A 117,602-nucleotide genomic window follows, 5' to 3' on the forward strand; every position below is an offset into this window, starting at 1 on the left:
TTACATTGAAACGTTTTAATATTAGCTAATTGCTAAAAAATAAAAAAATTCGGAATAATGAATAGCATTTTATTCAAAAGCGGGCACATTTTTGTCAACCACGATATTTTAGGATGTCTGATCACTTTCTTTAATTTTCAAATTTTTTATAATCATTTTGTGTTTTAGAAAAAAATGCTATCGCACTCATAACCTTTAATACACATCTTTGCAACTCAATCGTCAGAATAATCGTCAGTTGTTAATAAATATTTTTCTAAGAATTTTAAACCTTAAGCTTAAATTTTTAAGTCAATAACTATACAATTACGCTCAGACGGAAATATATAGGATCAAAATTTTCTGAAACCCTTATAGTTTACCTTTAGAACTAAATATGAAATAACATTTTTATAGTTACATCCCTGCTTTCTTTTAAGTCTGTATATGAATACTATAAATAGAATTTAAAACTTAAAAGGCTTTATAAAAATCCATTTCGGCTATTAAAGCATCTTTATATGCTTTAAACTTTTAGCATGGTATTATAAATATTCTTTCTTTTCACCACATTATTCTTGGAATACCGGTTGATGGGAGATATCAGTTGTCATATACCTCCCCCCCCCCTCTTGTGGATAAGAAAACATTCGATACAACGCTCGAAAGTATCTTCTCAGTATTTCAACTGTTATGAATTTGAGAAAATGTAATGAAGAATTGGCTATTAACAATCCTGGGAAAGAGTTATATTTCAAGCGATTAACAAGCAAAATATTCAGGTGGTACTAAAATGAACAAAATCCCCACACAGTTTTGAAAAGTTAAATATTAAAACCAAAAAATATTTCACAAAGCCCGAAGAAAGTGTCTAAAGTTTTTGATATAACTCGCTACTTTTCTGAAAAATTACTTAAGGCATGTGATTACGTTCGGGATGAATTTTTTGAAAAATGTTCGAAAATAGACATATTTTTGAATATTTGCTTTAAAAAAATCAAAAAAAAAAAAAAAAAAAATCTATGAAACCGAAATATATCAGGTAAGCGGCAAAAGCTTTTAAAAAATTAAGCAAAAGGCCTTTTTGGGCTAAAAATAGATATAACACAAAAACCTTCCAGTTTAGTGGTTTATCAAATGATTTGCTTAAAATTTTGCAGATAGCTTAAGGTATAAATTATATTGATCCTGAACTAAAAAATAAGCCATATTTTTAACCATTCTTTAAATGTTGTCTCGACTGCTAAACAACACGAAATTTTCACTTTTTTTCACTTTCTGAAGCACTAAAACAACTATAAAATATTGCTAAATGAATAGATTACTTACTATCTAGTTCAGAAAATGCAGAACATATCGTGAAATCATTACACCAAATTTGAACGAAAAATATGCATTAGATTTTAATTTATAAGGTGAGAAATGCTACCAAAGATTAAAATTTATGAAAATAGCATCTGAAGATGTAAAATATCATTAAAACGTATATAAATGTAACTTCCCAAAAAACAAACATAGAAACAAAATTTTAACATTTTTATAAAGAAACCTTTTCAAACATTAAGAATATTGAATAAAAAGAAATAAATTCGCAAAAAAATTGACCTACCTTAAAACTATTGACAAATATGATGCATTTTCTCCCATGCTAAAAATGATGTTGATCTTGATATTGGATAACAGAAAACATCTCTGAAGAGTGGTCTTTAGGTAAATTTAGTCATAACTCAATAAAAACAGAAATTTTTTTAGAAATTTTAAGCGATAAGCATTTGGAATATTTCTACTGAACCTATTCACTTTTATTTAATAAGAGAGATTTTTTGTTGCCTTAAATAAACTTTAATATATGATTTTTGGTAACATAAAGGTGGATTCATACCATTTTCATTCTTTATTCAGATATTACTTTCCTCAAAATATTAAAGGAATTTTGTTTAGTGTTAGGGAAGAGAGGAGTCTAGTTCATACTTGTGGCCAGAACCTTAAAATCAAAAGAGAAAATATAGCCAAAATTTTTTAAAAAAAAAAAATTTGACAGAATTTTTTTTTCTTGAAAAAAAGAATTAAAAACGACAATTTCTATTTATAAAAAGTATTACGAGGGTGATTATTGTTTTTATTTCTCCGACCTTTTTTTCAATGTTTCATTTTCTAATTATTAATAAAATATTGCTTAATCAATTTTTTATTTATCGAATTAGGCAAAAAAAAAAAACCCCAAAAAAAAACAAATTAAATAAAGTTGAAGAGAAATTGTCCAGAATATGCTGCAACATCCAAAAGTGTTTTCTGTACAGCGCTACAAAGGTAAAACAAAATGCGTGATATGAATGAACCCTTTGCCAGTAAAACCTTTTATTTCATTGTGAAAGTGAATAACGTAGGATAATCGTCTGCGTCAACGTTCTTCCCTTTGTCAGAATCTTTGATGATTGATTCTTCATGATCATTCCTAGCATGCCGACTATTTACTCCTGATTTCCGAGAAAAGATAATTCTTTGAGGACGCCTGTTTTCTTGGAACTATTTTGTAAATGCTTTTTTTCCTTTAGCGAGAACAAACAATATGTTCGTTCCCGTGCGCTAGATAATATATTTCGCTGAATCAAATTTAAAATGATATCTTATCCTTGATAAGAGCTCTCTACAGAGGAGATTAGTTTGTTGACCATACGTGGAGGTAAATAATAAAATTTTGAAATTAGCTTCCAATATGGAGGAAGGTAATGCGTTGATGAAAATACATCCATACTAAAAGTTTTAAATCATGAAAGCGAACGAAAATGTTCAGTGCCCATTCTTAATACTAAAATTTAATTTCAGACTTATCACAATTTCTGTATCCAATTCTTTAAAAATAAAATGAATTTAAAAGCACTCTAGAAGACAGATCGTTGAATTTAATATTAGACTTATCACAATTTCTGAAATACAATCTTTATAAATAAAATAAGTTTGAAATCTCGTCAGAGGACAGATCATTGAATTAATATTTACAAAACTAATATTTGCAATTTGTTAGACTTTTAAGCCCGGCTTGTACTTTTTTGAAAATTAAAATAATACCCAAACTTAATTTTGACAATTTTTTATAAATATTTTAATGTAATATTTTCTAATTTTTAAAAATAAAACATATTTAATATAATAATTTCTAGCAACTCTTTCTATTATTGTTATTATAATCTATAATTTGCCATATTCCGTGAAAACTATTTAATTATTCAAATCCGTGAAGTTTAGTTTAGTTATATAAAAGTCTCGTTTTAAAGCAACACTAGGGCTATTTTGAGAAGGACCTCATAATTTTGAGCCGCAATCAGATGACGAGGACGGCACCTGAGCTGGCACCCGCCTCTCTAAACTTCCACACAACAAACACCAGTGGGAGAGCATTTGGCCCCGATGGATTTAATGTGCATCAGACCTGCTTACAAGACGGCTTTTCTGTGCAAGTGGGTTTCGAGCTTGAAACCCTCCAGTTCCGAAGCCGACAACTTACCACCAGCCCACCGCGGACCGTTCAAGCCCGTATCCTTTAAGCGCCTCTCACCTTACATTACAATGAACATAATAGCATTTTTAGAATTCATTAAAAATTTTTATCTAAAATTATCGTTTTGGTTTGACTTACCATTTGTGAATTGATTACTAAATGAAACTCTATTCTTTTCAAAACCGAAAACTTCATATGATGAACTCAATTTCATATTTTCTTTACTCAAGTGCGACTCATAACGTTTCCACGGATTTTGTAAATAAAACATAATATAGTATATTACTATACAAGCTTCAGCGAGGGATTTATCTACCATACCTCCAATTCCCATTGGTTGTTCTTTGTTTAATTCCAAAACCAAAACGAAATGAGAAAAACAACAAACATATCTTTTATCAATAATACGGAAGGATGATTTATAAACCACAGATTTTCGTTTGTTTGTAAACTTGGTAGTATTTCTATAATTTTCGGTTAAAACGATCCCTCCAGATAACTGAAAAAGATTCTCGACTTGGGAAGTATCGTTTTTGAAACAGAAATAGATAATTTGCCTTCAATGAATTACGTTCTTACCGGTTTTCAGAGCTTGCGGTTTACTGTTATCTTCGAAATTTAACGAAACACTCTAAATTTTTAAACAATTTTGCTTCCGAAAAAAAAATATTTGGTTGTTTCTTATCATTTTAGTGCTGATTTTTTTAGCTGTTACAAATGCAATTAAAAAAAAGTACAGTAAAAAAAAAATAGAGATTGTGGTCTTCCTAAAACTCTCTCGCATACTCCGTAATAAACTTGTCATTCCAGAGAATGGGTAATCCGATACCGGAATCAAAATTCATTATACATCCTTCCACATTATGACAAAGGAAGAACATTTGATCCTTGAATATTTTAATGTGTACTAGAACCATATTAAAGGGCGGATTATCCACCAAACCGGAATGCCGAGATTTTACTATTAGACTACCATGGCCATATTTATTTCAAAGAACGTCTGTAAAATCAAAAGACCGTTAAAGGGCAAATTATGTACAGTACAATATTTAAACTAAATTGATATTATGTTGTAATATGTAAATGCAAAATATTTAATGTCACTTGTAAGTCTTGTTAATGTTTATCTTGTTCTTAAAAAAAAACATTTGCCAAGAATTGCCTGTCCAAAAGGTAAAAAGAAAAGGGGGCAAAAAATAAAGAAAGACGAATACTAGCGAAGTTCGAACTTGAATAAGCAATTTGTTCACAGAACAAATTGCTGTCATTCTTCGTTATGTTTTTTTTTTCTTTTATTTAAAATCTTGTCAAAGTTTTTGAAGGGCTCCTTTTTTTCTCCTTCTTTTAATTACATTTGCTACATTAATCAAATTCTGTCTGTTGAATCCGAAGCGAGCGAATTCAAATACGTTAAACAGACGATTTACAATTCGTATGAAACATAAAATAATAACTTTGTTAGTGCTAGCGTATTGTCGAAGACAATTGAATCTTTTATCTCATTCTTTTACTTATTAAACTAGTAGGTAGGTATCATTTAAAAGCTTTGTGAAATTTGTACTTACTTCAATTTCTTTATTTCAAATTGTCCAAAATATTATTTTTATGAGTTTTTAAAAATATTTTCAGGAAAGGAGTACTGAAAAAGAGAAAAACGGAAATTTTAACACTGAATATGCGGAAAAAATTACATCATGATAATTTATTTTTTTGTTTTTCTTCCACAGAAAAGTCAAAAGACCATTTATTTGATGGAGAATGGAAATCATACAAACACTTTTCTTGAAAAAAATCTTTATGCTTTACATATTTTATATTCTGAAAAATAGTAATGTTATAAATTTTCTTCTTGTTTATAAATTTCTATAGTCCATCATTTTGAAAATAGAAAGTAAAGTTTTTTTACTCATTATTTCCCGGACAAACAAATGCAACTTGAATTTTGCATTAAAAAATTCTGAAATAATATTTAAAAAAATTATCCAAACTCTTAATAATGCCATTTAGAAATTACATAAAACAATAAAAACTTGAATCGTTTGCAATTAAAAATTAATTTACTTGATATAGAAATTTTATAAGTCGTTTGGCATTTAACTTTAAAGAATATCAAAAACTCGCTTTCATTCTTTTTACATGAAACGAGAAGACAATTTTCTCCATCTCTTAGGTAAATATTATGCAAATTCATTTTCATTTTCAAATTCATTTTCACATTTTAATGCATTTTTAATTTAATAGCATGCTAATGACTTATTTTTAAGTATTTTGATTTTAGTTAAGTAAATTTGTAAAAATGCATATGTTTGCATTTATGTACAGTGTCTCACAAAAGTAATGGGACACTTGTGCTTTATAAAAGGAAACTGTAATAAAATAAATTTAAAAAACGTGTACAAATTTTTTATGGGTGTGTTTCATACTTCAATTTAGTAACAATTATTACATAACATACATTTTGTCAAAATATTAAAATATAAATTTTATAAAAATACAATTGTTTAGAACGGAGCAAAAAATAGCTCACATAAGTGATGGGACACCATTAGATATGCAACAAAAATCGTCTGAAATAAGCAATAAAAATATTTTTGGTGGTTTTATTTTTACTCAAAAGCAATTGGCAATAATTTATAAAATCGTCTGCAGTATTTCTCTCCAGTTTGTTTTGGAATTTTTGTGTTTTTTAGCTCTGTGCAGCCATGAATGCTAAATGAAAAGAAACTTCGCCTGAAATTCGAAAATTAGTTATTAATTTGCATATTGAACGTGGAAAATCTATTAGAAAAACTGCTGAAACAGTTAACTTGAGTCATTCAACAGTTTTCAATATCATTAAACGATATAAAAAGAATCATATTATTCAAGATAAAAGAAAACCTGGCCGACCATCAAAGATATCCAATGGAATAAAGCGAATTATCGTTCGAAATAGTAAAAAAAAAAAAAAAAAAAAAAAAAAAAATCCAAGAAAGAGTGCTCTTAAAGTTGCTGCTGATTTACAAGCATAATATGGAATAATTGTTAATCCTGAGACTATTAGAAGGGTAATTCGATCTGCTGGATATCACGGTAGAGTAGTCAGGAAAAAATTCTTCGTAAGTGAAAAGAATAGAAAACTCAGACTAACTTTAGCAAAATCAAGCATAAATAAGAATTCTGATTACTGGAATAAAGTTATATTTGCTGATGAGAGTAAATTTAATATATTTGGTTCTGACGGTAGAATCTTGGTGTGGAGAAAACCCAGGGAAGAATTTCGCAAACAGAACTTGGTGCCAACAGTAAAACATTGTGGAGGAGGAGTTATGGTATGGGGGTGTATGTCGTCCGCTGGAGTTGGTAATCTTGTTTTTATTGACAGTATAATGGATCAGTACAAGTATATTGACATTTTAAAGCATAATTTGAAATCTTCAGCACGAAAATTGAACCTTCATAACGATTTTAAATTCTACCAGGACAATGACCCCAAGCACACTGCTTTGAACGTGAGACTCTGGTTTCTGTACAACTGTCCTGAAATAATAAAAACACCACCACAATCTCCAGACTTAAATCCCATAGAGAATATTTGGCAAGAATTGGAATCAAGAATTTGCAAACACACCATTTTTTCAAAACAACAATTAAAATCGGTGCTTCAAGAAGAATGGCATAAAATCACTCCAGAAATCACAAAAAAATTAGTCGAATCCATCTCAAGAAGATTAAATCATGTTTTAAAAGTGCAAGGAAATCCAACAAAATATTAAAACCTTTTAAAAAGTAAAATTTTTGGATAAATATTTGATGGAAAAGTAAGTGTCCCATCACTTATGTGAGCCATTTTTTGCTCCGTTCTAAACAATTGTATTTTTATTAAATTAATATTTTCATATTTTGACAAAATGTATGTTATGCAATAATTGTTACTAACTTTAAATATGAAACACACCCCAAAAAATTTGTACATGTTTATTTATTTATTTTATTACAGTTTCCTTTTGTAAAGCACAAGTGTCCCGTCACTTTTGTGAGACACTGTATATATACAAGCAACTTGTAAATATAAATTTTGTATTTATATATACATACGTGATTGCACGGCATCCATCTTTTGTATGCAATATATTTAAAGCAGAAACTCGATTTTTTACACACTGTAATGACTCAAATATTTAAGAACTTAAATATTTAAGTCCAATAAAATATTAATATCGTAACTTAAATATTCTATAATTAATGTAAATATCCTTTTTTCAAATTTATTTATTTGCAGTTAGGCTAATAACATTTTATAGTTAATGGAATAAATAGCAAATTTAGCAAAAATGTTTCGCAAATTTATTTATTTACTAACTAAACTTATAACATTTTTTTTATCGAATCTGTCTGTGACCACCTTAATCCAGTGGCTTAGTTGGCGAAGTACTTTTTTCCAATTCTTTATTAGATAAGAATTTCAAACACACTGCTGTTTCGATAGCTAGTTTGGCGTAGTTTTATTTCCTCTTTGGCAAAAGGTTGCAAGAGCCAGATTAAGCTAGGGGAAGAAAGCGCATGCGCAGGTGATGATTCACGTCCCGCTGCTCTTTAAATGCAAAATTGCTATCCAAAATTCAATGAGTTGTTTTTAATTCCATCAACTTTCCAAACACGAAGCAGTTTCGGACGAAGAAATTAATTCTGTGTGCTAGAAAATTCCTGACATTGTTGTAAGTAAACACTTAATGATTATATGAATTTGATATTAATTGGAAAATAAGTTGAAAATTGCTTTGTTTTGTTAATTTCAATTTATTATGGATTTAGAACTTTTATTTAGAAGTAAAAACTTTTGGAACCAAAGAATAATATTAACCACTCAGCAAAATATTATGACATCATGGAGTTTTTAGTAATGTAATTGAAGTTATGTATGTTATGCTGTGTCAGAATTTTTAGAGAATTTTACGAATGTTCAGAACGTTTTGACAATTTTAATTAATATAAATTATATAAACAAGTGGCCAGATTTTTTTTCTTATATATAATTTTATCATGAGATAAAATTTATTTAATTCCTACTATTAGTTCACACTCTCTCTCTCTCTCTCTATATATATATATATATGTATATATCTCTATATATATATATCTATATCTCTCTCTCGAAATGAAGGTTGAAAGAAATGGAGAAACGTTATGTTAATTAATTTTTTCTTGAAATTAATTCATTCTTAGTAGGGACAGATGAGCAATAATATTCGCGGCATAGTCAACTCCCCCCCCCAAAAAAAGGACCATTAAAAAACATTTTTTTAAATTAAATCTCGTGCTGTTTTTGTAAATTTAATCAAATAATTTATTATTAAAAAATGGTACAATCCAAAACATATTTCAAACTGAAGATAAAGTCAAAAATCGGGACTCTTTCCGGACAATCAGGAAGTCCTGTCATTTCAGATAACACTCTCTAAATATTCGTGAGAAAGTATTAATTGTAACAAGCTTCTGCGATAATAATGTTGTTGTAAGCTGCACTTCCTGTTATTATTCACGTTTTTCATGCAAAATGTTTCAATAACAGACTGGGGGAATCTTATCTCTTCCGATATTATCATCTCAAAGTTTAATAAAGATCACATTCTCTAACAAACGACAAAAAGTGTTCATTAAAGGGGAATCCCCAGCTGACACTTCGCTCTTACGTTATAAAATTAATAGGGGAATTCCCTCGCACGTGTGTTTCACCACTTAATATTCTATCTTAATTTTTGCATTAGAGATAAAAGGGAAAAAAAGCGAAGTTATCAAACTTGTGTCGATTTCATATCTACATTGAGCTTATCTTTTTTTCAACTTGATTGCTTTTTAGAATACATTTATGTGTTGCATATTTTTTTGTTTGGTTTTTTTGGCACAAGGGCCATATATTTGGCCATGCTGCGCCAAACTAGGCAAAATTCTTTCAAATTATAATTTCGAAATTCCTTGGTATAGGAAACAATGCGGGGAAAAAATTAATAGTAGATAACCTGCAAAAAAGAAAGGGCAGTAGACTAAATAAATAAAATGTGAATAAAAACCAATTGATTTTAGTGAGGGTAAGAGGTTATCATGTGGAGTTTTTCCAAGTAAAGTGGATAAAACAATATTATTAGATTTTAAAAAATGTAAACGCTGTGTATAAAAATTTGGGCATTTAGAAAGTATATGTTGGACGGACATAGTGCAGTTGCACAGAGAACACATAGGAGCTTGTTCTCCTAACAGCAGATGAAGATGTGTATATCGAGTATGACCCACTCATAACCTAGTGGGAATTGTATCCGCTTTTCTGTTAATTTAAGAAGGCCAAAGTTCGACAGTAGGTTTAACTCCATGAAGCTTGTTTTCGCTTTCAATATCTCATTCTCTTTGCCATTTGTTTTAAAGAAATATTTTTATATTTTTTTTTTCAAGTCTGTCAAAGATGTAGTAGTATTCTTTGTGGCAGTCGCCAATTTGGCAGCCTTGTCTGCTCTTTCGTTGTCCACAATCCCAACATGGGATGGTACCCAGCATAATAAAACGTTAAAATCTCGAGATGCTAGTTTCTTTAAAATATCCAAAACATTTAAAACGAGGGGATGATAATGAGACTGAGGATGAAATCATTCAAGAGACTCTAAAACACTAAGAGAGTCTGTGAAAATGATGAAATGCTTTTGACTATCAGAATACCTTAGACTATCAGAAATTTCTTCCAGTACATATTCTTCCAGTGCACAGTTATCTTTGTAGTGCACACTGAACAGAAAAAATTAATTTTAAAAGAAAACACATTATCTGGGAAAATGACTGAAAAAGATACAGTGTTAGCTGATTTGAATCCATCTGTATAAATTTGAATAAAGTCAACATAATGCTGCTGCCTATGTTCAAGAAAGATTTGTTGACAGGTGATATCCGATGTATCAGATTTGGTAAAGCTTGTGAAAGGGTTTAAATAATAAAAAACAGAAATTTTTCACGGAGGGAACCTTATTTTTCGGCTGAAGGGTTGCGTTTAAGATAGATTAAGAGTAGATTTACATCTGCAAGAATGTTATGTACTTTGATGAAATACAGGAACGAAGGATTTCCTATGCATATTTTTTTAAACGACTGTAAAATAAAAAATAAACATCATTTTTTATTTTTTCGTTGATAAGCACTATTAGAACAGAAGTATTCTAATGAATTATAGGAGGATAAAATTAAAAAGAAAATTATCTCAAGGCAGCCAGAATTATTTCATTGAAATTTGAGAATATTCTATGGGGGATGTTTCCTGTTTTGTTTATCACAGAATATCCAACATTCGAACTTCCGGCGCAATAGTTCCACTTAAATGCAATGCTTTATCAACGGAAACTTTCAAAATTTCACTTCTGTGTTTAAAATATTAATGAACTTTAAACAGGTTAATTTGTATTGGCTTTAAAATGCCTTATAAATGCCAAATTTGGCGTTTTTAATTCTTTGGTAGTTTACTAAAGAAAGAGAGAATTTTGAAACTGCTTTTTTCAAAATTAGTGCCCTAATTGCTTGTCTTTTTTTCTTGATATCGATATACCATAAATCTAAGAATCATTAAATGCATTTTATTTTGTTTCCATCTGAGCGAGATGTCATTTTTTTAAAAATCACTTGTCAGAAAAAATTAATAAACGAAAAGAATTTGTTTCAAAAAATCAACATGAACGGACACTTTGTGACCCAATTTTAACTTGTAATATCTTCTAATAATAAAATTGCATAAGTGTGAGTAACACGCTACAGGCAGGATCGTTTGACTTGCAGTAATATAATAATGACAATTAGTCAAACAATTTTTTTCCTGCATTTCGGCAAATTTTTAAAATTATTATTTTTTCTCCTAATAAAATCTAAAAGGATTTGGCGATACTTTAATCTGTCTTTTGTGGGTTTGTAATATTGAAACTTGCTTAGACAAAACAGAAGTTGGATTTTAAGAAATCGCAGAAACTGTTTTTAACAGAAATAGTATCATTCAAAGATTAGTATTTTGAAAACGCGTCATAAAATCAGTACACTTTTGATAAACAAATATATAAGTAAATAATCACAAGAATAAAAATTTTATTCCTGAAAATAGGAGTGGTGTAAAATCGTTTTTGAAATACCATTCACATTTAACAACTGAATTATGAATCGCTGAACAGCTTTTAATCTGGATAATATTCGCCGCAAAGATCAAAGTACTTACTCATAATCAATTAATAAATTTTATTATTCTAACAATGTATGCGATATTAAAATCTATACATTTGGTGGCAAGACTACCTACCAAATTTCATCGCTCTAATTCAGCGAGTTTTTTAATCAACATATTCATAGACGTAATTCCAAAAAAACTCTCTTTTTGGTCTGAGGCGATCAGAAACAGGGAGATTCGTCAAAATCTCGAGTGTTTTTTTTTTTTTTTTCCCTCGCACTTTTTTTTTTTTTTACATTTACAATAGTTTTTCTGTATATTTTCTATACGAGAATTTCAAAACTGTGTATATATGGGGTTGAAGCGTTACGCCCTTTAATTGTTTTTTTCCCTACTGTCTAATTAGATTGCCAACGATGTGCTTCGTGCACGGTGTTGGGGTGGAGTGCCGTAACAAATGTCTAATTAGATTGCCAACGATGTGCTTCGTGCACGGTGTTGGGGTGGAGTGCCGTATTAAATGTCTAATTAGATTATGCATTTAATTTTGGAAATTTGTAGTTCTTTCTATTCAGTTAAATCTCCTTAGAATATGTAAAATATTCAAGGATTCTCTTAAATTTGTGTATAGAATTTTAACGGCTATGAATGGCTTTAGTTTAAAAGAAAATAAAAACAGTTTTTAAAAATCCGTATTTAATAGTGCAATAAAAGCAGATATTTTTTATTTTAACTATATTCTACTCTTTAGAATTTAACTTATAACTTGCCGTCGTTGGAAACAAATCAAATTACTTTGATGAATTACTTCTTATCACATAAGTGAGAGTATAATTTTAAATGCTTGCACAATAAATATAAAGCATTCTGATTGCTCAACTATGCATGCAAAAAAGCAAATTGATTGGCGAATGAAATTGGAGAAATCAGTGCAATTGTCAACAATGGGGATTTTGGAAAGGATTTATTTTGCAGTACCTGTCGAAATATGGATGGAGGAAGACTAGTGACAAATAATGGCATATATAGAGATCATGAGTTATCGTATGAAATAAAAATTGTCGAGATCGGTACTGTGGTTGGAGATGCCAAACTATGACATGCTTTTTCTCCCATTAGAGAATGTACAGTGATATAATGTTTTTTTTTTTTTAGCTTTATCTCGAGAATATGAAACGTCGAGGAACAAGCGACTATTGTTAATTTATTTAGGGGCCATACATTTTTATTAGGAAAACAAATGGCTAAATTGGTACAGTGACTGGATTGGAGAACTCTGTTGTGATTTTTTTCCATAAAGTATATACAGTTAAATAGCGTTATAAAGATATCTCTCAAAACTTGTAGCGATGATAGACACGTAACTATTGACAACTTATCTAGGTGTCAAGAGCTTTCATTGGATATATAGTTTGGCAAAATCATTACTGTAGTTCAAACTGAGATATTAGTCTTTTACTTTTCTTAATTATTTTAAATATATAAATTGTTACAAATATTATAAAATACTGATAACTGTTTTTTTGTTTATTATTTGGTGGTATAAATGATATGTAATCAAAATTAAATTAAATTAATCGATTAACTGATAATTAAATTCCAAAAGTATAATGTTTCCATTGAGAACACAAAAATGCATAAAATTTTTATTCACTTAGAAATGATCGAAAAATAAATTACAAAATTCTATTTCTAAAAATATGAAAAATACAAAGTTAAATAAAATTGTATAAAAACATGGTTATTTGATAGTCATATGGCGCACTTAACCAACCTTCGAAAAGTTACTGCATTATTTTGAAAATTTTGTTTAAAACTTTAAAGGTGGGTTTACGCTCGACCAGTTATAAGACAATCAATAAGACAACGCATGCGCAGAAAGGGACCAATTTTATAAAATAGATTCAGGCATTCTACGCTTGGCTATAAATAGCCGTTTTGGCGCCCCTGAATTTTTCTTTTTCACTGCGTATCGTATTAAAATGATGGATATTTACACAAAGAAATATGATAAAATAAAGAAAAAGATCAACATGCCTAAATTTTGAAAATTATAGGGAAAAAAAACTTAACCTCGCATTAGAAAAATCAAAGAGCAAAAAAATATCGGAATTAATCTATGATAAGTGATCAATTTTTTTCGCGTCCCCCACCCCCAAATAAACCCCCACTAAATTCTACAAGCGCAGGCGGTATAAGAAAAAAATACAATACAACGGCATGTTGTTGTCCGGTCGGAACAAGCACTTGCCATTGACCGAATAGCATTTTTCAGCCTTTCTACGCATGCACTGCAAGTGACCATCTCACAACTGGTCGAGTGTGAACCAACCTTAAAATTATATTTATTACTAGCTTCCTTTGGCAAGTAGCTGGTTAATCCAGAATATTAGTTTTCCTATTAAAGGTTAAGAAAGCTGTTAATATGGAATGCATTCATTTAAACTTTCACTTTTATAATGCTGAAAAATATGAATTGAATGTAATTAGTTTACCATAAATAAACGCAAGTGCATATCTCTTTCTACGCATGTGCTGCCTACTGGTCGTCTTATAACTGGCCGAGTGTAAACTAATCTTAAGACACAGTCATATTAATCTTTCCATATAAACAATCTTTAAACATTAAGTTTAAAAAATCGCTTTTTTTGTCTTGTAATAGAAATAAAGTAATTAGCAGTGCTTTGCAGGCTGTGATTCAAAATTGACAAAAATTTTAGTACATAATAATTTCCTTACAGTTTAGTAATAATGATAATCCACGAAGAATTTTTTTGAGAAACTGAATGCTATAAATTCTTGGTGGAAAGGATGAAAAGAGCTATTTTAAGAGTTTAAAAAAAGTAAAATCGTTCGACTTAAATTAAACTACAGGTTCTTATAATCAGTTTCAATCTATAAATATATGTAATTTAAAGATACATATGTGCTTTATCGTAGAAAACAAAATCTATTAATCTGCATTCACACAGAATTTAATCAGCATTATCTATAAAAAGTTTCTGATTATTGTAGTTTTACTTTTTCAAAGACAGCGACGTAGTTTATTGTTAACAACAGTCTGTGAAAAAGTCAGTTAACAACCTGTCAGTTAAAAGAAGTTAACAACAGTCTGTGTAAAAAGGTGTTGGTTATTTATTACATAAAAATTCATAAACTGATGATGCAAATCTTGGTTTGGAAATCACTAAGTGTAAAACTTGTTCATGATTGTATTAACTGGATCAAGATACGACCACCTTATCCTGTGTAATTTTTGAACAGAATATATTCTTATTTATCTTTATATCGTTTAACTTTTAGTTACGTCTTAAAAGATCTTATTTCAACAAACAGTTTGCATCTTTTGGGAAAAAATGTTATTTAGTAATGATATAAACAATAATGTTATTTTGTTCTGATATAAACAATAATGTATTTTGCAATGATATAAGCAAAATGAAATATTTATAGGTGAATAAAAATTAGCCGCGTTCAGTTTCAGAAAAGATTAATGAAATTATCAGTGACGATAAGGAGAATATGGAAAATATTGATTTAGAACCTTCCAGCGTTGTGTAATTAAATAACAGCATTTAAGAAATTAAATAGATTTGAATATGATTCTACATAAATGCCTCCAGACTTCCGAATTAGAAAAAATATTGTTAAGCAAAGGGGTTCATGTTAATCCAAACCAAATGGAGCGGCCTTCTCGATACGTACTTGCATACTACTTAATAAAGATGCTATCCCTTTTCCAATAATATTATGGACCTTGAACAAGATTGTGAACTCCAAGAGAGCTCAAATTTTTATTCTCAAAGTCCCGCATATGTTAACTCTGTGTTTCGTAATATAATGAAGAAAACCGAGTGCAATTTTAATGTCTGTTTTAAACCAAGATTTGTCACGGAATTACAATTTTAGTCACAATATTACATATAAAATTTAATTTATTTATGTCCTAAATTTTTTCAGTTTAGGACCGACAGATGACTTCGTTACTTCACTTGGTACAAACTTGGTTTAGGTCCAATTTTTAGAAGATAAAGTTGTGTACCACATTTTATGCTCCCAACTATTTACATTTTCTAGATATTGTATTTAGGGATTGCAATACCGGACCAAAAGTTCAATACCGGTATTCAGTATTTTTTAAATCTTAATACCGGGATACCGGTTTTAATACCGGTATTAGAAATTTTAGAAAAAGAAAGAAAACACAGGCGTTTCTTTGTTTTATTTTCCAGTTTTGTTAGAGAGTGTAAATATCACAAAAAATAATTTGTAACATAAATTATAACAGTATATAATCACAAAAAAGTAAAGAAATATCTTATTTATTTGAATCACAAAAAAGTGTAAGTATCACTATTCAGTCTGGGGTACAATTACAACTTTTTGAAATGTGATCTTAAAAAACATAATGCATCAATTGTACTGTCATTAAGCCTGAAAAGTAATTTTGTGTAAAAATTACCAGCTGTCGAAAACGCTCTTTCGGCATCTACGCTAGTTGGTGGCACTGTTAGCGATGCGCGATATACTTTTTCCAAGTATTTACCTCTAAATCCCTCATCTTCAAATAAATCGATTTCTCGTCGGATGGTTTTGGATATAGCTGATTTCTGTATTGTATTTTGGTTCGTTGAAATCTTTTTATTTATCGCTAATTCTAATTTTTGTTCAAGAGACAATTCCTTTTCACTGTCGACAGTAGTGACATCATAATCTTCGATAATTGAACCGAATTCTTCTGAATGTGGATCGGGTTATGGGTAAAAAATTTTAAGAAAATTTACTCTAAACTTAATCAGATTTGAATTGGTTATTTCCTTTTCTTCTTTTGCATTTTCATTTTTAAAATCATTATAATTATGTAAATACCGTAAGACATTTTCTATTTCGATATGCCTTTCTTCTGTGCGATTTTTCAATGTAATATATAATTCTTAAGATAGTGATGTGTGCTGTTCTTTCAGTGACTGCAACATGAAATTTATTGTTGCATTAGCTGTTAATAAATTACAATCTCTCCAACACAATGCCTCAATTGTCAGTTTTATTGGAAGTAGAGCTGATATAGTTCTGGATATTAAGTCGAATTCACTATCTGAATTTACAGGTTTAAGTCGATTATTGCTTTCTGGATTGGACTTCTCAGTTTCAAAAATCGTTCCATCATTAGGAGTAAACTATTCCAACGTGTTTTAGGATCTAATATTAACATATATTCTATTTTATTTTCAGCTGTTCAGTTTCTGTTAGCATATATTTTAGTAAAATATCCTTTTTATAGGGGATCGTTTAAATATCTTAACAATTTTTCGAACTTTATAAATTATAGGAAGCAATTCTTGATAGGTTAATATTTCATCCTCATTAGCAATATCTTCTTCAACAATTACATTGTCAATATCACTCTCACTCTTACTCTTTTCAAAGTTGGAATCCGAAATTTCTATATCCACAGTATTTGGATTCTTCTGTTCTTTATTTTTTTGGTATAATACATCTATTACTCCTAATTGAATAATACCATGTGCATAGCACAACTGCTGATTTGCACCAATCAACTTTTCAACTTTTTTCATAATCGTTGCTCCATCAGTCGTTAAGGATTCAATATTTTCTTTCAGGAATAATCCATGTTTCTCTAATTTAGATTTAAGCAATTAATTAAGCCGTTAATTAGCTAATTAATTTCGCCCGTTATGGAGACATAAAAACAAAAAGCATACTATTTTGCTATGTTCGCGATACCTGAACATATAGTGGAGAAATTTTAAAAATTTTTAGTAAATACCGAAAAAACGGTATTTAAACTTGTGAATACCGGTATAACAAAATTGTACAAATTGCTCAAAATACCGGTATTCGGTATCCCGGTATACCGGTATTGCAATCCCTAATTGTATTCTCTTGTATTCGGGTAAACAGACAAATTTTTGTTAATGTTCTTCACAATTTTACAGAAATTTAAAAGTTGATGAAAAGATCACATACCAAATTTCCTTCATCTAGCTCAAAGTGTTTTTTTTTTAGTTATCATGTTCACATATAAACAAATAGATATTACTCAAAAATGCATTTATTGAACTCAGAATGACTGAAACACGGGGATATATCAAAATCTCGAACTCGACTCAGTAAACAAGTAGAATAATTTCTATCTTAATGACAGTTTTTAATTTTAAAGAATATTGTTGATCCATGATTAGTACCCAAAATGACACGCTCTTTGTAAAAAAGCAAATATATATATATATATATATATATAAGAAATAAGCTTATATATTTTATGCGCAAGGAGGGGGGGGGGGGCATTTCTTATTTGTAAGTGAGATTATAGAAAATTTCTGATAAGCTTTAGAGGATCGTAATGTTATTTGCATGGCTAGTTTGATATCAGACAGCTAAAGTTATGTTAATGATAATTTGGGAAACTGGGTAGAACCCTCGCTTAAGTTTTTATCTTTAAATTTATGTGTTGAGTAAATGATTTTTTTTTAATAATTGTCCTAAAACAGGTCTTCCTAAAGCGTCCTCTACACAGAGTGTCCTGAAAAAGGGAGCAATAATTTATTTCTTTAAATGTTGCATTGTGACACATTCTTCCAACTACAAAGTTTCACTAAATAAATTGGACAATTTTATGCAAATATTTCAGTTTTTGTGGAAGTTAAAAATAAAATAATTATGAAGTTAGCTAAAAAATTGAATTTTTATACTGTCTCCATAGTGTAAACAAGCTAGTTAATGAAATGTTCCTCTTACATTTATATCTACATACAAAAAGCTTCATATTTCTATCTAAAATATGTAGAGATATGCTAAATTTTAATCATGAATTTGTAGGAAAACATTTATTTCTAAAATGCAAATTTAAATACAGAAAAGCTGCCATTTGTAAATATTTGTCATTTAGTCAACATGACTTGAAAGACATTTGCTACAAACCATACTTCATTTAGTTAAAATTTTGTTGATACTTCATTAGTTGAAATTTTAACTTCGATTTTATAAAGAAAAAAGAAAAAAAATTTAAAAAAAAATAGAAATTTGAACATTTCAGATATTTTATAGAAGTAGTGGAATTTTAAACTAGAAAAAAATTATTTGTTCGCAGTGGTGTACGTAATATTAACCTTCCAAAAGAATAACGTCCTTCAATAATATAGTGCATTTTGAAATGCTACTGGTTTAGAATGTATGGGTTTGGAATACTGGCTTTCCGAATTCCCGCCATACTTGCATACTATTATTATGATGGTTTAATAATTGCAATTACTGGATCCTAACTTCCCCGGAGAGAAACAAAAAGGATGAGGCGTTATAGAAATGATACAGATGTTGTGTTTTTGACTTATTCAAATTTCCATTTTGCTCGTATACGAACTGTGAATCCAAAATTTAACTTTCCAAAAACGAAAATGTAGAGAATAGTTCAATTTAATAACTGGCATTCATAAAGGAATGCAAGGACATCATGAATAGCTACATAGATCATGATCGCCGACTAAAGTTTTACAATCAAGAACTACTTAAGGTAGAATCAAATCCTTCTTCCCTCACAAATGTTATGTGAAGTGATGAATGCTACTATAATTTAGATTAAAGTATTAATCGTCTAAAAGATAACTTTTGAAATAATTAAAATCCATTCATCGTAAGAGGTGATCATCAGTGACAATTTTCCATATGTGTATGTAGTAGCATTTTCAAAATCTCGTTGGTTTATCCCGTTTTCTACAGCAGGACGCTGAATTGTGACCAATATATTCACTTATAGCATTGTATCTGAATTAATGTATAAATCGGAAACGATGGGTTATATAACGTACTATGCAAGTATTATTAGAACAGTGCATTTCTGCATGGTATATAAGATTCAAGATTAAATTTTGTATATAGTTAAAATAATGCATGTGTCATTGCCCATTTTTGAATTTTAAGAAAGTTAATAATTGCCTTACCATATTTTCATTTTGCCTTTTTAATTATATATCTTGATATGTGTATTATCCTGAAAAGTATAGTGGAAAGCTTGTTCGTATGTGAGTCAGATATAAGAAAAAGTGGCCTAAATCAATAAATTTGCCTTTTAATATCTTTGCAAATTTTATAGCTGAAAACATAACACTTTGTGAGTGCATAGATAAGTGTAAGAGAAATATTTTAATTATTGACACTTTTCCATTAAAAAGGGCTTATAAAAATTATCATTTTTTAAAAATTAATATCAACCTTTACAGAAGGCAAAAGGTATTCGTACAATTGTCTACCTATTTAATGAAACTTTGCAATTAGAAATATACGTCTAGATATAATAGTTGAGGAAATAAATGTTTGTTCACTTTTTAGGGATATTCTGTGAATAAAAATTAATTTTAGTATTGAAAGTGTTTTGATAACTTCAGTTGCTTAAAAATTATTAGATTAAAAGTGATCTTGAATCCATAACGACTGTTTTTTTAACTATTGCGTGGAATACATAGGTGGAAAACTGTTATATCCTGTTGAATTTTTTCACATTCTTTCATTCTTATCCCTCCAATTCTTATGAAATTTGAGATGGAAATGGCGAAGAGAGTGAAATGTTTTTTCTTTTCTTTCTTGCGAACCGAAGTAATCTATCATCGCCTTCTAGCTTTGCCAAAAAGATTATAATTATTATTTCGATTGATTATATTTTGCTTTAATTTGACTGATTTGATTTAATTAGTTAAGTCAGCTTCCTAAAATATTTGAAAATGATTGTTTTATTCAATAAACGGCCATAGTTGACGTGATGAGAAGGCAAAGTAAAATATAGAATAATATTGATTGAAAGCTAAAATTTAAAAATTCTGTGCAAAAAAAAAAAAAAAAATTATTCATTGCAGAATAGAATATCAGGTAGATTTTTTTCTTTTAACTTTTTTTTGATTATATACAATTCTAAATTTTTGCAGCCAAGTTTTCGAGCATTATTTCTATTGATTATAGATAAAGTAAGGAAATTTGAAATGCAGAAGACTGCGATTGTAAAATACAATTTCATCGTATAGTAGAATAGCGTCCGTTGTAATAATCTCTTTCATTTCAGATTTACTTTGGAATCAATACGATTTTATGTTTAGATCCCAGATTAAGATTTTATTCCAAATTAATTTAATAAAGTCAAACATGTTTTTTTATTCATATATTATTAAAAATTAATTATGCTTGTTTCATCAGTTTATAAAACTGATGATGTTTTAATTGATTATTAGAGCTTTAAATATTTTTTGTTTGTATTTGCAGAATAGCAAGATGGCCAGGGAAGAAGGAGGATAGTTAATTATGCATACACTGTCGGGTTATTCGGGAAAATAGATTGAGAAACATAGGATTAAAATAAAATCTTGATACAATTTTGCAAAATCATTAAATTGAATGCAAATAAAAAATCTAAATTTTTTTTCAGACCGTTTGATTACCACGTTTGATATATATATATTTGGGAAGGTGAGAATGTGCATGTGGGATGACTTTTAAAAATTTTAATTAATTATAAAATAAGCAAATTTTTGTCGCGAAAAACTGCAAAAATATTACAGCACAAAAATGCATTTCACGCCATTTCAAAATTTAAAAAATCATCATTTTAATTATACCGGTTTTATATTTTTATAGTAGTGCGGATTTTTCTAGGATTTTCGCAACTTTTCAAAAATATTTTTTGTTTAATTTTCAAAAAAATTTACATTGTTGGTACCGCAATACCGCAAAAATTAAAAAAAAAATAAATAAAGTGCACATTTGCATTTTAATAGCTCTGTGGTATCATGGGCCTGATATCCATTAGTGAGGTTCATGTACAGAATCAACAGAACATGTGAAACACAGTTAAAATAAAAACACCTTTAATATCCGACAATTTGAGGAAATTGTGAAAAGGAGGAGGAAATCATAATGGAAAAATAAAGTTTTATCTAAATGATATAACTGAAACCTCGGTGAATCAGCTGGTCCCAAAAGAGGCTAGTTTTTTTTAATAATAAATGCATTTTCCTTATGCATATTGTAGTTACTACATAATTAAGAATAAATTTTAAAAAGGGAGTGGATACCACACATTAAGCTTAAAAGATTATCATGTTACAATTGTTCAACTAGACACTAGAGATTCGAATCATCTTTTAAGCTTTTTACCTGTTTTATAACTCCATCCTCTTATTTTGAATGAAAAATAAATATATTAGAATTAGTAAATGCAATGTTGCTAAAAACTGTGTAAGTTCTTGAATCTGAGCTACAATCTGAGATGTTGACTAAGGGAAAGAGAATGGGATCTTCTACGTATTTCCAAAAATTTTATAGAAACAATAAAATAATTAACCATAAATTTTAAAAAATCAGGAAATGTTAAAAAAAAAAAAAAAAACTCGAATAAAGTATTTTGCTATTGCTATTTTTTCAGACTGATTAAGTGCATTGGTCATAATAAGGAAACTTTATTTTATGTGTAAGCAGAAACTATTTAAAAGTTGAAAAGCAGAGACTATAAAAAATTGAATTTAAAAGACAGTTTTTCTAATACAAACGATCTAATAATAAATGCGGCATAGTTAAAATTAAACGGATGGTACTCAGAGATCCTTTGCTCCATTTCTACTGTACGGATCGGAATGCAACTTCATTATTTGTTATTTAAACCATGGGGGGCAAGATTTTCGTCAAAAAATTAGTTTGAAATTTTGCCGATTAATTTCGTTGTACTGCTTAAAACTTCATGCTAATTAGTAGCATATTTAATTTCGCTATAAAAGTAATACATAAGATTCAAAGAAATCATTCGCCAGCAATGGATATCATAAAACTCTTTTATCAGAATGCGAGCAAATCTTCAGCCCCACTCAGTGCTTTTTGGTGCATGAGAAACTTAAGGACCATGTCCGTAAATACTGTTAAAGGCATGGTACGTTACGTTTGAAGAAACTAGCTGTTGCACCAGGAACCGGAAATTGTAGAAAAAGTTGGAATATTAATAGCTGAATTATCTGAAAGTTCTTCAAATATTCTGTAAGTGTCCACCCACTAGCACGAGCACTGGATATTCCATGGGTAACCGTGCTGTATTTTCTGTGGTTAATAATTTTACGCAATATTTTGAGATTATACTCTTACAAGATGCATTACATACATCAATTGAAACTTCGAAATTGCCTCTTCATGTCTTGATTTTGCCTTCCGTTTTCTGACGAGGTTGTAAGTCTATGACTACCGGACATTGCGAATGTCATTGACTGATGAGACTCATTTTCAGATAGATGCTGCTGTAAACACACAGAACTGCTGCATATGGGATTACAACAACTCTCATTCCGTGCATTCCCATACGCCATGCCATGGTATGGATTCATGTCGAATTTCACTGTTGATCCATAATTCTTCTAGGAAATCGCAGTGAACGGCTCTTTTAGATGTACAGCCCCCAGCTATCAATGCAACAGACTTCTGTCGGATCATATTGTCTTGATGTTAAGGCAAAGAAACTATTTGGCCACCACATTATTAATGCAAGACTGTGCAACTACTCATATGGCAAGGCTTGTAAATAACATTACTCAAGCTCATTTGCTTCATGAATATCACATCTCACGTACTTTACCCTAGCCTGGCCAGCACCGTCACCAAATCTGAATCTTTGTGACTTCTGGCTATACGGTTGTTTCAAAGATGCTATTTATCAAGAATGAAATATTGTGTGGGACACTGACAACGTGGTGATGCGCTTTCAGCACATTGTTTACCGACAAAATATACACATGACGAACACAAATTTATAAATAAATAAAATATTTTATTATATTTTTTATTTTTGAATTATTATCTTACTTTTTTAATTCATTGCAGCGTTACCTGCTTTCAAAATTTAAATCCATTTTTTTGGGGAGCAGAACCTTTACTCCATGATCTAAGTAACAAATATATGAAATTTCATTCGGATCCATTTTGTAGAAACGAAGATATGATTTTCTAAATAGTTTCATATTAATTTTAAATATTCTGTATAAAAAAAAAACATTTGATTCAAACGCATGATGTTTTTCAGAGAGAGACTTTCTTTTTAAGAAAGATATAGAGTGGGACTGTCCTGGTTAATTTGAGATGTTTTATCAATTTTTACGCACAAGACAAGTTGGAAATTGTTTTCGACACATGCCATTTAGTTATCAAAAAAATTCAAGACAATACTGGGCAGCTAATTCAAATTCTGAATAAATTCGATGCCGCTTTAAATTTCGGGTCAACTAGCTAAAATTCAAGTTTGTCTCGCCTAATATTGCCTATCTAATCACATTAACTAATACCAAAACGTTTTAGAAACCAATAATGCCTGGATTTTTTTTAATTGTTCTACTTTTTTGGTCAGAAAAAGTGGGGGTTAATCTCTAACGCATGCGTACAGCAGGAAATCGTAGCTCAGGAAAGGTAAGATTGATTGATTGCTTTCGCAAATGTCTTTCAGATACGGTTCAAATGTAGTGGGCAAGGGTGGAATAAATAGCTAGATATAGCTGATGAGAGTGCAAGGAAATTTTGGAAATGTTGCACACTTTGCCATCTGTGATGATAACTGTCTCTGAATGTCTATATCGTAGATTAAAGTGGATACTCAGTTATGTTTTTCTGTATGCTATCAAATTTCTGTATTCTCCAGAAATTACCGATAATATCAGTGGTCAACTCATATGGTTTATTCATATTGTCAATAATATCCGTGTATCTTATGTAAATAAATACCTATTCTAGATCCAATTATTCAGCATACTGATGATTTCCCACGTTACTTGAGTACTCTACAACTATCCGGTTTCCTCTGTTTCAAAATGATAGATGCTTAGTTTGGTGATATTTGAGATGAGGGTGAAAATTAAAGTTAGTTATTTGAATTTCCGCTACGATAACAGGCACATTGATGGAAGTAATCCTACTCGTTTAAAATTATCTATATTTGAATCCACTATTTTATCTTGATTGAAAAAAATATTGAGTGGATTCCTTACTGATTATTTGGGGCAGTTTAATACACAATATACAATAGACTACAGTTTGTTATCAAATTGTTGTAGAATTTGTTCAAAATCAAGTGATTTCACTCGAAGGGTGCAACTATTTTTATCTTTGTTTTGAAAGGCGGAGCTTGTTTCAGCTGCAAGAATTTTCCTGTGACCTCTAAAAAACTTGCAGAATTTTTTACGCCAATCAAGTAACACGTTATGGAACATTAGACTTGAAGACTTGTTGCATGATCTTATCAAGCAAATACTAACAGATTACATCATTTTTCTCTTACGAACCAATGATGAATTCAAGAATTTTCCCACGATACAGAATTAACTGTATTTAATTTTATTGATAGTTTTTAGTTGTTTTAGCTAATTTTTCTATATTAATTATTATGTAGTTTTTCAGGTTTTTATTTTTTTCTTCGCATTGTTAAATGAGTTTAACCAATTGCTATACAGACGAATTTAAAAATACAAGAACTTCATGGAAATAACATAATTAAAAATATATAAATGACTAATTTAATTGACTTAAAATATAAATGTCACATGCAGTTCATGAAATATTCTGTCTGTATAAAGCGCAATTTTCTGTTTGTCTAGCTTTGCATTTTTTCTTCAAAATTTTCTACAAGAGTGCTGTAACAATTAATCTCTAAATTAAGTTAACTGGCATTAAAATGGTAGCTTATATTAATTTGCATTACTTAGCATCCATATAATTTCTTGTAACGTTTCGTAAAATTTCTTGTATCAATTAAATATAAATTTCTTGTTAAATTATCTTGTTCTTTAAATTTCTTGTATTAATTAAGTACATTAAAATCTGCAATATTCTTTATTCGTGAAATAGCGCACTACCTGTTTCACTGGCGCAATAATTACTTGTTCGAATAAATAATTGTATTTATCATTGAATTTCATAAATTGATATATTTTTATTATTGAAAAATTGAAACGTAAATTTATAGCTCTTTTGGCCGAATTCTAAGCAATTCCAAGATCGAGAAGACATTTTAAAAACATTTTCAAGAAAATGTGGCAATACAGCTTTCAAAATTATATTCCTTTCGACTCTAATCTTGAAAAATTAACTATTCATTCAGAGAACTGTTTTATTTTAGTCAGAAATTTTTCTCCATTTTAATCAAAATAAACTATAAAAGTATACAATTGTTCTCTCTAACCGTGGCCAATATAGAAAATTTCTTTTAATCGTCTTTATGAACATATTTAATGGGCAGCAGATTATAACATCATAGCGATATTAAAAACAAAAATGTCCAATTCATCTATTTTTTAATTTTGTGGCATTGTAACTTCAGTTTTTTATTCATCTTGTAAAAGACAAAAATTTTGATTAGGATCTTTCTTCTTAAACTTTCACCAATGTAAAGAAAATAATACCATTAAATATCTGACGGAACAATGAAAATGGTAGGAATTTTAGTTTAACAATGAAATCTATTGTTGAAAATTAAGGAAGAAAAATTCTTTTAAAAAATGCCAAAATTGAAGAAAAATTTACACTACTATTAAATGGATATCATTAAAATTTTTTTTAAATTTTGATCTGGTTCAAAATTTATTTTTGTGCAATAATACATTCGGAATTTTCCGTGAAAAAATGCCAAAATTCAGCTTAATTTTTAATTAAAATTCCAATAAGCATTTTGGAAAACTGTTCCAATTTCTATGTTTTTCTTCTCCAAGGTATATACAGCCTGAGTAAAAACTTTAAGGCCAGTAAAAATTTTTGAGAAAATGGAAACATATAAACTGAGGAATTAAAATATCATTTGATTGATAATTATTAAGCTTAAATAAAAGTAAAAAAAAGTAGAAAAATTAATTTGCAAATATTTTATTATTAGAAAATATTACAGAACACACAGATGAATATTTGGGCCTGAGTAAAAACTTTAAGGCCAACATGGAAAATAACATATAAGAAAAAAATTACAAATTCTTAGAAGGTTGTGTAGGAGCCATTTCTTCGAATTACTTCAAATATTCTTGTTTTCATGGATGAAACGAGTTTTTGACAAAGGGTGGGGTCGGTTTTATACCATTCATCTTCGGTAGTAGATTTCAGCTCTGTTATTGTTGTAAAATGTCTCCCATTTACATAAACTCTTCTTGCTAAGTCACCCTAAAGGTTCTCGATTGGGTTGAGGTCAGGTTATCTAGCTGCCATTTCACAGTTTCAACATTGTTGACTTGGAACCAATTTTTTGTGCTGTTACTCGAATGGATTGATGCATTTGTCTTGCTGATATTTCCAATTTTCTCCAGCAAGACATTCAGCATTTGGCAAAAGATGATTTGTTAGGACATTTTGGTATCCTTGTGAATTCATTCTACCTGAAACGAATGCAATTGAGCCCACACCATTGTAAGCAAAACAGCCCCAAGTCATGACAGACCCTCCACCTAATTGGCGCTTGGAGAATATTTCTTTTTCATTTCTTATATCATGCCAGTAGAAATTCCAGCCATCTAATCCATCCAAATTCCATTTTTTTTTTCCGTCAGAAAAAATAATTTCTATTCATTGGTTGTCCCAGGTCATGACTTTCTGGCCAAAGTTCAAACGCTCTATTTTGTGTCTCTGCAGTAACTGAGGCTTAGTCAATTTTGCTGTATAAGTGAACCTTCCAGACCTTCTAATTGTGTTATAAATCGTTTTTTGACAAACTTTTAAACCTGTCGTCGGAATCAGTTTCCTGGTTGAGTACTTTCCAGTAGATGCAAGTTGGCAAACTCTTCTTTCATCACGCGGGGACAAAGCTTTAGGTCTTCCCCCAGTATTCTTTTTACCATAATTGTCTTTCAATTTAAAAAATTTGTTGACTACAGTCTTTGACCTTCCTATCTTTATCGCAATAGCACGACTACTCATTCCTGTTGAAGACAAAGCTTCGATCTGTCCTCTTTCACGATCAGTTAACTTCCTACCCTTCGCCATCTTCACAAAGATCACCAATACTTCGAAGAAACGTATGACAAATATGAAAATTGCAGCGTTGTAACAAGCTAGTAGTTGTAATGGTAATTACACGATTATGTTATATTTATTTTTAAAAAATGACTGGTGGCCTTAAAGTTTTTACTCAGGCAGAAATACTAACTTTTTAAATAACCACATGTTTCTCATAATTATGTATTTACAAATTATGTTTATGGCATTTATTTCTTATCAATGAACTTTAATAATTAATATTATTTGAATCCCTTTTATTTCATTTTACATTTTCTCAAAATTTTTTACTGGCCTTAAAGTTTTTACTCAGGCTGTATGTGCCACATTTGGTAGCTATTGGTCAAACGGTCTGCCTTGTGGAGCGCCAACGTACACACATTCATCTTAATTAACAAAATACAGAATTATTAGTAGTAATATAATATTATTTTATCTGATTTTAGATCATTTTAATAGCTCTGTTTTTGTCGTAAAAAAACGGGGTTTTCTTTTATCAAAGTATTAGTTAATCAAAAATATTTTACTAAATTCAAAATTTTTTTGAAAACAAATGGGAAATATTTATTTGAAGATAATATTTGTCTGCAACCTAATTATATATTTAATTCACTTTTTATAGTCTTTGTAAAACTTTGAAATAAAATTATGTTATTATAAAATAACAAAGACCTAAGGATATTCGAAAATAAGTTGAAAAATTTACACTTTTATTTTCATAAAATCAATGTAATTCTACAGATAAAATTCTGGTTCTTCCCCTCAATATCGCATGGAACGCAAAACAGAGGTTATAAATTTAAAATAAACACACTTACTTACCTTCAGATGGAGGGGAAATCAATCTACATTAAGTAAGAATAATTTATCTAAAATTATAATACTAAAAATAATACAAAATAATTTAATTTTAATTTTTTCCTTTTATTTTCTGATTTATAATTAATTATTCTAAATATTATGAAATGTAAAAATCCATTTTCTCAAATTCATCACAAGGCTATATCATACTTAAACTATACGCCATATGAAATCAAAATTTAAAGTTGATTTTACGCAATTCGGCTATTGTAGAAGAATTAGTTGTTGATGTTATCAAAACTCCTCAGTCCCTAAGTGATAAAATTAAGCGGCAGGCACTATGCTACGCCAAATCACATTCCCGTTCCTAGAGCGTTCTTGATCACTTAGAGCTGAAGGAGAGTAGAAATCGAGAAATCAGAAGTGGTTATTTTTTTTTATATTTGAAAATGTTTATAAATAAAATGAGAGAAATTATTTCAAAAAATTTTTTAAAGGGAGGTACACTTTTACAACATACGAGCTCTAAAGGTTACAACAGTAAAATTGCTAAAGTAGAATTTCGCGTCATATTTTATCCTCTTGATGGATTGGTTTGATCGATAGTTTGGTTTTCTAAAAATAAATAATTTTGAGTTCCTAAAAGACTTGACCAGTTATTGCAAAATAAAAGGATATTTATTTTTTTTCTTTATAGAGATATTTTAATCTTTTCATATTATAGTGATAATTTTTAGAATAATATTCATTATTTAGTTGCTAACTGAAATAAAAACTCTTTTTGATTTGCCATTTCATCATTATTTTTATCGATTAGTACTTTAAGAAGAAGGGGGGAAAAAAAAGAAAAAATTAAATAAATACTTAACAGTAATTTTTTGCTTGTAAAGCTAGTTAAATGTGTGTTTCAATGAGTTTAATTCACTTTCTCGTGATAAACCTTTCCTAAAAAGTGAGCCGTAAGCCATTCCTATTAAAAATAAAATCCTATTGCACATGGTGCAATTGCTGAACATTATATAGCTATATTTTCCGTTTCCTTTAATTTATGTAATAATGCTTCCTATTTTGTCACTATCATTCGCAATCACTATTGTCATTAAAGCCTATTTTAGCTAAGACTAGAGGGCTCCGCCCTCTATTGCTTATGATCGCCAATGCCCAGGAACTGCTAATGCAGTTCTTTGCGATCCAAGCTCGCTTCACTCGCTCGCCATCTACTAAACCACTTTAGTCTAGCAAAAGATATATTCAGATTCAATTTATTCCAAAATATGATAAAACAATGAAAGAAATAAAAAATGTAAAGCAAAAAGTACATTCACAAAAATCACCTACTTCAAAGTCCTTTGTAAACACAAATAACCTTTCATTTAAATAACTATATATATCCACAAAGAAACAAATTTAAAAAATTGTGCTTTCCTTTCAAATTTGGGAACTATACCATAGAAACAGAATTAAAAAAAATTTATATTTACAAAAAAAAAAACATTGTTGAAATTTGGAAGCTGCACTACAGAAACAGAATAAGAATTTGATATTTACAAAAAAATAAATTGTCCGAAAGCAGCTATATTCAAATTCAGTCCATTCCAAAATAAGACGAAACAATGAAATAAATAAATGTAAGGTAAAAAGTATACTGAAAAATTGAACCTAATCCTCTTCTTGGAAACAGCAAGGGATAGACCATGGGACCAATCACAACATTGGTTTAATGGGGAAATATTTTTGCAGCTATCACCTACAGGATAAATACAGATTGTCTCGATTAGCAGGTAGTTCGCCATTATCTCCAATAAATATCGCTGCAATTTCTGTTTTTGTATTAGGTTGGTTATATCTACGCATACCTAAATTTCTAGTTTCCATGAAAACCATCTTGATATTTATAGCAGGATTTTCTTCAACTATACGATGCATCTGCAGATAACAATTGATGAACGGATGGATTGCTCTCAACATAGAATCCAATCTTTCAATCACAGAAAGCAAACATCCTTCATTTCTCTCCATGCGTTTTTTAGTGGCTTCGCTGGTATCAAACACATATAACTGACCATAACCTGGTTTGTTATGACCACTGTATAAAGGAGAAACCATGTGGTATATCTGACCATGAATCCTATAGCAATATGGCCCTGTTCCAGGAGGAGGATTAATTTGAGCTCCCATGGAAGCAAAATTTAAAGCAGAATTATATTCTCTTATATGCTTCCGACAGTTTCTTCCTTCACTGATCAGCAAGTCTTTCAATATTTCTGGTGGATTCAACAGATGTTCCAAAACAATTTTTTATTTTTTTTTATCATGACAACATTTCGTGTATTTGTCACTTGCATTTGCTTCTTTTTCCCAGTAACGTGCCTGGCAAAACGAACAGAGTCCTGACATAGTCCCATAACTATGCTCCTATAGTTCGGAAACTTCGCTCCGTACACATAAACGTTTTAACCCTATCTCGTTCATTATGACTGGATCTTCTTATTAACGATTCTTGAGCATTTTTGTTCCACCTTTCTTCTCTTTTTCGACGATTTCGTTTTAAAATCGATAAGGCATTACTTAAACCCATCGTAAACTAATTGTTCTTTTTGACCGTTATTTTTTTGTTTAAAAAATTTTCAAACTGATGCAAGAACAACGTTCGCTTGCAATCTTTTCAAACCGCGTTTTGATATTCCCGGCCGAGGGCGAAGTGTTGTAGAACGTCGATTAACAAATTCGGTCTGAGTTTGCCTTCACATAAGCGTTTTATATATATAGATTGAGGTTATTTTCAATTTATAATACATTTAATTATTCATAATTAAATTATTTTTGGGATTGTTTTAATGAGCTACTTAATAAACGTATGAAACATTTATAAGTTGAACATAGTAACCTTTTGAACATAGAGCATAGTAACTAGGGATTGCAATACCGGACCAAAATTTCAATACCGGTATTCGGTATTTTTTAAATCTTAATACCGGGATACCGGTTTTAATACCTGTATTGGAAATTTTAGAAAAAGAAAGAAAACACAGTGGTTTCCTTTTTTTATTTGCCAGTTTTAAAAGAGTGTAAATATCACAAAAAATATGTAACTTATAAATTATAACAGTATATAAAGAATCACAAAAAAGTAAAGGAACAACTTATTTATTTAATTCACAAAAAAAGTGTAAATATTCACTTTTCAGTCTGTGGTACTATTACAACTTTTTGAAATGTGATCTTAAAAAACGTAATGCATCAATTGTACTGTCATTAAGCCTGAAAAGTAATTTTGTGTAAAAATTGCCGAAAATGCTCTTTCGGCATCTACGCTAATTAGTGATACTGTTAGCAATGCGCGATATACTTTTTCCAAGTATTTACCTCTAAATCCCTCATCTTCAAATAAATCAATTTCTCGTCGGATGGTTTTGGATATAGCTGATTTCTGTATTGTATTTTTGTTCGTTGAATTTTTTTTTTTATTTATCGCTAATTCTAATTTTTGTTCAAACGGCAATTCCTTTTCACTATCGACAGTAGTGTCATCATAATCTTCGGTAACTGAACCGAATTCTTCTGAATGTGAATAGATTTGTAGGTAAAAATTTTTAAAAAAGTTTACTATAAACTTAATCAGATTTGAATTGATTATTTTCTTTTCTTTTTCATTTTCATTTTTAAAATCATTATAATTATGTAAATACCATAAGACATTTTCTATTTCGGTATGCCTTTCTTCTGTGCGATTTTTCAATGTATTATATAATTCTTCAGATAGTGATGCGTGCTGTTCTTTTCATGACTGCAACATGAAATTTATTGTTGCATTAGCTATTAATAAATTAAAATCTCTCCGACATAATGCCTCTATAGTCAGTTTTATTGGAAGTAGAGCTGATGTAGCTCTGGATATTAAATCGAATTCACTATCTGAAAAATTATTTTACAGGTTTAAGTCGATTATTGCTTTTTTGATTGGATTTCTAAATTTCAAAAATCGTTCCTTCATTAGGAGTAAACTGTTCCAACGTGTCGTAGAATCTATTATTAACACATATTCTGTTTTATTTTCAGTTAGTATATATTTTTGTAATATGTCATTTTTTTATAGGGGAACGTTTAAATATCTTAACAAATTTTCGAACTTTATAAATTATAGGAATCAATTCTTGATGGGTTAATATTTCATCCTCATTAGCAATATCTTCTTCAACAATTACATTGTTATTATCTTCATTGTCAATATCACTCTTACTCTCTTCAATCTCGGAATCCGAAGTTTCTATATCCACAGTATTTGGATTCTTCTGTTCTTTAGTTTTTTTGGTATAATACATCTATTACTCCTAATTGAATTCCATGAGCATAGCACAACTGCTGATTTGCACCAATCAACTTTCCAACTTTTTTCATAACTGTTGCTCCATTAGTCGTTATGGATACAATAAGGGATAATCCATGTTTCGCTAATTTAGATTTAAGCAATTAATTAAGCCATTCATTAGCTAATTAATTTCGCCCTTTAGGGAGACATAAAAACAAAAACGTATACTATTTTGCTATGTTGGCGATCCCAGAACATATAGTGGAGACAATTTAAAAAATTTCTAGTAAATACCGACAAACCGGTATTTAAACTTGTGAATACCGGTATTACAAAATTGTACAAATGGCTCAAAATACCGGTATTCGGTATCCCGGTATACCGGTATTGCAATCCCTAATAGTAACCTAACATTTTTCTTACCAACATGCTAAATGTCGAACAATATGTTCTAAAAATTGTTGCACAAAATCTACATACTGCTTAAATCTTAAATGAAGCCCACAAAAGTCTATGTCATGAAATGCATGGTAATTGTATATTGATGTTCGTCATGGGGTTAATTCATTGTATATATAAGTTCCAATATGCCATTTTTTAAAAAATCTTTTGTAATATGATGTTACTTTAGTTTTTTGAAAAAAAAAAAACAGTTAGTACTTATTTATTGTCCATCTTATATCAAAAGCTCGTAATAAATTCATTTTTAGTTCTATTTATTATAATATTCAATCTTTACTGATAATAAAAAATCCTAGATTTAAATATTCTTCATCATTGTTTTAGCATTGGGTCACAGATTTTTATTATTATCAGTTTCAATCAATTCTTTTCAAAAATTTTCGAACCGAATTTTCTATTATTTTAATTTTTTTTATACCCTGAGTCCTTTAACTTTTTGCTTTAATAATGTATGCTTCAAAGTATTTCTCGCTCATTAATTAACAAGATAAAAAATTTCATTTCTAAGCAATGAAATATTTAAAAAAATTCTCTTTTACTGTATACTAATGTGGGATTTGATCTTTTAATTAAGAAGAAATATTAAAGCTCTATATCCGTTGTCCTTATAGCGGTTAGTCTCAAATATTATTTTCTTGCATACAAAATATAAAAAGAGAAAACATTTTGATTGTCAAAAAATTTGATTTCGAAATTTTGATGAATTTCCATGCTTCAGACTTCTCTGATTCCGAAAAACACATTTTTATAGTTTCTCTGCCTGTCTGTCAGCTTATGAATACGATAACTAAAGACATAATGAGTATAAGCATGTAATCTTTTCAGCAAATTTATAAACTTATTTTAAATTTTAAACGAAATCCATCAACAGAAAGCTTGTCTTTTGGTATTATAAATGCAATAACTAATAAATGAAGATAGCTTGATGAATAACATTTTTTATGCAAAATTTGGTAAATCTTTCTCAAATTTTGGATCCATGCGCCAACGACTTGATCTTTGCGGTCTGTATCTATATTAACACCTATGTGTTTTATGATAACTCAAAAAAGCCATGAGTGTGGCTTGTTATGTGTTTTTGAAGCCAAACTTATGGATCTGAGTCAAATTTTAGATATATGGCTGTCTTCATACTTCGAAGCCCGAAATGCACATTTTGTATGTCTATATTTGAAAGTCGGAAACGAAGGGATACTGCTTGTGTTATCATCCTTCCTTTTTACCCTACTCTCCTTTTCCGATAGGAATTAAAATCAAACTAATAATCATGGTGGTCTCAGATTTATCCTAAGTTCGCAATTTGAATAAAAGCTAGGGAGACCACTTAATGCTGATTTATATATATATATTTTCATTGATGAAAAAGGTGGGTTAAGGATTATTTTCTTACCTATCATTAAAACATTAAAATGAAAATGTTCCCTTTATCACAATATAAATAAATGCTTTTTGTGACTATGCATGTATGTTCCATATCTCCTTCTAAACAACCATGCCCAATGCAACGCAATTTTGCTCGTTTATTATTTAAAACTGAAAGAATATTATCACCTTTTCGAAATGTGAAATTAGTTTAAAAAAATTTGTTTGGGAAAGCTGAGAGGCAAAAGTCTAAAGTTCTTTTCATCTTAGTTATTGTTTTCAAATCTTTTTCAATCCTTAGATAAAACAGTGAGATATTACATTTTGAAGCAATTACAGATAATGATTTTATTGCTATCGCACTTCAGTATTTGTTGAAAAATAAAAAATATTAAGATAAAAAATATTATAAAAGTAATATACAAATATTACTTGGGAACTTTATATTTTTTTTCCTGTTATAAAGTAAACCCATGAGTATTTAAAATATATGGAAAGTATTAAATCAGTATATTGGTAAATGATCACATTTTTTACGCGGTTAGTTGAGAATAATTATATTCAATTCATAAAACATTTTTTTGAATAATGATTAAAAGTTTTAAATCAAACCGTTTAAAATACATATTTGATTAAATATTTTCTCGACAGTATTTAGGTATCACAATTAAATGGAAGTACGGAATGCATATTGGACTGTTCTTCGATCACTTTAGTTTTTATTTTGTAAAAATATTCTGTAAAAACACATTTCATTAGTTATCAATTATTTAATCGCAATTATAGTGCTCAAAAAGAATTTTTTTTGGTCTTTTGGACAAGATCCTACTTTTAACATATTTGTAGAAAGTTTGTTATTTGTTATATTTGTAGAAAGTTTGTTATTATTTAAAAGTTTTTAAGCAAATGCATAAGGTTTGTATCAGTTGGATTGAACTAAAAGTTTATCTCTGTGTTTCAAAATATTAAGAATCGTTTGTAATTATTCTGCGTTCAATTAAATGCAGAGAATGCCATATTATCATATAAAGTACGAATTTGTCGTTTAACTTTTCAATTAAGGGAAAATAGGTTGTTTCTAAAATTAATATTGGAATTAAGATCTTATCTTATCCATTAATATTTCAATTACAGCTATTAGTAGAAATCAAAGGAATTATATCATTGGCTTTAAAAAAATATACTTCTGTACTTGTGTATTAACTATATACCAGTGGCGAAAATAATTAGTGGATTATCATGATATCTTTGGCGATACTTTTTCATTGAATAATCGCTGTTATACGGATAATGCAAGAGCTCATTCTTGGGTCAAAGCTATCATGATTGTCTTTATTTAATGCAGTATCTTCTCAGTTGCGCAGCAGACATTAATCCAAAGCACCGCCACATTAAAATCCTCGAAATAACTCCTGTTTAACAAATAATACATTTGAATTATAAAATTTAAATTTATTTTACGATATATGCAAAATTTTATAAAAAATGAGTTTTTATATAATAAATTATTGCACAATATAATTCAAAATTTGAGCAGCAAGATAATTGACAGACAGTCAATAATTCGGTTGATCACGTTAATAGTCAATTTCAAGGGAAGTATTTTTTTTTGGGGGGGGGAGGGTATAGTAAAGTATAAGTTAAATATTTCCGACAATATTTAATAACATTTTTAAAAAGTGCACTACACTTGAAAGAAATACCTGACAAATTTCAAATGTATCTCTAATGGTTAATGATATCTTGTAATCAGTGAGCGCATGAGTAGGTTTTCATCTTTGAAAAAATAGAAATGGCTGTGGAAATGGCTTTTAGAAAATAATTTGGTTTATTTTAAAAGGAGAAATGGCTGCAGAAGAGAATCGGGTACTTGTCTGCGTATGGTGCCAAGATGTAATTTTTTTAAACTATAAATATATTCAAAAGAACTAAAAAACACTCAATTTCTGGAAATTTTTAAACTGATCATTTTTACGTAATGAATCTTTCCCCTTCTTTATTTTTATTTAATTGGTTTTATTCAAGCTCTTAATTTTTTCTCCACGTGCATTTAAACAATTTCAAACCATGGAAATGAAAAAATATAGAAGTTTTATTTCAATTCTTTTCAAAGCTGACAGCATAAATTGTTGATGTTAGAAACAATCAAAATTTGGGCTTAAAAATTGCTTTTTTAGCTTCTAACTTTTAAGCAATTACAGATATTTAAAAACTTTAAATAAAAAAGTTGTTCATCTTAATGAGGTGCTAATTCGACTATTTCGATTTTTTTTTGTTGTCCTTAATATTAAGAAAGTTATAAGTAAATGAAAATTTTAACAGCCGTTCGTTTCCACTGGATTTCAAATAGATGGCCCATTCACGAGCTCATCCGATGTCTTTACATTTCTTACAACATATTCCTAGTGGGTTAAAATCCGAAAAAAATTACTCTAGTTATTTTGTTAACAATAAGATGTGAAAAACTTTGTGAAATTTATTGCTAATCAACGGTGAGACTTTGAATTATTCTACCTTTATTTTTTAATATTTCAGTTTAATTAATGCTTACATATTTTTGGGAATGTCCCTTACTGGTATTAAAATAATTCGAAAAATTAGTTATTAAAAGTAAAAATTGTAGACAATAGAAAGAATTTACTCTTCTATAATATTTTATATAAAATTAGTTTTTGCTTTAAAACTAAATTATTTAAAATTATTTGTTTATGGACGAGTTGGTATTCCGTCGAATGCTAATTTTAAATACATTGTTATTTCTTCTCATGCGACGCATAATTAAAATTTTGCTGACAAATACTAAAGTATAAGCAAGGTTTTAATAAAATTTCTCTAACGACATTTTGTTAAAGAAATTGTTTGTTTAACAATATTTTGTTTCTGTTTTAACAATATTTTGTTTCAAAAGTTAAAATAAAAACGTTTAAAAGATTGATATCGAGGATAACAGGATATTTTAGCTTACCTTATTACCTCGCATTTTATTGATATCTAAATTATATAACGCTTGAATTATAACTGAAGTATTTTTATTCTGGTGTGGTTAGAATTTTAAGAATTGGTAAAAAAGTTCCATTAGACGTGTTTAGCAAAGTTATGCAAACGATTTTTAACTATGCTTTTAAGTATTCGTTCTTAAATAAAAAAATCTACAATTTTGTATCCATTATTATCACATCTTATAAAATGTGATATAGTTGGTCACTATTACAGTTTTCGCATACGATTTGCAGTAAGTATATGACGACCCTATTATTTAGCACATATAATAAAGTTATTGAAATTTATCTTTATTAGTTACACTCTCCCCAGGGGGGGACCTCGAAATGAGGATGAGAGGCTTCCGGCATGGTGGTTAGATCTCGCCAGCCTGGGGGGTACACAAATAGGTGGGGGATCTGACTCCTCCCATCGATGACGGGACGTACTTCCTTCGGGGAGGGTTGTACCGTGACCGGTCATGGCCCTTAGGACTCAACCACAGTTCCCGCCAGTGTTGCTGTTGCGGCGGTCCGGTCATTGAGCCTTATGATTTAAATTCGTGTGCCTTCGTGGAAAATCGGAAAGTCAGTTGGTTGACTTATCTTTATTAGTTTAAACTGGAATTAAATTGAAGTAAACTGAAATGAGTAAATTGTACTCTATTTCAAAGCGCTGCAGTAGCTGAAAATGTATATACACAATTAATGAAATCAGAAAATATTTTAAACTCAGAATATTATTGAATTTTTTTAAAAATTTACGTAATTGAAAATAGCCATTGTGAAGTCATTGACAATATTTAAATCCAATTCTGGATATATTTTGTGCATATTCGTGTATTAAATTTTTTTTAAAGAGAGTCTGATTAAAATGAAGTTTGAAACTCTTTGTTAACACTGGTACATGATGAAATATACAGTATATCTGAAGGAAAATGTATAAGCTTTACCAAGAATTCAAAAAGCATTTTGGGAACTTGGAAAGTTTGGTTTTTCAAAGGAAATTTTCAATTTTAGACTCATGAAATAGGAAACATTGCATCGATTACAGAAGTATGCAATATGTATACAATCAAAAAGCCAAAAAAATCTTAACTTTACAGTGTATTTAATAGGAGATCTTATGGTATAGTTTTTTGTGTTTTGTCTTAAAACATATTTTTTAAAAAAAATTTCAGTACGGATGTATAAATTCGTTTTTGTTGCATTCGTTTAAAATTTTTGCATCACAAGAATAGTCCCTTTTTAAAAACCTATTTATTTTTTACTTATTTATCGGAAGTAATATATTTTTATTTTTAACTCTTCGCTTCATTGTTTACCGGGGTTAAAGATTGTTAATTTAGAAAAATATTTTTTAATTTAAAATTTTGTTAGACACATAACTTACATTATTTCAAAAGTCTTAAACTGTTCTGATCATTGTTCTTTGCATTTCTTGAATTTTTTGTCTATATCTTTATGTATACAATTATATCATCGGAAAAAGAAGCGGTATTTTAAAATGGGCACATTTTAAAATTGCTTCACCGCTACTTGATTTTGACTTCAAATTTTACTTTAATGTATGAAAAATATCTTTAAAAAATATTAAAAGCGTACCTTATATTGAAACCTATTCCACATGGAAAAATTAAATTTTCATATCTTGATAAATAAAAAAAAAAATGAAAAAAAAAAAGCCTGTCCATTAGAAGCAGTAGTTTAAATGGTTTGAACTTCACTTCAACAATGAAATATATTGCTTAAAATATTAAACATAATTAATTAAAAATAAAAATATACATATGATAAAAAATTTGATATCATAGAAAAGATAATTTTTTGAATTTTTAGATTATTAATTGTTGATTATTAATTATTAATTGTTGATTATTAATTATTAATTATTAGATTATTTTTTGTTGTAATATTTTCTAAATTTATTGTGAAAAATTGCCAAAATTTAGCTTAATTTTTAATCAGTTAAATTTTTTTAAAAAATCACTCTTAGTTGCACATTCTTACTCTCCAAGATATATATGTGTCCGATTTGGTAAGTGAAAACGATATGGTTTGTAGAGCGCCAGAACACACGTGCTTTCATTTTTGTACAATATTTTTGGAAATCATTAATTGAAAGTTATAATTAAAATTTCAAATAAATCCTTCCTAGGTGCATAGTTTCAACCTCCGAGATTATATATGTTCTAAATTTGATAGTTGTACGTCAAACGGCCTGGCATGTAGAGTGCCAACACACACACACGCACGCGTGCACATCTTTGTTATTAGGAGAGATTAAAACTGTCATATATATTTTTTTTAGATTTTAAAAGTTGCACGATATTAAATAATTTTTAAATTTTTATTTCAAGTATATTAAAATGAAAATAAGCGCATTATAAGAACTGGACTTAAATTCATATATTTTTCTAGCTTTGGAGTGATTTCATGGATAATTTTTTTCTGAACGAAAATATTTATAGTTAAGAACTTGAAAGTTACCGGATCACAACATATTTCAGATTTGCTATTAGAAATAAATACTTTAAGCTACAAATAATTTTATTGTGTGTTATAATGGAAACAACACATTTTTATGTATCTTAAATTTTACATCTAATGTAGTATTACTTGCAAAAAAAAAAAACTTTTTATTTGCAGTTCAAATTTCGAGGATTTTCTCTGTTGTGAACTTCTGAGTTCCATTCAATATTTTGCATTTCAGTGCCATCTCTTTCTTTCTGTAAGAAATTAAGCTATTTTAGTATTGGAAATAATATACTGATGCATTGTTAAATAAAATACACTTAATAAATGAAACTTGGTACAATTTTTTTAAAGTATTAAAAATATCAAAGAAGCCTTGAAATTATGTCAAAACATTATAGCATAATAATGTCTTAGATTTGATTTATATAACTTTTAAAATATACACTTAATCATAGAGACGTGACAACATGAGCATAAAAATTATATTTTCCGCTTCATGTTTTGGTCGACAACAAAATGGCTTTTTTCTCATTCTGTAAATTTATTGCCTTTGCTGCTTCAATTTTTAATTAGTTTTGTTGTTTATTTTTCCTGTTGTTTTTTTCCTTATTTTTATATGTACATATTTTTTTTCTATGTATGTAGTTGTTTCAACTTACCTCTGTAAGCCTTGTGCTGTACTTTGTGGTGCACAAGGATTGACTTATTATTAATAAAAAAGAATAATATAAACGCCATGCATGTCCGCATAAGTGCAATAACAAAAATAATGAAAATTATTGTTTTAAAATATGACTAAAAATATTTTTAAAAATTTGTTAAAGTAAGAGCAAAAATTGTATGGATCTAAAAATAAATATCGCTGAAAATCTTATCATTTTTTTTATCAAGGTGCTCTTAAGTTACTGATGAAAAATATACAAATTTGGATTAATTAAAATTCTTAAAAGTTCCTCGTTCATGAGCATCTAATGACCAAGAAGAAATTATGTTCCAAATTCGATAGGGCTACCTTATATAGAGCGTTTTAGAACGTTTATGCATGTTGCGTCACGCAATTTTCAGATTAAATGCCAGCACAGTAATATTAGGGTTAAAAATAATATTTGAAACATGCGCTGCACTAATTTTTATGCAAAACATTTTAGATACTTTATTAAGAATTTACGTGCAGAATGTGAAAACTATGTTGAAGAAATAAGAATGTAGAACCTGTGCCTTACTGGCTTTCTTTTCACTTTACGTTAAAAGCTCAGAAAGAAAAAAAAATAAAGATTTATTTCAAAATATTTTCAGCTAAAATATGTTTAAATATGCTTATAAGCAGTAATAAGTTTATTAAAGGCAACTTTTGGATTTACTTTTATGATTAACTAGTCGATTTTTCCATTAGATTAATGTTTACCACATATTCCAATTCAGGATATTGATTAACTCTGCCTTGATGGCTTAATCAGCAAAAAAAGTTTATAATTGAAATTTTAATAGATGTATGTTTCCTATTTTGCTGAAGAATTACACTACATTGCACTCCGTATTTTCCAAATTTTCTGCCTAGTTTCTTTTATGTAAAATTATATCACAAGAAAGGACAGCAATACCTTATACCTTAAATATTTCTCACTAATTTTCTTGGTTAATTCTGAAATAAAATTTTAATTGTAATTACAGCAAAATTTCAACATTTTTATTAAAAAACTGAACTCAAAAAATAAACCGAATCTTCAAAATTTGATCATTTTTTATTAATAATAATTTTAATTATATTTTATTTATATTACTATCCGCCTTTGGCTACCAGCCAGTTCGCCAATCTTAATGCTCTTTAAAATTTTAATAATTAAATATTTTATGTAAATCCTACTTTAATAGCTTCTTCATTAAAATATTTTAAATCTTCAAATTTTGATAGACATATAATTCACTCATAATATTTTAAAAGCCTTCAGTTATAACATAATATGTATCTCTCTAATTTTCTCTTAGCTCCCGTAGAATTTATGCTTTAAATTAAAGTGGAAATGATTAATCTGCAATTAATATAGTAACATTTTTTACTGAAACAAAACATTTTTTTTTAATAATGATTACTGAAAACAGAGTCACTGAGCATTTAAACCTTACGGGCACTAAAGAATATCTTTCTTAATTTATGTAATATCTCAAGAATTTGTCAACAAAATTTTCTCAGATTGATAATGAGCAGATCGATTCATTAACAATGTTTAATTTTAAATGCATCAAACACTAAGAAAATAAACAAAATCGTTAAAAATAATCGGTCGAAACAGGTTAAAAAAAACTACTTAAAAAACGATGTACTTAAAACTATAAGCATATACAAAAAATATATAACTAACATAAATACAATTTAATTACAAAAGCATACAACTAACCTAAAAATAAATTAAATCAAGTCCGCATATGTTAAAAATAGTTGTCAACAATCAGAACACAATGCGCATGCATGAATTTTCAACGCCAGTTACGGTAACGCAAATACGTGATTTTTTCTACGCCAGTTGGGGTAACGCTATGCGGATTAGAAATTTTTAATTTCCTTTATTCTGTTTTATTTTAATTCAAAAGTACTTCAGAATGAATCTGAAAGATCGATTCATTAACAATTTTTAATTTTAAATGCATCAAACATTAAGAAAATAAACAGAATCGTTTGAAATAATCGGCCGGAAAATGTTAAGCCTAGCCTGATTACTGTTAGAAAAAAAAAACTGAAGCCTTACTCATTTGGCGGTAGGGAAAATAAAAAGACTTTTTGGCGGGAAAGTTAGTTTTTAATTAATAACTAAAATTATAATTAAAAATTCAAAAAACGGGACTCCATGTGCACATTCCCGACCTCCAAGATATACATGTACCAAATTTGGTAGCTACAGGTCAAACGGTCTGTCCTGTGGAGTGCCAACACACAAACACATTGAGCTTTATTATAAGCATAGATTATCTTATTCTTTATCTTATTTGTACGCACCAAAAAATATTTATTTATATTTTTTATTTATATTTCTTCTTAAATATTTATAATTATTATAATTATTATTATAATATTATCTTATACTTTTATTATTATTATTTTATATTTGTTATTTTGCGTTTTCTGTTATTATTTCCATTTTTTATTCTTTAAACCTTATAATTACTGATAATTTACATATACTTATAAGATGTGATAAATTGCTTATAAATTACCCACATATCCGCTATGGATTGGCTATTTTTCTTTAATTTGAATATCTTGATCATCAATAATAAAAAAAGACACTTGAATGAAGTAATATTAATTTGAGTTTCACTTTTACAATGAAAAATATTGCTTTAAAATACGCTTAAATCAGTTTTTTAAAAATGAATTAAACAGAATAAAAATTAAACATTAGAGAAATTAGTATAATTTAAAAGATATATCTTTTTTTTAATTTAAGAGGAAAATAATTTTTGTGTTGTAAGTTATCGTGGAAAAACACAAAACCTTAAAAACACAAAACTTATTTATACAAAATAACTTTTATTTATTATAATATTTAATTTTTCTAAATGTGATATATTTTTTTATTTTACATTCCTTTGTATGTAAATATCTTTTTTATAAACTTTTTTTGTTTATAATTATCATAATTTCTTTTTTTATATGTTTTAATAGAAAAATTAATGTTTTAAAACACTCGTTCGAAATATATAGTTGTCAGTTTTATTTATTTTTAAATTGGTTTGTTATGGGGGAAAAAAATGTATCTGTTTGAATTTCCTCTTTTTGAGCGCTATTTGAGTCTTGAAACTTTAACAAGTAGATGCTTTTTATATTTAATATTTAAATTAAAGATCATATAATATATTTGAAATTTATAGTTACTGAGTAACTTGAATTTTTTACATTATTAATTTTTTTACTGTTTTTGGATGTGCAAAAATTGATGTTTTCCAAAACTTTTTTATTCGTGAAAAAAAAATTAGTTTTTTTGAATAAATGAAATAAACTATGTTCTACTGCTGCAATCATTGAACAAATTAAATTTTGATTGTTTTCTTTTTTAAAAGCAAAGTCAAAACTGAGGATGAGCTAAATTTTTTGACCAATTTACCAAAGTTTGTTTATTCTAGTTGTCAAAATTCCTAATTTCTTGAATATTGAATTGAAGACCGGTTGAAACTATATGAAAAATATGAAAATAATGATGTTGCCATAAGACAAAAATGATAAATACTATTAACAAGGCAAAAATACTTGAAAGTGAAGAATGTAATAGTAAGCATATCATATCAAGGGTGTCTACGATGGTTACACAAGCAAAATGAGAATTCCCATGGAGAAGTTTTAGATACAACTCTACCTCTTTTACATATTTTTTCTAAAATGTGTTTGCACATCCTACAATACATAAAAATACAGTTATAAAGCGGGGTTTCTATTGTGGTTCAGGAAATATTAGAACCAAAAATAGAATTCAAAATTAATTCATCAAAAATGGAATTATATGAAACATTTTGCATACTAAGAATGTTTATGTATGCGAAAATTTGTAGACTTCCGTATTTTTTCTTTTTACGTTACTGAGTTATCATATTTATAAAAAAAACGGTTAACATGATTCGACTTTAGTGGTTTAAAACATCGAAATTTCTCAAAATTTTGAGATCAAAAATTTTTGCGCCGATAATTAATTTTTTTTTTATATTTATAACTCTATAAGAGTGGAGAAACAAAAAACACATAGTCACTAATTTATCAGTACATTTTAGATAATCTTAAGACATTTTTAAACTTATTTTTATTTCATATTCAACGGAAGCACGTGATGTATTTATAAGAAATTATCTTCAAAATTGCTTTCCTAAAGGAAATAAAAATAGAAAATGATTTGGTTGATTTATTGTTTGCCTTCTAACCGCAAAACTGGAGGTCAGGAGATAGTGAGCTCAATTCTCATTGGTTTTCAGCTGTGTTTAGAAATAGAAACTTATCACATGGCTTTCATTAGTTTGTACCAATTAAATGGGAGGCCCTTAGTTTTAAACATTGCTATTGGGCAAGATAGGAAATTATATGATCCTAAAAATTATCATAGTTCTTAAGAATTATTTCTTAATTTAAAGAATTTTGTCATTATGAGTAATTAAGAATCTTTGCATTAAAACAAGAATATTTTTATTTATTATTATTTTCTGCGAATTTTCAGAGGAAGTATTCTATTTATAAGAAATTTATTTCCAGATTTTTATAAGTTTCGACATTTTAAATATTGCTATATTTGGATGTTTCTTTAGTTAGGATGAATATATTAATTCATAAATTCGGGTAACTATATTAATAAAATTCCCCTTTCATATTTTCTAAATCAATCTATAAGAAGTGTAATTTTTTAAAGAATATGGTTATTATGAGAAATTTAGACGCTTTACTTTAAAACAATAATATTTTTATTCATTCATTTTTGTCTGGGAAAGGTACAGAGGAAGTATTCTATTTCTAAAAAACTGATGTCCAGATTTTTATAAATTTCGACTTTTTAGATCTTTTTATATTCGGGTGTGTTTTTAGTTATGTCCGTTTGTGAATGTATTTACTCTTAAAATCGGGCAGCTAGATTCATAAAATTTCTTTTCCATATTTTCAAAATCAATCTACAGGAAGTGTAATTTTTCAAAATCGATAGTTTATTTCTTGTTCCACTTTCCTAAAGAAAAAAAAGTGCATAAAAAATGCAATATTTGCAAAGATGTTTCTTACATGTACTATAGGTCACCTTAGAAAAAATATTTTGCAGTAGCTTTTTTTACACGTCCAACTGATTTGAACATAATAAATGTATAGGAGAACCTGTGTGAAATTTTCTAGCATTCAGCTTCTCTCACCCTTTTTCAAAAATTGACTTACCTTTTGTTGGGATGTTGTTGCATTCTGCTCAGTAATTCTCAGCAAAATTTATGTGTTAGGCAAAATATGAAGCGATGAATATTTCACGCTTTCCTTAAGCCACTCTACACAATGCCAAATGACAAACCGGCAATATGAAATACTGATATATACTGTCATAATATCAATAAACTGTCATTGCTATTTTGTACATAAGTTAACGATAATGTCTGAAATACCGCATTACATAGAACACCTAGGAATTTCTTGGTTAAGTGAGAAATAGATATTTCAATACGTCAGATTATTTGAATGTATTATATACTGTCCGTATATGTATGAACATATTACCGCCTAATTTTAACAAATCGATAGTAACAAAAAATTTCATTTAATTTAAAAAAATTCATTTCATCTCATTCATTTCACTTACAATTTTACGGGATTTTCAACAATAATAATTTTAATTAGTTTTAAGTATTATTTGTTAACATAATTTTCTTGGTTGTATTGAAATCTGAAATAATTTTAATTGTTTAATCAAATAATTTAATCATATCTTTTCTCCAATGTCAAAGTTACGACAAAAATTGTTTCGCTTGGATATTAAAATTTCATCTTCACTTTTGTTTATATTGCTTAGTGTATACATGCAGTAATATTATTTTTTATATAAAAGTTGAATAATATATTTCGTTATTGAATTCAACTCTAGATTTTTCTAATTAGTTGATACACTGAAATATTAAAATAGTTTTCATATAAGTTCGGAAGCCAACAAGAAATATTTGAATTTATTTTTAGCACATTGATAAAATCATCGTTTTTCTTCGGATTGTTGAATTTTTTGAAGAATTAAGTAGTCGTTTGACATCATTATCATGATAAATAACAATTAGTCATCATTTGCGTATCTGATTGGCGCCTACACTACGATAAGGCATTTCTCATGTTTCTACCCTTATTGCCTAATATTTGGCCCACAAAATATTAAGTGTGTGACACATCCTTCATATCGTCTAGATCTAGTTCCTTGTGCCCCCCTCCCCCATAATTTTTTGTTTCTTCGTTTAAAATTGGAATTGCAGGGTCTGATTCATCAATGCTTTTCTGAAGGAAGCGGAAACAGTTTCAAAGATATCAAAATGTGGGCCTCGGTATATGTAACAGAATTCACAGAGCCTTTGAGTCAAGAGCATACATTATATGTCCAATATTTCAAAAAAGAGAATATTTCGAAAAAAATCTTATTTTTGGTCTATGTCAATTTTGATCTATTAGATTATATCATATCAGATTATTTCAAAAAAGATCTGATCTGATTCTTATTTTTTGACTTACTCTCGAATAATTTAAAGGATATAAATATTCAATTAGCATTAGAATATCTGTCTTAATGCAGAGTATAATATACAAAGATTTAGTATTTACCAGTACTTTGTGTCATAAAGAAAGACTTTTTTTGTACTGGTAAAAGGTATGTTCCTCGGCGCGTATAGAAGAATCCGCAGAACCTTTGAGTCAAGTGTATACCATATATATTCAAGATTTCGAGAAAGAGAATATTTCGAAAAAAGATCGTATCGGTTTACATATCAATTTGGATAAGTTAGATTATATCATATCGAACTATTTCAAAAAAGATCTGATCTGATTCTTATTTTTTGACTTACACTCGAATTATTTAAAGGACATGAATATTCAATTAGCATGAAATCGAATATCTGTTTCAACATTAAAGAATGTAGAGTATAATATACAAAGATTTGGTATTTACCAGTACTTTGTGGTATAAAGGAAGATTTTTTTTTTGCATTACTAAACTTTTAGGTTGTTTTTTTATCTAAAATCCTTTCCATTTTAGTTAGATAGTTTTTTGATTATAAAATAATTACTGATAATTTAACTTTTTTTAGGGTTTATACAAAAAAATATCGCACATTAAGAGTAGCTTATATTTTCCATCAATGTCTTTTTTTTTCATTTATAAATATTTTCAAATGTAGCTAATATTATCAGATGGAAAACAGCCGAAAATGGTTGCTTTGAATCAACGAACATTGTTTGTAAAAAAAATGAAATATTTCTGAGTTAAACATTAATACAGTGCGGCAATGTTATATGTAATGCGCTCTTTTTTTTATTTAACATAAGGGTTTTGAAAATTTATAATGATAAATTTAAATGCACATCAAAAATATTTTTGAAATTTTTTTTCATTTTCAATAGCTTTTACTAAGATATAATCTGTTCATGTTTAGTTTTAGTAAAGTTAGATCTTCAAATACAATCATGAATTAAATTTTGTATCAAATATTATCAAATAGAATGCACTTTCCATTAAATAATGTGATTTAAGGAAGCTACTTTTTAAGAAATAATAATATAAAATTATTATTATTATATGTGAAATTATGGAATTAAAAATGTCCGAAATTGAACATTTTTAAAAATAGATTGATAAGCCGATTAACATACGTATTAAAGATCTTTTTTCTTTGTGAAACTTCCATTAAATCGATGTTGTAGAACTGTTTTATTTAAATTTGCGATTAGTCATTAATTATTGTTAGAAAATTATTACATTGCACTTTTATAATTCATTTCAACTCTAATACAGCTGGAGAATTACAGAAGTCTCTTTTAAAATATGTGATGCAATGAATTTTTTAATAAGAACCTGAAAATCACAAGCAAAAATTCATTTATCTATATCATTATATTTTTAAATTATCGTGTTCACAAACTGTGAATATACAGTTCAACAAAAGTTGACCTTTGAATTCATTTTGACCAAATTTTGTCTGTAATTCTAATGACAAAACCATACGCCACATTTTATCCAGCTAACCCTTTGAATGTTTAAATTATGATGTTTACGTGCACTATAATAGACCAACGGACTATCTACCAACAGTCAGACTTCATCAAAAATTTGACAGAAATGAACAATTTTTGTCTAAAGAGCCATTACACATTTTTTTAAAATGTTTAAATTATTCCATTTTTAAATTATTGTACTCACAAACTGGTATACAAATATCACTACAGAAATAACGTTTTAGGATTTAAGGAGCTTAAAAGCAAAGAAAACATATCGAATGTTTTGATTGTTATCATATTTTTCTTTTTATCCTTTATTTAAGAGAAGCAAATAATAATAATAATAAATAAATAAATCCAAATTCAGGACATGAAGACACAGATGTACTTAAAAAAATAAAGAAAGGCCTAAATTTAGCTGAACACTGGAACTCTGATATCTAAATAGAAATGTTTTTGCATCAGGGAGCATGAAATTTAAGTGTGAATTTTGCAAATATTAAGAAATTTTTCTAGAATTTTATAGAGATCTACGATTAAACATTTTAAAATAAATCAACTATTTTGAGCTTTATCCTACTTTTTTTTTATCAAAACAGAACAGAGATCAAAATAATTAAATAATTCACATGAACAAAAGTGAAATTCTTAAATAGTTTAGAAATCCAAACTATTCGACTAAATCTTTCAAAATCCGACTTGGTGAAGGTTTCGTGACAATTAATTAAATATTTTATATTAATAAAGAATTATGTTTCTTTGTACAAAAGAATTATTTTTGGTTCAGTGCTATCATTCTTATTCATTGTAAATTTCATAAATATTTTAAGTAATTTCATTTATTTGTCTTTAGATATTTTGTCCAATGTTTAATTATTTTATTGTTCTTTACAAATTATTATTATAATTTACAATATTTATACCTTTAATTTATAATTATTGATAATTATAAAATAATAAATAATTTTAAATAATTATTAGAGAAATATTATTAAAAATTAGCTTTCAATAATTTTCAAAAATCCTTTAATACAATTGAAAATTTCACCAAAATAGAAAACGATTATTGTAAAGGATAAAAAGAGATTTCTGTTTTATGTAACATTTTATATTAAAGCATTTTTTTTACTACAATAGATTTAAAAAAAAAAGAAAAAGGCTTTTACTTATGAGTCCGTTGGCATTTCTCTGAGTATTAATTTATATTGAAAATAAAATAAATATATGCGCTTGAATGCATATGCAATATTATTTTTTAACTTTTGTAATGTGTGTTTTTTTATTCTTTGCCCTTTTTACATTATGCTAGCAATAAGTTTATTGACAATTCTGTGTTTCATTTGTAATAACATTCAATCTGTACTAATTATAAAGGTGTGTGTGTGTCTAATTCAATAATTTAAATGTTAAACACGCTTAAAAATCGTACTCAATTTCTTACTAAATGTAAAAATACTTTAAAATCGTTTGTAATAATATGCTAATTGATATGAAAAAAATTATTAAATATATAAACAATGGAATCAATTACACTTTTTGTCTTCCATATTCTTAATTTTTTTCTCATATTTTTTGCAATTTTTTCTCTATTACTTTAGAAAAATAGCTTAGATGGAATCAATTTAAATAGCAATTGCTTTAAAGAAAGAAGGAAAATTCTCTAGTTTCATTCAAATTTATGTTAAATCAGTCTTCGAACTTTTAATTCTAGAATAAAATAATTCTAAATAATTTATTATTAAATATTATATTAAATATAAAATCAATACTGTTATGATTTCACCCAAATGAAATATCAATATAATTATGATTTCAAACAAAGTATTTGGATTGTCAATAAAAAACCAAATATTAAAATCTTCAGGTAAAAAACTTGGATATGAAAATAATACTTGCAAAATTGAAATATTTCATATTAAACACTTGAAACTGAAACCATAAATATAAGATTCAAAAATACGTAATGAAATTCTTGGAAATGAAAATAATATTTGTAAAATTGAATGGTTTCATATAAAACATTTGGAAATGTAAATAAATGTAAGATTCATGTATGTCATATAAATCATTTGGAAACGGTAATAATAATTGCAAAATTCAAAAATATCCAATGAAAAATTTGGAACTAAAAGTAATAAATGCAAAATTCAAATTTCAAACAAAACACTTGGAATGAATGTAACAAACACAAGATTCATAATACTCTTATGATATTCGGGAAATATAAAAGAAAAATGATGTAATATAAAGAATATTTGTATTTTGTAAAAAAAAAGTATTTGGACACAGTGATAATAGAGGGTGGCTCAATAACTGTCAGGGGTGTAACAATTTCTCCTGAGGTATTTACTACCTTAGTCTAATTACTAAGTATATAAGTCTAATTACTAAGTAATTATTAAGTATATAAGGATCTTGGTATGTTACTTTTTTCGTTCACAAGGTCTGTATGCATAATTTTTAAATAATAAATTAGAAAAAAATTTAAAAACTCAATATTTTAAATTAAAACTCATGATATTTTGAATAATAATATAAAAAGACTAATTGCAATTATATTATAATAGAAAAATGCAATTTAAAATCAAATCAAAGGTACAGAATATTAATTTTGAATTTCACTCGTTGAGTCAGCTGATGGATGATTTTTTTTAAAAACACTGATTACTTTTTGAAGAATAATCACTTCTTTAATTACTCACAAAATGCAATTTTGAGCATTGGAATTGGAGACTACGGCAGCTATTTTTATATTGAGATGATAATAAAACAAGGAAATGACGTCGAGATCGGGATTATTCAGCACAGGTAAGGAGCCAGAAAATTTTTTATGATGACAAGAAGCCCCAACTCATTGAAGATATAAGGAGCACGCACATGACGATATGGAGCACAAACACAAGGATATCTATTGAACAACAAAGCCGGAATGTCGGATGAGGTCATAAATTACGGAAGGCACGGTACATCAGGGGATATTGCATGGGGTGGTATGGAAAAACGCAGCAAAGCTATGCCACGCGAGACTGTAGACGGTTGGCCATGACGAACCACGGCCACGGAGACACTGGAGACGGCTGCCCGTAACGAAGAGCGTCGGCGAAGAGCTATTGCATGATTTATTTTCCTTTCCAGCGGATTTAATTTTAATTCTTGTAGTTCATTTGACAATTTTTCACAGGAAACTGTCCTTGTCGACTCTTTAGTATGCAAGCATTATTTTATGTGAAGCAGAATGCAGTTTTGAAGACAGTGAAAAGAATTTTGATTTCGTGACGTCGTTTTATTTCATATAATAGAAGCACGCATGATTATTCACAAGAAGGCGCGGATATGGCACGTCCACCAGAGCGCGGCATAAAAGCAGAAGGGGGGAAGAAGAGAGAAATCAATTATCCCTCGTCTTATATAACATGAGATATGCATAGGGAAAATGTTTTTTTTACAGTGCTAATATATTAATAAGATTCTGATAGGGATTTCTGACGCATGTCAATCACAAGTAAAGGAAACACAGAGATCTTTTAAAAAGAATGTGCTCGTTAGCGGTATTTTGTCCCTTCACTCGGAGTGTAAGAAAGTTAGGCTTTTAGCTGATTCAGCAATTTTACAAATCTCTCGTGAATTAATTAAGTAGAGAAAATGGAATTGGGTCACGAAATAAGAGAATATGCTAGAATGAAGTTACTATGGGCTAAATTAAGATAAAACCTTGGAAATTAATTAATTTGAAATTAAAGTTTAAAATATCATTACACACACACATATATATAATTCACAAATTACAAAAATAAGAAGCTAAATTAAAATAAATCCTTAAATAAAGTGTTAAAAATGTTGAAGATTTCAAATTAAACTGACCATTTATTAAAAGAGGAAGAGATTAATAATATGATTGCTTGCAGTAAATATTTCTGTATAATTTGTTATTATTTTTTAAAATTTATATATTTATTTTTTGCATTTTTAAATACATCTTTTTCACAAAAATTTTCTTCTCGTTTTCCTGAAAATATATATTTGACCTTCTTTGTAATGTTTCATTATTTTCTATAATACTTTGAGAAAGTATATAATATATATTATAATAAGACAGATATTTCATACATTCAGTTATTCTTATTGTAGATAATCCTCAATACTTCATTTTATATTTCTAGTGTTTCCAAATACATCTTTTCAATAAAAATGAATTTCTTATTTTCCTCAAATTGCATTAGTTAAATAAAATGAAATGCTGGGGAAAAAACTGACTATATTTGTAATGTCTGAATATTCTCTGTAATGCTCATTGAAAATATATAGAGTATGAAAAAAACAAAAACAGTTATTTTATCTGTTACATATAATTTTTGATTTTATATTTTGTATAGAATACTTAAGTTTTTTACCTCATCAGTAAATTATATAATTAATTGAAATTGTTTTTATTTAAAAGAATGCATAATAAATTAACAAAAATTGTGTTCAGTCCGCGTTTTGATAATAAACTGTTACATTTTAATATTCATAGTAGCAAATTAAAATGAACATTAGCATTTTAATCTTAACTTAATCTTACTACCTTTATAATAGCTAAATGCTAATATAAGGATCGATACCGTTTTCAGTTAACAAAAATTTAAAAGATTTGATAAGAGAGATGAATGATTTAATTTTATTTCAAAGATTTCTATATCCTGTGTGAGAAACTTTCAGAATAATTTTATTAAACTCGTATTCTTTACTTTGTTTCTCTCGTATTACTTATATTCTCTCGTACAATTTATTATTTACTTACTGAAGTCGCATTTGAATTTTGTTGTTTTAGAACTTCGTAAAAACATAGTGACCAAAACTAAATTTTCATTAAGATACGATTTTTAAAGTTTTTGATAGAAAAAAAACTGATTTTTTAAAGGTCAGTAGCTTTTGATTGAAATATTGTGTATTCACAAACTTTAGGAGATTTTTTTTGGTTGATCGAATTTTCTGAAATGTGCTATAAAAGACACACAAAATATTTTTTCTCTGATTACTTAAAAAAAATATCCATAAAACATTTTTAATTGCTTCTACTATCATCAATTTACATTTTATTTCCATAATATAAAAACTACAAGTAATATATTTTTTACCACAAATTTTTTTAATTAAATATGCGCCATGATTTTATGTATCATGATATTTTATCGTGATAATGCTTATAGGTTGGTATACTATCTGTAAACTGCATCATGCTTTTCATATCATGAAAAAAGTCGCAAAACCCTCACTTTACAGGGCAGATTGTTGGGCCTAAAGTTAGTTTGCCAGTTAGTTGCTTCTTAGGTAGTAGGTGCGCAATTAGAAATGGTCTGCTAAAAATTCAATGAAATGTTTAATTATAAATTAATATCAAATGTTAACTTTTCCTACTATAACTTCAGAGTATTTAATGCATAAAAACTAATCTTGCGCTATTTTAAAATTAAAAAAAATAACCTTTTTAGTGATACCGATTTTATTTCTGTAGAATGTTTTCTTTAATTACAATTTAAAAAAATATTTTTATATAAATTTTATAATTATAGTTTCCGTTTCTTTAGTTACTAGATTTATACTAATATGCGTTGCGATGATATTAAATACATTTTTTTAAAAGAACATATTATATAATTCAAATTAATTTTTTTAAATGAAAGTAAACGAATGATTCGAAAATCTTATCATGGTAAAAAGTTTAGGGCTAGAGATTCCTATTTATTTTAATTTTTTTCTCTATTTTTCTCAATGAAAGAATATCTGTTAATATCTGTTGCTAAATACCATCATTTTTTATTAAATTGGATTCTATATCTCTGTTTTATGGCAAAGTTAAGAAGAAATGTTGCTTATAAAATGTAAAGTTGCTAAAAAAAATGCTGAATTTAAATTGCTGATAATGATTATTTTGTTATTAATAAAGATGGCAAATAAAAGCATAAATATCTATGGAATTCTATGATATAAATGACGATGAAAACGTTCAAGAGAAAATATTGATGAAATTGAATAAGCGTTAAACAGCCGTGCAAGTTTTTAAAAATTTCAGTTTTTACGAGAAGAGAACGAAATACAAGATTGAAAAGTTAATAGCTAATGTGTTATTCTGAAACCGGAAGTTTTATCAGTCAAAAATTTGTTAGTATTCTAAATATTTGTCTCTATTGGAATCGAGTCCCCTGATATTAAACGTGTCATTAAAAATTTGTCTGAATAATCTTTTTTAGCTTGCACATTGTCCTTTGCAGTAACGTAATTTCTTTTTCTGATTCTTCATGTAAGCTACGAAGATAATAATAAGAAACTATCGTCCTTAGCTTTGAACAATGGGGGAAAATTGCGTAATTAAATATTTGATAAAACAATGAAAATAATTTGATTTTTCATCCAATAATGTAATTAATATTAAAAATTATTTTTTAATATTAAATTTTATTAATTCATTTTTTAAATTGATTTTTTTACCTTAAATTTTATGTTTTTTTAAAGTTAACAAAATTTAGAAAAATAAATAAATAAACCATCACTAAATCACGGAAATAAAAACAAGGTAAATGGTATAAAAATTTTAAAATAGTGTAAAAACAAGTTTTTTGTTGTTATATTTGCGATAAATATCATAGGAAAACGCCAAAATCATGCTCAATTTTTAATAAATCAAAGTTCTAATAAACTTTTAAAAAACTCTCTTTCTAGTGTAGTTGCCATCGTCCAAAGCATACTTGTATGAAATTTGGTAATCTGTAGCTCAAACGGTCTGTCGTGCAGAGTGTCAACAAACACAAGCTTTCTACTTTATTCTGAGAAGAGAGGAAAGTTCATGACTCCGTACAAATTCTATTAATAACCTCTTGTCCCTCTCACACTCATTTTCGAAAAAAATCTCTAAGGCCCCACTATACATTCCTTATGGAGCGGGGAAATCATAATAAAGTTCCATAGCCACAATCACTGCTCCAATTTTTATTGCATACTAGTCGTCTTAGCCGACCAGCCGTAAATATTGGTTATATTTGCTTTTGATGGATCGTTTTTTATAACTTCATGTTCATGATTACACCAAATTATTTGACATTAAAACCGTGTTATTTTAATTGTCTATTGTGTAATTAAATTCTATTGTTGTTAAAATGAACTTTTCTAATGGAAACAGGCCCATAACACTAGAATATAAATGCCCTAGTCATCTATCTTTTTAATTTCTTTATTCGCCTTGTAAGCTAGTCACCATTGGCGACCAATTGGTTCGGGATAATATCGGATAACCATTGGACCACCGGGGATAATCGTTATTTTTTTCATTTAAATCGTTTAGGTACACATTCATATTCATGACGTATTGAGGCTGCGAGGTATTGAGGCCATGTTAATTTAACTGTTCTGCGTATGATCTGTTCAATGTGTACCTGAAGCTTTCTAATGGAAACCAATCCTATGGTTTATTCCGCAATATATATATATATATATATATATATATATATATATATATATATATATATATATATATATATATATATATATATATATATATATATATATATATATATATATATATATATATATATATATATATATATATTGAAACGATTTGCTAGAAAAGTTTTTGCTTTTCTGCGAAAAAGTGCTTTTATTTTAAAATTTATTTACTTATTGTCATTTATTAATTTATAGAACAATGAAATTATTATTTTATCGTATGGCTTGTTAATTGCCTACGTTATGTTATAGAATAGATAAGAATCTTATGGAATAATTTAATTATATTCTGCAATTATAACGTAATTATAAAAAGCAAAATACAAATTATCATTGAATAAGAAGAATAGGAATTTCATCTGAATTTATTTCAGACATCATATATCTGGAACAAATTATTATCTTATTTCAAGGAAAAATTTAATAAAAAATATAACAAGTCTCCTTTGTACTTTTAGATATCAAATATAGAATTTTTCAAATGAACGGCCGTTGCCTAATACTTCGATTAGAAAGGATTTATCAAAAAGGGGATTTTACCTGAATGTTATCAAGCTTGTTTACCATTGTTGTGTGTGTTCAAAGTTAATGTCGTCATCGGCAAAGGTGGGAGGGCCAAAAAAAGTAAATTAGGAAGGACAGAAAAAAAATTAATAAAAGAGGAGGAGCCGTTCCGAAAAAAAAAAAAAGCACAGTGCATAAACATGATAAAGGAATTCAAAGAAATGACTTCGATTTTATCGCTAATAGGTGATAAACTACGATGCTTTTATAACAGAGGGATAAAAGCTCACAGTTTGTCTCATCTTTTTCAAAATATTCATAGCAATGAAACAATGAATATTCAACGAGGTCAGTACTTTGCTTTTCTTTAATCTACTTTTTCTTAAAATAATTGGGTGTTGTTGTTTTTTTCGAAGTTTCAATTTACTCTTTTATTTATACTTGTATGTTTTTATTTTTGTCTTTTTTTATTTTTTAAAATTTATTTTTAATTATTATTATTATTATTATTATTTTGTTGATTTTGTAACTAAAAATCAACTTTAAGGGGATGGTAGACTCTATTAGACATTTTTAGGAATGATTCACTTTGCGTTATGAAATTTTTTATACCTATGCATTAAGTAGAATTAAATAAGTCAAATTTTTCTTTAAAAAACTTTTTAAAACTAAATATTATTTTGAAAAATTAAAATATATTTAATTTTTAAAATTTTTAAATATTTCCGACTACGTAATTTTTAATTTTTTCTATTGTTTTTTCCTCATTACCCAATATAAATTTATTTGGAAAAAAACTGTGTATAATTTTGTAATTCCAATTAAATGCAAATTTTTTAGAAATATTTTTATGCACATTTGCTGAATTTTCATAAGATTTTATGTTTTTCGGAATTAAATTTGATTTTTAACTATCTAAAAAAACTCGAAATTTAAAATGCATACCCTACTTTTTTTAATGTTTAACCGAAATATTTATTATCAATTCTGTTTAATTTATTCAAAATTTAAGACACTTGGAACATTTCAAAGATATTTAAATCTAATTACAATATGATTTTGAAGGAAATAATTAAAATGTGCCTTTTTTCTCTAGGCCTTTGAAATATTCACTTTATTGAACAGTATAATACAATTTTAGTTGGATATAAACATATATTTTGGTGAGGAAATGGTAAAAAAAATTTCATGTTTCTGTCCATTTTTTTCTTATTTCAAAGTCCACTTATCCCTAAGTGTTTTAAAACGTTTCTATATAGTTGCAATTATTGTAAGGATGGAAAAAAGAAAAATGTTTTACAATGAATTTCATGATTGTTTACTATTGATAAAAATACCAATACTCCTATTTAAATCTTATATCAATAACCAATACGCTTAATTTCCCGTACATTTTTTAAAATTATTTCTACTTAAACAACTCTATTTTTAGATTTTTTTTTCTAGTTAAAATATTTTATATTTTAGGTGCTGGAATATCGTTAGTTACAGCTTAATATTATAAAAAATTGCTCTGGTGTACATTAACTACACTCAACTTCAGCTCAAGTAGCAACTGCTCGCTCAAGACAATTCATATAACAAAAAAGAAATAATCGTAAACGCATTCTGCAGCTTATATTAATATGTCGAACTTATCGAAACTGGTATGTAAACCAAATTCTACTGCACTTCAAATATTCCTTAGAAAACGAGATATCTCATTGTTTGCGGTGATTATGTTAATTAGGAGATATATTATACATATTGCTTGATGTTATTAATCTTAAATAATTTTAAATGTTTTCTAATATTAGATAGTATATTTATTACAACTAATATATTTTTAATTCTATTTAATCATTTATGCATAAAAATTTTAGTATATAGCAAGCATTTTTTAAACACGAGATATCTCGTCCGTAACAATGGTTGTGTTAATTAAATATTTTTCAAAAATAATTGTTGTTATTAATTTTTAATAATTTAAAAGCTTTTCTAATATAAAATATTATACTTATTGTTATTAGTATAGATTTAGTCCATTAATCAATTACGTGTAAAAATTCGTAATAAAAATGATTTTTATTAATTTTTGCTAAATTACATTAGGAGATGTTTACTAAATTATTGTTAATGAAAAATTAGTTCTTCATTTTAATATAAAGATAAATCAATTTTTAAAAAAACTAGTTTAGGTGATGCAATTTTAGAACATTGTTAACAATATTCAGTAGGACTTCAGTATACCTAACTTGGGGGTTTCTGTAAAAAATATTAGATACATAAAAAATATCCTAATATAAAAATAGTATTCAAAATTTTAATTATTTTCTTACAAAAACAGTTATGCATAATTATTTTTTATGGTTAAAAAAATCAAAGAAATTTATTTTAAAGGTTTACAAGAAAACAATGACTTTTTTTCAATATTATTAATACAATACTTGATTTTTTCCCCCGTTTTCTATCTCTATTTATTCAGCTGAACTTTATATTATTTGCTGAGCTTCTTAATTGAAGTTTTTTCACACTTTAAGACTTCCATTTACTGTTTTCAGTTCAAGAAATCTAAATTAAAACTTAATTTAATCTTGCCTTAAGATATTCGTAGAACAGAAGCTTAAGAATAATATGTGATTTACTTTTGTGTCTTTATTGGCTTTTTGCTAATAATTTCTGGTTTTGCAAGAATTTTGGTTGCAGTAAGAACCATCTAAGCCTATTTTTTTTCTTATTTAACTTATATTTGTTCTTGTGAGCGAAATCATTTATCACATTTTGTTTGCAATATGTATATATAATATTTATATAATTTTTTTTTGTATATAGAAATTTTATTTGATGTACAGATATTATTTTTATATTAAAACACAAAGATCTCTAAAAAAAGTTCGATGTGTAGAAATTTTTTATGTATAGGGACTCAACTATATTTTGCTACTTGTTTAACTTGTTTGACTGAATGAATTGTTGTAAGTTTATAACATTTATGAATTTATAGTGTCAGAAATTCTGCTTAGTTCGGAGTTTTGGAATATGAATTCTAAAATTATATTTTTATTTAAACAGAAAAAGCACTAATTTTACCTTTTCAAAAGTTAGTTGTTTCTACTTACATATTTTGTGGCATTTTTATAAATAAATATGCATTTGACTAAACTCGTTGTAAAATGATAATCACGTTAAAAATAGTAAATAAATCTTCATATAAATAAATTTTAAAATTAATCAGATTAATTAAGATTTGAAAGCATTAAAGTAACAGATAACCAATTTTCTTAAAATTCTCTTGTGTGCAGCTTTCATATAGATTCAAAATTTGATGAAATGTATCAATTAACTGATAATTAAGTTCTAAAAATAGGTAGACAGTGTATTATCCTAGAGAAAACATAAGTTACAAAGTTTCAAAGCTTCCTTAGAAAAGGAAATGAGTGAAAAATATAGTGGGAATCTTTATAAACATGAAATAAATCGAAGAAGTTAATGAAAGACTTTAAAAACAATTTTTAAACACAAAGAAACACTTATTGTACTTTATAATCACGTCAAAGTGATACAAGAGGCATTTGATGCTAATTTATCCATTAGAAATGGGTTGGAAGCATCCTAAGGTATTTTTTTTAAAATAAAGAATTTGGGAACGAAATTTTCCCTATATTTCTCAATTCAGGTTATTGGATGATTTGATGATCTGATCTGTTTCGTCAGTCATTTTAATTCTTTTGATTATTTTGAAGTTAATTGTAGTATATAATTTCTATTAAATAAATGGAATGCAAAATGTAAGATATTTTAAATCTTTATCCCCCCTCCCTTAAGGTGTTTAAAAATATGCTTATAAACATTTACGATTATAATTCAACATCTTGTGTAATTTGTCAATTAATTAACAGCAACAGATTCATTGATTTTGATGCAGATTTTGAGTTAGAATGTTCGCATATTAAATTGGTTCGAAGATAAATTCTTTTTAAAGCCTAAATACAATTAATTTAGTTATATTAACGTTCTGTCTTAATGAAATAATAGGTCTAATTTAAGACATGCCTCATAATTTTAAACAGCGGTCAGATGGCGTGGGCGGTGACTGGCTGACGGTCTTCACGCCAGATCAGTTTAGCGTGCACGAAACCCACTTACCGGTCGGTCTGTACTTTCAAAAGCATGTGAACGTGATAACTCAGAAATGCAGGGACTTAAATATGTCAAAATTTGGTATGTGATTTTATAACTACAATTTTAGTCCTATCTCAAATTTTCGTCTCAACTGAATGAAAAACACTTGTTCAAAACACAAATTTAATCTTCCGATACTATTAACTTCGTTCAATGAGTAATCGCTGAAAATCACATTATAACTTCAATTAAAATGCTAAGTTCACTCTAAAGATCAATATTTTGCCTCTACGGTTCACTAATGCCATGCAAAGCATTCGCAGCCTTACTCAAGGTCCAAAATTTTATACGGAATAATAAGGGAGATAATAGATAATTAGAGAGTATACGAGAAATTTTTGGATAGACAACTCCCGCTAGTTAAGAAATAAATTTGCGCTTTTAAAATAAAATCATACACTTTATTTTACTTTGAAATAATTATCATAATATAAACACGAAGAACAAATTATACAATGAAATTTAAAATCTATTCAAATCATAATATATACGTTATTTCTATTCTGATTAACTGAGAACGGATTTAATATTAGAGTACATTCGACTTCAAATAAAAGAAAAATGATATAAAAAAATCTCCTTTTTTTTCGATGACACAAATTCTAATTAAATGTGAAAAATTATAAAAATATAACCAATATCTATAATTTATGACTCATTCTTATTAATATATTTAAATAAATTAAACTCTGTTTATTGGCAACAATGTTATTACAAGTTGATTTTTTATAGATAATAGGATTTCAAGTAAAAAAAATGGAGTCGCAAGCTGGCTACTGTTTTTAAAATATCTTTATTTCAGATTTCAATATTTATCATAATACTCTTAAGTAAAACTACTACATTGTATCTATTAAAAGCTGTCTAATCTGTAATCTGATTAATTATCATTTAAATCAACAAGATATCACAAATTCATTTCTTCATAAGTTTGTTCATTATTATCTTCGACACTTGATTATCCAAAAGGTAGAAATATTTATCTATGTAAATTGATTAAATGTGAATTTTCTGACATTTTTATAGATATTTCGTTGTTAAAATTCTTCACTAAGTGTATCATTACAAATGCAGGCTGAATTAAAAATAAAAAGTATGGAACATAATAAAAAAGAATACGATAATTTGAAATTAAAATTTATCTATTATAAAATAAATTTAATATTTAGAAAAAAAACACTGTAACTTTTGGAAAGACATTTTAGAGACAAGCATTTAGACAATCTGTAAAACGTACAATTATAAATATATCTTTCTTCGTGATTTCGAGACATATTGTGAATTTCAAATATTTTTAGTGTCTTTTTAACTAACTTTTATATTTTAGAACATGCTTCTATTGCATCTCTGCAAATAATGAAGGTGAATGTGTGTTTTTTGAAACTTATAAAGCAGACAATTAGACTTTTTCTTTTTTTAATTTCTTAGAGTCCTGTTACTTTTATTCAGCGCACCTGCGTTTCAGTAATCAGAAACGGAATTATTTTTCTGATTATTTCGCTGACTTTTCAAAAGTTCTAAATTCGTTTAAAATTTAAAAAAAAAAAAGGAAAAGAAAATGAAAAATAATGCACTTTACTACGAAGACCTAAAATGGATCATAAATAAAATTAATGTAGCAAACAAAATGAATTTATTGCCAAAAGTTATGTAAAACATCGCAAATTTTGACATATTCGCCCCAGAAAATTCAGATATTCGTCATGTCGGTGGACGAGGTTTCCGATTTTCTCTTCGAAGAATGTTAACACTTGTGATTATAGATGGGTTTTAATGTTTCTTTAAGGCTTCTTTTTGTGGTTCTGAAAGAACTCCTTACCAGTTCTTCAGTTCAAAGGATAGTGAAATCACTCGACTCTAAGTCGGGTTCTCACTGAAAAAGAACGGGAACGCAAGTCTGCCGCAACAGAAGATCTGGTTCAACGAATGCATCAAGTGGTTCGAAAGAAATGGAGGATGCTAAAACCCTAAGTTCATTTAGTTTAGTTATATTAACGTCCCGTTTGAAAGCAACACTATGGTTATTTTAGGAAATGCCTCGTAATTTTGAATCGCGGTCGTATGGCGAAGACGACACCTAAGGTGGCACCCCCTCTCCAAACTTCCACACTGCACCAGCGAGAGGACGTTTGGCCCCGACGCTTATACGACGGTTTTTCAGTGGAATCGGGTCTCGAATCTGAAACCCTCTAGTTCCAAAGCCGCTGAAATCCCGGCAATGAGCCGGGTAAAATAGAGTGTAGAAAGGGTGAATGTTTAGACATTTATATATACTTGCCTTAAAAGAAAATTCAAAGAATTTCCATATTAATGAAAAGTTTCAAAGGAAGGTTGCAACCCATCTCTCATCACTGGAGACGAAGTTCTTCGGAGAAGAAATAGGATATTAGATTCGGAGAAGAATAGGATATTCGGAGAAGAAATAGGATATAGGATTTATTTTGTACTTTTGTATTTTTTTATAGTCCATCGAAAACTGAAAAAAAATATTAGTGTATCTAACTGATGACAAATTAGTATATTCAAACTGATGACAAATGAAATAACTTTAATTATTGGGCAGCGAACATAGGTAAAAAAATAAACACTGTGTAACTTATTTATTTCAAATGTATAAAATATTTTCAATACAAAATTATTATCCTATTCAAAGTGTTATTATTCAAACACGAAGAACAACTTTAAAAAACAATTTAAATAAAAAGCGCCCTTCTATCAGTAATTAAGTTTTGACAGCTGAAAGCTTTTTTGAAGATAAGTAAATAACTTCCATTTTCATTAACACTTTTGATACTACAAAACTGAAACAAATATTCAAAAATACTCACCTAAATCTTAATCGAATCTCGAAAAGAATTTTGCATACTCTCTTGTTTTAATCAAGAAATCTAAAACTATGGTAAAACTTATTCAATATGGAGCTAATTTGTATAAATTCTTTTAAACATTTCTAACCAATTGTAACTACCTGTACGTAAATGGAAAATCAATATGTCAACAAACAGACAGTAAGAACTGGTTTTAACTTTTGCAAACAGGACAGATATCAAAAGGGTAAAGACCTTTTCAATAATTTATCAACGTTCTTTAACTGTAAAAAAAAAAAATATGCAAATGAATACAGTTTGAAAGAATTTAGAGTACGTTTGACGTTGTTCTTATCGTATGCACTTATCTTTGTGTCTTCTACACGTGGATATTTTTCAAAAATATGGGACAAACGAATAAAAAAAATGTTAATCTTTTAAATTATTCTTTTTTATTCGTTTTTATGTTTACTACAATCTAAATTCCCTCTCGATTTTTGAGATATAACACATTTATCATCACATTAGGAATGGAGTCAATTCTTTGCAGTCGTATGACGTACAAACTGCGAATGCTTTTTAACATTTAATCACATGTAGTCTTACATTTATTGTGAGATCAACTTCTTTTTTCATCATGCATTCCAAGATTTAGTCTTTAGCTTCGGATTCGATGTGTATCATGTGACCATGAATTGTCTTAATTTTTCTTCACATAATAATTATGAAGTATGCTGATATGGTGATTAACTTAGCAATACATTACCAATCTTGAGTTTAATGTTTGTAATAATAAGTTAAAATAAAGAAAGAAGCAATGTACGATTGAATATTAAATGATATGTTAAACTACGTTTATCAAGAATTCCCATTTTTCTCGTGTGCGTCTCAAAATTCCGAAAACGTGATAATATTTCATGGAGTTTGTTTCCTTTTAACATTTAGGCTGTTATTAAACATGTGATAAACTTTGTTAGCATCTAATTTTGATGTTTCATATTCATGCCGGCTCGTTTCTCATTATTTGCTAGGTTTTTGTTTAAATACAGTGTCAGCAGTTTGGAGGGGATAAAGGTGATTTGAACCTTTAGTCCGGAATAGCATAGGATGATAGTATTTTAGATTAGATTCGTCTGACTTTTTCATTTTTAAAATTTATTCTTAATTATAAAGCAACAATAAATTACACTTAAAATCTTAATTTAATTTCATTGCAACACATATAGTTAAAATAATAAAAAGTACTTCTAGTACTTTAAGTAAAAATATAAATAAAGCAAAAATATCTTTCTAAAGACAAATGTAAGCAATTAAAATTTATATAATAGGAAAGTTCCCTTTTTTTTTTCAATTGAAAGATGCAAAAAGGGTTTTTGTGCTATAATTTCTCACTGAAATTTTTAAGGGAAGAGCGTTAAACTTTAATTTCACTTTTTAGCTAAAAATATTATTACAGTTTTGAAAAACCAAGCGTCTGTTCTGTAGTGTGTTTGAATGACTTTCCTATCATGAATGTTGCATCATACAATTTAGTGATAGCATCCACCCTATAAACATTATCATGAGAATATACTTCATGTAATTACTACGTGAAAAGTTTTGCTTTTTTTGTTGTTGTTGTTGTTGAATGCAGTGGCTATAATTATCCGAAAAATAGGAAGTAATGGAAGCGATCGTGCTTTTTATTGTTAACTGTCATAAATTCCAAAAACATAAATTCCGTTTCCTTTCATATTCAATCATCGCTGCATTTCCTTTATTTGTTGCTGTTACTTATGACACTTTAAAAACTCGCTGACAGCGATTTAAGCCGAATGAGCGTCTCTAGTGCTTTCAGTAGCGCCAATTAGGGCCAAGAGTACGCCTTAGCTACTTTATGCATCACGTTCGCTTGCACAACCCCTTTTTACAGGGAGGCACATTCACGCATTCACAGATAGAGCACAGAAGAAGAACAACCAGTCCCAAACCGGGATTCGAACCCGGAACCCCCGGGAAGACGCGCGACCCCTATGCCAGGAAGTCGGCCCTTTATTTGTAAGAGATTTTTGTCTGATGAATGTTTAGAATCATGGAATACAAACAATATCCCGACCTAGCCAGAAGCCATGTGGAGAACTTGATCGGGACACCGAAGAGCAATCCCGCCTATCACGGAGGAACAAACGATACTAGATGATATTAGACTTTTGCAAACAACAAAGAATCTTCTAGAGGGTACGCATATTGGTCCACACAAAAAAAGAAGAGAGAAAAAAAATGTTACATTTTACATTACATATTAAATTGTGGAACATTAAAAATACATGAAATACATTGAACGTGCGTTAACTTTTTACATTAGAAGAGAACACGAGCTTTAACAAAATGTGCTTAGCAGAAGATTTAATGGTAGAATCATGGTATGGAATTTCACATTCATGTTTACTTAAAATTTAAGAAATAATAACTTTAAGGAAATATTTTATCTATATATAATACGTCGTACTAATGGAATTTTTAATGGAATTATAAGTTTTTCTCCCTGATATTGTTTTTATAAATTATCCGGAATATCATGATGATTTGGTGGTATAGTTTCATTTTCAGGATATCAGAATCGAAATTTTATTCTACTAAAGTTCTACTTTGTAATTAGGACTTTAAATCTGCTTTCAATGATAATTTTTTTTTGTTAGTGTTGCATAGAAATTTGGAGAAGGAGCCGAATCAATTCTACTCTTGTTATCTGACCATGGCTCTAAATCTTGACATGTGTCGCGAAATAGATCTGGAATTGATTCAAAAATGGAACGTTAATATAACTAAACTTAATTAACCGAACTTTTTCCAAAATTATTTGGAATATGTTGTCCATTGCGCTTCATTCATTAAAGGTCCATAAGATGTTAATATAAAATCATATTGATTCTTAATACCTAATTATTCAAAAAATAAGTTATTTTCTTCCAATGAACAATTATTAATTTGACATCCACCTTACTATCATTTGTCCTAGGACGTAGCGAGAGTAGGTGATACCGGATGTACAAGTAGAATTTTTGAGGGGAGGCAAATCTTTTATCACTTGTCGAAGAGAAAGAGTAAATGGTGATTGGTTTGGTTTAGTAAGGGTAAATGGCTCCTGGAGCATGGTATTGCTTTTTTTCCCCTTGTCATTATTTGACTGTAAAAATCTGGTATGATTGAGTCACCTGTCTTTTGCACCTCCCTATACTGTTGGCAGGAGAAACTGCACCCTTTCTGTCACCCTCGTGAAGTGATTATAGGTTTCTTTTTAAAAACCAAAGGGATTCTTCTCCCCAAAACTTTCTCGCACACTATCTAATAAATTTTTCATGCCAGTCATGCCTTACATGTCATTCATTGGCATAGAATAGTTACGAAATGTTAACTTTTGGCGCGAATTAAGCATTTCCATTAAATCTGTCGTATAATCGTTGGTGAGATATCTGGTGATTAATCCCTGGCATGCAGATAATAGCGTCCGACAATCGACTCTGTGTTTTAGACGCGACTTTTCCAAATTGATCGAAAGAAAAAATTGTTAAAAAGCTACACTTGTAGACAAAAAATCCCATTCCGAATTTGATATATTTAAGTCATTGCGTTTTTAAATTATCTCGCTTATATGTTCTGAAAGTACAGACTGACAGACATGCAACACATACTTGAATTTGGCTCAAAATTTGGCAGGTGTCTACCTATAGATATTAAATCTGTGTACCGAATCTTATCTATCTAGATCTCTTCATTTTTTTTTAGTTATTGTATTAACTTATATTTTAACATTCGGACAAAAGGACCTCCTCTGGGCAGATTTAACTCAAAATTTGATAGGGATCTACAAATTTTGGGTAAAGACCGTATACCAAATTTCAACCGTCTAGCTCAAATTGTTTTTGAATTATCTTTGTCACAGACAGACAGACGGACATTTTCCAAAAATGTGTTTTCTCAGAAGGTCTAAAATGTGCAGATTCATCAAAATCCCGAGTTCGAATTTTTTGACAATTACTGTACTTTCTCTATACTACGTATACGAGAGGCCATATATCTGACTTTCCGACCCTCCCGAAGGCACACGGATTTAGACCATAAAATAGAATAACCAGACCTCCGCAACAGCAACACTGGCGGGAGCTGCATCTCATCCTCATTTCGAGGTGCCCCCCGGGGGGGCTCTACGTATACGAGAAAGTAAGAAACTACACCTAAAGGCTTATCTGTTTGGGCCAATTTCAGTTTTGAAGCTACTTTATAAATTACAATTTTTGTTATTTGCAATTTTGTCTTAAGTATTATTTCATACGCAATAAGATCTTTTGAGATTTTTAATGACCCATTGAATTTAAAGAGAACGGAACCCGTGATTTGGGATTTGAAGATCATTACAAAAATTCTATTACCACTCATAAGCAACTGTATTTGGTGAATTTTTTGCAATTTCTTAATCTCTGCCCAATACAGCTTTTCATTTTACAGGAAATGACTGAGCCCCACCAACAGCGGACTAGACTTTTACAAGACTTTTTGATACCTAACTTAGATAATGGAACATTCCGAGAAAAACTCTTTTGGGTGAATAGAGAAAAAGGAATTTTCCGGATCTCGTGGAAGCATCAGTCAAGTAGTCGGTTCCGAAGTGAAGATACTGAAGTTTATAAGGTGAGTTTAATTTGTATGAATGAAAAACAATAAGAATACATTTTTCAGCTGTGTTCTATGTCTTCTCTCAGTTTCACTGTTATTTTTATACTCTTTTATTTAACTTGACTTATTTCATGTTCCTACAAATGCAATTTTGTAATGGATATTTCATTCTCGTTTTGGTGTATTAGTGTTGCACTCCAACACATAAAAAAATGAGTGAGAATCAGACATTTCTTATCTTAACATGTGCTTTATATATAACTAGCCGCCTTTGGCGACCAGCCGGTTCGTCAATCTTAATGCTCGTTAAAATTTTAATAATTAACTATTTTATGTAATTCCTACTTTAATAACTTCTTCATTAAAATATTTTAAAACTTCAAATTTCAATTCACTCAGAATATTATAAAGGGCTTCAGTTATAACGTAATCTGTATCTCTCCAATTTTCTGTTAGCTCCCGTAGAATTTAAGCTTTAAATTAAAGTGGAAATGTTTAATCTGCAATTAACATAATAATATTTTTTACTGAAACAAAGCATTTTTTTTTTTTTTTTTTTTTTGTCATATGATTACTGAAAACAGAGTCACTGAGCATTTAAACCTTATGGGCACTAAAGAATATCGTTCTTAATTTATGTAATATCTCAAGGATTTGTCAACAAAATTTTTTCAGATTCATCTTGAGCAGGTATATTAATTAACACTGTTCAATTTTAAATGCATCAAACACTAAGAAAATAAACAGAATCGTTTAAAATATTCGGTCGACAACAGGTTAAAAAAATTACTTAAAAAACGATGAACTTAAACTAACATAGATAAAATTTAATTACAAAAGCATACAACTAACTTAAATATAATTTAAATCGAGTCCACTTCCGTTGAAATGTAAACAATCAGAATACAATGTGCATGCGTGAATTTTCAACGCCAGTTACGGTAACGCAAATGCATGAATTTTTCTACGCCAGTTGGGGTAACGCTATGTAGATAAGAAATTTTTAATTTCCTTTAATCTGTTTTATTTTAATCCAAAAGTACTTCAGAAGGAATCTGAAAGATCGATTAATTAACAACGTTTAATTTTAAATGCATCAAACATTAAGAAAATAAACAGAATCGTTTGAAATAATCGGCCGAAAAATGTTAGCCTTAGCCTCATTGCTGTTGGAAAAAAAAAACTGAAGCCTTATTCATTTGGCGGGAAAGTTAGTTTTTAATTAATAATTCAAATTCTAATTAAAATTTCAAAAAAGGGACCCCAGGTGCCCATTCCCGACCTCCAAGGTATACATGTACCAAATTTGGTAGCTGTAGGTCAAATGGTCTTTTCTGTAGAGCGCCAACACACATACACACACATACACACACACACACACACACACACACACACACACACACACACACACACACACACACATTGAGCTTTATATATAAGTACTAGCCGCCTTTGGCTACCAGCCGGTTCGCCAATCTTAATGTTCGTTAACATCTTAATAATTAAATATTTTATGCAATTCCTACTTTAATAACTTCATCATCAAAATATTTTAAAACTTCAAATTTTGATAGTTACATAATTTACTCATAATATTATAAAGCCCTTCATTCATAACTTAATATGTATCTCTCTAAGTTTCTGTTAGCTCCCGTAGAATTTATGCTTTAAATTAAAGTGGAAAGGATGAATCTGCAATTAATATAATAATATTTTTTACTGAAACAAAGCATTTTTTTATAATATGATTACTGAAAACAGAGTCACTGAGCGTTTAAACTTTATGGGCACTAAAGAATATATATCTTAATTTATGTAGTATCTCAAGAGTTGGTTAACAAAATTTTCTCAGATTCATCATGAACAGATCAATTAATTAACAATGTTTAAATTTAAATGCATCAAACACTAAGAAAATAAAATGAATCGTTTTAAATAATCGGTCGAAAACAGGTTTAAAAACACTTCTTAAAAAATGATGTACTTAAAACTATAAGCATGAACAAAAAATATATAACTAACATAAATACAATTTAATTACAAAAGCATACAAGTAACCTAAAAATAGTTTAAATCAAGAATCATCCGTTGATAATATTGTCAACAATCAGAACACAATGCACATGCTTGAATTTTCAACGCCAGTTACGGTAATGGAAATGCGTGAGATTTTCTACGCCAGTTGGGGTAACGCTATGCAGATTAGACATTTTTAATTTCCTTTATTCTGTTTTATTTTAATTCATAAGTACTTCAGAATGAATCTGAAAGACCGATTAATTAACAATGTTTAGTTTTAAATGCATCAAACATTAAGAAAATAAACAGAATCGTTTGAAATAATCAGCCGAAAAATCTTAAGCCTAGCCTCATTACTGTTGGGAAAAAAAACTGAAGCCTTACTCATTTGGCGGTGGGGAAAATAAAGATTTTTTTGGCGGGAAAGTTAGTTTTTAATTAATAAATTTGCAATAAAATAATATTGCGGCTATAAATTGAGATGTAAGCCATCCTATCTTTTAAGTTAGATCAAACTGCACACGGCGTGCAAATTTGATTAAAATCGGTTAAGTAGTTTAGTAGTCCATCGCGGACAAACAACGTGACACGTAATTTATATATATTAAGATAGATGACCATTTTTATTGCTATTTTTCAACTAGCAATGATGAATAGATATTTATTATTTCTATAGAATATTAAGTTGTAGAATTCACAAGTGCAGAAATATTTTCTTTACTGTATTATTATTTCTTTTTCTAGCAATGGGCCATTGTGAAAAGATTGTGGAATCCCTATCACAGAAAAGCTCATACAATGGCGAAGCAACGGCTCAGGGCTGCGTTGCTTAAGCTGAAGCACGTCCGCTGTACATATAAAGACAGCGAATATAGAGAATATCAAATAGATATCTCGCCAGGTAGTCAAAGCAATTTTCTTTTTCAAATAATTTCATTAGATTTTTGCTTATCATAGAAACAAAAATCTAATGCAGTTTGCAATTGATCACAATCGGGATATTCGAATTGCCATAGTAAATTGGAAATTTCATCAGATTTGTAATACATTTTTAATTTTAAAAAAAAATGTTTAGGAATTTTCGATTTTATGAAATTCAAAGTGGTTTATTTTTCTCACCTATTTTGATAGAGGCTCATTTTATTATAATTTATCTTTTACTCTCTAAAATCTTGATAAAGAACTCATTTTCTTCGTTTATGCGCATTCACAAAAGCATGCTTTAAATTTCTTTTCTTCCCAGGTTTTTAAATGTGTAACAAACATATTTCATAATTTAATTCTGTGAGTGTTACGGAATATTGTAGCCCTTTTTATCAAATTTTACGCCTCTCTATTGAATCAAAATTAAAGGAAATTAAACTATAGTATCCTGCCCAATGCGGCGGAAGAACTGGCAGGATAACAAAAAAGCCGGATAGGCCGGAATTCTATGAATTCATTTCTTTACCCACTAATACCAAAAGGACAAAGTTTTTATACCAAAACTCACTGTTATAATACGTATTTTCTCATTTCTTATTGAGTACTAAGCCATCCATTTATCTCAATGTGAACGCAGCCGCGGCACGGTGAATCATAGAAGCAGTTGCCGGTAACGTGTCGAGTTAAAACAGAAGGCTCTGTACTGGTAGTTTATATATGTTTAGATATTACACTGCACGTTTCAAGAATTTATTAGAGAAAAAGTTAATTAAGGGATATAAACTGTTGACATTTTAAAATAAATTCCATAATGCCCAACTTAAATGTAAGAAACACAAACAAAATTTTAACTTAAATCGTTTATAAAGTTCTTAAGAAAATTGCCTCAAACTGATTTTTTTCCCACTGATAAATGATTAAACAGATATGAAAAGGTGATCCTAAGATAAGAGTCAAAATTTACATCTTTTAGGTTTCGGAAAAGTCCTTAATAGATGACTTAATAGACGCTTTGCCTTCCTCATTTAATTACGATAAAAGAAAACTAGGCCGGATAGTTGCGAACCGGATACTCGGGAGTGTACTGTATTATTGAATCCTTGAAATCTGAAAATATTGTATTATTATCGGGATTCTACAAATGTATAACCTTCTGATCTTTAGTACAAAAAGTCGGAGAATGAAAAGTCAGTTAAAAAATTTTACCTTCACAAATGTGAAATATGTCAAGTTAAAGAATTTGCTAAAAACATTCTTAAAAAAGCCTATTTTTATCATCAGTTTACTAAAAAGTAGAATTTATTTTCATTTTCATTATTATATTCTTTTTTTTTATAATGCTATAATATATTATCAATAAATTTGTGATTCAATAATATATATTATGGAATACTAAGTTCGACTTTTTTAAAAATTCACTACTAAATGGCTCTCTTTGCATGGAATCAAAATTTAGGTAAATTAATTTATTAACTGATGATTCCTGAAAATATGATAATAATTTATTTTTACCAATACACGCCACTATACAAAATTTCATAATTCTAGTACAAGGATGTCAAATTCGTTGTAGCTCGCCACTTGTTAACCATATTGAGTATAATTGTGGAACTGTGTACATAGCAGTATGTAAAAAATATGTTAATAAATAAATTAATTAATTTTAAATTATTAATTATATATATTATTATTAAAAACGGACGACAGTATTCGACATTGATCGATTACTGATCTTATAACATCGTTTCACGATTTTCCTTTCCATTAACAGGGAATAATTTAAGAATCGATTACTTCTCCCCCTCGATTTTTTGCATACATATTTAATAAATATCTGACCAAATTCAAAATGAGTATTTTGAATTGCAATTTCAAAAGATGTAGGTTCTGCTGCTTGTATTTCTTTCTCATGTATATGATACCATACTCTTTCCTTGTACAATCCTTTGTAACTAATATCTTTACATAAACACATATTTGTGAATTCTGGAGTCTATTTCCTTAACTAACACTGGGTGAGATGCAGATTATCCACGAGTGAGTCCGTTTCAAGGTATAATCGACAATCAGTGATTATTTTTCTTAAAGTAATTAATAGTGCTAGTAATTATTTTCCATTAAAAAAAGGATATAAAACTTCTACAGATTTTAAATCATTGACATTCATCTGGAATCAATATTTAAATTAATCATTGCGGACAGGTTATCCCACGAAATAGGAAAAAAAGTATATGAAATGAAATGCTCTATTATATACTTATGCAACACACTCCCGAGTATCCGGTTCACAACTATCTGGCTTTCGTACTGTGGTGAATAGCATATAAGCCAGTAACAGCTCTTCTACCCGAACAGCTGTTTTGGTAAAATGGTTTAGTTACTGGACTGCTAACCACAAGGTACCAGGTTCTATCCTGGCGCATCCCATACCGCTTCATTGGTGACCTCGGACAATGAACCTTAAACCTTCGTACAGCTGTTGTGGCGCCATCTACCCGCAACCCAAAGCCGTCAGACACACTTGGCGCATCAGCACACATGCTCGCCATAACACTTGGCGATTTTCAACTGGGTAACGGCCCATTAAAACAACAGCTACTAATAACTACTCAATACATCACCACTCAACAGCCATATCGTTCGTCTCACTTCCGACTCACTGGAGGGAGAGTACTGTGGTGAATTGCATTAGCCAGTAACAGCTCTTCTACCCAAACAGCTGTTTTGGTAAAATGGTTTAGTTACTGGACTGCTAACCGCAAGGTCCCAGGTTCTATCCTGGTGCATCCCATACCGCTTCAGTACTATCCGGTCTAGTTTTCTTTTATAGTAATTAGATGAGGAAAGCAAGGCCTTGCATTAGCAACACTGCCAAAGTATTGGAAACGAGCTTCTGCTTCTATCCTCCTACATGTGGTGTACAAAATACAAGTAGTGATAGGATAAGAGCAGCATTCTGCTCGTTGTTCATTGTTTCGTCAGTGTGGATAGACCTGTTGCCGCGATTCCTGATTATAACTGCGAGTTATAATCAGAATTCGTGAATTGTTCTTGGGGGTATGCTTAATGCTTTTTTAATTGTACCACATGAAGATCTCAAAATGGATGATAAACGAAATAAACGTTGTGACTATAAAAGAGAAATTAGACGCTATACAGTGACTGGACTCTGGTGTAACAGTAAAAAATATAGATTTGGAGTTAGGAGTTGGGAAAAGTACAGTGGGGGATTGAGAAAAAACATCGAGCAGAAAAGACGTTTGTTGCACAAGCTAGTGAAAATGGAATAAAAGTAAAAAAAAAGCATGCTGAAAGGTAAGCATAAAGAATTTGAGGAAGTTTTATTTTTGCGACATGTACACTTAAGAGGAATTGAGAAAATACGTATTAAAACTGTAAATTTTGGAGGGGAAAAAAAACTGTACTGGTGGGGAAAGAAATGAGTTCATAGCATTCCAGCCTATCCGGCTTTTTTGTTATCCGGCCTGCTCTCCCGTCACATTAGGCCAGATACATGGGAGTGTACTGTATATATGTTGCGGCTAAAGCCCGAAATCGGCCAATTCGCGTTTGGCCAATGTTGCTGTAAACTTACCGGCCAATGTCCGATCTTTTCTTGATTTCGGGCTTTGGCCGACCAATTCGCGAAGTGGATTGGGACGATCGGCCAAAGTAGGAAGAAAGAAATCAAGAGTAGATTGTTTTACACACTGTTAAAAATGAAGTACTTAAAAATGAGTATTTCTTTGTACTGTTTTTTTTAAGTACAATTGTTTCAGAAACGAGTTCAAATATAAGTAACACCTCTGAGTTAAAAATAAGCTTGTAATATATAAAAATATGATTTCGTGTTATTCTGTTCTCATATTAAAGCCATAATAGAAATTATTCAATGAAAGTACATGCTGTAACAACGTGATAGCGTGAAGAAGATTAGATTTGAGTTCTTCAAAATGACGAATTATATCTGGAGCAAATGCGTTGCGTATCGTGTATGAATACAAAGTCAAATTGGGTACTCAATTTTTCAACTACCTTTAAGGGTGATCCTTAGACTTTTTCTGCTCCATAGACCTAATATTAAAGATCCCAGTTCACACTGTCTATGAAGGAAAAATAGTTTTATTGCTAAAATTATTTAAAGACATTTCTTTGATGGCGTCATGTGTCAAATTTCACCCACAACATGTCCTTATTTATATTTTATGCATCGAATAACTATTGGCAAGACCTTCTCAGGAACGTGGCACCCTCTTTTCTACCACGTGCACGCGTTCACACCAAAGGCGACAGATCTGCCGCCTTCGCGAAATGGCCAGCCAAAGTAGAATATACAATATTAATTGCAAGTACTTCGGACTTTGGCCAAAACACGAATTGGCTAGCCAATTCGCGAACTGGCAGAACTTCGGACTTTGGCCGTAACATATATAATAGAGCAGGTAACGGTAGAACAGTCTATTCTCATCGACACACAAGAGGAAAGTTTTCTAGAAGTTTTTTTCTCTAATCGCTTTTACTGAGACGTTCTTATAGGGATTTCTTTGACATATGTCGAGTCAGGAAAGGGAATCTTTGGAGCTTTTGGAAGGTATAAAGTGGGCGTTAATGACTTATATCCCTTCTCTTGTAGCGTAAGAATCAGAGCATTTTAGGGCGCGTGTTATCTATGACAATCCAAGATATTTTTTTGTTAAATCACAAATTCACGGAGACTCACTGGAGTTCTTTCGTGACCTAAGACTATCATTAATTCCTGCCGGCTAGTGTGAAAATTCCATTGCCTCAAAACAGGATAATATTTAGTGCATAAAAACAGAATGGAATCATTTCTTCCATATGAAGAGCTGGTCGCGAATTCCATCCTTAGATCTCAACTATTCACCCGAAAATGCCTGAATCAGGGAACTGTCCGACAGGGCGATTAAGGACGAGTCTGGGCTCATAGAGCAAATAAAAGCATGTGAAAATGACTTTTGAAATGATTATTATAATCAAATGATATTCCTGAAAGAATGTGCTTTATAGTATTTCTTTATTTATTATCTAGATGAAGCTTATGCAGCTAATACTTCAAGCAACGATTCCAATGCCCCATGGCTTCACCCTCCAATCAGGCAATCTAGCAGTGAGACGGATGAATCTGATCAGTCTCTGGACTATTCATATGAAGATTATCTCGAGAGCGATGAATTTATAGATCAGTTTTTGAGATCGAACTTAATAAGTTTATAAACTGTTCAGATTGCTAATTTTTCGGACATTTGTATAAACTCATATTTCATTCTAATTTTTTTTTTTTATGGATGTATATATTTTTTTCAGATAATAAAAAAAATCCATGTGTGTGTGTGTTTTGCAAACAACATGCACAATTTGGTAAATTTTACTTCACATAGACAAGATTGAAACATTTCTTTAAAAAAAGCTACAGATAAAGCTGAATTATAGTGTTTTGTAATATTGATTATATAATGTACAGGGTGATTATAAAAAAAAAACTATCCCAGTGTATAAGACCGTAACTATCGTACCGTTCACACAAACGGGATAAAATTTTGGCTCAAGGTATTTTGAGGTATACATTCAAGAATTACATGAAAAACAGCAGTTACATTCTAATAGTTACGGTTACAGTGGCAATATTTAAAAATGTTCAAATAGCAACAGCAACTTTTTTTTTTTACTGGAACGTGTTCTCCATTGCAAAAATCAATAAATGGCATTGGAACGGTATTTATTGATACCAATGAAAAACGATGATGTGCTTAACAGAGATGTGAAGTTCGGCGGATTCCTTTCAGCACGGCACGTGTTTTGGTTCTAGGCACCATCTGCCGCATGCAAATGTCATCATATTGAAGTATGTCAAGCAGAAAATTTGAGAAACACAATAAAATGGGGTTTTTTTTCAGTTGTTTTCTCTAATGTTATTGGTTATTTTCTTTTTTCTTCTTAGTCTGTCTAGCGTTGGTGATTTTCTATAGATATGGTCCTAACGTTATTTATTGTTTTGTTTTTTTTTTGTTATGAAGAACATTTTCCAATTTTTAAAAAAATGATGTAAAATTTTTTTGTTGCTGTAACCGTAACTGTTAGAGATTAACTGTTGTTTTTCATATGATTCTTGAGCGCATATCTCAAAATACCTTGAACCAAAATTTTATTCCGCTCCTGTGAACGATATGATAGTTACGGTCACATATATCGCGGTTTTTTTTAATAACTATCCTGTATAAATGATGAATGCAATATTATCAATAGCACAGGTACAAATTCTGCCAGCTGGGTATTCTGCAACCTGCTGCACTTACTTTACGAGTTATGTAGGACTTAAAAACAAATTTAACTGGGAAATATCATTCTATTTACAAATTACAGTACAAAATTACAATATAATTCTTCTTACATTTGATTGCTATTGAATTTAATTTATTCATGATAGTTAAGGGTATATTATTCTTAAATGTTAGGAAATCTGACTCAACAAGATGATTTAAATTAGAAATAAAGTATTAAATTATTAAATAATATCAATATTGTTATGATTTTACCCAAATGAAATAACAGTATAGTTAGGATTTTAAATAAAGTATTTTAGTTCTAAATAAAAACACAAAATTCAAAATTTCAGATCAAAAACTTGGATATGAAAATAATACTTGTAAAATTGAAATATTTCATTTTAAACAATTGGAACTGAAACCATAAATATAAGATTCAAAAATATCTAATGAAAATCTTGGAAATGAAAATAATAATTATAAAATTTAATAGTTTCATATAAAGCTTTTGGAAATATAAATAAAAGCAAGATTCATGTATTTCAAATAAATCATTTGGAAATGATAATAATAATTGTAAAATTCAAAAATATCAAATGAAAAACTTGGAACCTAAAGTAGTGAATGCAAAATTCAAAGATTTGGAACAAAACACTTGTGAATGAATGTAACAAACGCAAGACTCAAAATGCTCTTACAATATATGGGGGGGGGGGCGATATGTGATATAAGAAATAGTTGAGTAATTGAAGAAAAAAAAAATTGTATTTTGTAAAAACAAGTATTTGGATACAGTGATAATAGAGGGCAGCGTAATAACTGTCAGGAGTGTAATATTTTCTCCTGAGGTACTTACTACCTTAGTCTAATTATCATGTGCCATTAATTATTAAGTATATAAGAATCTTGGTATGTTATTTTTTTTTTTGTTCACAAGGATTGTATGCATATTTTTTAAATAATAGATTTGAAAAAATTTTAAAAACTCAATATTTTAAACTAAAATTCATGATATTTTGAATAATACTATAAAGAGATTATTTGCAATTATATTATAATAGAAAAATGCAATTTAAAATCAAATCAAAAGTACATAATACAAATCTTGAATTTAATCCGTCGAGTCAGTTCATGGAGGCTTTTTTTCAACACTAACTTTTTGATGAATCATGGCACACTAGGAGTTGGAACTTTTTGAAATTAAGGAGTATAAACACAAGAGGAAATTTTGAGCACTGATTAACTGGAACTTCTCTATGATGACAAGGAGCACAAAAAACACAAGGGTATTGAGCCGGAGTGTCGGATGAGGTCACAGGTTAGGCATGGTACCATCGCCGATGCGGTAACATGACGGAATGCAGGGGATATTGCATCGGTTGGTATGGAACGACGTAGCCGAAAGAGCTTCGCAATCGGAGACAAGCGTGGGTGGCCGCACCAATACGGAACCATCTTCGATGCACAGCGAATCAAGGAGCCGTACCGTAACATCCAATTGCCTCTCATTCTGGGGATTAATTTTTTTTAAAAATTTTCACAGGAAACTATCCTTGTCGACTAAATATTATGAAATATATTTCGAATCCTGTCGACTAAATAATATGTAACATATTATTTTGCAGCAGAAGGCAGGTTTGTAGACATAGACGAGACGTTGTATTTTTACTTTCGTTTAATTCTCTCTCTTCTCTACCGGGAGAGAAACATGATTATTTACAGGAAGGCGCAGCGCAGCTCAAAAGCAGAAGGCAAAAAAGGCCGAACAAATAATCACTAGTCTTATATAACATAGGATTTCTAGCCACGCGCCAATGTGGTGACCTTTGGCACCTTTTCAAGAGCACAGAAGATATCACTTTCATTTGATAAGTAGTACTGATGGCGCATAAGTTTACAGAGGATTTAATTAAACCGAAAGTGGAATTGGATCACGAAATAAGAGAATATTTTAGAATGAAGTTACGATGGGCTAAATTAAGATAAAGTTTTGGAATTTATTTTGGATTAAATTAAGAGTTTAAAATGTCATTACACACACACACACACACACACACACACATATAAAGTGCACTAAAAGTGCTTTACAAATTTTTATATCTTTATTCTTATAGCAATTTACTCGAGGGCGATACAACTTAACATCACTGGAGCAATCTGCTTTTAATAATAAACATATGTCAACATTTGAGCTCCAACAGAATTTACATGTTATTAGATGGCAACATAACCATGATAAAATGAACAACAAATGACTAATTTTCATTTATTAGCAAGGATGGAATTAATAATTTTAAACGTGTGGTATCTCTAATTTTTTTCAATATTTATTTATTTATTAATTTTTATTTTTTCGCATATATAATATAACAAAACATTGTAATTGTCGAAAAATTTTCACCTTGATATTTTGATGAATCACTATGCTTCAGACCTTAAAAAATAATAATAACAACAAGCTAAACAATAATAATTATAATAAAAAGTTAACAAATGACAATTTTTAAAAACAACTTTAAAAAAATTATATCAGTGAAAAGATATAGAGTTAAATGGATGAAATTTAATGTGCAGTTTTAACACCACTTACCCCCCCCCCCCAATTTTAGTTGAAATCTACATAAAGGAGAAGTTTGTCTGAAAACAACTGAGCAGGATAAATACAAAACATAAAGAGCTAGACGGATAAAATGTTTTACACTATTTTCTAAAATGTAGATCCATGTCAAATTTCGAACCAAGTCCCTCAAAAAAAAAAAAAAAAAAAAAAAAAAAAAAAAAAAACTGAACGTCTGAACATTCTCCCATATGCAAATTTGGTATGTGCTATTGTTAGCAGTTCTGTTTCAAATTTTGGTTTCAAGCTATCGATAAAATACGTCTGAAATGCATACACCTTTTTCTTCTCTATACTATGAAAGCCTAAACTTTCAGGGCGGGAGTCTGAAAATAAAAATCTGAGCTTTAGTGGCATTCATGATCTTGCGCATCTGTGACGGAATAATTTAGTTACAGTTTCCGAAGAGAACACTCCCACTGATTTACTATAGCTTGATTGAGAATCGGACATCAACCTTAAGATGGGTTTGTACTCTGTCAATAGGCAGCACATGCGAAGAAAGGCTGAAAAACGTTGTTCGGTTCATGGCAGGTACTTGTCCCGACGGGATAACAACATGCCTCTGTGTTGGATTTTTTTTTCTTACTGCGCATGCATTTGTAGATCTTTTTTTTTTTTTTTTTTTTACGGGAAAAAAATTAATCGTTTATTATAGATTAATTCTGACATTTTTTGCTCTTTGTTCTTTCTGATGCGAGGTTGTGTGTGTGTGTTTTCATTTTATTTGCCTTTTTTTTCCCCCTTATTTTTCTAAATTTAGGTATGAAGACTTTTTTTTTTAATTTTTATTTTACCACTTTTCTTTGTATAAATATCCATCATTTTAATACGATACGCAGTGAAAAAGAAAAATCCAGAGACGCCAAAACGGCAATTTATAGCCAAGCATGGAATGGCTGAATCTATCTTATGAAATAGTGGCAAACTTAAATCAGTTCCTTTGCATGCGTTTTCTTATTGGCCGTCTAATAACTGGCCGAATGTAAACCCATCTTTAGATCTTTGATAGGCAACTGAATTTAAAGAGAGGGAGAAACATGCAACGCTTCGCAGAGGTATAATGTAATAAAATGATTGTGTGTGTGCATTTTTTCAAAGTGTTAGTAGTCTTAAAGTATAAATAAACGATTTTCTCATTTTCAGCATGCATTACTTAACACATTCACTGCCACTACTCACGATTGATATCCGGGCCATCTATCTAATTAGTTGACCCCTTCTTTGTTATCTTTTAACTGTAGTAGAGAAAGTGTCATCTAATAACATAGATGGTTTGGTACAATTGCATATTATCTGTAACGCACAGGCGCGTTTGCGGCAGTCAATGTGTTAATCATAATCATATTCCTAAGTAATTTCATCCACTAGGTCCGTAAAGTCAACGGGTTCGTTTATAATGAGTGTATGGTGTAACACAATCAACATGCCTCAATAGTAAATGACGAAGTTTATTAACAAGGAAACACAAGTCGAGACCTACACATGCAAAATACACAGCAGCCCACAAGTAGTAATCAGTAACTAACAACTACAGCACACAAAGCGGCCGGACAGAATTCAGCATGAGGAGGGAATCTACGTAGCTACTCTCTACGGTCTCTCCAAACGTCCGCAATTTTCCACTGTCCTCTCGCTTTAGTTGTATCCAACTGCCGTCTTACTACTACGCGATCAGCTACTCCACACACGACTCGATGTTGCTTGTGTAATAAACACCAGGACTCGACATACAGCTCAATTCAGCAAACGATTGAGTTCCACTCAACGCAAGAGCTTTTCCATCCAGATACTTCGCCGTTGACTCGCTATCCGACTCTATACCAAATACATGACTGTCTAGAACAGGGCAAAGAACGTTCTCGAACAATCAAGCATATCTCAGTTCCTATTGGTTTTATCGCCAAAATTCATTAAGATTCGAGCATTATTCATTTTGTCGCCAAGGCAGCATCACTGAACCAGCATTCGATCAGCATCCAATAGAGCTGATCGTAAAACGGTCTTTTCTACGATGGAACTACCCATGGTGGGATTCAACATTAGAAATTTGTAAAAATATCATATTTGAAAACATTCTGTAAGATTGTAGTAGCAGTCACTTTCGTAACTCATATACACGATGCAAGTCGAAATAGCAGAATTATACTATTATCAGATTTGTGTAAAGGACACTTAATTAATGCACTTCAGCCTCAAAAGTTTTATTTTCTTCTATTTTGACATGAGAACAAATGATTCAATTTGCACAAACATTTGATTTTTACCCTACAGAAAGGCATCACGTAACCATTTAGCTACGCAATTTTATTTCCATTTATATGCTTCATATGACTGTTCCAAAGGGCAACAATGAATATTTCTTAATCCGTTTTGATAAACATTTATATAAAAGACCGATATATTCCAATAATAGTACAAAATAAGATTTAAACTGGTTACTTGGGAAAATACCGAGAAAGCTTTTGTATGAATAGTTCTATCATTAAAAATAATATCAAAAAGATTTTTTTTCTTTTGCATAGTAAAAAAATATATTGATAAAAAGGGACTTTTTCTTGTGCCAGAATTATTATATTGTAGTTTGTGGCACCAGGATATTGTTTAATTCATAAAATATCCATTTAGCACATTTTAATTATTTTTTTTTAATTTCGCGAAAATAATAATTAAAAATGTTATAAAAATAATTTTTCAAAATTATATGCAGCTATTCAAAGCACATATATTATTTTTGAAAATAAATAAAAAGTCATGCATTTTAAAGTGAAAAAAAAAAAAATGCATGCCATAATATGATGTGTTTTAGGGCACTTATTACATTCAATTGAGAGGGGTTTGCAAAAATCTAAGAGTATTAACGTTTGACAGTTGCAACATATTCGGAGTTTGTTTACGAATAAATAATTTTCACTTTCTTGCATGCAAAGTAAAATGAAGTATTGTAATCGTCAATGAACTCGTTTTTCAGATTTCGACGAATCTCCCTTTTTCAAATCTCCCTGAATTTCGAAAACACAGTTTTGGTATTATCTATCTAAATACACGCTAACTCAGACATACGCTGAGCAAAATGGATGAAATTTGGTATATGAATTTATCAAATTGTGAACAAAATCCATTTACAAGAATCCAGTCTCTCTCAATTACATAACGCTAAAACGCAAAGAGTTCAGCAAATAAAATTTAGTGCACAGGTTTAACATCTTAAATATGGAGTCATCAAATTTTGAACTAAATCTGTCAAAGGATTGACCATTTATTGGTCTATACTCTTGAATGCATGTAAATGCAAACTGACATATGTTGAGCAAAATGGATGAAATTTGGTATATGAATTTATCGAATTGTGAACAAAATCCATTTACAAGAATCCAGTCTCTCTCAATTACAAATTAATTCCATAATGCTAAAACGCAAAGTGTTCAGCAAATAAAATTTAGTGCACAGGTTTAGCATCTTAAATATGGAGTTATCAAATTTTGAACTAAATCTGTCAAAGGATTGACCATTTATCGGTCTATACTCTCGAATGCATGTAAATGCAATTACTCATAAGTAGAATGACTTAAATCAATGAAATTCAGTAGGCTGCATATGGAGTTCCATGTTCATTCAGTAGTCAAAACACGTTAAATATACATCTTCGCAGGATAGTTTCAGTAAAATTGACAGATTCACGCCAAAGATCGATATTTTGTAAATATTGATTGGCAATGCCATGCAAGGCATTTGCGGCCTTACCCAGAGTCTATAATTTTCTGCAAGTTGAGGGGAATAAGACTTTGATTGGTGAATATGTAAGGAAATTTCAAGGAGACCACTCCTGCTGGGGTTTTTTAATAGCATAACCAATGTGGATTTGATGAAAGAGGATAATTTATACAAGCACAATTTTGTCAGAGGACATTCTGTCAAGAAACAATATTAATTCAATATCACTAGGTATACCAGCTACTTATATTAATAAATAATCGAGAGGGAGAAAATTCTTTTGTTTCTTTTATTCATAACATACAAATTAACATTAAAACTATTACATTACATAACATTAAAACTATTACATTACATAACATTAAAATTATCAATATACATTTCTCATAAAAAAACATTTTTTCATAAATCTAATTGCACAATAAGACTTCGAAATGGCATTGACACAAATAAAGTAATAATATAAAAAACAACAACTCTAAATACATACATGTAGCAAGTATTCTATACACATAACAAATATTTGCACTTAAAAAGAAAAATGTTAAAATTTGAAAGTTTGCATTTTCTAAAATCATTATCACCAGGAACTAGATAATTCTTTTTTTAAAAAAAATCACATTAAACTTTTGAAGGCAAAAATAATAATTAAGAATTACCCACACATCAATATTCCATTTAAGAGAGAAAAAAAATTAATTTTAAGAATTACAAAGTTAAAATTTGGAAGATATGCAATTTCCACTCTTTTAATAACTACAAAATTAAATAGTAAAAAAAAAAAAAAAAAAAAAAAAATCATGAATAATAAATGATACCAGAAAGTAAAGATGTAGAATTTATATACATTAATGGTCCAAAGTCCTAATCTAAAACTGACAACATAAAAAAACTACATCACCATGAAAAACATTTAAGTAAAGTTGCTTCTAATCGATAATCTTAAGAATATAATATTCATTAAGATTATACAGTACAGTTGAAACTATTGCTTTTACAAGCAAAAACTATATAAAAATTGGAAAAATGAAATAACTATTACTCTCTTTTTTTATTTCACTGTTCCTATAAAACATTTTACTAGTAGAAAGTGTATTTATCTCCTTCATTATTCAGCATTTTATGTTAAATATTTCAATGAACAATGAAAAATATTAGTACTCAATTGCGAGACTGTATATAATAACCAATCTTAAAAGTTGGCTACATTCTATAAAAATATTTGCAGGTTAAATAACTGATTTAGAATTTCTATGTAAAAACATCTAAAAAACTTCAATTTTTTTTTTAAATTCAAAACCTTTAGAATGAACTGCTATGACTATTAGAATCAAATCTTAAATACTCACACCTTTGTTTCAACGTGCATGTATTTAATTTTTTTATTTAAAATGCAAAGTACTGAAAAAAATGGTAAAAACAGAGAGAAACATTTTTTTAGCTGTTCATTATCTTTCTCAGTATACAGCATCTTATGTTAAATATAAAACTAGATATACATTTGTAGCCTGAAATAGAAATGTTTCTGAAGTTTGATACTAATTTAATTATGGAAAATCATTGCAAGTTTCAAAGAAATATTCTTGTGAATTTTTGAATTGAAGTTAGGCTTGCTTCTACAAAGCACAATGAAATTCCTTGATTGTATTAGAATCAAACAATGCCGAATTCCATAATGTTTTAAAACAGTACTTTTAACAATGAATATTGTTATGCTATAGAAATTTTAATTGATAGTTGTGTGAATCATAAATTCTCTATGTATAACTCAAATGAAAATTTAATGAATGTCAATTTAATTTAACTGATAATTTATAAACAAAATTTATATAATTTAACAAATTATAAAATTTATAAACAAAAGAAAATCAGATTATTTATACTTTCTACTCTTAAGAACATTTATAGAACAATTAACTAAAAATAAAACTTTCAAATAACTATCTACAAAATAAACTTTGCATAAAAAAAATCAAAATTGTTCTCTTTTTACAAAATAAAAAATAATTAAAAAAGAAATGCAATGTTTTTAATGTAGTATTTGAAGACATGTATTTCCAAAACAATCGTTCAGACTTGACTGTCAGTGTCTGGAACATGCTATTCAACATACTTTCATTAAAATACTTGACTTTGTTGTCAGAATTGGAAAGTTGTATTATAACTTTCAAAACAAATGTTAAGAATTTACCATCAGTGTTTGGAAATACTTCCAAAACAAATGTTAAGAATTTACCGTCAGTGTTTGGCAATAAGAACCATCAGTCAATGTCTGATTTCCCATTAAGAAATGGGGGGGAAAATTCACTAGCAATTTTTTAAACAAAAACTTCAAGTTTCAATTTTATGTTAAGACTTTTCTGTCAGTGCTTGGCATTCATAATGACAAGTATTATTAAGAATAATGCTTGTCACTATTATTACTAACATAATAGTTTATATTTATCATCTTTTTGGAATAGTAACATAACAATAACTAGTAATTACATCACCATTTATCCAAAATGATAATATAATCTGTGGCAAAACATAGGCTTCGTAATTTATGCAATTAACAACTTTTATATTTTTACGTCATTTTATCAACAAAAAACTTTCATTTGCTACATTTTATGAACATCTTAAATCAATCTAATCCATTTATACAATACAGGACGATTCAAAATGATTGCCTTGATTACAAAATAAAAGAACATTAAATAAACAGTGATAAAAAAGAACACAATACCGAAATAATTTTAGTTTTGTGCACATAAAATGTATAGCATTACAGCCAGAGGGAAATGGCTTGAAGAGCAAACAATCTAGTCAATTCAGTTTGATAAATACTCTTTTATTACTGCATTTAACCTTTAGCCCTTTTAGCATACAGTACATAATAATTGCGCATGGAGAATGCACTTTTATCAAAAGATTATGAACATGTTTCACACTATGCAATGGCCAATCGTTCAGATGATTTCCATTTGAAAAAAGGATTACACTGTGTTATAAAGTACAGCAACAAAATCTCAAATTTCTTCCTTTATTATATTCTAATTTTTTCAACATTTAATTGTTTAAACATCATTTGAAATCAGGGCAAATATTTTAAATCACCCAAATGAGTACTAATCTTACAAACTGGCTCACAAAGAATAATAAAAATAAACCCTTAAAGTTTAGGGGGTTTTTTTTTTGTTTTTCTCTTTAAGTGTTTAAGGTATAAATATAAGTCTTCTTTGCATAAATACCAACCTAATGTTCTTACTGTAAAATATATCATTTGATTTAAATCAAATGATTTTAATAAAATATTTTTTGTATTTAAATGGATTAGCATTTAAATACGAAAATTATATGTAATTCACTAATACTTATACAAGTATTAAGAAATTCAGATATCTATAATACATTTCTGAATCTATGTGAAATTTTCACATTTTTTTTAAACTTTTCATATATATACATATATGTATAATTTACATATAATAATAATTGTATAATATATATACAATTATTATCATATGTTAAGACTGTAGTATTTGGACCAAATAACTACTACAATTATTTATGAGCAGTCATGGAAGCTCTAAAATGACAATTAAATAATTATCACCAACATATTTTATGCCTTTCATGCAGGTATATTCTTGAACAGTTTTCCAAGTTGTCGCTCCAAAAACAATACCAATGTTGCCTATAAATATATAAAAAAGAATCTACATTTAAAATTATATTTACAGGAAGGACAAAAAAAAAAAAAAAAAAAAAAAAGTTAGATTTAATTTCTAAGGAAAGAGCCTGAAAATTTATTTTTAATATATCATATGATAATTAGTTCAAGGAGAGTATAGCTGTTGCTATAACAAGCTGTATTATATAACAAGTAATTCTAAGTTACTGTCATCAACATTAAGAACATGACAGGGAAGAAGTCTGCTGCAGGTAAAAACATAACTGATATGTAAGACATATACAACATATTTTTTAATAACACATATAATTGAAAATAAAATAAGGCAATAATTCAATTATAAAGCAGGCTTTATCAGAAAATTAAGTAAAAGTTAGAGAAACACCAAATAAAATGTACAATACAACATGAATAGCATATCACAGATCTCAAAGAACAATGCTATAGATCATGCAACATAATGCATGTAATAATAGAAAGTGGGATGCTATATCAAAAATAACTTTTAAGAAACTAAATTTTAAGTGATTAAAAGATGTGTGTGTGTGTGTGTGTGTTTTCCCATGTTCATTGCCAAGTATAAATTTACATTACATTAAATGATGAAATGGAATGATGAATTACTGGATGTCTGTAGAAAATTTAAGCATAATATTTCAAGAATTTTGCAGAAAATAGTTAAAATAGAATATTGAAAAGTTCCTACTAATAATGAAAGCAAATATGTATTTGCTTATAGGTAATCTATAACTTGGATCCCATAAACAAAAGCTACAAAAAAAATTTCTTGAAATAAATAGATAAAATATTAAATAATATTTTATATTTATTTTTCTAAAAAAATGGCAAAAAAATTATGATATCAGTTTTAGTTGCAATACTTCTCCCTTAATTTTAGCAAATTTTTAATACATTTTCTTCACTATCCATAAGAATATTTTTCACTGATATAATAAATTCTTAACTAATTTTATTGTTTCATCAAATCGTTTCTTCTAGTTTTTTTTTTTTAAATTTATTCTTAACAAAGTGTGCATATTTTTGAAGTTGAATGCCATTCCTTTTTTTTTTTTTTTTAAATACTATTTAGCTTATTGAATATTAATTTTTGTTCAAGAAGTTTTACATAATTAACTGTTTTCTCACAATTGTATCAAATAGATATTTTCAGGATGTAGTAATAGACATTTTTTTTTTTTTGATAATAGGTATTTATTTTAACTTCACTGGAATTGAGACTTTTTGACATTTGTATCAAGATATAATAAAGAAAATTCTGTCAAAATTTAGTTATTGGAAAATTAGCTTCATTTGCAGGTTACTTTGAAGTTTTTTACTTTATTTTTTTTTTTTGACAGTGTATATGAGAATAGCTAATGTAGGTATTTTGCAACACTTCTTATCTATTTTTTTAATGTTATATTAGGACATACATAGCAGTTTAACTCTTATATTTTTATGATAAAATACTTTTTAAGTACATACTTAGAAATTGATAAATTATATATATTATTTCATATAAATTTAAATTTTCATGAAATTCACAGTATTGAGTCTTATTAAGGAACAGAGGTGACATTTTAAATAATTATGCATTCTATATTAATAGTTTAATAGTCAGGAAACCCAACATTTTAGACAAAAAGGCTGCTGACCAAATGCAACAATTCATAAAATTTAAAATTTTGAGTCAATTTTAGATGATATTTCTAAATATAAAAACTTGCAATCCCAACAGCAAAAATTAAATCAATCATCATGAGTTTCAAACATGCAACCTCATGCTACCCAACCCCTTTGCTTGTTACTGAATAAAAAAAAGCATTTGATATATTGTGCTTTATGAAAACTGCTACTAAATATGATATTTTGTTGATATATATATATATAAATGCAAATTTCCACTGTCTCTGCAAGTAAAAATTATTAAATACATAAATATTACAAACTTTAATGATATACAAATGGAATAACAAAGCATTTTAAAAACACATTAAAAATGTGGCAGATAAAATCAAGTTCAATTCTATACTTACTGGAAGTTCCAGCAACATCAACATCCATCTTACATAGAAAAAAAGAAAAGAAATTTATCTATAAAGTTAAATTTTATATAAATAATATGAAAATAAAAAAAAGTAAAATTTTGATTTACCTCAAGAAGTTTACAAATCAGAACAACAGCTTTACCAACTAACTCGTACTCTTCACAAAAATAGGATTTTTTTCTTATATTTGTTTTAACATCATTTGAACCAGGAACTAAAAGTTATGAAAAATACTATTGATAAAATTGTAATATTTGAATTAAAAGTATTTTTACACATAATTAATTAATTGTAGATCAATTTCAAAGATGATTAAAGACAAAAATTTATTAAAGCATTTACATACAAAATAAAATAATTTTAAAAATTCTGTGTTCTATTGTAAAAATGATTTGTTATTGTACACTTCACTTATTCTTACATACGAGACAGCCACAATAAGAAATTATACGAATTCATAAACATTACATAAAGAAGTGTAATTTCTAAAAAAACATTTTCAAAACACTACGGATTTGACCAAGTTTTTCGGCCAATGCCTTCCACACATAGATCTATGATTATAAATAAATTTTTTTAAAAAATGTAAAATTTAAAAAAATTATTAACGATAAACTAAATGCATGGGTAATACGTAACATTACTTGATAAATGATTATAAAACTTTAAAAAACAAATTATAAGGTGATTAAAAAATAATCTTCAAATTTAAGCTTGCTATATTTCTAAATATATATGGAACGATAAAAATAAACATTACATTAAAAAAATAATCTGAACATTTCTTACACTTGAATGATTACAGATGCTTTAAATGCCTTCTTCCTTTTTAAACACAAAAAACTATAGAGCAGCTCAATTTTTCCCAAAGACATTACAGAATGATATTGTCTGTGCTCAATTTTCAAGCATATTTAATATAACTGATAATGATGGCAAATACATAAAGCTTTATAAAACCCTAAATGCAAAAAAAAAAAAAAAAAAAAGTTTAAAGATACTGAAAACCATACAAAAAGAATTAAGTAATAAGCACAGCATCACCAATCCAACATTTTTAGAAAAAATTAAATTCTTCTTTCCTATGACTATTTAGTTGTAGAATCTATCTACTAGCTCAAGAGGAAAAGTGTAAATATAAAAATAAAATTTTTAACTACTGCTTGCTCACTCAATTAGTATATTAGCACGTAACATAATTTTTTATTTGATCATTTTAAAAAACTAATGATTATTTTGTAAAAACAAATATATTTTTTATTAGAGAAGAAGATTTAGATCAAACTAGTTTATATTAATGTAAAGAACGTAACTTTTAAAATAAAACATACAACTAATATACATACCTTGCAGTGATAACTGCAATTCTTTAAAACTTCCGATTAACTGTTCATTTGGTATGTTAAATAAACTTTGAAGGGAGTCATCAAAATCCCCCAAAACAGGAAAAATCGCACATATATCTTTATTCAAATGATGATCTTCTATAATTGATTCTAATTCGGAAGAACTATCAGGGCCAAGAGGTAGAAATCTATCAAAAGCTTCAGTTACTGTATCTGTATCTTCATTAGAAATATTTTGAACATCAGAAGAAAACTCGCTACCTTCCACAGAACCCATGTCTGGAGGGTAAAATAGATATGCATGATCATGCTCAATGCTTTGTAACAAATCTTTATCATTTTGTCCATCTATATGGCTTTCTGGTGAACTCAATGAACTTTCATAACCCGACTCATTATCTTCATGTTTGATTTCTAACTTCTTCAATTCTTTCTTTAGCTTTTTCTTTTCTGCAAGAAAGAAAATTTTTAAGAATGAAATTCTATACAAACCCAATTTTTAATGTGATTTATTCAGCAATTATAACTTATTTTCAAACGCTAAATAACTATACAATAAAATGCAGATGAGAATGTTCCAAAAATTGTACCAAACTTTAAATATTTCCATTTATTAATTATTTAAAAACAAATAACACTTCAATGATAAATACTGCATATATATCAAATAATGTTAGGTTGTAAAGAAAATAATTAACAGTTTTTGTAAAAATAAAATTTTAACAGAACAGAGCATTTTCTAGAATTCCTATTTACAAATTTCATGCATGTATTTTAATAGACAATTGAAAAACTTAGATGTGCAAGTAAGATTCTGAAATGTAAAGCTATTACATCTGCATACTCACAAACTTTGCATAATGTATTAAAAAAGTATACAGCCATTTTTTAAATAAAATTAAGCAACTTCACAAAATATATGACAATTTTATAAAGTAAATTGTAATGACCTCACCGGTCTTCCTTTATTTTAATATCAACTTCATTTCCCCCCTTCTTTTGAGCAATTCCTTACCTACAGGAAAACCATTCCTACTTTAAATATTAATTTTTGGATAATTTGATGCAAATCAACCAGATATAAAAGAAATCGGACCTAAAGGTAGTCTCAATATATCCAAATGTAGGGCATAGGTCTTTATTGTAATTCTTCATATTAATTACTAGTTTGATATTCCTTAAAACAATGTGCATCTGAAGACAAGATTCCATGCTTCATATTTTATTAAGATCCAAATTTCATATTTTTATTTGCAAGTACAATCACAAAGAGAAGATTGTGAGAAACTAATTACCTACTATAATTGCTTAATAATAAAGTTTTAAACTTTATTTGTAAGGATAACAAAATATCAAAAAGTTAATTTAAATGCTTACTTTAGACAGAAAATCTACTGATCGTGGTTTTTAAAAAATGTATCTTCATACTTTCAATATCAACAATGGAAGAAATATCCAAGATGAAATATTTTTAAGAACAATGAAAATGAGTTTCTTCACAATACTGAAAGACACTGTTATATGATAAAATTAGTAGCTTAAAAATAATTTTTAAAAACTACACAACAATTGAATTGATATGATTGAGAAGATATTTTTTTTTAAATTTGAAGATGACATAAAAATCTTACTTAACACAACATGCAATCTACAATTAACTTGTAACTTAAACTATCTTTTTAACAACTGTATACACGCAGCTTTTTAATTTTTATATCAGAAGAAAAATGAACAAAGTATTGTTATTTTTATTGTGGTATGTTTTGCTTTTTTCAAATTAAAATAAATAGATGATGCGAACATTTTTACAGCAATAGTGAGCCACCACTTATTCCCACTTCCAAACCATTAGCCCGACCGTGTATTATTGACTACAACAAATGTTATTTGGAAAGAGCAACTCTGGAGAGTACGGCAGGTGGGGACAACCATTTTAGGGTTCCCAAGATTATCTTGATTGATCTTCAGACATATGGGTGAGCACTGTTATGCTGGTAGATAACCGTTTCATGTCTCTCTTAGTACCATCACCGTTTCTCCTTCTTAGCTTGCTCACATGTATTAACCACATTTGATACCAACTTTCTGTAATGGTTTTATTCAGCTTCAACAGCTCTCAATAGCTAATCCCACAAAATGCAGAGTATAATCCTGGTGCCATTAATATTTAATCAAAGTATTGACATAGAAGCATGTTCAACCATTATCCATGCTTTTCTCCACTTGAGATTATCTTATAAGGGCTTTTTTTTTTTTTTTTTTTTTTTTTTTGTCGGTCACAATGCAATGTAAAAACACCTTTCAATTCTGTCTTTGAAGCAGCTATTCATAAGCAAAGAAATACCATTCACATCTTTTGGCTTCAAAGACAGTCAGTCTCAGCTTTAGTGACAAAAATCATCTGAAAGAAGCAGGAATATTGGCAATATCTCTATTAAGAGGTAAGATTCGGGATCCTTTAAGATCTTTTAATGCAATAACACATGAATTTTAAAATGTAGAAGTAGGCACATAAAAGTAGTCAATTGAATTATCTTGTTGAAATTTTGTTTGCGAAGTAAGTACTCCAAGTGTTTACTGTTTTGAATAGCCACTTTTTCATCTATTTGTGTTGAATTTCTGCAAAACTCTCTTGATGCACAATGGCTGTTGTGTTCATTCTTTCTTGTGGAATAAAGCATCGTTACTTATTATTGGACTTCTCAGTCTACATCCACAAGTCAAATTTTCAGTAACAATGTTGATTTCTGGTCTTAAAATTTGTTGAAAATAAGAACAAAATAATTTATATTATAAATCATCATGTCTATTAACTACCTTCTGATATAAAAAAAAAATATTAATAACACAAGAATACTTGGAGATTAGAAAATAAATCAGAACTATTTAATCAGACCAAAATATGTGATTATCTGAAATGGAAGAACAAAATCTAAATATCTACATATATTATAATAATGTCCATTTAATAGATTTTCTATCAATATAATATTCTATGTATACGCAAAACTCTTACATGGTTATGAAACTATGGTTATAATAAGTAAAGAAGAAGTATTTAAACACTAATAAATACTGACTATCAAATAGTTTCATATAAGTTAACTTTACAGTTACTTATTCTTATTTTAATTCCAAAAATAATTACATTCATAAGTTCTAAAATTTAAAGGGCATATAAACAAAGGAAAAAATGGCAATACCTTCCACTTCTTCTTTACTTAAAATTCTGCATATTAATTTATTATCAGAAAGACACATTGGTTCTACATAATCCGATTTTCTTAAAGATGAAGTCATAGCTTGTCTTGCCTCAGTATAATGTTTGGAAGAAAATACATACTTTTTGCCATTTCGAGCATGCCACCAGTCCTGAAATTAATAAATAGTTTTATCAATAAATGATGCACACAGATTTCAATAAAATTTATATTTATCAATAAAGGTTGTTTATAAAGTTCCTGCACAGTTTAAAGTAGCTGAAATTTCATCAAATATATACCAAGAGAATTTGCAAATAGAATTTTTTTTTAAATCCATTTATTTAAGAAAATTTAATTAAAATACTCATTGTCATTTATGACTAATTTTTAGGCAAATAAAATTAAATTTTTTGGCTGACTGAACAATTTTTCACTGATATCCAAATAAAATTCACAACTTATTTTCAAAAAAAAAGGGGGGGGGAGTGAGAACTGCATGGATTCTATAACAATAATAGGCAAAAACTTAACAGAAACATTATTCCTTCTTTCCTAGTACAGTCATGGGTAAATGACAGTAAAAATAATAATTATAATAATTATTGATTTCAGATAAATTTTACAAAGTAATAAAAATTAAGGCATCAATTTTGTAAGAATCTTATACAATTTGTTTTATCCATTTGATTATTTCTATCTTATCTGCATGCAAATTATGAACATCCAAGAATGGAATGAAACAGAATTATTAATTTTAATCAAATTATTTTTTGCAATAGCTTTCAAATAATTGTTTACATATAAAAAATTTAAAAATCTTGTGGGGAATATGAAAAACGAAGATATTTTAGATACTATTTAATTTCATTCACCACATAAAATAGCAAGAATACAGTGTCGATCAAAATGAAATATTATATAAAGGGAAAACAAGATAACTGAATTTAATTTGAAATTTAAAATAATATATGCACAACTATTACCAGATTTGTCAAAATAATATGCAGAGAAATAAATAACAAAAGTGCTGGATTTAAAAAAGAATATAGCTTCATACAATCAGCTCTAGTGCCTTGCCATAATTTCCTTATATCAATCATTTTTCTTATTTTAAGATAGCTAAGAAAACAAAGTAAGCCATGATGGAAGAACTGTGGCATCAAGTGGAACAGGATAAAATTTTACTGTAGCAAGGAATAAAAAATATGTTTAACATTAATCAATATATATTCATTGCTATATTTCATGTTATGAAGGAGTTGATGAAACACTGAATAATGAGAAAATATGTTCACTTAAGTACAAGTTTGGCAAAAAATTATTTCAATGATTAACCATTTGTATGAAGAAAATCATTGTGAAAGTCAAAAATCCAATTTCATAAAAATGAAACTTGGGTAACACTTAAAGGGAAATTGTCAAATTTATTCATTTCATGAAAATTAAGAATTAGAAATGATTACCGATTTTCTAAAATTAATTGTAAAGCTAACTTTTCATCTGAAGTTGCAGTCATTGCTTATAACGTCATAATTTGTCTTGACAAAATGGATCACTACAAGCGATGGAAATAATAAAAAGCTGTGGCAAATCAAGAACACAATAAATCCAAAATCTCTGCACCAGCAAACAATCAAGTGACCTAAGACCAAGTGAGCTACTTCATGTTATGTGGAGGCATGCTGAAAGTCAAATTTTGAATGCTTTACTTTGAGAATTATTTCTTCAACAATGTGCCATCAATTCTCCTAGATACCACTTCTCTTACCACCAATAAAGCTGCGGAAATTGCTGATAGAATTATGGAAGTTACCCCCCCCCCCCTCAAGACAAGCAAAAAACATTTTAAATAATACTATCCAGATTTTTGGAAGCAGCCACAAAACTTTGCAAAAAATTTATTTCTTTGAGAAGGATAAGAAGCATCTATCACAGATGCAACAACTTTTGTTTTAGAAAATGTACTTCTTTGTCAAAATATTTCTACTAGTATCATAAAAAATTCAATAACAATTGCTCATAAATGTGCTTAACCATGCTCATTTCCAAGAAATACTAAGGATGGGGCTTAATTGCAACTACTTCCATGCCTTCCGACTCTTACCTTGTCTACTATTCATTTTAGATAGAAAATTTGAGCTGCCTTTTCTTTTTGATATCAGAAGTAACAGATTAAAAACAAAAGGAAGAAAAAACTGGTACAGATTTTTCAAGCTGTCAATGGCTCACCAATTCAAGTTTATAGAAGGAAATTGTTATCATTAGATTTAGGTTAAAGAATAAAATCTGTATTTTCACTTTTTATAAATAATGTCTCAAAAGCAATAATTGGTGCTAATTTTCTATATCATCTTAATTTAAAAATAAATCTTAGAAAATATTATCTGTATATACTTAGAAAATAAATTTACAATGTAATGCTACTTTTAAAAGTGATGATGTTGAATCTATAAAAATTGCTCATGGTAATGATATGCATACCAAATTATTAAATGAATTTCCCAATACCCTATAAATAATTGTCAAGTTTCATCGCAAAGACCAAACGGTTAAATATAATGTGACACATATACAAATATTTGGTACACCTTTATCTGTGAAAACCCAATGTCTGTTATGGGATAGACTTAAAATAGCAAAAATGAAATATCAACAAATACTTGATATAGACCACAAGTGTCAGTCAAGTAATAACTATGCATTCTGAAAAGGGGCTAAGCAAAGTCCAGTAGGTGATTATTGTGTTTTAAATGTCAAACGATAAAAAATAAATATCCTATCTCGTGTATAATTGGGTTTTTTTTAAGAATTTCATGATAACAAAATATTCTCACACAATGATCTAGTAAAAGCATTTTGCAAATTCCAATTGCTCCCAAAGATATTCACAAAATGCAATAATTTCTTTGTCTTTTTGAAAGAATGCAAATGCAATTTGGTCAATGTAATGTTTCTAATATATTTTAAAGACTTATAGATGAAGTAGCAAGGGACTTGGATGGTGTTTATACCTTCGTTAATAATATTCTAATCGCATTAAAGACTCATCAGAAACGTGTACCAGCTAAAACCACTTTTTATAAGATTGTATCATTATAGTTTAACAATTAATCATTCAAAATGTAAATCAGTTATTGTTAATTAAGAAATTTTGGGATAACAAATTTTGGAAAATGGTTTACAAAATTTCTGAAACTTCAAACTTTAACCCAACTTTTACATACATACAATCTTTATAGAAGAATTATTCCTTGAGTTGCTCACATTTTAGCTGCATTAAACAAATTCTTAGAAAATCATAGAAATAAAAAGAAACATCCTGTCTTTCTAAAAAACAGAAAATCTGTATGGACGGATGAAACTATTAAAACATTTACTTTAGCAAAACAAGCACTTGTTAACGCTGCTTTACTTAAATACCCTTTCCTAGTGTTCAACTGCTTCTTTAGACAGATGCATTAGCTACAGCAATCAGGTCACTGATGGAACTGTGTGATGAAAAATGGAAGCCAACTGCATTTTTATCATTGAAACTTAAAAAAGCCAAAGAAACTGGTCTACATATGATTGTGTGAATTGTAAGCAAGTATTAAGAAATTCTATCATATGCTTAAAGGTAGAAATTTCTCCATTTATACTAAGCAGAAATCCCTTACTTCTTGCCTTTAAACAGAAACTGGAAAAATGCAGTCCACACACAACAGCTTAGATGTCTAAATTATGTACTTCAATTCTCAACTGACATTCGTTATGTTAATGGGAAATATAACATAATTGCCAATGCTTCTGCATGAATCAAAATCAATGTAATTGCTATTTCAGCAAAACTGGTATATATATATATATAAACGGCTCAAGAACAAGTGAATAACTTTGAATAGGAAAATTTTTTCAAAGTCTAATACATCTTTAAAATTAGAAAAGCATTATTTTCCTTCAGAGGATATTCCTTTAATTTGTGATACGTAAACTAACCAACCATGAACTTTTCTTCCAAAAGAATTCAGCTAAATAATCTTTGAAAATGTGCATTATCTATTTCATCCTAACACACCCAACTGCTTCAAATTTTATTTCCAAATCATTTGCATGGCCAAAAATGATAACGGATAAAAGAGATAACAGTTTGTACTTGTATTAAGTACCAGCATGATAAAGTGACTGGAAAGCAACCTTTATCATTAAAGCATCATAAAATGCTAAATATAATACCAAATAGCATGATTTAAGTTAACAAATATCAAATGTACCACTGAAAAAAAAAACCTTATGTCAAAAGAACATCTGTTAATGATAATTTAAAAAAATGAGCAAAAAATAAATAAATAATAGTTATTTTGTATACTTATAAAACTAAAATAAATTTTAATATTAAAAACTAAATGTGAAAAACAAAATTCAATATGAAATAAAAGTAAGTAAAATTTAAATAAAAAAAGGTATTTTTTAAAAATATAATCAAGAGATTAAAAAAAAAATCTTTATACAGATTTTTTCAAAATTCTTCAATTTCAAAAATAATTAGAATAACAATTTACTATTATGATTATTTTTCAATGTTAGAATTTTTAACAAGATTATCATAAAAGGAAGCAAAAATAAATTAATTAAATAAAAATAAATTAAAGTAAAAAATATATGTTTTTTTTTTTTTAAATTTATTTTGCTATCTAAAATTATTAAACAGAAAAAATTAATGCAAACTTATACATAAAACTAAACATAAATCTAATAACATACCTTGAAGATTAATTCATCTTCAATGCATAGTCTATTTGTTTTATGAGGCAAATAAAGACAAAACACTTTTTTTATTGGGTCTATTAAAATTAGGTTTCTATATTTAACACCTTCCAAAGCTTTTTGTAAGAATGGAACTAACTGGGCTTCCTTCCGAGGCATCTGAAAAAAAGAAATCTTAAATATTTAATATAAGGTATTTATATTCTATAACAAATGAATATCCTTGCATACCATGCTTACAATATTATATATATATATGAATCCTTTAATTCACATTTTCTAGATAGTACTAAAAATATACTTATATACCGAATCTTACAATCTAAATTTTTAAAATCATGATAAAGACATATTGCAGTTGTAATGATATTGTACACAGCTTACAAAAGTAATAGATTGATAAATAAAATAAAGCACTTGCTTATTTTACAGCTTTCCTGTTTACTTGTCGATTTTTTTTTTTTACTATGTTGAGATAATGGTTTACATATGACTTTCAGATTCAAAAATGCTATTCACTCAGGTAGGAATGGTTTATATTTTATTTTTTTAGCGATTAATCACAAAGGATATAAAACTAAAGTGTCTACTGTAGAATTAGAAAATTTATTGGATGGCATTATTGAGAAATAAAACAAATGAAGCTTATTAATTTTATTAGTCTAAAATACCAAACATATTTTCAAAGATAAGATCAAGAGGAAGATTGTGCTGTTTTAAGGAAGCATCCCACAATCTTTTCTTCTCTCTTTTTGTTGGAACGACATCTCTAAGCTTTCTTCAACATTCGTTTGCTTAATAATTAATTATATAAAATATCCATGTAATAATTTTATTACATAGATATTTTAATATTTTATATGAATTTAAAACAGATTTTTAAACAATTCACTATCAGCAATACATTATGTTACACAAATTATTACTATTAAATTATTAATTACACAAATTATTTTGAGATTGAATTATAAAAAAAAAAATAATAATAAAAATAAAAATAATAGCATATTCCTTCAATAAAAACTTTTGGGAATTTCCAAAATAATTTTAAATACCATTTTGCTTTATTATTATTATTATTATTATTTTTTTTTTTTTAGTTAAGAATAGTATCTCCTCTGCTTTTTCTGAAGAGAGCAAAAACAAGAGGAAAATATTTTAACAAGTTCTAACATAACATGAAGAATATATCATATTTGCAATGACAAAATTTAATAATAATATAATCCCTCAATCAATAACTAATCCTTAATTGAGCGTTTATTTTAAAAATGGGGCAAGTCCATTTTTTGTTATTGCGAGATATTTAAAAGTTTGCATTTCAATAAATTAAAAAATATTGGCAAATAATAATTGATATATATTTCCCCCGAGATTGGGTAGAAAATAAATATCCGTGTTTCATTTCATACATTAAGCATTTATTATGTTTTAGACAATTTCACATTACTTTATATAGTATATTTCATAATACTTTAATTCATATTACTTTATATAGTAGTCCTAGAAAATATACAAGGAACTGGTTTTCCGGATTGCCAGTTCTACCACTCCAAAATCACAATTGTTCGGTGAAGTTGAATGTCCTGACAGCAAAAATTTGTGATCAATGACATTTATTTTGTTGTCTAAAAAAAGCGATAGTTTTCTATGAGGCAATACCATCAACAGGCACATTTTTAGTAGATAATTTTGATATTATCGATTTTTCTCTTCAAGAATATTGTTACGAATTTGTAATGTTGTTTCCTAGTGTTTTGGATAAGGAAGACATTTTTACAAACAGATCTTATGAATGCTGAAGAAATATTAGATTGATAAACCTTGAAGTCAAAATAGAAGATTACAGAATATAAAAGAATTTTGGCAATAAGTTGATCAGAACGTGAGTAATGGCAATCTGTTTATAACCTTCTTTGCCTTGTCATAAAAACTATAAAATGCCAAGAGACAGAGCTGAAATCATTAGGGTAGCATTCAATCATGTGGCAAGTATTCAGAAAGTGGTGAATTGAGCCTTACGCTGCTATCAAGGCCTTAATCAAGTTCAGCGCAAGTGAGCAGACAGTGGAAAATAGCAGGTAATGGAGAGGCCTGAATAGTTGCGAGAAGTCTCTTTTCTACAAAGTTCTTTCAGAATTCTTTATGCTGTTGTGGTAATTTACTTCTGATTAGATGCTTATGTTCTGCTGTTTACTTAAGTGCTATTTTTGTATTTGCTTTGGCTGTTTTTATTGAGTATGTATTCAGGTTTGTGTGTTAAATAAATGTCATTCTTTATTATTATGCTTGTTAGACTGTTTTGTCATATATATATATATTGACTATAACAAATTACAGATGTTGAATTTTTCATAACAATATTATCAACTGTTCTAATATTGTAGTTGGTTAATGATAGTTCTTGCATTATGACAATAGTGGTGCTGTAATGTATAACATCATACTGCTCATTAATATATTTTTAACAATCCAAACTTTTTTTTTCAAGAAATAAGTTAATATTTTGCTGGCCATGCGTTACAACATTTTAAGTGGTAGAACACTTAATATCGCATGTCCCATTAACATATTTTTGTATAAATTATATTATACTTTTTAAAAAATTAATGTTGGATAATTTACTAATTGGTTATTGAATATTTATTATATTTTTGATTAGCTATAACCATTTCTTTTATTTAAAAATTTTAATTTTTGATGAAAATTCTGTTGATAGTTTTGAAACTATCAAATTTTTTTTCTACCAAGCAGCAAGTTAATGTATCAAATCTATCAAGCATCAATGAAAGCAGTCTATCATTGATGCTATTAACTAATGACAGACTGCTTTTCATAATGGTGGGAGAACATAAATTATAAATCATCATCATCAATTATTGATGCAATTTTGTATAATTCAAAATCTGCTTATAATTTTTGGTGCAATTCTAATTGTAAGTTTTTTTGAAACTATTGTTTGATTTCTCTCATGCAAAATTCAAGATATCAATTACAAGAGATTCTTCTGAGTTTTTTTTTTGTGTGTGTGTGTGTGTGTGTGTGTGTATGTGTGTATAGATATAATGTATGTACTAATAAGTATGCAATGCTCTTGCATATATCTCAATGTAAGTACATAATACATACTCTGCAATTATGCTACCAGTGCAGTTAATTCCATACTAAGAGGTTTAAGGTCAGCTCTGATGAATGCTAAACAGATGACAAATTAATGAGTCTCAGACTTGGTAACAAAATGGATAATTATAAAATCTTCAGGAATGTTAACAATAGGACCAATAGGAGGTAATTTAAAACGATCCTTCTAGAACTTTTTGTGCTTTGTCTTGGAAGCTATATAAGGCTGGTAGACCAAATTGAAGTAAGAATTGAGTCGGATAGATCAATCAAGCAAGGAGCAAGCATTGAGTGGAGCTCAAGCAATTAGAGGATTGAGCTGTGTACAAAGTCCAGTATTGAAGCAGCATTGAATCATGAGCTGAGTAGCCAGTCACACAGCAATTAAATACAGCTAAAGCAGGGTCACAATAGAGAATAACAGATTTGTGGAGGGACTATCGCGAGTAGTTGTGTGAAATCTCTCTTCTATACGAGTTCTATCTGGATGCTTGGCGAGTTGTTATCGTTGTATACTACTGATTAAAAACTGGTGTGCTGAAGTTGGTACAGATTTTGAGTAGATCTCAGTTGTGCTTTTTGTCGCCTGCATTTGTCTTTTCATTAATAAACATTGTTTTTTATCATCAAGCCTATTGATTGTTCTCTCATACAACCACTACAGCAAACCAGTTGATTTCATGGAATTTCTAGAATTTTCCATAACAATGCATATATATGTATTTATACTGTAAAGTATGCATATGTATATTAAGAATGTAATGTCAAAGTTTTATTAGTTATTATTCAATAAGCAACATATAGACAGATATATATGCACACACATACTATGCAGAGTAGGAAACAATGTTATTATTAGAAAAAAAAAGATAAATATATATATATATAAATCTCATTATTATCTATAATATTCAACAATCTTTACTTCAGCATCCAGAAAACTCATTCAAAAATAATGGATGTTTTTGAATTATTATTATTTTTCCCTTTTTAATTATATGTTATTTGCTTTCATCTGGTGATTCAGTACAGAACAGGAATAGGTGCAATTTAGTGAGAATAAATTCAGGAGAGTTTTGAAAGTGGTTCAAAAGTTCCCAACCCAATTGTTAAACATCTCTTCTTTATGGCTTTCACGGCATATGACTTAATATTATTTTGGAGGAAAGGAAAGCAATGCCTTTTCTCCTAAAGAATTTCATGAACACATTCCAATGGCAACAAATTACAGGATATAACTGCCTATAAACTGCAAAGAAAGCCATACAAGATTACTCTTCAGTTAGACAATAGGACCTTCTTGCACATATGTGTATGTCTAATGACTTTTTATGCCTTCATAATCAAATGCCAGCTGGTGTCAAATAAAATGCCCACAGTAAGACTTTTTTTTTTCTCAAAGTAAGTGATTATGCAATCAAGAAATGATGGTTCCCGATTTTTCCCAATAGTTATGGGCAAATCTGAATATGATTGACCATCAATAAGTGAGTTAACTAATGCAGCCAATTTATTGAAATGTTTCTATACATTCCTAGCATTTTACCCTATAAAGTTAGAAAGAAGAGAAGAATTGAAATTGAATGCCATACCTTGATTATTCAAGAATTTTTCTTGGCCATTTACTTTATTTGAAGTTCCAGTTTGAGCTAGTTTCTGTACGATTCATCTCCATTATTGAACTATCATTTGACAACATTTACCATAAATAATACTAAGACAAAATTTATTTTAGTTACAATCCTGGAAGTACAAAGAATTAAATTGTCACATGAAGTAAAAAATTTTGGATTTTTCAATAAACATTTAAAAATGTCCCCAATCAACTACAAAATTTACACACAATAAAACAAATTTTGAATGATACAAGAAAACACATTTCTAAATGATCAAAATTGTACAAATTTGGGCTGCAAATATGACTACATCAAGGTATCAGCTATAACCTATTATTTGAGATAAGAAACTTTCATACTTTTCCTTTAGCCGAGTGCAAGCGAAAAATCACCAAATAATGTAGAATTTCGCCAAATTTCTTACACCAAATTCGCATTTGGTTCACAATTGGCGACATCTATGCCCGGCTAACGGAAAAGTACCCCCCCCCCCATTTCATACATAATATATATGCATTTAACTTAATAACTTATGTACATAACTTATATATATGTTTATACTATGCATACTTATTTTATAACTTATTACATATTTATGTAACTTATTTATAATGTACATTTGCAATTTATGATATATGTTAATATATTACAAAATATTTGCATACTTATCCTTTTATGCAAGTTTCAAGTTAGTAATTGCATTAAATTAGATTTTTAGGGAAAAAAAATACTTTTATTCATTACATTAAAATAATTTACTTTAAAACATTCAACAAAATAATTATTTAACACTTACCTTCAACTAATTGACAAGTTAGTAATCAAGAAGATTTTAAACCTACAGAAAGAAAATGCTAAGTCAAAAGACAGAAAGAATTTTTAAAAAATATAAAATTCTAATTAATATCTTTCTCCTCTAACCCCACTCTCAGAATCTTCATAAAATACAACACATTCATATTTTCATACCATAATTAAAATAAAGAAATTAAGAAATGTAAATACCATTATTATATTACTAAGCCACTCAAATGATTTTCTGGGTTTGTTTTTAAAATTTACATACTAACTTATTGTGATAAAAGAATTTCATATTAAATCTCCTAATAATCTGATCAATTTACATATTTTATAGTATGTTTCTTATTCTTAATTCATCATATATTCATTAATTAAAAGCATATTCTAGTTATAATTATCAAGCTTGGTGGATTAATGGTAGCGCTTCACGCTCTCAACCCACAGGGTCCGAGTTTCGCTCTTTGAATTGGGTAAGATCGACTCAGCCTTTCATCCCTTCAGTCGGTCGATAAACTGAGGACCAACCATGTTTGGGAACTAAACACTGGGGTGTCCGAGTTAGGCTGACCACCCAAGACATATACCTTGCACTCCAGGGCCATCAGTCAAGAAAGCAGTTATGGGCACTATAGGCCTTGGCCCCAGATGAGCTGTCGTGCCACTGAGTTTAGTTTAATATTTATGATTATGTGTTAATTACATGCAATAGAAAACAATTAGTCTTCAGTCTATTGTCATTTATACAATGTATCTTCTGATGGTCTATAACTTGCATTAAAAAATACTAAATGTACTGTACGGAAAAGAAAAACAACAACAAATGTGCGTTTTCTCATAATAAAGTCTCTATAAAGCGGCACCAATATCTCTAAACTTTAGTCAGAAATTGCTTTCATACTTGGAGAATGGAAAAGAGAAATGGGAAGTATAAATAAATTATGATAATTAAAAATTCTAAAATAATGAAAATGAATATTAATTATTAAAATGGTAGGAAGGTCAATAGAGTTGATGAGAATTAAATATTTCACCATTATTTATTTTTGATTCTGAAAGATTTGTCAATATCTATCTTATTAAGATTATTATATTCTATATGGAGCAAAAGATAGGAATTCTTCAAAAATACTTTTTAAAAAATTCAATAGTTTTTTTAATTCAAATTTACTAAATAAAAAAAATAACAAGAAAATCTGAAACTAAGAATAAAAAATTATAACTATCTTCATTAATTCAAATTATTTAGCTATTTTAAATTATAACTATGATGAAATGCAACGACTATCTGTCAAGAAAAAAGCAAATAATAATATAGAAAAGTAAGAAAGAAACAGATGCCAAAATTGTTACTCATATCTGAAAGTGAAACATTAATATATTTATTTAAACTATCATACGATAACAGTTTTTAAAAAATCTTTTAAGTACAAAATAATTTTATTGTGCTGTAGTGATGATTTTCTAAATACACAGATATTTAGAGTTACATTAATAAGTTTTTTTTAAAAAAAAAAAATCCTAACAATACTAATCTAAATTTCTAAAATGCTATTATATAGAATGTATTTATATTCATCACCAATATGAAGTCATTCGATAAATTTTACAAGACAAATTCTATTGGTTGATGGCACATGCTTAATGACAATTCACTCAATTTCAAAGCCATAAAAAAAAGTTACATATATAAAGCACTCTCCCTCTATAAATATATATAAATGTTGGACAATGTTCATACTATGTTTATATATTTTAACTTAAATAAAGTTGGGAATGACTCGCAACAAATTGTTTTATGTTAGAAAATAACTTACAATAAATTAAAGTGAATATTTGTCCTAAAAAAACCATAAAAGTCAAAAATCTTTTTTGATATTTTAAATTCCGAATATAACCAATATGTTTAAGAATGTTAGATATTCAGTTAATAAATTCAATCGTCCCAAAATTTAAAAAAATTAGCAGAAAATTTATATAGCTGATCAAATGTACCTATAATTTATTTAAGCTATTTTATTCACATACTGAAATATGTTTACAAATAGTTTTTAAGCCCAATTTAACTTCTTTATAATAATAAGAAAAAAAAGTAAGAATACAAGTCGGTACTTCCCCTTTAATGTTAGCTGAATGAGCCAACGCTGATGTCAAATACGCAAATATAGAAAACATGGATTATAAGAAGTGAATTTGCCTGCGCCTACTGCCTACTGGAAAGTTTTAAAATGTTTGGTGCCAAAATCATACGATTTATATTTCCTAGATATATAACAAAAAAAATTTAACTATCTAATTCGTAAGCCGGATAAAGTGAAGAATAGTGTGCCCCCGAGTTTGTCGCCAATATGGCAACCCATCGGAACGCTCTTCTAGCAACCCTAATGCTGCTTTGTTAACTACTTTTTACAATGGTTGAATTGTACATAAATTACAACTATATTATGAAAAATGTTAAATTAAAAATATATCGATTAAAGATTTAATTTTGTTCTTCATTATAATTAAAAGTTTATTAAATAAATTTAAGCTTATAATTAAAAGTTATTTTCTTGTTTCTTTTTTTAATGTGAATATGAATAGAAAATATTTATTCTTTTTCAATTTTTAATTGCCAGTATGCGCTTCAAAATATCGTCTGATTTCTTAATTTACGAAATCGTCTGCATTCTCACTTTAAAAGACAGCTACAATGGAATTCTTCGCAGTTCTCGTAATTCTTTTGGAGTTCTAACGGTTGGTTCCCTTTATAATTTATGTCGGCAATTATGCAAGAATGGATGTCGGGTAAAGGGATGGAAGACAATATTTCGAACTTGCAGATTGAAATTTTGTATAGAGAATGTTCCGATTGCTTCTTTCTCTGTTCTTTTGGTTATGTACTGTTCCGGTTATCCACACAGTCCTTATGTTCAATGTGCTAGCGAAGCTACTGCGTTCCCGCTCCCGGTGCTAGTGAAGCCGCAGGATGTTTTTTTTTGAGTTAAAAAATTCTGCCCGGTGCCTTCTACAGATGCCGAAGTCTGGAAGGAGAAAAAAAAAAAAAAAAAAACTTATCAGTAAAAAGTCCTAATTATATGGCGGGAAATGGTAACTGTAACTGTCCCGTCATCTTCATTGGCGAAATTGGCATTGTTGGCGCAGCAAGGGGCACACTAAAATTCACTTTTACCCGTAAACCATGTACGTAATGGTATTTAATGCTTGGAAAGATAGCATTATTATCCATAAATAACTGAGAAAGAGGTTATCATTAATTAATATATGTTATATGCTGGATTCTATCTCCTATTTTGACAGTATAATTACTCCAGTAAATGAGAAAAACAACTAAAAATTATAATTCTTTTCAATGTTTGTTTTTAAATCACAGAACATAACTTCGCAAGAAAGCATGATAAAAATTTTTAATAACTTGGTTTTAATTGTACTTGAAACGTGTTTAATAAGAAGCTTATACATTCCATTACTTAATATTTAAAACGATACAAAATCATTTAAGATCTGACATATCTACGGTACATTAGTAGAAAAAAAGCGATATCCAATGCCGGTGAGTTATCGCCAACTTTGTTTACTACTTGGCAATAACCATGTGAGACTCCACAACCTAGGTCCCCCGCACAAGCCAGTAAAAACACTCCTCAATTTCAACTGCCCCTAACTTGCTTTCTTAACATTTCTTATACAAGAATGAAAAACATTTTTATTCTTGTAAATGTATGTTTCACACTTTGGCATGAATCATGTATGCATTATAAAATAGCTGAAAACCGAAATTATATATATATATAAACTAGAATTTTTCCAGGCTTCTATGAAAATTATATGAATTCTGAAATAATAGGATGGAGTCAGGGTTTGATGCAAGTAAAATGTTGCATAAATTCAGAAGACTTGTTTTCGCTTAATAGCTGTTAATTATCATGTGAATACTGACTATTCAATAGTTTTTGCAATAAAATAGAAGAAGCAAATACGTAAATATATTTAAACATATAATTCTTTCATTTTTCATAAGTTAATGTTACGATAAATTTCATCACAACCACACGAGCATCGCGGAATACAACTGTCAAACTCAATTTTCTATCAACAGGTAGCCTAACTGTAATCAACAGGTAACCTATCAAATAACTGTTTTAAATTGTTAACAGACATTCGACAATTCTTGGAAATAAACTGCATAACGTTATTCGAATAATAATAGCAAATTATTTAATACTTGCACAACTTACCTAAATTTAAACAAATGCGAGCAATAATGATACTGTCAACACATCAACAAAACACATGCTCTATACCCATTGAGTACACTTGTTTTCAGTTTCAATCTTGAATCATAGATTATGAATGCGCCTAGAGGGAACATCTAGAACTTTCCATGTGCTTCTAGAAATTTCTATGAAAAGGGCCCTCTGGAGTTTATGTAGAATATGTGGTCAGAATGTGCTTTTTATGCAATGTATTCGTTTCTGTCTTTGCTTTAGTATAAATGAATTTTTTTCAATGGTTCTATGAGTAAAAAAATATTTTTTTATGATAGATCAAAAATATTTGCCCATTTAATTGCTAAAACCAAATAGCACTTTTTTTAAACACTCTTGCATACGAATAGGAAATTATAACTGCCAAGGAATTCTTCGTTTTGATAAATCTCCCCGTCTCAGACCTCTTTGAGAAAAAAAAAAAAAAAGAGTGAAACTTGATTATCTTTTATCGATTACTCTTTATCGATTTTAAAAACAATATATCATAAGCGATAAAATCGATAAAAAGTGACAATCGATTACATTTTTTTTATATATCTATATCGATTTTTAAATCGTTATTCAATGATGGCTATTTCAAAATTTTACCTCCCAATGCTGGTTATTTCAAAATGTTACCTCCCAATGACGGTTATTTCAAAATTTTACCCCAATGATGCTTATTTTAAAACTTTTACCCCCAATGATTGCTATTTTAATTTATTTCAAAAATGTTATTCCTAAATATGGGAGTTTTAAATGTTTTACTCCAACAACGGTTATTTCAATTTTTTATTCCCAAATATGGACGTTTTAATTTTTTACCTCCAACAGCGGTTATTTTAATTATTTACCTCCAACAACGGTTATTTTAATTTTTTTCTCCAAAGATGGAAGTTTTAATTTTTACTCCAATAATGGGAGTTTTAAATTTTACCCCAATGATGGACGTTTTAAATTTTTTAATTCCAACTTCCATGTAAATTTGCTAGTGTTTATAATTACTTTTTATATTTGGTCTGGAATATTTTGTTCGAGGAAGTTATCAGATTCTGAAGTAACATATTTAAATGCAACCAATAATATGAATTTTGAGCTATGGTAGTGCAGTCTGGTACTACAAAAACTACTCGAATAGAATTTTGCCCGATAACTCTTTAATGACAGCAAAATAGTTTAAAACAAAAGAAAATCTACTTTCTAATAAACTTTATATATACTTTAGTTTGCAAAGTGGAAAAATATATCGACAACACAGATTATATTCAGTATACAAAAATTTTTCTTGCTTTTAAACTCAATCGTGGAGGAATCAAGATCCGAGAATACCATATTTTTGTATACAGAATTGCCTATAACGGAAAAAAAATCACTTTTATAGTGCACTACAGCCACTCGAAAACTTGTAGCTTTGAAAGAAAATGGAAAAATTTCTTTCAGAAATGTACGCCGAAAGAGAATCCTACTTAAAAAAAAATTTAACGTATGAAAATTTATTTCAAGTATGTGAACTTGTTGAGTATGATGATGAAAACTGAGCCTCATGATATTTTGTCAAATTTACCCTCAGTATAAAAATGTAATGCAGATGCTGCAGGACAGGGAAAATTTATTTAAAGTATGTGAACTTGTTGAGTACGATGTTGTAAACTCTGAGTTTTGTGATATTTTGTCAAATTTACCCTCAGTGTAAAAATGTAAACGCTAAACAGTAGATTGAAAACACCAACTTTGAAACGTTGTTGAATACGATGTTGTAAACTCTTGCGTTTGTGATATTTTATCAAATTTACCTTCAGTGCAAAAATATAACACAGATGTTATAGGATCGGGAAAATTTATTTAAAGTAAGTAAACTTGCAGATTAAAATTCTGAGTCTCATGTTATTTTGTCAAATTTACCCTATGTGCAAGAATGTAAACGCCAAACAGTAGATTGAAAACACCAACTTTGAAACGTTTCTTGTAAATTAAAACAGACATTTGTTTAAAAAATTCCAACCAATTTTGAAGCTTTTTTTTTTTTTCGCAAAAAGAAATTATTCTCACAAAGTTTATCCAAACAATTTTTTTTCAAAATAAAGTTTATACAAGTTTTTTTTTTTAATACGTCATATTTTTCCTACTCAATTATGAATACATAGCCAAAGCTCAAGAAATAGATCCGGAGTTAAAAGAAATAATTACGTCTCAAAACTCTTCATTGAAAATAGAAAAAAATCCCAGTTTTTGGCTCTAATTGCGAATTATATTGTGATGTTTCAACTAAAACTAAAAAAACCCATTTATTCCAGTTAACTTCAGGAAAATAGTATTCTATAGTGTTCAGGATCTATCACATCCCGGAATTAAAGCAACTGTAAGATTAGCTTCATCGAAATTTGTTTGGCCATCCATCAAAAAGGATATTAGCAATTGGACAAAAAGTTGTTTAAAATGCCAAAAATCCAAAATAACTAAACATGTCAATACTCCATCACAAAGTTATCCTACAGTAAGCCAACGATTTCAAGAAATTAACCTAGATATTATTGGTCCTTTGTCACCATCGGAAGGATTTCGGCATTGTCTTACAATAATTGACCGCTACACACGATGGGAAGAGGCTATTCCTCTACCTGACATCCGTGCAGAAACTGCAGCTGGTGCTTTATTGCAAAACTGAATCCCCCGTTATGGCATTCCAACTGTAATTACAACAGACCAAGGTACTCAATTTGAATCTCAACTGTTCGAAGAACTTTCACAATTTTTTGGTTTTAAAAGAAATAGAACAACCGCATATCACCCACAAGCTAATGGTTATATGGAACGTTGGCACCCTAAACTGAAAGCCAGTATTATGTGTCATGAGAACCAAAGATGGACAGAATCACTTTCAATTATTCTACTTTGTTTACGTACAGTGTGACGCGATCGTTTTCAAACTATCCTGGCTGAACTCCTGTATGGTGAAAATATAAAACTACCATGCGATTTTCTTCAGAATTCAAGCTTCCAACCACAATCTAAATTTATCCAGAATTTAAAAAGCACCATAGAAAATTAAAAACCCATTCCCTTTCATAATCATTCAAGCAAAAAACATTTGTTTTCAAGGACTTAAGAACTTGTTCACATGTATTTGTCCGCACTGATAGTTCTCATCGTAGTTTGCAACAACCTTATCACGGACCATACCAAGTTGAAAGGAGGTCAGATAAAGTTTTCACTTTAACAATAAATTAAAAAGAAGTCAACGTTTCTGTAGACATAATAAAGCCTTATTTTTCTGACAATCCTACAGAACCTGATTTGATCTCCAAAATTCCAGCAACTATTAAAAAAAATTCAATAGCTGTATCACACACTGCAAATTCAGAAACTCCTTCGACCAAACAAGTCACCAGCGACAAAAGAGTGAGATTTGCTGCTCCAAAACTAGTGACAAAATCTGGACGTCCAGTCCACATTCCATCTCGTAACAAGTGACGTTTCTTCATCGTTCGATAGCTCATTGGGGGGGGGGGGGTACTGTGGTCCAACGAAGAAGCATAAAAACATTTTATTATTGAACTTAGAAGTTGTGTAACAATTCAATTGACCTTGTTTATTGGCTTGTATTCTAAAGATTTGAAATCGCATTAGCGGTACCTCTGTTAATCTACAATCGTTACATTGAAACGTTTTAAATGTAAATATTAAATGTTTATGTCGTCTTACTTTGGATAGAATTATTTTAACAAGAATACACCTAATGTATGACAGCACGACTTCTTCAGTTTCGCTTTAGTCATACCATAGTGGTTGATTCTTGAGGTAATCCTGCAGAGCTTCCCTCACTTCGTCGTCCGAATGGAAACGTGTTCCCTGCAATGCTCTCTTAAGTAGCCCAAAGATGTGGAAGTAATAAGGTGACAAATCCGGACTGTATGGTGGGTGTTCCAACACTTCCCAAAAGAATTTTTTAAGGTCGTCTGGGCCTCACGGGAGACGGGCATTGTCATGGAGAAGGATCAATTGTGCGCGAAGGCCTGGTCGTTTGGTTTTGATTGCTTTCCGCAATTAAGTGCTGCAGTATTATGTTGAATTATAGTGTTCCTTTGTTGCAGGAAATCAATTAAGAGTAGTCCATGGCAGTCGAAGAATCAAGAACCGTATTATCGACGTATCCATGTATAGTACGGCTTTACTTTTGATCAACTTTCTCTACCTTGAACAGCTCCTACACCTCCTATCACCCTTTATATCCCTGTTCGGTGATGCTGCTATAGCTGCGGTTATTTTGACACAATCGCAAGTGTTTCTTTTTCATTTGGGCAACCCTTATAGCATTTATTTTCCGTCATCTTAGGTCTGAAGTCCTCGATTACTGGCTTTGAATGCAAAAAAATACAGTCCCTTCTTCCTTCTAAGACTGCCGCTCGGGGCTTTATTAATCTCCTTCCCTTAGTAGCACAAACATAGTACGACGCTTTTGACATTTTAAATATTACACATTATCGTGAAGATATCATAGCAAAATTTTTTAGGATCTTCTGCTAATGGGCCCTTATCCCTCAGTATACTTTTGTTTTCTAACTCAAAGAAGCCTAAAAGTTTATATATATATATATATAAGAAAAAAGATAATGATATTTTTTTATTATGATATTGCCTCTTTATTCACTTCGAAACTTTATTCTTCACAAAATTTCTATGACTGTTTTTAATCCGTAAAGAACTTATCATTCATTGTTTCAAAAATTGTATTTCACAATTTTTAATTAATTCAAAGTATTTATAATAATGATAAACGTAATACCAAATTACGTCAATAACTTCATTCTATTACAAATATTCAAACATTTTTCATTAAAACGAAAATCTCAAATAATTTTAAATTAATTTCAACAAAATCTGTAGATTACTTTAAATAAATAGTTTTACTTTCTGGTATGCGAAGACTTCAAATAAGCCACAAAGATAAGTAGGGGAGACCGGGTTCACTTGGCACTTTGCTAATAGCGCAAGTAAAAAACACAGAATGGCAGATGGCAGTAGAAACAGGAACAGAGTGAACAGGACGTATGACTTCACACCCTCAGAAGTTTTCAGTCAGTTCATTTTTATCTACAGACACTAGAGGTCAAATTGTTTTTTTCTTTTTGCTTCAAAATGTAAGCATTCACTACACACTTGATTTTCTTCAAAAATATACAATATTAGCAATGAAGATTCTCGCATGTTACATTTAGTATTTTGATATTCATGAACATATTTGTGAGAAAGCATCTTTTAATTAATTTAATATTTCTGAATCAAAATCAAAATGGCGTGACGGGGCATGATGGCTCCAAGCCAGGCGGGGCAGGTTGGCATTGCGTTTTTAATGATGCCGATGATTTACTTGTCTAATATTTCTTTTTCAGAGCCATGGTTAGAAACAGAAAGAGGACGACAAACCGAGCTTCGACCTCCCGGGTCGTTATTGTGGAAGTAGTAAAAGCGATAATGCATGAAGAACTGTCTTATTCAAAGGCTGCTGAAAAGTATGGGATACCTTTGCGTTCCCTAAAATGCTACTGCCAAAAAGCTTTAAAAGTCGGGAGTTATTCTTTAACTTTCAGTTATCTGCCAACACGAAAATTTTCAGCTTTCAGGAGGAAGCAGATCCCGCAGAATATGTAAAACGAGCGTCACATGTTTATTTTGGTCTTAGTCCGAAAGAAGTACGGAAATTTGCTTACCAGTTTGCTATTTCATTAAAACGGAAAGTACCTGATTTATGGGAAGAAAATCAACAAGCGGACGAGGACTGATTCAGCTTATTTTTAAAAAGGAACTCTTCTTTATCCATCGGAAGTCCAGAAGCAACGAGTCTCAGCCGGGCTACCTCCTTTAATAAAACAAACAATGACTCATTTTTTAAACTTTTGACGCAGTTTTATAACAAGTACAGTTTGGGACCTGCGGATATATGGAATATGGATGAGACAGGGACCTCAACTGTTCAAAACCCCTACCGGGTGGGTAACTCGGAAGGGATTTAAACAGATTGGCATAATGGCATCTGCAGAATGAGGAATTCTTGTAACTTAGCTGTTGCTGTATCTGCTATAGGAAACAAGATTCCTCCTCTCTTCATTTTTCCACGTGTGAATTTCAGAGATCACTTCCTTAATGGGGGCACCTATAGGCAGCACTAGATGTTCTAACCCATCAGGATGGATGAAGGAAGAGCATTTTATGCACTTTGCTGAACATTTCGTCGTGTACACAAAGTCTACAAAGGAAAGGCCGACACTACTGCTATTGGACAATCACGACTCATCTTTCGATTTCATCATTCAATTATTTGAAAGCGAACGGAGTTGTGGTGCTGAGTTTTCCACTTCACTGCAGCCATAAGCTGCAACCTCTGGATTGCAGTGTGTATGGTCCGCTAAAGAATTACGATATTATACGAAGATATAGCGACTGCTCTCCCACTGGCTACCACCGAGAGCAATATAACAGCCAGCTTTGCAGCTATTGGAATAAGTCCACTGAACCCGGACATATTTTCCGATTTCGAATTTCTTCCCAGTTACGTAACAGACCGTCCTCAAGCCACATCTAATATATCTAAGAGTGATTCTCCAGCTTTGGATTGAATTTATTTTAATCTGATGCCTACTGATCTCGATGAAATTTCAGAAGCAGAGAGCATGAAAGAAATGGCACTCAACTACTGCAGGTTTTATCATCCCCAGATCCCGAAGTTTTTATCCACATACTATTCCACCATTGGAAGAACTATGACCATTACCAAAGGCTGGCACAAGACAAGGAACAAGAAAAAGGGCGAAGGAAGAGATAGCTGCTATTTTGACAGATACCGGTAAAGGATACACTTCCGACAGAAAAATAAGCCGTTAAGATAAAAAGATTAAAAACAATTGTGAAAACCAAGGCTAATGTATTACACAATAAAAATGACAAAAGGAAGACCAAAAACAGGAAAGAGGCCAAAGACAAAATGCAGAGTAAGAAAACTTAATTCAGGAGGCGAATCTTTCATTCTTAAATTGAAGAAAAATGAAGGTCTCCAGATGACGAAGACGATGTTGATATCAACTGTGATTTGATTGAGAAATCGGATGATTTGAATTTAGTAAAACATCTAAAGGTCAATTATTTTGCATTAGTAAACTTGTTAACTGAAGATAAAAAAATCTCAAAATTCTACGCTTAAGTATTGAATCAAAAGAGCTCCCAAGAATGGAAGGTGAGCTTCCTCAAGAAAAGTTCTAAAATAACGAACGCATTTATTTTCCCCAATAACGCTGAAATAGCAGTTATCTCATTAGGCAGATTTAAAAATGGTTCCGCCACCGCCTTTGGACATGGGAGTGACAAAGAGGGGAAAAAAATGTACAATGTGAAGTTGATCCGAGTTCGTTATACCTTGGTTAAATGTTCCTAAATCCGAAGAAAAAAAAAAAAAAAAAAAAAAAAAAAAAAAAGGTGCAATTTTTAGTTAAATTTAATTATTTAAACCTTTGTTCAATGAAATTTCCTAGTTAAAATATATTTTTTTATTTTCTTTTTAGATAAATACTTACAGAATAATAAGGAAAAGTACAAATATATAATGCCAATCTGCCCAGTGTATGGTGCCAACATACCCCGGTTGACACTGGTGGAGTTAGCTCATTCAACCTGATATTAATCGCTTATTTTTTAACCAAACAGTTATTAATTCCATTTTATACTAGCCAAAGGATGTAAGAATGTTTTGGAACACATATCAGTTGCTATTTAATCATTATCAAAAAAAAAAAAATCGCAATCAAAATTGATGTCAACCTGCCCCGGTCTCCCCTATTAGTTCACAATTGGGTGGTTTGGTGGTAACATGTTTCAAAATCAAATATGACGCAGGATGAAACAAATATTTTGCCCCTGGTGTCAATTATTCTTATTAGATTGATAATTATATGCAAAATAATATAACCAAAACAATAGAGAATTCGATCTTACAACGTCGTATATAACACTGAATCAAGAAACTTTAAATTACACAAATCTACCATGTGTTGAATTTCATCAAATTACTGCATATTACTATTAAATAAAATTAACGAATCGCTTTAAAGCAACGCAAAAGCCATTTTAGGACAAATCTCAATTTTGTACTATAATCAGCCTACGAGAATGGCATTTGAACAAGCCATCTTTTACGAAACTTCCATACCACATCAAAAGCGTGTCGTTGAATCCCCCTCCCTCCCACAATACACATTAAAGACAATCATTCCAACATATAGGGATCTTTGATGAACTTAGGTCTTGAAACTGTGACCCACCCGACTTTAATACTGAAAAACAGAATATATCTATTTAGTTTTTAAAATTTTTTAATATTATTCAGCAGAAAATGAAATAAAAATTGAATCTTAATATAAGAAAATAAAGCAAATTAGTTTGAGAAAAATTGACCCCAGAAGAAAATCCAGCAATAATAAAGCCAACTTACTTGAAAGCATACCTGGCATTAAACTCTTAAGAAAGGAAGACAATAGCAATTTAAAATTACTGAAAGGGAAATATTCAGAACTCAGAATTGAATACAAGTGCACCATCTACACTCAATTATGCTTCACTAGTCTAATTGTAAAAGATCTAGGCACTAAAAGAATCCAGAACTGCTAAAACAATGTCCTATAAGAAACAATTAATACAAATATAATACATCTATCTATAAATAAAGATCTTGTGCGGGTTGCGGTACGAACTCGCAACGTTAGGGTTCATAGCCGAGTAACATAACCACTAGACAAAAGAGTACTCTCTTCTCCGGAAGTTGTTATCTGGCTTATAATGTTACCACTACAATAGTCCCCCACCAGTGAGTCGGTAGAGTTTATCGCGCCAGTTATGGCGAGCGACGAACGTTCATATCGCGCCAGGT

General features: G+C 28.9%; 2 protein-coding genes across 6 annotated transcripts; one reads left to right on the forward strand and one right to left on the reverse strand.

Moving 5' to 3' along the window:
• The first annotated feature begins 8,062 nt into the window (after window positions 1-8,062).
• Window positions 8,063-76,816, forward strand: LOC129984083 (interferon regulatory factor 4-like). 4 transcript variants are annotated; one of them, XM_056093861.1, is made up of 5 exons: window positions 8,063-8,175; window positions 58,177-58,355; window positions 68,163-68,345; window positions 71,094-71,250; window positions 76,324-76,807. In XM_056093861.1, exons 2-5 carry the CDS (start codon window positions 58,335-58,337, stop codon window positions 76,506-76,508), a joined length of 546 nt encoding a protein of 181 aa, XP_055949836.1. In that variant the 5' UTR covers window positions 8,063-8,175; window positions 58,177-58,334; the 3' UTR covers window positions 76,509-76,807. The 4 variants fall into 4 exon arrangements, with proteins under 4 accessions (XP_055949836.1, XP_055949837.1, XP_055949835.1 ...); XM_056093860.1 differs by lacking the exon at window positions 8,063-8,175 and adding an exon at window positions 56,945-57,057; XM_056093862.1 differs by lacking the exon at window positions 58,177-58,355 and having other exon boundaries at window positions 8,065-8,175; window positions 76,324-76,815.
• A 10,583-nt stretch (window positions 76,817-87,399) lies between these two features.
• On the reverse strand, window positions 87,400-108,742 carry LOC129985338 (uncharacterized). Of its 2 annotated transcripts, XM_056095325.1 has the most exons (9): window positions 108,677-108,730; window positions 104,437-104,478; window positions 103,617-103,767; window positions 98,902-99,063; window positions 94,162-94,330; window positions 90,959-91,408; window positions 89,720-89,826; window positions 89,601-89,628; window positions 87,400-87,567 (listed from the first exon to the last, which is right to left on the reverse strand). In XM_056095325.1, exons 4-9 carry the CDS (start codon window positions 99,061-99,063, stop codon window positions 87,449-87,451), a joined length of 1,035 nt encoding a protein of 344 aa, XP_055951300.1. In that variant the 5' UTR covers window positions 103,617-103,767; window positions 104,437-104,478; window positions 108,677-108,730; the 3' UTR covers window positions 87,400-87,448. The 2 variants fall into 2 exon arrangements, with proteins under 2 accessions (XP_055951300.1, XP_055951301.1); XM_056095326.1 differs by lacking the exon at window positions 103,617-103,767 and having other exon boundaries at window positions 108,677-108,742.
• Window positions 108,743-117,602: the final 8,860 nt, after the last annotated feature.

Source organism: Argiope bruennichi, chromosome 9 (genome assembly GCF_947563725.1).
Source record: "Argiope bruennichi chromosome 9, qqArgBrue1.1, whole genome shotgun sequence".
NCBI classification, from domain to species: Eukaryota; Metazoa; Arthropoda; class Arachnida; order Araneae; family Araneidae; genus Argiope; species Argiope bruennichi.

What these genes read in the sequence shown, in the direction of transcription:
- LOC129984083 (XM_056093861.1), top strand. Translation starts at nt 58,335, where the DNA reads ATGTCGAACTTATCGAAACTG. An exon ending in AAGATACTGAAGTTTATAAG is followed by an intron (nt 68,346 to 71,093) that starts GTGAGTTTAATT and finishes TTCTTTTTCTAG; the next exon opens with CAATGGGCCATTGTGAAAAG. An exon ending in TCAAATAGATATCTCGCCAG is followed by an intron (nt 71,251 to 76,323) that starts GTAGTCAAAGCA and finishes TTTATTATCTAG; the next exon opens with ATGAAGCTTATGCAGCTAAT.
- LOC129985338 (XM_056095326.1), bottom strand. Translation starts at nt 99,063, where the DNA reads ATGCCTCGGAAGGAAGCCCAGTTAGTTCCATTCTTACAAAAAGCTTTG. An exon ending in TGATTTGTAAACTTCTTGAG is followed by an intron (nt 89,629 to 89,719) that starts GTAAATCAAAAT and finishes TTTCTATGTAAG; the next exon opens with ATGGATGTTGATGTTGCTGG. An exon ending in TGATGTTGCTGGAACTTCCA is followed by an intron (nt 87,568 to 89,600) that starts GTAAGTATAGAA and finishes ATATATTTATAG; the next exon opens with GCAACATTGGTATTGTTTTT.